Source organism: Carassius auratus, chromosome 15, assembly GCF_003368295.1.
Source record: "Carassius auratus strain Wakin chromosome 15, ASM336829v1, whole genome shotgun sequence".
NCBI classification, from domain to species: Eukaryota; Metazoa; Chordata; class Actinopteri; order Cypriniformes; family Cyprinidae; genus Carassius; species Carassius auratus.
Genome location: NC_039257.1, coordinates 22,233,413 through 22,377,591, shown reverse-complemented (window position 1 = coordinate 22,377,591; position 144,179 = coordinate 22,233,413). Strand labels below are relative to the sequence as shown.

Sequence of the window (144,179 nt, the reverse complement as noted above, 5' to 3'; positions counted from 1 at the left end):
GCACACCTTTTAAATGTGTCCAATCTAAAATATTGTTTAATACCATGTAGCTTAGAAAATATAAGCACAGATTCTCTCTTTCTCGTTCTAAGAAATGCACATAACTTCATAAATACCAAACTTTCATCTTTGAATATTAAATATTAAATATATGAAATATTTAAACTATAGTGTTTTTCTTTCATTTTCTGTGACTGAAGCCATCAAATGTAACACATCAGCGAGGCAAAACTGACGTCTATTTGCGAAAATGTGCTTTGATGCGGTTGTTTGATAACTTGTGGTTAAAGCTCAACTCAGTGGTCAAAAGCTGCAAATGCACTTTATACCGCCGCCGCTGCGGTACCAGTGGCGTTAAAAGAGGCGTTTTCGATGTCTACTTAGTGTAGTTTTGTGATGTTCAGAGTAGATCTGTTTATCTGAATATGCTGCTTGGCACCGTTGTTGAGATTCATATTCTGATTCTTGTTATCTGTGTGTGCCTAAAATCAAAACTCTTTAATAAAAGAAAAAAATCATAATCACGAGATCACAAAAAATGTATAGAAAATACCGACTTTCTTTGCAGAATCAAAGCTGTTACAATTGATAATGATCAATAAGAAGAGGAAAAACTGTAAATGAGTTAAGTAATTAAGGTCAAGCAGTGATTACATTAAAACATAATTATTGCCATTTTTGCTCTTGGCTTGACACACAAATTTGAAAATTAAAAAGTTACAAGTCAAAATCCCAACTAAAGCAAACACTGACCACTATAATGGTGACACACAAATTGTGATTTTCTCGGTTGGTGATTCTGCTTGTTAACATCAGGTGTCTTCAATAATGGTCAATCAAAACTCAATTAACTTCTTAATTACCTCATTAATGTCAACACTGCTTCAGTCTTTATATGTGTCCACACTCAAAGTCTTAAATTAACACTGGGATTTTGCTGTGTGGCTACAGGAACGATGATTTGTGGTGTTATTGTTAAAACCATGGGTAATATTCGTAAGGGTTGCTGGGCTGGCAGCCATCCTGGGCAGCGGCACTGGACCGGTGGCCATTTTGCACAGCGGCGCTGGGCTGGCGGCCATATCCTGCTCGGTGGCTGGGGAGGAAACATGAAAAGACATACCGCTGGATCTAAAGGATGGAGTCCTTCTGTGATGATCGCGATCCAGTTAAACACAGGGAGAGAGAGATCCAAATGCAGGTATGTCTTTTTATTGGGATAATCCAAATCGTTGTGAAAACAAGCCAGGGTCAAAACCAGAATGCAGTCCAAACAAAACAAACAAACCAGAAAGGAACAGGAAAGGGAACGGAACTGAATCCTTGGATTATGGGTGATGAACCAACATTAAGAGAAACATGACTAAAAAAATAATTATAAAACATGGAAACTACTTTACAAAACAAGGCCAAAACCAAAAGTTTATAAGGATCTAAACAAAAAGGAGTGTTCAAGGGTATCAAATGCCTTGAAGAAATCTAGAAATAGAAGTAAGCTTGTCTGAGGAATTAAAAAGTTATAATCAAGCATATCAAGAACTAGTGTAATATGACTGTGAATACTTCTCCCTTTGATAAAAGCCGGTTGTGTTTCACTAATAATTTCACCAATACCCTTTTTTAGTCTATTTGCAAAAACATGAGAGAGCAGTTTGAAATCATTACATAAACTAGTTATTGGTCTCCAATTGTCTAAAAATAATTTATCTTTCGACTTTGTAGCTAGAATAATTAAACCGTGCTTCATTGATGGAGATAATTCAGCTTTATCTATACATTCCTTTAGTGCTTCAAAACTAAAATTCTTATTTCGTTCCAAAAGTGTTTATATAATTCTACTGTGATGCCATCAATACCTGGCGACTTCCATTAGACATTTGCTTTATAGCAGTGTCTAATTCTGAAATCTCAACGTTAGCATTCATCATATTTCTAAAATCAGAGTCTATAATAGGGACTCTATCTTTTAAAAAGGAAAAGATCACAATCGCTTTCTGAAAATTTAGATTTATATAAATCGTTATAGAAGGAATAAGTAGTCATCAATTAATGTTTTTTTTTGGCTTATACAATTATCAATGCTAAGTCTAATAATATAATTAATAATATAATATTAATTAATATTAGTTAATATAATAGTTTTCAAAGCTTGTTTTTGTTTTTCTAAATGAAAGAAATATGATGATTTTTTCCCCCTTCCTCATTCAACCTGGCTCTAGATCGTATGAATGCTCCTTCAGCCTTTTCTGTATAAAAATCATCTATCTCTGATTGAAGAGTATAAAGTTATTTTTCCTCACCCTTACTAAGTATGTCTTTATTACTGAAATAATTTAGTCTTGATAAAATTATTGTCTGCCTAAATTTTCTAGCATTTGCAATTAGTTTGCCTTCTTTAACCTGATAACTGTCACTCACGTTTTTGAAGATAGACATAAATGTGCATGATACAAACATAAATTTTTATAATTCATGACTGAAAACATGTTGTAACATGATTTTTATGTACCATTTACATGGTAATGCAATGTCTGATTTTAAAATGGGTTTTGAAGGATGAATTTTGAGATTTTGTGTTTTCAAGTGATATATAACTTCTGATGATTTCTATAATGTGATAGAGAAAAAGGCAACGAGGAAGTCTTTTTTTAAAACAAAGGTAAACAAATTTAAATTTGACAGAATTATGGATAAAATGATGTCCATTGAGATTACAGACAACCAAGTTTGCAAAAAACAGAGCCAGGGAGGCCATCAACCCATTTACTCTCTCTCTCTCCTCTCTCCAGCAAACGCACTTAAACAGTTCAGTAGCATCTTAAGCACACACCCATACCCCCCCCCCCCACACACACACAGACAAGTATGCTATCTCAAAGATGAGTGACTTAGCAACCAACTCTTTGTCAGGCATGATAATGTGTGAGAATCTGTGCACAAGATATGTTCCCTGGGAAGAGTATTCCACTGCCTCATGGCCACACATGAGAAGGAATTTAATTTAACACTCTTAGTGTGGACATATATAAACACTGAAGCAGTGTTAAAAGGTTGACCACTATAGAAGATACCTAATGTTAACAAGCAGAATCACCAACCGAGAAAATCACAATTTGTGTGTCACCATTATAGTGATCAGTGTTTGCTTTAGTTGGGATCTTGGCTTGTAACTTTTTAATTTTCAAATTTGTGTGTCAAGCCAAGGGCAAAAATGGCAATAATTATGTTACTGAACTCATTTACATATTTCCCTTATTGATCATTATCAATTGCAACAGCAAAGAAAGTCTTTATTTTCAATACATTTTGAAGGCATCTCGTGATTCTGTCATTATGACTTTTTTCTTTTATTAAAGAGTTTTAATTTTAGGCACACACAGATAACAAGAATCAGAATATGAATCTCAACAATGGTGACAAATAGCATATTCTGATAAACATATCTATTCTCAACATCACAAAACTAGATGCAAAAATTAACATAAAAACAGCAAAAATAAAATATATTTAGAAAAAAAAGTTAAAAACACCGTTCAGCTCATAATTTATTCATGCCGCAATGCATGATGGGAGCCATGGATGAGTTTTTATAGGCTTCAACATGTTTTTTTGATCGTAACCGTTGTTGTGATTCTCACGCTGATTCTTGATGTCTGTGTGTCTAAACTAAAGAACTCTTTCTTTATGTAGAGCTAACTTTTAAAAACATGTCATATTATGGCAAAAATGCTGGATCACTTCATCCACCTAATTTATGTACACAATACAGAATCCTGAACTCAGGCATTCAGGTCACTCCATGACAATTAGCCCAAACCACAATTAAACCCATGAGATTGTCTTGGCTCTGGTCTGTCTCTATGATATAACTCAGTTACCACAACCACACAAAATCTAAAGTTAATAACTGAAGGGGTCAAGATCCCAACTAAAGCAAACACTGACCACTATTATGGTGACACACAAATTGTGATTTTTCTCAGTCATAACTCAATTAACTTCTTAATTATTTCATTACCTCCAACTCTGCTTCAGTGTTACTTTTAACACTGCCTTAGTGTTTATATGTGTCCACACTCAGAGTGTTAAAGGGTTAGTTCGCTCAAAAATGAAAATTATGTCATTAATAACTCACCATTATGCTGTTCCAAACATGTAAGGCCTCCTTTTATCTTCGGAACACAGTTTAAGATATTTTAGATTTAGTCCGAAAACTCTCAGTCCCTCCATTGAAGCTGTGTGTACGGTATACTGTCCATGTCCAGAAAGGTAAGAAAAACATCATCAAAGTAGTCCATGTGACATCAGAGGGTCCGTTGGAATTTTTTGAAGCATCGAAAATACATTTTGGTCCATAAATATAGCAAAAACGAAGACTTTATTCAGCATTGTCTTCTCTTCCATGTCTGTGTGAGAGAGAGTTCAAATCAAAGCAGCTGGATATCCGGTTCACGAACGAATCATTCAGTTAATCAAACTGAATCGTTTTAAACGGTTCGCATCTCTAATACGCATTAATCCACAAATGGCTTAAACTGTTAACTTTTTTAATGTGGCTGACACTCCCTCTGAGTTCAAACAAACCAAATATCCCGGAGTAATTCATGTACTCAAACAGTACATTGACTGAACTGCTGTGATGAACACCGAGCTGAGCCAGATAACGAACAATAGATTGACTCGTTCACGAGTGAAGAACCGGTTGCATCGGTGTTCGGATCACCAGTAGTTCTTTCGGACAGTTCGATTCAATAAACCGGTTGAAGAAAACGGTTCACCAGTTCTTTTGCGCTCTATGTAATGGCAACATTGGCGATGATTGCCCTTGATTCAAGCCTTCGGTTTACCCGCACCCATAACACTAGCACAGAATCAGTTCAGAATCAATCACCAAAAGAATCAATTCAGTTCAGACGCTCTGTGTGTAGGTCTGCTTCTGGCTCGGCTCGGTGTTCATCACAGCAGTTCAGTCAATATACGGTTTGAGTACATTAATTACTCTGGGATATTGGTTTGTTTGAACTCAGAGGGAGTGTCAACCACATTAAAAAAGTTAACAGCTTGTGGATTAATGCGTATTAGAGATGCAAACCGTTTAAAATGATTCAGTTCGATTTGGTGAACTGAATGATTCGTTCGCGAACCAGAAATCCAGCTGCTTTGATTTGAACTCTGTCTCACACAGACACGGAAGAGAAGACAATGATGAATAAAGTCGTAGTTTTTGCTATTTTTGGACCAAAATGTATTTTCGATGCTTCAAAAAATTCCAACGGACCCTCTGATGTCACATGGACTACTTTGATGATGTTTTTCTTACCTTTCTGCACATGGACAGTATACCGTACACACAGCTTCAATGGAGGGACTGAGAGCTCTCGGACTAAATCTAAAGTATCTTAAACTGTGTTCCAAAGATAAAAGGAGGCCTTACATGTTTGGAACAGCATAAGGGTGAGTTATTAATGACAGAATTTTCATTTTTGGGCGAACTAACCTTTTGAATTAAATTAACTATGTTTATGTCACCATTATAGTGGTAAGTGTTTGGTTTAGTTGGGCTCTTGAGCCTTACAATTATAAAGTGAGATTTGGTTTGGCTTTTATAATTGAATTGTAACAAACAGACAAGAAAAAATCATAATCTGGGCATTTGACCTGAATCACCAAACACAACTAAAGCCTAAAAAGATTTGATTGACCTCATTGATTATAACAACCCTTTGATTGGACAGTACGCATTAATTAAAATGATTTCTTGAAAGTTGTTCTGCTAATTTAAAAAAAAAGCTTGTTTTAGGCACAGACATACATCAAAGATTAGTGTAGGAATCTCAACAACGGTGACAAACCGCATATTCAGAAAAACAGAACAACTCTGAACATTAGAAAACAAACTAAAATAGAAAAATAAGAATAAATGAAATTACTGGAACATTTCTGCTAATAATTTATTCATGCCGCAATGCATCATGGGATTCATGGATGAATTTTGATAGGTGGCACCCGGAATGCACTGAAACATGCTTTTTGTATTTTCACCATTGTTGAGATTCACAGGTTGATTCTTGATGTTTGCATGTCTAACTAAAAGACTGTTTTGAAATATTTTTGAGCAAACAACTTTTAAGAAATTCCTCAGGACGGTATTTAAAAGTACATTGTTGTAGAATCACAGTGCTGCAATAATCAACAATGTAACTTTAACTCAGTAATTCACGAACAACAATAGTCTTTGCTTGTCCATCAGATTTATAACTAAATTGTAACTGACAATTAAAATCTGACTTTAACATTTTAGGGGGCAATAGCCCAACTAAAGCAAACACTGACCACTATAATGGTGACACCATTAAAAGAGTGATTTTCATCTTTGTTATTCTGCACGTTAACATCAGGTCTCGTCAATAATGGTCAATCATCACTCAATTAATCACTTAATTATCTAATTAACTTTAACTTCGCTTCAGTGTTAATTTAACACTCTTATTTTAACACTTTCACACTCTTGAGTGTGGTCTCACATGTACTCCCAGCAGAGTTAATTTCACTCAGATTTATTTGCTATGTATATATGATTTTATGTAGCAAAGTCACATTTGAATGTATAGTAGATTATCAAAGCTAAGTATATCATATTTGATGAGTATTTGACAGTGATGATAATAACGTGTTTTTTTTATCATGGATCTTGAGACAGTTTTTATACAAATATTCTAAAGGTTGTATGACTGTTTTACATGCCTTAGACCAGGATGTAATGCAGTACAACAAGTGGGGGATGATCATTGCATTTAAATAAGCAGTGGTGGACAGTAACGGAGTAGCTTTACTTCGTTACTGTACTTAAGTACATTTTTCAAGTATCTGTACTTTACTGGAGTAGTTTTATTTTGAGTGACTTTTACTTCACTACATTCCAAAGCATAAAATCGTACTTTTTACTTCAATCAATCACCTTTATTTATATAGTGCTTTAAACAAAATACATTGCGTCAAAGCACTGAACAACATTCATTTGGAAAACAGTGTCTCAATAATGCAATATGATAGTTAAAGGCAGTTCATCATTGAATTCAGTTATGTCATCTCTGTTCAGTTGAAATAGTGTCTGTTTTTATTTGCAATCAAGTCAATGATATCGCTGTAGATGAAGTGACCCCAACTAAGCAAGCCAGAGGTGACAGCGGCAAGGAACCGAAACTCCATCGGTGACAGAATGGAGAAAAAAACCTTGGGAGAAACCAGGCTCAGTTGGGGGGCCAGTTCTCCTCTAACCAGACGAAAACCAGTAGTTCAATTCCAGGCTGCAGCAAGGTCAGATTGTGCAGAAGAATCATCTGTTTCCTGTGGTCTTGTCCTGGTGCTCCTCTGAGACAAGGTCTTTACAGGGGATCTGTATCTGGGGCTCTAGTTGTCCTGGTCTCCGCTGTCTTTCAGGGCAGTAGAGGTCCTTTCTAGGTGCTGATCCACCATCTGGTCTGGATACGTCCTGGATCCGGGTGACTGCAGTGACCCTCTGATCTGGACACAGACTGGATCTCGTGGCCACGGTGACCTCGGAACAAGAGAGAAACAGACAAATATTAGCGTAGATGCCATTCTTCTAATGATGTAGAAAGTACGGTGTTATGTGAAGTGTTTCCGGTTCCGGTTTACCTAATTAATGCAGCCTAAAAATCCTTTAACAGATTTGGATATTAAAAGCATATTAGTATGTTATGTGTATGCCAGGTTAAAGAGATGGGTCTTTAATCTAGATTTAAACTGCAAGAGTGTGTCTGCCTCCCGAACAATGTTAGGTAGGTTATTCCAGAGTTTAGGCGCCAAATAGGAAAAGGATCTGCCGCCCGCAGTTGATTTTGATATTCTAGGTATTATCAAATTGCCTGAGTTTTGAGAACGTAGCAGACGTAGAGGAGTACAATGTAAAAGGAGCTCATTCAAATACTGAGGTGCTAAACCATTCAGGGCTTTATAAGTAATAAGCAATATTTTAAAATCTATACGATGTTTGATAGGGAGCCAGTGCAGTGTGGACAGGACCGGGCTAATATGGTCATACTTCCTGGTTCTAGTAAGAACTCTTGCTGCTGCATTTTGGACTAGCTGTAGTTTGTTTACCAAGCGTGCATTACAATAAAGCATTACAATAGTCTAACCTTGAAGTCATAAATGCATGGATTAACATTTCTGCATTTGACATTGAGAGCATAGGCCGTAATTTAGATATATTTTTGAGATGGAAAAATGCAGTTTTACAAATGCTAGAAACGTGGCTTTCCAAGGAAAGATTGTGATCAAGTAGCACACCTAGGTTCCTAACTGATGACGAAGAATTGACAGAGCAACCATCAAGTCTTAGACAGTGTTCTAGTTTATTATAAGCAGAGTTTTTAGGCCCTATGATTAACACCTCTGTTTTTTCTGAATTTAGCAGTAAGAAATTACTCGTCATCCAATTTTTTATATCGACTATGCATTCCATTAGTTTTTCAAATTGGTGTGTTTCACCAGGCTGCGAGGAAATATAGAGCTGCGTATCATCAGCATAACAGTGAAAACTAACACCATGTTTCCTGATGATATCTCCCAAGGGTAACATATAAAGCGTGAAGAGTAGCGGCCCTAGTACTGAGCCTTGAGGTACTCCATACTGCACTTGTGATCGGTATGATACATCTTCATTCACTGCTACGAACTGATGGCGGTCATATAAGTACGATTTAAACCATCCCAGCAGGCACAGTACATCAATGTGACGTCAGGAAGACGTTGGACTCCAACTAATCCAACGTCAGTCAGACGTCATGTTTTGGTTGAAAATGAAAGTTGGGTTGACGTCTAAACCCAATTTTGTTTGATGTCAAACTCTGACATCAGACAGACGTTGAATTTTGGTTGGAATAAGCACCACACTTCAACAAAGGGTGAAATGCATGGCAGCACATTAAATATCTCAAGATCTCAGCAGAGGTGGATTAAACAACTCCACAAACAGCATTACCAGCTTCACTTATTACTAACCAGACTGACTTTATTTCTGTCAGACATCTACAAAAGCTCTTATTGAAAATTAACAGGGGGTTTAATTGTAATGTGTTTAATTTCCATAAACACCATAACAGTGATTAGTGTTTCCTTTAGTTGGGCTCTTAACTCTTATTATATCTTTCGTCTTTTTTTTGTCTGCTGTGATAGTGTGTTTGTCAAGCACATTTGCAGCATCAAAGAAAGCTAAAGTCACATGAGATCAGATGATGGCTGTTATCTGTTAATGTTTTTATAATGACCATGAAATAACCTGATTCACTGATGTTTTTTAATCTAACAATTGTTTTGTTCCTTTTGTACATTCATATTACAAACCCAGATCCAGCAGTATTATAACAATCATTTAAAATCTTAACAAACATGAGCTCAAAAGATTTAACCTACACTGACACACACAGACATCAACAATCAGCATATGAATCTCAACAATGGTGACATGCTTTATGCAGCAATGCATGGTGGGAGCCATGAGTTTTATACTGTGGTGGTTCCCAACATGCATTGCTGCATGAGGCATGTCACCATTGTTGAGATTCATATACTTATTATTGATGTCTATGTGTCTCGAAAGATTTTTTTTCTCCAAAAATGTATTTAAAATGAAAATTCAGAATGTCTGATCTGTGGAAAGAAAGAAGTTGCTGAATGTAGTTCATTAATAATAAATAAACACTTTAGGTCAGTGACAAGAGTCCTCAATCACTCATCTTTATGATGATGAAGACTATAACACCTTATCTTTGTTTATGGCTCATTTTATAATAAAATATGTTTTAGGAAACACTATTACAAGAACCATGAGTTTACTAATCCAAGAGTCAAACCACCCAACTAAAGCAAACACTAATCACAATAATGGTGACCAGCATTTTCAAATTAAACATCGAAATCTAAATCTCTGTCAAAAATAGCTTCTGTAGACGTCTGATAGAAATAAAGTCAAACTGGTTAGTAATAAGTGAAGCTGATAATACGTGTACTGTTTGTTATTTTTATTTTATTTGTATTATTATTTTGGGGGGGGGGGGGGGTATTCCAGCCAAAATTCAGCATCTGCCCAATGTTGGAGCTTGACGTCAAACTATCGTTGGATTTAGACGTCAACCAGATTTTCATTTTCAACTAAAATACAACGTCTAGCCGACGTTGGAGTCAACATCCTGTGCCTGCTGGGATGCTAATGCACTTCCACTGATGCCAACAAAGTGTTCAAGTCTATGCAAAAGAATGTTGTGGTCAATTGTGTCAAACGCAGCACTAAGATCCAATAAAACTAATAGAGAGATACACCCACGATCAGATGATAAGAGCAGATCATTTGTAACTCTAAGGAGAGCAGTCTCAGTACTATGATACGGTCTAAATCCTGACTGGAAATCCTCACATATACCATTATTCTCTAAGAAGGAATATAATTGTGAGGATACCACCTTTTCTAGTATCTTGGACAGAAAAGGGAGATTCGAGATTGGTCTATAATTAACAAACATTTCATATAACATATCAATCAATCAATCAATCACCTGTATTTATATAGTGCTTTAAACAAAATACATTGCGTCAAAGCACTGAACAACATTAATTTGGAAAACAGTGTCTCAATAATGCAAAATGATAGTTAAAGGCAGTTCATCATTGAATTCAGTGATTCCATCTCTGTTCAGTTGAAAATAGTGTCTGTTTTTATTTGCAATCAAGTCAATGATATTGCTGTAGATGAAGTGACCCCAACTAAGCAAGCCAGAGGCGACAGCGGCAAGGAACCGAAACTCCATCGGTGACAGAATGGAGAAAAAAACCTTGGGAGAAACCAGGCTCAGTTGGGGGGTCAGTTCTCCTCTGACCAGACGAAAACCAGTAGTTCAATTCCAGGCTGCAGCAAAGTCAGATTGTGCAGAAGAATCATCTGTTTCCTGTGGTCTTGTCCTGGTGCTCCTCTGAGACAAGGGGCCCTATCTTGCACCCAGCGCAATTGACTTTGTACACCGACGCATGTGTCATTCCTATTTTGCACGCGCGCAAAGCGCGCTTTTCCCTCCACAGAAGCACGTCGCTAAACTAGTGAATGAACTTGCGCTCCCTGGGCGGTTCAGCGCAAAAAAGGAGGCGTGTTCCGGCGCAAACAATCCCTGGTGCTATTTTGCTGTTCCATTATACAATTGCGCCACTGACCAGAAAAAACCTAGTCTAAAGTCAGTGGCGCGTTGCGCGTTGTTCATTATGCTATTTTAAGGGCGCATGCTTGACCATAATGTATAGCGTGCACAACGGCGCATACACTTTGCTCATGTAATCTACACAGATGCAACAGTTATTTTTGCAAATCATAAATTGTTACACTAAAAAAATATTAACACATGAGATGACGGAAATCATTGTGGTGTGCCACGAAGATGTGAAAAAATAGGCATACATCTAGCTTACAAATTATTCAGGCTAATTGTAATAATTAAGGATCAGACCTGTTTGAGGTCATATATGTATATAAGGACATCTGACAAATTGATTTGTCCGTCAAGAACCAGGAAAAAAAATCGATGAAACAATTGTGGCTATTTCCTCCCACGCCTGTTTAACTGACGCTATTTTGGGTGGGTTTCTCCCATCCCCATACAACACAACTTCGCTGTCTTTCATTGCTCTTACAAGAACATCAGTCTCCTCGGCTGTGAACCGCTCCTGGCGTGCGCCTGGTAAATACGCCATAATAATAGCAATCCATAATGGAACTTGCGCACCTGCTTTTAAAGGGAATGTTGGATGACGCTCTGATTGGTTTATTTCACGTTACGCCCAAACCACACCTATGAATAATGAAGCTACTTCAGACCAACCCACTTTAGATTTGCGCCGGGCGCAAGAGCCATTTATCCCGCCGGGAAAATAGCAACAGCGCCGAGACCCGCCCACAAACTTACTTGCGCTTTGCGCTTTGACACTTGCGTTTCAGATCGTTAAAATAGGGCCCAAGGTCTTTACAGGGGATCTGTATCTGGGCTCTAGTTGTCCTGGTCTCCGCTGTCTTTCAGGGCAGTAGAGGTCCTTTCTAGGTGCTGATCCGCCATCTGGTCTGGATACGTACTGGATCCGGGTGACTGCAGTGACCCTCTGATCTGGACACAGACTGGATCTCGTGGCCACGGTGACCTCGGAACAAGAGAGAAACAGACAAATATTAGCGTAGATGCCATTCTTCTAATGATGTAGAAAGTACGGTGTTATGTGAAGTGTTTCCGGTTCCGGTTTACCTAATTAACCCCTTACTAGTAACCCCCCTTTTTTGGAATGGAGACCGAAATTACATACCCAAAATAAAAAGGTTTCTGCTCATGATTCTTTCTGACTAGATACATAATCAACATTTGTTCACAAAGCTGACACTTTAAAGTTTACTGTTCAGGAATCAGAATCACTCAGACTGTTATGATAATAGAGATATATAAGCTCAAACATAAAAACAAAAATAAAAATATAAAAAACATATGTTTTAAATGTATTTAAAAAAATGTTGATGTAGGAAATGAGTTTGAAAACACAGTGTAGCTAAGGCCACAAGTCTTCCAAACCTTCATAAAAAATTTCATAATTGAATCTGTAAAACGGTGAATTTTATGAAATATTTTCTAAGGCCATGTCATGTGTGTTTTTAGAGAAGGCTAATCAGATTGATTTATGGCCCTTGTCATCTCTGTGAGATCTCACATGTAAACTTTCCTATGTATTTTGTGTTTGTTTGGCTGTGAAAACTGCCCGATTAATCCCTATCTGTTATTCCATTGTTCTCACCAAACGAGTCTTTCACACCTCCGCCAGGTATGACACATTATCCGCATTATTCTTTTATCATTATTCTTTTGTTTTTATTCCACCTTTATTAGCCTTGATTGTGGTTTTTCAGGCTTTACAAAGACACAAAGCAGCAATCTCACTTCAGTCTCTGTTTGCATTTAGCCCTTATTTATCAAAAGTCTTACTATAAAAATACAACAAAACATTTTCTTACGACCTTACGTGAATTATTGAGACAAAAATGCATTATGAAGAAGAAAAGCACCTGCTATTAGTAGCATTGGTGCTAACGTTAGCATCAAGCTACATCTGACAATTTATGAAATTATTAGTACACTTTTACTAAAAACTCACTTTAAACCCCGATCGAGTGTTTATAATAACTTCCTTTAGCGATCAGGGGTGGAATTTGGTCGTTTACTGTTGTAAAAATATGTTATTTGTAGCCTTTTTCATCGCTGCACAAGTTAGCATTTCCGATGTACATTTTCGATTTTTTTTATAAAAACGCCCCAGATCTCAAGAAATTCTCATACCAAGCTTTACTATCATAATCGCGGGTTTATTGTTCGGATATTTTGTGTGTACAGAGGTGTTTCAGTGTTGTTTTGGCCAGATAACTACCAGGAAGTGTGCAGGAAGCATGTGACACGATGGGGCGGTGTCCAGATATTACACTCTCAGATTGACTTTTGGGAAGACCCAATCAGAGTCTGAGCCACACAGCACGAGCTGCCGGCACAGCAAACACATACACAGATCGCTGGGAGAGGCTGTTTATCATCAGATCGAGTAAATCCGTGGAAAATGAATAGAAATGACGATTATGTCTGAAGAAATATGAAGTAAACATCAGTAAATATATCCATATATCTCCGCAGATATGCATCTTTGGTCTATAAATCCTTATTGACGCTGTTCAGTGAGTCTATGTGAACACAAATAAACCGCTTTTGACGTGACTCAATATGAGTGAGTGGTGAATTTCTATTCAAAATGTGGCATAATACGGATTTATTATTTTGCACTCCTGACATAAATCACTAAATATCTGTCACTGCAACAATGTTTTATCAAAATATTGGTAAAATATCGAAGCTAGAGTCTTTAAACTTTCAATTGATGCATAGTTTGTCCAGATGAAGTAAGACAGTGATGTTTAATGTGCTGTGAAAGTGAAACAATAATAAACTGGGGCCGTCAGCGATGCTTGCACGTAAAGGGGTTAATGCAGCCTAAAAAATCCTTTAACGGATTTGGATATTAAAAGCATATTAGTATGTTATGTGTATGCCAGGTTAAAGAGATGGGTCTTTAATCTAGATTTAAACTGCAAGAGTGTGTCTGCCTCCCGAACAATGTTTGGTAGGTTATTCCAGAGTTTAGGCGCCAAATAGGAAAAGGATCTGCCGCCCGCAGTTGATTTTGATATTCTAGGTATTATAAAATTGCCTGAGTTTTGAGAACGTAGCGGACGTATAGGAGTATAATGTAAAAGGAGCTCATTCAAATACTGAGGTGCTAAACCATTCAGGGCTTTATAAGTAATAAGCAATATTTTAAAATCTATACGATGTTTGATAGGGAGCCAGTGCAGTGTGTACAGGACCGGGCTAATATGGTCATACTTCCTGGTTCTAGTAAGAACTCTTGCTGCTGCATTTTGGACTAGCTGTAGTTTGTTTACCAAGCGTGCAGAACAACCACCCAATAAAGCATTACAATAGTCTAACCTTGAAGTCATAAATGCATGGATTAACATTTCTGCATTTGACATTGAGAGCATAGGCCGTAATTTAGATATATTTTTGAGATGGAAAAATGCAGTTTTACAAATGCTAGAAAAGTGGCTTTCTAAGGAAAGATTGTGATCAAATAGCACACCTAGGTTCCTAACTGATGACGAAGAATTGACAGAGCAACCATCAAGTCTTAGACAGTGTTCTAGGTTATTACAAGCAGAGTTTTTAGGCCCTATGATTAACACCTCTGTTTTTTTCTGAATTTAGCAGTAAGAAATTACTCGTCATCCAAATTTTTATATCGACTATGCATTCCATTAGTTTTTCAAATTGGTGTGTTTCACCGGGCTGCGAGGAAATATAGAGCTGCGTATCATCAGCATAACAGTGAAAGCTAACACCATGTTTCCTGATGATATCTCCCAAGGGTAACATATAAAGCGTGAAGAGTAGCGGCCCTAGTACTGAGCCTTGAGGTACTCCATACTGCACTTGTGATCGATATGATACATCTTCATTCACTGCTACGAACTGATGGCGGTCATATAAGTACGATTTAAACCATGCTAATGCACTTCCACTGATGCCAACAAAGTGTTCAAGTCTATGCAAAAGAATGTTGTGGTCAATTGTGTCAAACGCAGCACTAAGATCCAATAAAACTAATAGAGAGATACACCCACGATCAGATGATAAGAGCAGATCATTTGTAACTCTAAGGAGAGCAGTCTCAGTACTATGATACGGTCTAAATCCTGACTGGAAATCTTCACATATACCATTATTCTCTAAGAAGGAATATAATTGTGAGGATACCACCTTTTCTAGTATCTTGGACAGAAAAGGGAGATTCGAGATTGGTCTATAATTAACAAGTTCTTTGGGGTCAAGTTGTGGCTTTTTTATGAGAGGCTTAATAACAGCCAGTTTGAAGGTTTTGGGGACATATCCTAATGACAATGAGGAATTAATAATAGTCAGAAGAGGACCTATGACTTCTGGAAGCACCTCTTTTAAGAGCTTAGATGGTATAGGGTCTAACATACATGTTGTTGGTTTAGATGATTTAACAAGTTTATACAATTCTTCCTCTCCTATAGTAGAGAATGAGTGGAACTGTTCCTCAGGGGGTCTATAGTGCACTGTCTGATGTGATACGGTAGCTGACAGCTGAATGGTTGCAATTTTATCTCTAATAGTATCGATTTTAGAAGTAAAGTAGTTCATAAAGTCATTACTGTTGTGGTGTTGGGAAATGTCAACACTTGTTGAGGCTTTATTTTTCGTTAATTTAGCCACTGTATTGAATAAATACCTGGGGTTATGTTTGTTTTCTTCTAAAAGAGAAGAAAAGTAATCAGATCTAGCAGTTTTTAATGCTTTTCTATAGGATATGCTACTTTCCCGCCAAGCAATACGAAATACCTCTAGTTTTGTTTTCCTCCAGCTGCGCTCCATTTTTCGGGCTGCTCTCTTTAGGGTGCGAGTATGCTCATTATACCATGGTGTCAAACTGTTTTCCTTAACCTTCCTTAAGCGTAAAGGAGCAACTGTATTTAAAGTGCTAGAAAATAGAGAGTCCATAGTTTCTGTTACATCATCAAGTTGTTCTGAGGTTTTGGATATGCTAAGGAATTCGGATACATCAGGAAGATAACTTAAAAAGCAGTCTTTTGTGGTAGAAGTGATGGTTCTTCGATACTTGTAACAAGAAGTAGAATTTAAAATTTTGGCTATATGGAGTTTACACAGAACTAAATAATGATCTGAGATATCATCACTTGGCTGAATAATTTCAACACTATCAACATCAATTCCATGTGACAGTATTAAATCTAGAGTATGATTTCGACAATGAGTAGGTCCTGAAACATGTTGTCTAACACCAATAGAGTTCAGAATGCCTATAAATGCTGATCCCAATGCATCTTTTTCATTATCGACATGGATATTAAAATCACCAACTATTAAGACTTTATCTGCAGCCAGAACTAACTCAGATGTAAAATCACCAAACTCTTTAATAAAGTCTGTATGGTGCCCTGGTGGCCTGTATACAGTAGCCAGTACAAACATAACAGGGGATTTATCATTAACATTGGTTTCTCTGGATAATGTTATATGAAGCACCATTACTTCAAACGAGTTATACTTGAAGCCTGCCCTCTGAGAAATCCTGAAAACGTTGTTATAAATTGAAGCAACTCCTCCCCCTTTGCCTTTTAGACGCGGCTCGTGTTTATAACAATAATCTTGGGGGGTGGACTCATTTAAAATAATGTAATCATCAGGTTTTAGCCAAGTTTCTGTCAAACAGAGCACATCTATATTATGATCAGTTATCATATTATTTACAAAAAGGGTTTTCGTAGAAATGGATCTGATATTCAATAAGCCAATCTTTATCATTTGTTTATCCATATTGCATTTGTTTTTTATTTGTTGAACCTCAATTAAATTGTTAACCTTAACTTGGTTTGGACGTTTTTTGTATTTTCTAGTTCGGGGAACAGACACAGTCTCTATAGTGTGATATCTAGGTGAAAGAGTCTCTATGTGCTGAGAATTAACTGACCTCTGTGACGGGAGGCAGCTAGCAGACGGTCGGTTTAGCCAGTCTGTCTGCTTCCTGACCTGGGCCCCAGTTAGTCAAGTATAAACACTAAGACTATGTGCCATATTTCTAGACAGAAGAGCAGCACCACCCCAGGAGGGATGAAGACCATCTCTTTTAAACAGGTCAGGTCTGCCCCAAAAGCTCGTCCAATTGTCTATATAACCTATGTTATTCTGTGGGCACCACTTAGACATCCAGCCATTGAGTGATGACAATCTGCTATGCATCTCGTCACCACGGTAAGCAGGCAGGGGACCAGAGCATATTACAGTGTCTGACATCGTGCTTGCAAGTTCACATACCTCTTTAAAGTTATTTTTAGTGATCTCCGACTGGCGAAGTCGAACATCATTAGCGCCGGCATGAATAACAATCTTACTGTATTTACGCTTAGCATTAGCCAGCACTTTTAAATTTGCCAAGATGTCAGGCGCTCTGGCTCCTGGTAAACATTTGACTATGGTGGCTGGTGCCTCTATATTCACGTTCCGTACAATAGAATCGCCAATAACTAGAGCACTTTCATCAGGTTTCTCAGTGGGTGCATCACTGAGTGGGGAGAACCTGTTTAATGTTTTGATCGGAACAGAAGAGCGGTGTTTTGACCCACGACTACGCTGCCTCACCGTCACCCAGTTGCCCTGCTGCAGGGGCTCTGCTGGAACCGGACAATGTACAGGAGTCCCTGAGCTAGACGCATCCAAAGCCGTATCTAGAGCCCTAACATTCTTACTGTCCTCAATTAAAGTTTGGATGCGTGTCTCTAATTCTGAAATCTTCTCTGTCAGCCTAACTATTTCCCTGCATTTATCACATGTGAATCCCTCATCAGCGACAGAGATAGATAAACTGAACATGTGGCAAGAGGTGCAAATAACAATTGTAGGAGAAGCCATTACTCACCGTGCTTGATGAAATATTCTTACTGCGGTAGTTTGATGAACTTGTGGAAAACTGCAGCGTGAGAGAGGAGAGGAGAGGAGAAAAGAAAACGCTAATGACAAGCTAACGAGTGCTAACGCTTTGCAGGTGCACTGCAGTCACGGAAGAGTGAAGGTCAAAGTTAATCTGATAAGATTGATCGGTAATATCAGAAATATGGTGTGAATTAAGTTATATTTTACAATTTAAAAACAAACAAACAAACAGACAGTGATAGTAAGAAAGATTATAGAGAAAAAAATATAAAATAAAAACAGCTACACGGAGCTATGTTTAGCTACAGAAGGCCAACAGGAAGTAGAGAAAACACTGTCCAACAGCGACACCAACAGGCATATCCAACATATCTTTACTCCCTATAATATATCACGTGCTCCGACATGCAGAAGCGGTGTCTGATTCATCATGAATGAACTGAGTCTTTTCAAAATAAACTTTTAAATCGGATCGTGAATCGCACCAAATGATTCGTTTAGGAATTAGAATGATCCGATTGCAGCAGCTGTTCTGGAGTCAACCACTCACTGATTCAAATGAACCGTTTAGTGCGAGTCTCCAGAAGTAAGAACCGGGAGATCTTGTGAGCGCGCGTGCGTCTGATGTTGCTAAAAGTAAGTTATTAATGTCGAAATTTAGGATTAATTATTGTAACTGAAAATCATATTTAGGTCAAAATTGTCAGTTGTTTGGGAACTAAATCCGTTGTAAAGAGTGATCTGTTTAAGCCCACTGAAATGCTCGAGTGCAGACGCATCAATTTTAGGTAAAAAAAAAAAAAAAAAAAAAACTTTCAATAACAGATTAAATACAATAACTTATGCACGTTCAAATTCCCCGCTGCCCTAATGTTGAACAGTTTTATTAAAATGTCCTATGTGACGTCTGTTTTTATATTGTTTATCAACAGTACGTTATACATATGTATATTGTTTGGATTAACTAGAAGAGTAGACAGACATAAATGTTTATTCATAACTGTACTGAAAATAAGTAAATATTGTTAGCTGATGCTAACTGTCTAGCTAAGATTTTAATTTTTTTATAATGTCCAAATATTTTCATTCAACCACCTATACATATATATATATATATATATATATATATATATATATATATATATATATATATATAGGTGGTTGAATGAAAATACGGGGTGCATCTCTTCCCACTTTGATAATTACTGTAGTTACCATGTTCTGAACATCACATCCTTTCTTTTCTACCCAGGTGTAATCTACATATATATATATATATAGATTACACCTGGGTAGAAAAGAAAGGATGTGATGTTCAGAACATGGTAACTACAGTAATTATCAAAGTGGGAAGAGATGCACCCCATTTGGCCAGGGGTGTTTTTAAACCACAGACAAGGTTTGAGAAAGAAAAAATCATTATGAAAATATAATTATATTTTCCTTAATGTTCTTCCTAACTTCAGGCCTTATTATCATGTCATATATAGAGTTACAGTACAGACCAAAAGTTTGGACACACCTTCTCATTCAAAGAGTTCTCTTTATTTTCATGACTATGAAAATTGTAGATTCACACTGAAGGCATCAAAACTATGAATTAACACATGTGGAATTATATACATAACAAAAAAGTGTGAAACAACTGAAAATATGTCATATTGTAGGTTCTTCAAAGTAGCCACCTTTTGCTTTGATTACTGCTTTATACACTCTTGGCATTCTCTTGATGAGCTTCAAGAGGTAGTCACCTGAAATGGTCTTCCAAGAGTCTTGAAGAAGTTCCCCGAGAGATGCTTAGCACTTGTTGGCCCTTTTGCCTTCTGTCTGCGGTCCAGCTCACCCCTAAACCATCTGGATTGGGTTCAGGTCCGGTGACTGTGGAGGTCAGGTCATCTGGCGCAGCACCCCTTCACTCTCCTTCTTTGTCAAATAGCCCTTGATGCCTTCAGTGTGACTCTACAATTTTCATAGTCATGAAAATAAAGAAACCTCTTTGAATGAGAAGGTGTGTCCAAACTTTTGGTCTGTACTGTAACTTTGATGTTCTGTAAAACAACAAACTTTAAAATACGTTGTTCTTACTGGTGAAAATCAGATGGTCATCTCTGTTTTCTCTCAGGTACATCACAGTGTAAGCTTCACAGTTAACATCACTCTCATCAGCGTAGTCCATATCAACAACAAAAATATATCTTGACTCCATATAGTGGTTATTTTGGAAAAACCCCCGGGTATTTTGAGCAGTAGGATTATAAAAATAATATGTGCTAATATAAAATTAAATTAAGTAGCCTATATAAAATTGCAAACATCTATCTTTCAGTACTTTTTTACTTAAGTACATAAAAAATCGAGTACTTTTGTACTTTCACTTGAGTAAGATTGAAAAAGGAGTACTTTTACTCTTACTGGAGTAATATTTTATTATATGTATCTGTACTTTTACTCAAGTACTTGACTTGTGTACTTCGTCCACCACTGTAAATAAGTTCTGGATGCTTAAGTGGTGAGAGAGTTTCTTATATATCTAAAATTTACTAAATTAAATTTCAATTTGTTACACAATTTCTTAACATAACCTTTAAAACTAAGTGTGGAATCTAGAATTACTCCCAAATCCTTAAATTTATCTACATGTTTTATAAGTTGGCCGTTTACAAAAATTTCCGGATAAGTTTTAAGTATAAACTGGTATGTAAAAAACATAGTTACAGTTTTTTCCACATTTAATGTGAGACATAGAATTGACCCCTGTGGTACTCCTATAGTAGAGATAAGAGACGTAGACAATGTGCCATTTATTTGCACACATTGTTTTCGATTTATCAAGTATGATTTTATCCAATTTTGGACGTTATTGGAAATGTCGTATTTGGCCAATTTGTGTATTAGTACCTCATGGTTAACTGTATCAAAGGTCTTGCGTAAATCTAAGACAGCTACCACCAATCCTCCTTGGTAGGATAGTTTTAATCTCCTCAAGGATGTAGCAACATGCAGTGGAATGGTTTTTTCTGAAACCAAATTGCATAGGATGGAAAAAGGACGTAGAGTCTAGATGTGCTAGAAGTTGTTCTGCCATAACCTTTTCGATTACCTTTAATGCAGCTGGGAGAATACTGATGGATCGATAATTAGAGACCACTTGAGTATCCCCAGATTTATGAACAGGGGTGACAATTGCAGGCTTAAATAAACTGGGGAAAATATTTTTGTTAAAGGACTTGTTTATAATCATCACTAGAGGTATCATAATAAATGTCTTGTGTTGTTTGAGAAAAGCTGTATCACAACCATATATATATTTAGCTTTACTATTAGATAGAAGTGAGATTACATTTTCAACTTTCTCTGTGTTGATTAGGGAAAACTTAAAAGCAGGTTAAAGCTTATGTGAGTTGAATTTTTGGTGAACTTAGACTCATTTCTCGTACCGAATTTATAAAATAATCATTAAAACATTCTGCAATAATTATCATATAAATTAAAATTAAATTAAATTTATGCATTTAGCAGACGCTTTTATCCAAAGCGACTTACAGTGCATTCAGGCTATCAATTTTTACCTATCATGTGTTCCAGGGAATCGAACCCCCAACCTTGCTTGCTAGCGCAGTGCTCTACCAGTTGAGCTACAGGAACACTTATCTTATCTTATGGATAGAGCCATCCACCATGAGTTTTAAATGTTTATTTGCTGATTTTTGCCTTCCAAGTAATTTGTCAATGCTCTTCCATACCTTTTTAGAGTTTCATTTTGCTTCACTAATAACATTGAGGAAAAAATTTGCTCTTGCCTTTCTAAGTTGTTGTGTGACTTTATTTCGTAAACTTTTAAAAATAAGATGATCAGTATTTAATTTAGATTTTAAAAACTTTTTCAGAGAAAGCGTCCCGTTTTTAATTAACTCCCAGAGATTTATTTTAAACCAGGGTATATTATATTTTTTATTAGTTTTCTTGCCCCTTTTTCGGGTGTACTTTAATATAATGCCTTTAATGGTCGACATTAAATCAGCACAGGCTGGCTCACAGGGCAAACTAACAATGGTGTCATGGTGTACTTTAATATAATGCCTTTAATGGTCGACATTAAATCAGCACAGGCTGGCTCACAGGGCAAACTAACAATGGTGTCATGCCAGATTATTTGCTTTATTTCATTTTCAATGAGAGCCATGTCCTTTGAAGCGATAAAGAGTTCTTCATTGAATTTTTTGATAATTTTCTGGAGACCAGAGTAAGATTATGATCTGATAACCCAGTGATGAGGTTATAAATCTTTCTAATTCTGTCTGGTTTACTTGTGAAAATTAGGTCTAAAAGCATTTGGGAAGACTTTGTTATTCTTGTGGGCTTATGTATCATTTGTGTCATAAGAAAAAAATGTTTTGGCAATATCTTTAAGCTTTTTCCTACGTGTTTTATCTTGCCAGTTTACGTTAAAATCACCCATAAGAATAACTTCAATCTTTCCATATTGTTTAAGTATAACATTTAGGCCATCATAAAATTCATTTGTGACAGTTGGAGGATGGTAGACTGCAAAGACAGCAAAATACATTTCCGGGGATAGCGTAAGTTTTACCCCCACGCATTCCAAATTGTTTTCTTGAAAGACTATTTGCTGACTTTGAATGCTGTCTTTCACATAGATCAAGACTCCGCCCCTTTCCCTTTCCTTCTGTCCCGTCTATAAACATTATACCCTGAAATATAAAAAACAGATAAAGGGGTTGTTGGGGTTAACCAATCTCTGTGAGACATAAGTAATCGATGTTTGAGTCCGTCAGTAGATTCAAGTTCAAGTTGTTCGGTTTTTGAGATAATGCTACTTGCATTCAGATGTCCACCAAAAATGCCAAAATTGCGTCCCACAACACACTCGCATGATTTACAGTCTGAAACAATTTCATCTGCTCCTGTTTAAGGTACGATGTAGTTTGTGTGGTGAGTGTTGGAGGTCTGTGCAGGAACGATGTTATCGTCATTTGGCCAATAATGCTATAAGGCTTGATGTTGTTTATTGGAGGATTACCTCGAATTCCCACGCCACTAAAAGAAGCACACTTCGCCGATCTAGAAATGTCAGCATCAGCTGATTGCCAAATGTCTAAAGACCTCCCCAGCAGGCACAGTACATCAATGTGACGTCAGGAAAACGTTGGACTCCAACTAATCCAACGTCAGTCAGACGTCATATTTTGGTTGAAAATGAAAGTTGGGTTGACGTCTAAACCCAACTTTGTTTGACATCAAACTCTGAAATCAGACAAATGTTGAATTTTGGTTGGAATAAGCAACACACTGCAACAAAAGGTGAAATGCATGGCAGCACATTAAATATCTCAAGATCTCAGCAGAGAAGGATTAAACAACTCTACAAACAGCATTACCAGCTTCACTTATTACTAACCAGACTTTATTTCTGTCAGAAGTCTATAAAAGCTCTCATTGAAAATTAACAGGCGTTTAACTATAATGTGTTTAATTTCCATAACACATAACAGTTAAACACCATTACAGGGATTAGTGTTTCCATTAGTTGCACTGTTAAAAATTGCTGTAAAAAAACGGCCAAATTTCGACAGTAAAATACTGTTTTTCACTAAAACAGTGCATTCTGGGTAATATTCATCGTTTTCGAGAAGTAGCCTGCTGCTATACATCGTAAATTAACAACATTCAAATTCGACACTCAGTGGCTGTGTTTCAAATCACACCCTACACCCTCATTCACTATTCCCTACATGAGTTTACTAATATAGTCCACCTGACAGAGAGAATGAACACTAATGAGTGAATTCAGACAATGATCAACAGCTGCTGTTAATGAGTAGAATCACTGAAGAAAAAAAACACATAACAAGACAAACACATGAAATACAACTGACTTCAGCCACAGCCTTAGATGAAATCAACTGAAGATTTAAACGATCAACAAACAGCTTCACCAACTTCACACATTACTAACCAGACTGACTTTATTTCTGTCAGATCAGAGAACAGAGATCAAAAGATCTTATTGAGAATTAAAGAGATTTAGATGATAATGTTACTGTTTCGTTTAGCGTCACCATTTTGGAGATCAGTGTTTGCTTTAGTTGGGCCCCTGACCATTGACTTTTACACTTTACATTTTGTTTTATTGCTGTATTTGTATCTTTATGATGCATCTATTACAGCAGTATTAATTTTGATAGTCAAGTGATTATGGTTGTTTCTAACAGCCATGATCTACTAGACTGACTTAAAGTGTTGCTATAATAATCAAATATTAATTTGGTGTTGAAATATTTGAGTGAATGACATTTCAATTTTTTCAAGATTGAAAAGTAGTGTGATAACCAGTATTTATGGATTTAACGACTAGTTTTAGTTAAAAAGTATTTCGGGCAGCAGTCCCCACAACACTCAAAGAGAGAAATCAACAATCAGCATATGAATCTCAACAATGGTGACAATCAAAAGGTTCATGATGCAATGCATGCTGGGTACCAGCACAGGATAAAACTCATCCATGATTCCCAGCATGCATTGCGGCATGAATAAATTATGCCCCTGAATTGTTCACTTATTTTCTTGAATTCTTATGTGCTTATAATTTTGCATTTGTTTTAAGTTTTAGTAGCATGTGTTGTGATGTTCAGAACTGATCTGTTCATTTATTTTGTGGATTGTCACCATTGTTGTGATTCATACGCTGATTCTTGATATTTCTGTCTAAATTTCAGCAAAGGTTTTTTTTTATTTATTATGAGTGACATTTTCTTAACAGTCTTTCATAACTTATGGCTCAGCAGTGTTCCTTCTCATGCTGTAGTATCAATTATTAGATCAGAAATAATAGTATTTCTTTTTGTCAATCTATAAACAACAATATCAGATTTTTTTTCTTCTGTGTAATTTTGTTTTGCTATAACAGGTTCCAAAGGTGCATTGTTACAGCCCAACTAAAGTAAACACTGATCTCCATCATGGTAGTGAAAAAAACACCTAAACCTATTTAACTCTCCATAAGTTCTTCTGTAGACATCTGACAGAAATAAAGTCAGTCTGGTTAGTAATGTGAATCTGGTGAAGCTGTTTTAGTAGTTGTTTAATCAGATCTTGAGAGATTTGATGTATTCTTTTATTCAGTTGATTTCATCTAAGGCTGTGGCTGAAGTCATTTGTAGTTCTTGTGTTTCTCTTTCCTTCAATGATTCTGCAGGTGTTTATCACTAATGCTCAATCATCAATTAATCACTGAATTATCTCATTAACTTCACTGATTCAGTGTTACTCTAACACTCTGTAGTGTGCACACATTACAAGTGTTCATTTAAAACTGAGGATTTTCTTGTGGGGTTTAAAGGGTTAAAGATTTAAGATGAAGAAAAAACAGAATGAAACATAATTTAACAGTAATAAACTGTAATTAATTTACAGGAAACAAACTGTAGAAAAACAGTTATTTACTGGCACCCCTGCTGCCAGTAAATAACTGTTTTTCTACTGTTTCTTGCCGTAAATTAATGGTTGCCAGCAAAAAAAAGTGTTTTTCTACAGTTTTTTGCCGTCAAGTCAAGGAAAAACAGTAATATACTGTAAAATGTAAACGACAGATTTACCAAATGAAAAATAAGTTAATTTAACTAAAATATTTGTGAACATCCATAGAAAAAAAAATTAGGCAAAGTCATACACTGATAATGAGAGTAAATACTGAACTCGACTGTATTAATGTGTGTTTGCACAAGAGAGATCGTTTAGTTTAATGTAGTTTTGTTGTTCACCATTGTGCTGTAGAGTAGAGCCGGTGCTTCAGTCAATGATGAGCCCCAAATTCTGATTTTCTGCTGCTTTATATAAAGGCAGTAAATGTGGAGTCGCTGATACAGTGGTGATCTCTGTGTTAAGTACTTCAGCACATACATGTGTAATACAGCTGACAATGAGCTGCAGTGATTTGAGTAAAAGTCATGTATTTAGTTACTTTATTACTGCACATTAAGTGTAAGAAATATTCCTTCTCAGTGGACTCAAATTAAATAAGTTCATAGTACTAACATCGTAGGAATGCTAGTTTAAAAACTCAAACTGTTTGAAGCAGTGGGAGTGGAGTTAATTTCCATGGTAGAATTTACAGTAAAATACTGTTAAAAAATAAGAGTGGTAAATTAATGGTTAAGAGCTGTAAATTAACAGTACTTTACTGGCACCCCTGCTGCCAGAAAATTACTGTTATTTAACGGCAAAATCTTTTACAGTGTGGGCTCTTAACACTTATTATATATTTTGTCTTCGCTGTGACAGTTGTGTGTTCAAGCACATTTGCAGCATCAAAGAAAGCTAACATGAAATGAGATCAGGTGATGGCTGTTATCTGTTAATGGTTTTATAATCATAAAATAACCTGATTCACTGATGTTTTTACATTCATATTACAAACACTGTGTTTCTGTCACATGAGATCCAGTGGTATTATAACAATCAGTTAAAATCTTTTAAACGTGAGCTCAAAAAAACTTAACCTAGGCTGACACGCACAGGCATCAACAATCAGCATATGAATCTCAACAATGGTGACATGCTTCATGCAGCAATTCATGCTGGGAGCCATGAGTTTTATACTATGGTGGCTCCCAGGATGCATTGCTGCATGAAGCATGTCACCATTGTTGAGATTCATATACTGATTATTGATGTCTATGTGTCTCAAAAGATTTTTCTCTCAAAATGCATTTAAAAAAAAATCAGATTATCTGATCTGAAGGAAGAACCTCTTTCTTGAATATTGTTCATTAACAATTGGGTCAATGACAAGAAAATAATCCTCAATCATTTTTCTTAATGATTATGAAAATTACAAAACCATATATTTGTTCATGGACTCTTTTATAACAAATTATGTGTTTTGGTAAACACTATTACAAGAACCACAAACTTACTAAGCCAAGAGTCAAACTACCCAACTAATGCAAACACTGATCACAATAATGGTGATCAAACATTTTCAAATAAAACATCAACATCTAAATCTCTGTTAATTCTCAAAAATAACTTCTGTAGACATCTGACAGAAATAAAGTCAAACTGGTTAGTAATAAGTGAAGCTGGTAATATGTGTACTGCCATGCATTTCAACGTTTTTTATGATTTTTTGTGGGGGTGTTTATTCCAGCCAAAATTCAGCATCTGGCCAACGTTGGGGCTTGACATCAAACAGTCGTTGGATTTAGACGTCAACCTGATTGGATTTAGACGTCTAACCGACGTTGGAGTCTAAATCCTGTGCCTGCTGGGTCGGTCCAGGATTTGTGTGGACATCCCCGCACAAAAGGAGAAATGTGCAAAGCATGATGGCTGGGCCTCGCTTTGTTGACACAAATGTTGTAGAGTATCCATGCAGCTCACTTTGCACACGCCTCGCTCGACCATCATCCAGAACACTTGAGTATAGGATATACTGGCTCCATGAATCCACCGGCAGGCCGAAAGCGAGCTTTCCAGGCGAGTCCACGAGCGCACGTTTAGAGGTAGAACACCAGCTCCCCCACATTTGTATGCTCATCAAAAAAAGCAGGTGCAACAGCAAGGTGACATGGCGTAAGGATGTATTGATTTTAACAAAGTTTTTATATCACAGAAGAGCCCAAGTTTCATGTAGTATTTTATGGTAACCTGGCGGTCTCTCAGTATGGTTTAGGAGAGGTAAGACTGCAGTACCTGCCACTCTGCCGCTACCTGCCGCCATTTGATAACATCCCGATTCCATCACGATAACAGGGGAAAGAGCTTCCTGTTTGAGCTTCCTGTTTGAGTGAGGCTGTGTCTGAAGTTAGCTGTAGTTCCTTTCTCTCTTTTCTTCAGGAATTATGTTTGTTAACAGCAGCTGTTCATCACTAATTAACAATTATCACCCAGTTAATTACTTAATTGCAATGTATATCTTCTTTCAGTGAACTCAACTGAATTAAGTTCAGAATACTCATAACATTTAGTTTTTTCTACTCAAACTGTTTGAGTTAACATAACATGTCAGGTTTTTAAGGATATCTGTTTATTCAAACCGTTTGAGTTAAGTTTACTTGTCGGGTTTTACAGTCAAGGCAATCGGTTACTCAAACAGTTTGAGTTAAGTTAACTTGTCGGGTTTTACAGCGGTGTGATGAGAATTATTATTATTTTTTTAAATATGAAAGTCAAGAAAAGGAAAGTGCTAGTTTGTAAAGTGCTGGCGAAAAAGATGAGTCTTTAGAAGTTTCTTGAAAATGAGTAAAGACCCAGATGTACGAATTGATATTGGGAGGTCATTCCACCAGCAGGGCACAGTCCAGGAAAAGGTCCGTGAGAGTGATCTAGAACTTTTTTAAGATGGCACCACAAGGTGTTGTTGACTTGCAGAGTGCAAACTTCAGGAGGGCACATAAGATTTAACCAGTGAGTTTAGGTATGTTGGTGCAAGTGCCAGTGGTCCTAATAAGTGTAATAAGTAATTATGTTGTTATATATGGTTTTGCTTACAGGCAGTTAATGTACTGTAATTACTGATTGTCTATTATTTAAGAAACTATTGATTTCAGAGAAATTATCATACTATTTAAATTATGATGACAGAAATTACAATTGTAATTGACTCATATAACACAGTACATAAAATAATACAACATTATAATAATAATTCTACCTTTTTTTACATATATATTTTCAATCAATATGCACACTATCAATGTAAGCCATTTATACATTTTTCGAAATGCATAACATTTCAAAGAATCTTTACAGAAAGACATACTGTTTTGTCTATATGGTCAAAAACACCCTTACTGTTTTAATATTGGGTGCTAAATGCTTTAGTCTTTATACATACAGCAAACAAGCCAAAGGCAACAGTGGTTAACCCTCTGGAGTCTAAGGGTATTTTTGGGGACTGGAGAAGTTTTGTCATGCCCTGATATTTGTGCTTTTTTCAGTTTCTTATAAATATCTAAATGGGTAAAGTCTAATATCACTGTAATCAGCACAAACTGGGCTATAATAATATGTGAAATGCATGCATGTACATGATTGTATTTTTGAGAAAAAAAAAATGTTATGCATGGTTAGTGAAAAACTAAAAATGTTACGTCACTTGAATAAGGCAATAAAACACATACATAAAATTGGTTGCCGGAAAAGTTGAGAACTGGAGCTTGTAGCCTAGAATTTTTCTTTCTAAATTATGTGAAAATCATCTTGTTTACTCATTCACAGAAAACAATATATTGATTTAAATTTTCTAAGACACTTTTTGTTGGTAAAAGTCATATGCGAGTAGGCGTCAACTATCATGAATATCATTGTGATTTACACCTGAGAAGACAAAGGCCTGCATAATGAGCTGCATAATGAGCCTCTCATTCAACTGTGCCACTGAGCCACTGAGTGAGGACTTACAAGAAAGAATGTGAGAACAAAATAAATGTATATAATTTTATGTTTGTAGTTTATTAAGAATATATTTAATTATCCCACAACATAATTTAATATCCACTTGGGGGAGCAGTTAAACAGTTTATTAGGGACAATCAAAGCTGACTTTCAAACAAATTTTTTGGCATCCTTACTCCAGTCACACAATCCTTCAGAAATCCTTTTAACAATTTTATTTTCTAGCAAATAAACCCCATTTTTTATTATCTTCATCATCATTATTATTATTAATGTTGAAAACAGCTGAGAATATTTATCAGGTTTTTTTAGGGGGAATAAATCGAAAGAACTGCATTGTTTTTACATTTGTTAGAGTTATCTCTATTTGTCACATTTATATTATTTACATCAAGCTTTTGAATGGTATAGTATTGTATACTGTTATTGAAACTTCATGATGTTTTACTTGATTATACATTTAGTCAGGAATTATAGTTTGGAAAAAGTATTTGGAAAAAGTCTGACTAGTAAAATGTTTACACGTTATGTGAAAACTAGTACAAATAAATAAAGAGAGATTTACTCTGTTTATGATCTCTGCTGAATAAAGTGCTTCATTCTTTTTTCTGAGGAAATCCATTTCTCAAATCCTCAACCACATCACATCTTTTTGGGTGAATTATGTCTTATTCCTCTCATCGCGAAGCAAACCGTAAAATAAAATAAAAACTCGAAGAACAGTCTGGCTGCTTTTTCTTCTGTGTGGGCGTATTCAAGCCACGTGCTTCAGTTTGAATCTGAATAGCGCGTTAAGCGCGGGGGCGTGGTCACATTAGATATAATGAGCGGAGATATGAAAAATAGACATCGCGTTGTTTTCATATGGATTACTTTATCTCAGAATATTTGTTTTCCGCATCACTTGTTTAGTTTAAAAGTAGACATTTCAGGCTTTCTATAGATATCTCTCTCATGTCTCTTCGTTGAGTATTCACGGAGTTACAGTTCATTTTAATGACGTGTTTGTACATGACGATCAGCGGAGACAAAGACTACAGACAGCGCACTTTGTTTGTTATCTTTAATTTATAAGTGCACAAAGGTTCTTTGTTATTATGTCTGTATCCAGAAAAAACTAAACCCTTTACAGATTCGATTGATGTATTGCTCTTATCTGTACGATTAAAACTGGGAGTGTAATTTAAGTTCTTTTCGGGGTTATCAGGAGAAAATGACTCAAAACGCATATATGCGTTAATCGACTCGAAAGGGTTAATAAAGAAAAACATGCAAGATGTTGATACTGGAGTAAAAAAAACTTTGGAGAAACCAGACTAACCAAAAACACTGGGGACCAGTTCTCCTCTGTCTATTCAGTCTGAACATTTGGTACAATATCAATGGTAGTTAACAGTGTTACAGCATTGATTCAGCTGTAAGGTTAATTGTGCCATGTACAGGCAGTAACATTGTTTTCTCTGTGGCCCAGGTGATGCAGTCAGTGTAAGTGAAGAATTCTAAGGTGCAGTCATCCATTAATGAATCCTTGCTGTTTTGCGGAAATTGGAAACAGTTCATCCTATGTGAAGTCCATTGTGGGTGATTGGGGAATCATCAGTATCAACGTAATCCGAGATTGTCTCGGGACAGAGCTTCTGTGGTAAAGAAAATTCTAAAAATATTTAGGAACTATAATATAATACCGTATTTTCCGGACTATAAGTCACACTTTTTTTCATAGTTTGGCTGGTCCTGTGACTTATAGTCAGGTGCAACTTATTTATCAAAATTAATTTGACATGAACCGAGAGAAATTAACCAAGAGAAATTAACCAATAGAAAACATTACAGACTAGAGCCACGAGAGGGCGCTCTATGCTGCTCAGTGCTCTTGTATTCTACATTGAAAACATAGAGCGCCCTCTCGTGGCTGTAGACGGTAATGCTTTCTCTTGGTTCTAAATATTGCGACTTATATATGTTTTTTTATCATGACGCCTTTTTTTGGACTGATGCGACTTATACTCAGGTGCGACTTATAGTCCGAAAAATACGGTAAGGATAATTATTTCCTCTCTGCCGGTTTAATAAACAGTATGCTGGAAGACTTTATTGACATCATGCAGAATGGGGTCAGAAGACATCAGAGGCAGGCAACATCAAAAATCATTGTTAAATGTAGAGCATAGGTTTACAAATCTTGCAAAATCAAGTTATGATTTATGTGTATGTTGTTATAAAAACAATTAAACAGTAAAAAATGTAATCTGTTGAACAGTCTATTTTGCATTTAAACATTTCTTTAAATTCTTTCACCTGCCTCTTGTTTCTCAGAAACTGTTGAGTATGTCCGTGAATTATTCTGTGTGTTAGTATTTGCATATTTGTGCCATTTACTTTTTTGTAGCTTACAGGTGATCCCTGGATACTTTGACATGATATGAGGTACTTGGCCCCAAAAGTTTGAGAGCCTTAGGTTATTCACTTTTGAAGGAGACTATAGAAGCATACAAATCTAGAAATGCTCACTTTTGTTTGAAGTTGAAGGAATGAAGTCAGCTTTGCTGAAATGACAAAACACAAGTATGAAATATAATGTAAAATTAAATGTAAAAATGTGTACAGAACTCAGTACAGAAGCCACATATAAAAGTTTAAGTTAAAAGGTCGACTTTTGAGAGAAAGTAATTTTGTTATAGTCAGGACTAACTGATCAATAAAAATCATATGGCAACAGTGACAACCAAAAAAAAAAAAAAAACACTTTGTACTGTTGAAAGTAAATGTATATTACAAACAGCACAGTCAGCCTTTATGGTAACAGCTCAGTCAATTTAAAAGTATTAAATCCAACTGGTCAATTCATTAATCCATTGGTGGGAAGACAGATGCTTGGACAGATATATCTAACTAAAATGTAACAGTATCTTGAATTTTTTTTATTGACTAAAAAGTGTCTTGCTGAATTTACTACTTCTTAGTTGTCTCCCTGTCAAAACACAGCGAGACATACAAGCTTATTACTCTCTCCCCCTCTCAGTAAACCGTACCCTGACAATGGAAATCACGAGGAGTAGTTATCGTAAATAATCACGATGAAGACATGACCAGATGGTGCCGAAAAATAAAATCTTCATCTCCATAAAGCTTTTCAGCAGATGGAAGCATGAAGTGCTCCAAAATCTCCTGAAAGCTACAGTAGCTGCATTGACCCTGCCCTTGATAAAAAACAGTGGACCAACACCAGCAGCTGACATGGCATCCCAGACCATCACTGACTGTGCATACTTGACACTGGACTTCAGGCATTTTGGAATTTCCTTCTCCCAAGTCTCCCTTCAGACTCTGGCACCTTGATTTCTGAATGACATGCAAAATTTGCTTTCATCTGAAAAAAGTACTTTGAACCAATGAGCAACAGTCAATCAATCAATCACCTTTATTTATATAGCGCTTTAAACAAAATGCATTCCGTCAAAGCACTGAACAACATTCATTTGGAAAACAGTTTGATTGGTCTTTAATCTAGATTTAAACTGCAAGAGTGTGTCTGCCTCCCGAACAATGTTTGGTAGGTTATTCCAGAGTTTAGGTGCCAAATAGGAAAAGGACCTGCCGCCCGCAGTTGATTTTGATATTCTAGGTATTATCAAATTGCCTGAGTTTTGAGAACGTAGCGGACGTAGAGGAGTATAATGTAAAAGGAGCTCATTCAAATACTGAGGTGCTAAACCATTCAGGGCTTTATAAGTAATAAGCAATATTTTAAAATCTATACGATGTTTGATAGGGAGCCAGTGCAGTGATGACAGGACCGGGCTAATATGGTCATACTTCCTGGTTCTAGTAAGAACTCTTGCTGCAGCATTTTGGACTAGCTTTAGTTTGTTTACTAAGCATGCCGAACAACCACCCAATAAAGCATTACAATAATCTAACCTTGAAGTCATAAATGCATGGATTAACATTTCTGCATTTGACATTGAGAGTATAGGCCGTAATTTAGATATATTTTTGACGAAGAATTGACAGAGCAACCATCAAGTCTTAGATATTGTTCTAGGTTATTACAAGCAGAGTTTTTAGGTTCTATACACCTCTGTTTTTTCTGAATTTAGCAGTAAGAAATTACTCGTCATCCAATTTTTTATATCGACTATGTATTCCATTATTTTTTCAAATTGGTGTGTTTCACCGGGCCGCGAAGAAATATAGAGCTGAGTATCATCAGCATAACAGTGAAAGCTAACACCATGTTTCCTGATGATATCTCCCAAGGGTAACATATAAAGTGTGAAGAGTAGAGGCTCTAGTTCTGAGCCTTGAGATACTCCATAATGCACTTGTGATCGATATGATACATCTTCATTCACTGCTACGAACTGATGGCGGTCATATTAGTACGATTTAAACCATGCTAATGCACTTCCACTGATGCCAACAAAGTGTTCAAGTCTATGCAAAAGAATGCTGTGGTTAATTTTGTCAAACGCAGCACTAAGATCCAATAAAACTAATAGAGAGATACAACCATGATCAGATGATAAGAGCAGATCATTTGTAACTCTAAGGAGAGCAGTCTCAGTACTATGATACAGTCTAAATCCTGACTGGATTCACATATACCATTTTCTCTAAGAAGGAATATAATTGTGAGGATACCACCTTTTCTAGTATCTTGGACAGAAAAGGGAAAGAATGAGTGGAACTGTTCCTCAGGGGGTCTATAGTGCACTGTCTGATGTCATACTGTAGCTGACAGCTGAATGGTTGCAATTTTATCTCTAATAGTATCGATTTTAGAAGTAAAATAGTTCATAAAGTCATTACTTCTGTGATGTTGGGAAATGTCAACACTTGTTGAGGCTTTATTTTTCATTAATTTAGCCACTGTATTGAATAAATACCTGGGGTTATGTTTGTTTTCTTCTAAAAGAGAAGAAAAGTAATCGGATCTAGCAGTTTTTAATGCTTTTCTGAAGGATAGGTTACTTTCCCGCCAAGCAATACGAAATACCTCTAGTTTTGTTTTCCTCCAGCTGCGCTCCATTTTTCGGGCTGCTCTCTTTAGGGTGCGAGTATGGTCATTATACCATGGTGTCAAACTGTTTTCCTTAACCTTCCTTAAGCATAAAGGAGCAACTGTATTTAAAGTGCTAGAAAAGACAGAGTCCATAGTTTCTGTTACATCATCAAGTTGTTCTGACGTTTTGGATATGCTAAAAAATTTGGATACATCAGGAAGATAACTTAAAAAGCAGTCTTTTGCGGTAGAAGTGACGGTTCTTCGATACTTGTAACAAAAAGTAGAATTTATAAATTTGGCTATATGAAGTTTGCACAGAACTAAATAATGATCTGAGATATCATCACTTGGCTGAATAATTTCAACACTATCAACATCAATTCCATGTGACAGTATTAAATCTAGAGTATGATTTCGACAATGAGTAGGTCCTGAAACATGTTGTCTAACACCAATAGAGTTCAGAATGTCTATAAATGCTGTTCCCAATACATCTTTTTCATTATCGACATGGATATTAAAATCACCAACTATTAAAACTTTATCTGCTGCCAGAACTAACTCGGATGTAAAATCACCAAACTCTTTAATAAAGTCTGTATGGTGGCCTGGTGGCCTGTATACAGTACCAGTACAAACATAACAGGGGATTTATCATTAATATTTGTTTCCCTGGATAATGTTATATGTAGCACCAATACTTCAAACGAGTTATACTTGAAGCCTGCCCTCTGAGAAATCCTGAAAACGTTGTTATAAATTGAAGCAACACCTCCACCTCTGCCTTTTAGACGCGGCTCGTGTTTATAACAGTAATCTTGGGGGGTGGACTCATTAAAAATAATGTAATCATCAGGTTTTAGCCAGGTTTCTGTCAAACAGAGCACATCTTTATTATGTTCAGTTATCATATTATTTACAAAAAGTGTTTTCGTAGAAAGGGATCTGATATTCAATAAGCCAAGCTTTATCATTTGTTTATTCATATTGCATTTGTTTTTTATTAGTTGAACCTCAATTAAATTATTAACTTTAACTTGGTTTGGACGTTTTTTTGTATTTTCTAGTTCGGGGAACAGACACAGTCTCTATAGTGTGATATTTAGGTGAAAGAGTCTCTATGTGCTGAGAATTAGCTGACCTCTGTGACGTGAGGCAGCTAGCCGACGGTCGGTTTAGCCAGTCTGTCTGCTTCCTGACCTGGGCCCCAGTTAGTCAAGTATGAACTCTAAGACTATTTGCCATATTTCTAGAGAGAAGAGCAGCTCCACCCCGGGAGGGATGAAGACCATCTCTTTTAAACAGGTCAGGTCTGCCCCAAATGCTCGTCCAATTGTCTATGAAACCTATGTTATGCTGTGGGCTCCACTAAGACATCCAGCCATTGAGTGATGACAATCTGCTATGCATCTCGTCACCACGGTAAGCAGGGAGGGGACCACAGCATATTACAGTGTCTGACATCGTGCTTGCAAGTTCACACACCTCTTTAAAGTTATTTTTAGTGATCTCCGACTGGCGAAAACGAACATCATTAGCGCCATAATGAACAACAATCTTACTGTATTTACGTTTAGCATTTGCCAGCACTTTTAAGTTTGTCAAGATGTCAGGCGCACTGGCTCCCGGTAAACATTTGACTATGGTGGCTGGTGTCTCTATATTCACGTTCTGTACAATAGAATCACCAATAACTAGAGCACTTTCATCAGGTTTCTCAGTGGGTGCATCACTGAGTGGGGAGAACCTGTTTAATGTTTTGATCGGAACAGAAGAGCTGTGTTTTGACCCACGACTACGCTGCCTCACCGTCACCCAGTTGCCCTGCTGCAGGGGCTCTGTTTCCGGAACAGAACAATGTACAGGAATCCCTGAGCTAGACGCATCCAAAGCTGTATCTAGAGCCCTAACATTCTTACTGTTCTCAATTAAAGTTTGGATGCGTGTCTCTAATTCTGAAATCTTCTCTGTCAGCCTAACTATTTTCCTGCATTTATCACATGTGAATCCCTCATCAACAACAGAGATAGATAAACTGTACATGTGGCAAGAGGTGCAAATAACGATAGCAGGCGAAGCCATTACTCACCGTGCTTGATAAAATATCCTTACTGCGGTTGTTTGATGAACTTGTGAAAAACTGGAGCGAGTGCTGCTTCTCTGTAGCCCATTTCCTGCACACGCCTGTGAACGGTGGCTCTGGATGTTTCTACTCCAGACTCAGTCCACTGCTTCCGCAGGTCCCCCAAGGTCTGCAATCGGTCCTTCTCCACAATCTTCCTTAGGGTCCGGTCACCTCTTCTCGTTGTGCAGCGTTTTTTGCCACACTTTTTCCTTCCCACAGACTTCCCACTGAGGTGCCTTGATACAGCACTCTGGGAACAGCCTATTCGTTCAGAAATTTCTTTCTGTGTCTTACCCTCTCGCTTGAGGGTGTCAATGATGGCCTTCTGGACAGCAGTCAGGTTGGCAGTCTTACCCATGATTGCGTTTTTAAGTAATGAACAAGGCTGGGAGTTTTTAAAAGCCTCAGAAATCTTTTGCAGGTGTTTAGAGTTAATAAGTTGATTCAGATGATTGGGTTGATAGCTCGTTTAGAGAACCTTTTCATGACATGCTAATTTTTTTAGATAGGGATTTTGGGTTTTCATGAGCTGAATGCCAAAACCATCAGTATAAAAACAATAAAAGACTTGAAATATTTCAGTTGGTGTGCAATGAATCTTAAATATATGAACGTTTAGCACTAGAAAAATACAATAAGAATAATTTGAGTAAGAAAAATAAGAATAATAAGAAAAATAAAAAAAGATTTACCTTTGTTATTCAATTACAAAACATCCTGAGATTGCTATAAATGCATCTTTTACAATGAATTACGATGCAAATAAGTGCTGATGGCCACTTATACAGATGGTAATAACACAAATGTGCTATAGAGTAAATAATCCACTCTCTCTTTCATATAGACGCGTTAACTTTGATTGCCTTGATCATACAGTAATAGCGAGCTGATTTGGGCTCAAACAGATGGTAATCATGCAGATACATTCACATTCAACATAAAACACACTCTCACATATATAAAAACTGTTTAAAAAGAAAAGAATCAAAGGAATATGCGATCGCTGTAAGTTCCGCCTCCATCAGCTGACAGGTCCGTCAGAGGGCGTCACAAGCTCTCAGGAGGGAGCGCCAAATTCAAATAAACTATCTTCCGTACGGAAGTTTTTAAGCGGCCATGGATTATAATTTTTTTCCTTTTTGTTTTCTCGATATAACGACTTAATTTTCTCATTATCTCGACATAACGAAAGTCGTTATCTCGACATAACGAAAGTCGTTATCTCGACATAATGAAAGTCGTTATCTCGACATAACGAAAGTCGTTTTCTCGTTATAACGACTTATTTTTCTCGTTATCTCAACATAATAAAAGTTTGTTTTCTGTTTTCCAGAGACAGTACAACGAACATTTTGTTTTTGTAATTAACATGTTTAAATGGTATGTGTGTAGAAAAAAAACAATTATAACATTATAGAACAAAACTGAATTAAATTAGCCTATGGATTTTACATATACATCACATTTCTCATCAATATGGTTAACAATAAAGATTAGTAATAAGGAAAAGAAGCACATCAGCCTACATCGTTAAATCCCATCCTACTGTAGCTAAACAGAATACAGTGATGTCAACCTTGGTTTTGATAAGCAGTTATTTTATTACACAGAAACACGTTGGTGAAACTCATGCATCTAGCAGGAACTTAATACACAAAATATTAATATTGATTCAAGCATTTAACATTTATGAATTAATTAAATGTCAGTAATGAAGACTGCACAAATTATAGCGATCACGAGGAAGGTCAGCGTACAGTAAAGTGGATAGTATACAACACTCCATCAGTTCTATTCAGGTCTATAGTGCCACCTGCTGGCGCAGTTTTGTAACTTCTTACAGAAAATTAAGTCGTTATAACGAGAAAACGAGCTTCGTTATGTCGAGAAAACAAGAAAATAAAGTCGTTATAACAAGAGAACGAACTTCGTTATTTCAAGATAACGTGAAAATTAAGTCATTATAACGAGAAAACAAGAAGAAAAAAAATTATAATGCATGGCCACTTAGAACTTCCGTACTTCCGCCTATTTTTCATATATTCTTTTTTCCGGTGGATCGCCTCATTCTGTTTGTGACACTGTACGCTGCAAAACCATGCCATGTTTTTACTACAAAGACGCAGTTTCCGACCGTGAATTATTCCATAACGGACGCAAACAATTCTGTTGCTAAATAAATGAAATGTAAACAAAGGAATTATGATCCATATTACAAACGTTATTGCTTCGTTGGACTAAACGTGCTTCATGAGATGTCGTTCAGTGGACCCTTACCTTTCTAACTAAACCGGGATTTACAGCTGTGGATGTGTTTATGACTCGTTATTACGACGGATCTGGTATGTACAGCATTTTTTAATGTTCATGTTTTTTATGTGTACTGCTTACACAAATGTAGCAAATTATCTATCAGCGATAAGATATAAAACAGTGATTCTGTTCAAATTCCCTTTAAAACCTTAAATGATTCCATTTGAGCTAAGTTGACCGGTTTCCCTTACATAATGAAACCTTTGGAGTTGAGATAACCCCCACACCAAAGCGATACCTTTTTAGAAGCTCGTTATCGTCAAATATTTCAGAAATTTTTATATTCTGAGGTAGATTTCTGGCAAGAGCCATTTTAGGATAGGTCAAATTTGGTCCTCTTCACTACTCCTAACATTTGACAGATTTAGAAGCTAATTTTAATGCTAAAACACTTTGTGAAACACTCTTAGAACCAGAATCAAGCAATTAGAATAGAATCCAGCACTGACATGCCCATTTTTTTTTTTCAACTGCAAAACCTAGTTAAACTACTTGGTGCCATTCCTACATACATCACCTTTAAGATGTTGTGTGAATACGGCCCAGTTCTTTTTCTCCTTGGCCCAGGTAAGATGCTTCTGATGCTCTGCTTCCGGCTTTGCTACCGTTCGGATGTTCTAGCTTACTGCTCTGCACTTTTCTTCTTATTTCTGTACTTTTTGGTGATTTTTCTAAGATTTTTACTTCAGCAGATCAGCACAGTGCTCAAACAACAGATTTTTTGCACAAACGCTAAAACTAAAAACATTGGGACTGGAATAATACTACATAATACTGCGAACAGTTTACATTCCGGAGACGGGAAAACAACTGCCTACATTCAAACAGAAAAGAGAGAAAATGCCTCCTGTTGGATCTACTTGTTGCATGAACTGCAGCAAACTTCTACAAAGGATTGTTATTCTTGAAACAAAGTTACTTTCTGGACTTCCAAAACAGACGGAACACTTAGCAGACCGTCGTCATGGACCCCCTCAGCAAACAGCCGGTGCGTCCCATGAATCTTCTGAATCTCAACAGTTTATACCAAGTGTAGAGGAACAAGCCGAAACTGATCGCCACACTAATCGTTGGCACAAACAGGGAGCGAGACCCAAAGGAACACCAGATATCAGATTGTCACGAGTTTCTCATATTGCTGCCATAGCTTCCTCTACCCCAGATTCGACTATGACAAGGCTTGTGAATACTATCATTCTACCACCCCCTATACATCTGGAGAACAGATTTGAAGCATTAATAAATGTGGGTGAGGAATCCCCAAATGTGATTAAACATGGATCTGATCAGCCAGCAGCTAACACCGCTACTAATAGGGGCTCAAGATCGAGCAGACAGCGGCATTCAGCTCAGAGCACAGCCGAGCCCAGGATTCTGATAGTGGGTGACTCTGTTGTCAGAAACATCCGTAGCAGGAGTACAACAACATGCTGCCTTCCTCAAGCAACGGTCTCTGATGTGAACAAGGAACTTCAGAACATTCTGATGAATCACAAGAGTGCAAATCAAATCATCATCCATGTGGGGAAGAATGATATTCGGAAAGAGCAGTCAGAACTCCTTAAGAAGGACTTCATTGAACTCTTTGAAACACTTCAAAGACTCAAAGTTCAGTCGTTTATCTGTGGACTACTCCCAGCAAGGGGAACAAATATTTTTTCACGGTTGCTTGGGCTGAACACATGGCTACAAAGATCTTGTAATATAAAATGAGTAAATTTCATCAACAACTTCAATCTTTTCTGGGGCCATAGACAATTGTTTAAACCGGATGGCCTCCACCCAAACAAACTTGGTGCAAGAATGTTTAAGGACAATATCTACTTTTCTCTTCATCATCCTTCAGTAGAGTGTGTCAATCCATTCAGCACACACACACACCGGGTCCGAGTCATCATGTGGTTGACATATCCCACAAGGACACTGGTAACACCATGCAGCCAAAACAATCACTGCTGATAGACACTATCCCTGCTGAGCCAAGCCCACAGAGATCCTAACAGACAGACTGTGATGTATCAGAACAGCTACAAGATTCACCACCCAAGTACGACTTTCTGGGAAACAGCCAGGGAAGCCAGGACAACACATCACAGCCACCAGAAACACCAGAGACACAGCCCATCTAACCAGACACATTATCCCTCTCTCCAGCATCTCCACTTATGTGCTTCTCACAGAAAATGCAGGAATTTGTGTATGTTGGGACTTAACTCTCCCACTCATTTGCTGCTAGGCCGCAGATATCAACAAAAAAAAAACGGCGGGCCCCCCAACCACCAAAGCCTGAGGGCCCTGTTCTTATGAGAGCTCTCCGACCGCTGCCACAACGCCAGGGCCCAAACCCTCTATCTGCTGAAGGTGAACCAAAAACAACTGATAGCAGCTCTCAGTGATATGTGTCGCGTCCCCGCTATAAAAGCAGCAAAATTCACAAATGCTTACTGAACAAGCGGGAACCCAGTGTGCCTGTAGCTTTCTCTATTTCAGTTTTATCACGTGATAGAAAGTCTAAGGCCTTCTCAAGCCGAAGGGCAAACTCATTTAATCTGCGGCCTATTATGCATCAAACTAAGATTGATGTAAAGACACAAAGCACTGCCATCAAGTTATCACTTTTAAACATTCGCTCACTAAAAAATAAATAATTTCTAATCAATTACTTTATAACCACAAACAATCTGGATTTTATGTTTCTAAATGAAACATGGCTAGAAGTGCAGTGCAGTGCAACAATCCTAAATGAAGCAGCCCCTCCTAACTTCACTTGATATGACTACTACATATGAGTGTTTGCAGGACAGTTAGGAGAGGTGGGGGTGTAGCTGCTCTATTTAAAGATGTCTATTAATGCAAGCAAGTATCATTTGGTCAGTTCTTGTCTTTCGAATATTTAGGGATTGTACTGAAAGGTGCCCCACCCACGCATTCTGTTTATTATTATTTACAGGCCTCCAAAATACTCTCCAGCCTTTGTTGAAGAGGTCACAGAAATGTTATCAATAATTTCCTCAGAGTTTGACTGTTTTGCAATTGCTGGGGATTTTAATATTCACATAGATAATGCAGAAAACAAAACTACAAAAGAAATGATAACGGTTCTAAACACTTTTGACCTGATTCAGCATGTGCATGGACCCACCCTTACGAAAGGAAAATATATTTACCAATATATTTCTTAAAATATATTGTGATATATTGTAATATATTATTTTCCCTTTTTATTTTCTATTATTTTATACATTTTAATTCATTTAATAATATATTGATGATACATATATTATATAATATATTGCAAAATATACAAATGATTGCCACTTTCAATATATTGCAATATATTGGAAAAAATAAATATATATAAGAATATATGCTTAATATATTACATGATATTTTCCAATATACTGCAATATATTTTTGTTTCATAAGGGCACACACAAAGCTGGACACACTCTGGATCTAATCATCAGTAGGGGTCTAAACATTTCATCCACACAGCAAAAAAATCTGAGTGAAATTAACTCTGCTGGGAGTACATGTGAGACCACACTCAAGAGTGTGAAAGTGTTAAAATAGGAGTGTTAAATTACCACTGAAGAAGAGTTAAAGTTAATGAGATAATTAAGTGATTAATTGAGTGATGATTGACCATTATTGACGAGACCTGATGTTAACATGCAGAATGAAATGAAAATCACTATTCTAATGGTGTCACCATTATAGTGGTCAGTGTTTGGTTTAGTTGGGCTATTGACCCCTAAAATGTTAAAGTCAGATTTTAATTGTCAGTTATAACAAGGTTATAAAACTGATGTACAAGCAAAGACTCTTGTTATTCCTGAATTACTGAGTTAAAGTTACATTGTTGATTATTGCAGCCCTGTGATTCTTCAACAACGTATTTCCAACATTTTAAATACAATCTGAGGAGTTTCTTAAAAGTTGTTTGCTCAAAAATCTTTCAAAAGAGTCTTCTAGTTAGACATGCAAACATCAAGAATCAACCTGTGAATCTCAACAATGGTGAAAATCCAAAAAGCATGTTGCAGTGCATTCTGGGTGCCACCTATCAAAATTCATCCATGACTCCCATGATGCATTGCGGCATGAATAAATTATTAGCTGAATTGTTTCAGTAATTTCCTTTATTCTTACTATTCTATTTTTTGTTTTTTTATGTTACTTTTAGTAGTTTGTTTTCTAATGCTTTTCTGAATATGCTGTTTGTCACCGTTGTTGAGATTCCTACACTAATCTTTGATATATGTGTGTGCCTAAAACAAGCTTCTTCTTTTTTTTATTATGAGAACAACTTTCAAGAAATACTTTTAATTAATTGGTACTGTACAATCACAGGGTTGTTAAAATCGATGAGGTCAATCAAATCTGTTTTTGGCTTTAGTTGAGTTTGGTGATTCAGGTCAAATGCCCATGTTTTGATTTTTTTCTTGTCTGCTTGTTACAATTCGGTTGTAACAGCCAAACCAAATATCACTTTAAAATTGTAAGGCTCAAGAGCCCAACTAAACCAAACCCTGACCACTATAATGGTGACAAATAGTGATTTTCTTCTTTGTTGATTCTGCATGTTAACATCAGGTCTCGTCAATAATGGTCAATCATCACTCAATCAATCACTTAATTATCTCATTAACTTTAACTCGCTTCAGTGTTAATTTAGCACTCCTATTTTAACACTTTCACACTCTTGCGTGTGGTCTCACATGTACTCCCAGCAGAGTTAATTTCACTCTGGATTTTTTGCTGTGCATTGTTATTAAGGACGTAGCACTATCTTATCACTTATGTATTTTCTTTGATATATTGATCTCTGCTACCACTGAATCTAGATCTGTCACTGTCAGAAGGAGATGCATAAACGAGAACACAAGTGTACTATTTATGGAGGCTATATCTTTAAAACCAAGCATTTCTGCAGACTCTGTTGATATTCTCCTTGATTCCTTCAACTCAAAAGTTAAGAATGTTATTGATGATATTGCACCAATAATAGTCAGTAAGAAAACAGACAGAAATCAGTTTGGAGAAGATCAACAGCAGTTAAAACTATGAAAAGAAAATGCAGAAAAGCAAAGCGGATGTGGAGGAAGACGAAACTTGAAATTCTCTATAGCATCTATAAATACATCCTTCATGCTTTTAATGTGAAACTAGCCACAGCTAGACAGAACTTATTCTCAAACCTTATAAACAGTAAATTAAATAACACTCTTACTCTTTTTGCCACTGTTGAGAGACTGACAAGTCTCTCAAGTCAGATTCCCAGTGATATGCTATCAGACAGCAAATGCAATGAGTTTGCTTCTTTCTTTTCTGAGAAGATCATAAATATCAGGAAGGCGATTAGCACATCCTCAAGTAATGCAAGATACTATGTCTATTTTTGAAACAATTGATAGCAAAATTCTGGAAGACATCGTCAACCTGTTGTATTGACACACTTCCCACATCTTTTCTCAAAAGTGTGGTTGACTGCTTAAAAGCAGATCTCTTAGAAGTGGTGAATGCCTCACTTCTTTCTGGGACATTTCCAAACTCCCTAAAAACTGCAGTTGTAAAGCCCCTCCTGAAAAAGACCAATCTTGATAACACAATTTTGAGCAATTTTAGAACAATATCTAATCTTCCTTTTATAGGCAAAATTATAGAAAAGGTAGTTTTTAATCAGCTGAACAAATACTTAAACTCAAATGGATACCTGGACTTTTTTCAATCTGGTTTCCGACCGCATCACAGCACAGAGACAGCACTCATTAAGATAATAAATGATATATTGCTAGATCTGAGTGCTGCGTTTGACACTGTCGATCATAACATACTACTAGAGAGACTGGAAAACTGGGTCGGGCTTTCTGGGATGGTACTCAAATGGTTCAGATCATACTTAGAAGGGAGAGGCTATTATGTGAGTATAGGAGAGCATAAGTCTAAGTGGACGTCCATGACATGCGGAGTCCCACAAAGGTCAATTCTTGCACCGCTCTTGTTTAGCCTATATACGCTTCCACTAAGTCAAATAATGAGAAAGAACCAAATTGCCTACCACAGCTATGCTGATGATACCCAGATTTACCTAGCCTTATCTCCAAATGACTACAGCCCCATTGACCCCCCCGGCCAATGCATTGATTAAATTAATAGTTGGATGTGCCAGAACTTTCTTCAGTTAAACAAGGAAAAAACTGAAGTCATTGCATTTGGAAACAAAGATGAAGTGTTCAAGGTGAATGCATACCTTGACTCTAGGGGTCAAACAACTAAAAATCAAGTCAGGAATATTGGTGTGATTCTGGAGACAGACCTTAGTTTCAGTAATCATGTCAAAGCAGTAACTAAATCAGCATACTATCATTTAAAAAAACATAGCAAGAATTAGATGTTTTGTTTCCAAAAAGTTTTAAAATTGCTTGTTTTATTTTTTGTTATTATTTGTCTTCATTATTATTTTACTTTCTTTTATGTAAAGCAACATTAACACCAATAGAACAATTATTAACAATTTTCGTTCGAAGAAGAGATTGTCAAATGTATTATTCGTGATTGAAATGCAACGCTAGACATCACATGTAAACCCAGGAGATCAAGTTAAATACTTGCATTGACTTCCCCCACCCAGCAGAACCAGACTGAAATTCCTAAGGGGGAAGGGCTTTAAACCTTTGTCTTCACAGAAAAGTCCCTTTGCCAGAGAATGGCAAAGAAACTGCTTTTTGTACATTATATATGGACCAAAATGAACTAAAAAGGACTTATAAATGAATCATTTCATTGCTTAACTCAATATTCATTTATGTGTAACCAACACATTTGACTATCATGTATAATCACTTATTGTGTATGTCTTTTGATAACTATAGGATACATAGTCATGTCTAGTATTGATATAATCAAATTTTCTTGCTTGATATTGTCCTGACAATCATTTATTTGTAAAATATATCATAATCGTGTTATAGGAATCATGTCCAAAATTAGATCCTGCGAGGTAGGAACCACATGCTTGGTAAGATAAACAAATGATTTATGATACCCCCAAGCCAAGACCATATCTGATTGGTCAAGGCAACATTTGAGGGGTGGCCAACAAGGAGGTTTAAATACTTTGGACACCATGAAATTTTGCTTTTAGTCTGCTTTTAGTCCCTAGCTGCTGCTATTAGCCATGTCAGCTTTTAGTTCCAGCCTTGCTCGTGCTATCAGTCATGCTATTAGTCATGCCTGCTCTTAGCTTTTAGCTTGTAGCTTTGCTACCTAGCTTTAGCTTGTAGCATCTAGCCATGTGGTTAGTCATCATTGTTCTTTGAGCGCGGTTCCAGCATGCCTGCCTGCTGCTACTATGCCACGATGAGAAGGAACACAACCTAGTCTCGTCAAACTTTATTTCTTTTTTTTTCCATTTGAGAGTTTCGTGTTCTAAGTTAAGTTTTGTAACGTCGAGTCTCCGAAGCCTGACCTCGGATGCTCGTTCAACTTCGACCAGCGCACACGACTCTGCACTTTCAGCCAACGCCCAACAACCAAGGGCTTCCCAAGACGTCACTACACTACTGAACTTCCAGCCAAGCAGCGACACCGGGATACCCCTTTCAACGGGAGTCCCTTTCACAGGAAACGAAGGCAACGTATCCCCAGATATTTGTTGTGCTGGTGTATCTAATATAATTTTAGTCACATTGAGGAACTCAATGCAAGGGCTAATTACGTGATTGATGGTTGTTCATGTCTATGCAATTTAACCCTTTCGAGTCGATTAACGCATATATGCGTTTTGAGTCATTTTCACCTGATAACCCTGAAAAGAACTTAAATTACACTCTCAGTTTTAATCGTACAGATAAGAGCAATACATCAATCGAATCTGTAAAGGGTCTAGTTTTTTTTTGGATACAGACATAATAACAAAAAAACTTTGTGCACTTATAAAATAAAAATAACAAACAAGGTGCGCTGTCTACAGTCTTTATCTCCGCTGATCGTCATGTACAAACATTTCATTAAAATGAACTGAAACTCCGTGAATACTCAACGAAGAGACATGAGAGCGATATCTATAGAAAGCCTGGAATGTCTACTTTTAAACTAAACAAGTGCTGCCAAAAACAAATATTCTGAGATAAAGTAATCCATATGAAAACAACGCAATGTCTGTTTTTCATATCTCCGCTCATTATATCTAATGTGACCACGCCCCGCGCTTAACGCGCTATTCAGATTCAAACTGAAGCGCGCGGCTTGAATACGCCCACACAGAAGAAAAAGCAGCGAGACTGTTCTTCAAGTTTTTATTTTATTTTACTGTTTGCTTCGCGATGAGAGGAATAAGACATAATTCACCCCAAAAAGATGTGATGTGGTTGAGGATTTAAGAAATGGATTTCCTCAGAAAAAAGAATGAAGCGCTTTATTCAGCAGAGATCATAAACATGAGTAAGTCTCTTTTTATTTATTTGTACTAGTTTTCACATAACGTGTAAACATTTTACTAGTTAGACTTTTTCCAAATACTTTTTTCCAAACTATAATTCCTGACTAAATGTATAATCAAGTGAAACATTATGAAGTTTCAATAACAATATACAATACTATACTATTCAAAAGCTTGATGTAAATAATATAAATGTGACAAATAGAGATAACTCTAACAAATGTAAAAACAATGCAGTTCTTTCGATTTATTCCCCCTAAAAAAAACCTGAAAAATATTATCAGCTCTTTTCAACATTAATAATAATAATAATAATGATGATGATAATAAATGGGGTTTATTTGGTAGAAAATAAGATTGTTAAAAGGATTTCTGAAGGATTGTGTGACTAGAGAAAGGATGCCAAAAAATTTGAAAGTCAGCTTTGATTGTCCCTAATAAACTGTTTAACTGCTCCCCCAAGTGGATATTAAATTATGTTGTGGGATAATTAAATATATTCTTAATAAACTACAAACATAAAATTATATACTTTTATTTTGTTCTCACATTCTTTCTTGTAAGTCCTCCCTCACAGTGGCACGGTTGAATGAGAGGCTCATTATGCAGCTCATTATGCAGGCCTTTGTCTTCTCAGGTGTAAATCACAATGATATTCATGATAGTTGACGCCTACTCGCATATGACTTACCAACAAAAAGTGTTTTAGAAAATTTTAATCAATATATTGTTTTCTGTGAATGAGTAAACAAGATGATTTTCACATCATTCAGAAAGAAAAATTCTAGGCTACAAGCTCCAGTTCTCAACTTTTCCGGCAACCAATATTATGTATGTGTTTTATTGCCTTATTCAAGTGATTTAACATTTTTAGTTTTTCACTAACCATGCATAACATTTTTTTTTCTCAAAAATACAATCATGTACATGCATGCATTTCACATATTATTATAGCCCAGTTTGTGCTGATTACAGTGATATTAGACTTTACCCATTTAGATATTTATAAGAAACTGAAAAAAGCACAAATGTCAGGGCATGACAAAACTTCTCAAGGCCCCAAAAATACCCTTAGACTCAAGAGGGTTAACGTATTGCTGTAAACTTGGAATTCCATATTTCCATTCTCTTAAACTCATCTTTTCCTGACTGCCATCTTTTTTTCCTGATCTTCCTGCAACTTGTGTGAATGTGTGAGTGCGTGCGTTTATGTGTTAGATTAGTTTATATGTCTTAGATTTATCTAATAAAGCCTTATTCATATTGAAAAGAGAAGTATCTTGTGTTTTGTGCTTACAAGTTAATGTCTTAAACTGCCGATCTTGTTACTGTGCTAATTAATAGTGTTTTCACTATAGTTTGGATATTAGTATCCAGCGCAGATTTGATGTTAAACGGCTAGTTCACTGAATCGCAGGGCGTCTCCGTGAACAGCCGTGAAACAGTGATTCTGTTCAAATTCCCTTTAAAATCTTAAATGATTCCCTTTGAGCTAAATTGACCTGTTTCCGTTACACTTGACAGTATTCTCAAGCTTGCAGTAAAGTCAAGTCACCTTTATTTATATAGCGCTTTAAACAAAATACATTGCGTCAAAGCAACTGAACAACATTCAATAGGAAAACAGTGTGTCAATAATGCTAAATGATTAAAGTTAAAGGCAGTTCATCATTGAATACAGTGATGTCATCTCTGTTCAGTTTAATAGTGTCTGTGCATTTATTTGCAATCAAGTCAACGATATCGCTGTAGATGAAGTGACCCCAACTAAGCAAGCCAGAGGCAACAGCGGCAAGGAACCAAAACTCCATCGGTGACAGAATGGAGAAAAAAACCTTTGGAGAAACTAGGCTCAGTTGGGGGGCCAGTTCATCCCTGTTGCTTGTGCACCTCTTCCTACCTAATTTCTTCCTCTCAGTCAACTTTGCATTTAACATGCTTTGATACAGCACTCTGTGAACTCTGTGAGCCATTTCAGTAATGACCTTCTGTGACTTACCCTCTTTTATGGAAGGTATCAATGATTGTCTTGTGGACCATAGCCAAGTCAAAAAAAAAAAAAAAAAGAAGTCAGCCATTTGTATCAATAGTATTCAAATGAAGGGCACAACACCAATGTTATCCATTCACATCTCAAGGTTTTAAGGTCTGCAGGATGTAATCACAGGCTACCTTCATTATAACATGACAATAATCAGGTTAACATAAATGATACAAGGACTGAGTACACTATTATTTATTTCCATATTTATTGAGTTTTCAAAATTAAGCACTGCACAAACATTTTGGCACGTTAATATTCACAAATATAGTAAACAATACATAAGTAATTTTTGTTAAGAAATTTTGTGTTTAAATATGTTTAGATTCCACATTAGATTTGTTCAAAGATTTTGTTTTTTGAACAGTAAACATTAAAGACACCTAGCATTGTTTCTATAATGACCAAGTCTTCACACTCATGCTGCACTGTAGAAACCTAGCAATTACATCTGTTTGGAACGGAAAAAAAAGATAAATTTTGAAATGATAAAAAACATAACTCAATATTTTGAATGTTTGATTAAATTTTTCTTAACAAATAATATTTAAGTAAAATTCAAAGGTTTTTAGGCAGTATCTCCAGCTCACCAAGGCTGAATTTATTTTAACAACTATACAGTAAAAATAGTATTACAGTAATAGTATAAACAATATTGTGAAATATTACCAAAATTTAAAATAACTTTTCTATTTAAATTGATTTAAAAATGTAATTTTCACAATATACCTGTGATCAAAGCTGAATTTTCAGTCTTCAGTGTCACATGATAATTCAAAAATCATTGTAAAATCCTGAATACATGATAAGACATAAATAAGATAAAACAAACAAGCAATGTATAACTATTTGACTAATCTATTTCCATGGCTTTATTTATTTATTTTCATATGTTATACTCAAAGAGCCAAGACTTTCTTTCTAATAATATATTTTGTTATATCAAAAAAGCATACATTTATTTTCACTTTATACATTTACATTCAAAGAAAACTTTTCCAGACCTAGAAATCACAACATTAAAATGTTTTAATATTTCCAGGTTTTCTAGGAAAATTTAACTTTTTCACATACAATCCAATACACTCTGCAGTACTAACCTAAAAACATTCCCGTTTTCCTTCTTTTTTTCTCCAATGTCCCATGACTAGATTCAGCACCTGAAAACAAACCCAGATTTTTCAATGTTAATGGCATTAAATAAATATAACTTTTGCACCCGTGATTGATTTAATGTTGATTGTTTTATATATATATCGTTATTGTGATCAGTTTTTGCTTTTGCCTCTTGCTTTTCATTAAGTTAATTATCCTTCAGTGTTTACAATAGTGTTTCAATGTAAAAACTGTTGTGTTAATAAAGAAAAAAATGTTTCAGAATTAACTTGGAATATATTTACTAACACTTTCTATGAAGCCTGTATTTATAATACATAATAAGTATTTTTAAGGCATTATAAATAATGCATTACAAAAAACCTTATAATATGTTATGTTATCTAATGAATATTCATAAGAATAGTTTTAATATTAAAATATTTAGTTAAATGTGGTTATAGCTTTTAAGAGTATGATGATTTCTAACACAATAAACATGTTGCATCAACTTTTACAATGGATTATATTTCTCATAGTTATAAAGTATTATACATCTCATATCTTGCCATTTTTTCTGATGCTACGTTACTTAAAGTGGTCAAAATTCACTTATAAGTAGTAACAATAATATTAATAATAACATGTTTTTTTCTCTCAAACAGCCATAAGATCAGATATCAGATCAGATGAATGTGTAAATTGCTTGGAATTATTTTTATTGTATTATAATTATATTGGAAAGTCGTGGCCTAATGGTTAGAGAGTCGGACTCCAAATCGAAAGGTTCTGTTCGAGTCTCGGGCCGGCAGGAAATTGTAGGTGGGGGGAGTGCATGTAAAGTTCTCTCTCCACCTTCATTACCACGATTTAGGTGCCCTTGAGCAAGGCATCGAATCCCCAACTGCTCCCCGGGCGCCGCAGCATAAATGGCTGCCCACTGCTCTGGGTGTGTGTTCACAGTGTGTGTGTGTGTGTGTGTGTGTGTGTGTGTGTGTGTTTGTGTTCACTGCTCTGTGTGTGTGCACTTCGGATGGGTTAAATGCAGAGCGCGAATTCTGAGTATGGGTCTCCATACTTGACTGAATGTGACGTCACTTATTGCTGGTACCATTTAGACAGCTGATGATGAGTGACTCTGTAACTACATATCAACTAGCAGTCATTAGAGTATTAGTTTGTGCTACTGTAAACATATGCTAACACTCTATTTTGATGGTCAACCAACAGATAAACTGACTATAAATGTTTTTACAAGTAAATCTACTTATTCTACCATACTAGATTCAACAATTCTTGAGCATACTAATACTCTAATGAGAGTTAAATAGCATGTAGTTTCAAAGTTGCTCATAGTAAATTAATTAAGGGGACAATCAAAATAAAATGTATCCATATAAGACTTTTTTTTTCAGTTGGAGTATTAAGCTCACATCAATTAACATTATCTCCACAGGAAACACTCAAATAACACTCAACATCTAACCACTCACAAGCTGTAGTAAGATACTGTCCAGATCTTAAACAATGTCAAGATATAATACATGTATGATGTATTATAATTGTTATGATTATTCATGAGTTGATACAACATATTATAATGTTTTTTATAATGCATTATGCATTTATCATAATGCTTTAAGATACCCTTGTAGTGTATTATAAATACAAGCTCCATACAAAGTGTTACCAATTGCTTTTTTGTGGTGATAGAAACTACAATAAAGCTCAGAAACAATACGAAATAATGCTGAAGTTGATGTTTTATGATTTCCAAGATACAGTACTGTGGCAAAATTGACACACTCTCACCATACAAACCATACACTGTAAAGCCTTGCTGTAGAAAAACTGACAAATGTGACCAATCACAGAACACAGGGACACAAGTCGGTTCTGTGGCATTTTGAGTTATTCACAGATTCTGAAAGTGTAGTCTCCAAGCTTTCCAATGATGTGTAATTCATGGAAATCTGATAATATTTCGAGAAGTTGTGGCCATTTGAAGGTAGTTATTCAAAAAAGCCCAAAAAGCAGAAAATAGCCTCTAAAGATTGTGCAGTTCTCACCTGTTCTCACTGCTGGGAGTGACAATAGGGCTCATTTACATCTAATTACATCTCATTTACATAAGCCATACCCCCTGTAAAGCTGCATGTTTGCATAGCAAAGACAGACACAATGGGAAAAATTTGACCAAATACTATTATTAATAAAGAATAATGTGCATTGTAAATGTAAGTAATTTATCTTTTTTGACTTTTATAAAAATTATTTAGAGGCTGAAATATGTGAATTTTATCTTTGTATAAAACCTTTTTTGTCAAAACTGTATTTGAACTCTTGCATTGTAAATAACGTTGCAAGACACTCCTTTAAAATCTGGCCATCATTTTAAATGTTATTATTTTAATGTTTACGTAAACAAAAAGTATATATTGATGCAAATTTTATTTGTTATTTGCTGGTTTTCTACATAAAACTTGGTGAATTGATTTCATTGTGTAGCATTAGGACATTTTGAACAGGATTCTGTGATAACCGTGATCATTTTGGTCACTATAATCATGAAATGAAATTCCATTTAATCTCTAGTTATGATCAACTATTATAAACTAAAATTCAAGGACTTAATATGGGGACACATTTCGAGTGAGAGCAAGGTTAGATCGTGTAACCATGTAAAATGCATTAAAGTTTTCATGTGTCAAAGACAACTATGCAAAAAGCTTTTTTTTTGCATTTATTTTTGGCCAAATGACAGACGTCTGATATTCTATTCGTCATATTTCTGTTTTGCATAAAACTGAAGAATATTCAGTACATCCTATACTGTATTCTTAAATGATCTGATATTATATTTTGCATGGATTTTATTGAAAAGTGCTTAGGCTCATGTAACCAGTCATTTCACAGTGCGTCTGCACTGTAAAACCCGACAAGTTAACTTAACTCAAATCGTTTAAGTAAACCGATTGCCTTGACTGTAATACCCGACAAGTAAACTTAACTCAAACGGTTTGAGTAAACAGATATCCTTAAGTTATGTTAACTCAAACCATTTGAGGAAACCGATTGCCTTAAACCATTTAAGTTTAAAAAACTAACAGTTACGAGTACTCTGAACTTAATTCAGTTGAGTTCACTGAAAGAAGATATACATTGCAATTAAGTGATTAAGTGATTAATTGAGCTTTAGTGCTGAACACCTGCTGTTAACAAACATAATTACTGAAGAAAAGAGAGAAAGGAACAACAGCTGACTTCAGACACAGCCTCACTCAAACCTGACAAGTTATGTTAACTCAAACCGTTTGAGGAAACTGATTGCCTTAAACCATTTAAGTTGAAAAAACTAACAGTTACGAGTACTCTGAACTTAATTCAGTTGAGTTCACTGAAAGAAGATATACATTGCAATTAAGTAATTAAGCGATTAACTAAGTGCTGATTGAGAATTAGTGATGAACAGCTGCTGCTAACAAACAGAATCACTGAAGAAAAGAGAAACACAAACTACTACAACTGACTTCAGACACAGACTTAGATGAAATCAACTGAAATAAAATACATGAAATCTCTCAAGATCTGATTAAACAACCCACAAACAGCATCACCAGCTCCACTTATTAATAACCAGACTGACTTTATTTCTGTCAGACGTCTACAGAAGATCTTATTGAGAATGAACTAAGGTTTAGATGTTGATTTATTGTTTCATTTGAAGTAACCATGTTAGAGATCAGTGTCTGCTTTAGTTGGGCTCTTGACCCTTGATTTCTGTCTTAGTCTTTTCTCTGGCTGTTATAACCGTGTGTTTCTAAAACATATTTGTTGTAACTCAAAAGCCCAGAAGAAATGCCATCAGGTGTTAACCTGTACCTAGGTGTAGGATGTTATACTTCATATAGGTGATGATAATTATTCATTATTATTCACAAATATTGATCTGTACAGAGTCTAATCTCTGAGGAAACAAATGTGTAATTAGTAGAAGTGGATCTAATACAAGTGACACTAAGAGTCTGTGATAATCAGTTAATATAAAAATGGCTTCATAAACATTTTGAACACATACATTTGTATTCCATCCCAGTAGTTGGTCAGACACAGACATCAATAATCAGAATATGAACCTCAACAATGGTGACAAAAAAACATGCTGCAATGCATGCTGGGTACTATTGTAGTACAAAACTCATCCATGGCGCCCAGCATGCTCTGCAGCATTTTTTTTTTTTTTTATGGTCACCATTGTTGAGGGTCATATTCTGATTATTGATGTCTTTGTGTGACTAACTGACACCATAGAAGACCAAACTGTTTGGAAAGTCTTTGTATTAACTGATTTTTACAGATCCACTGGTTCTTAGAATCACTTTTACTATAACCAATCAAATTACACAACACCTATTTCATCAGAGATTAGACTCCTAGCAGTTCAATAATTGATGATTATCATCACCGATATAAAGTATAACAACCTACACCTAGGTACAGGTTAACACCTGATGGCATTTCTTCTGGGCTTTTGAGTTATAACAAATATGTTTTAGAAACACACGGTTATAACAGCCAGAGAAAAGACTAAGACAGAAATCAAGGGTCAAGAGCCCAACTAAAGCAAACACTGATCTCTAACATGGTTACTTCAAATGAAACAATAAATCAACATCTAAACCTTAGTTCATTCTCAATAAGATCTTCTGTAGACGTCTGACAGAAATAAAGTCAGTCTGGTTATTAATAAGTGGAGCTGGTGATGCTGTTTGTGGGGTTGTTTAATCAGATCTTGAGAGATTTCATGTATTTTATTTCAGTTGATTTCATCTAAGTCTGTGTCTGAAGTCAGTTGTAGTAGTTCTTGTGTTTCTCTTTTCTTCAGTGATTCTGTTTGTTAACAGCAGCTGTTCATCACTAATTCTCAATCAGCACTTAGTTAATCACTTAATTATTTGAATGCAAAGTTTTAAAACTTACAGGGTTTAAATCAAGGCAATCTGTTTACTCAAACGGTTTGAGTTAAGTTTACTTGTCAGGTTTTACAGTGTGTGAAATGCTGAGGTACCATAGTAGTTTTGTGCACTTAACGTAACTCGTAAATGCAAGTAACTATAACGTAAGGTCTAAACATGGACTAAACATGAGATGATGTGTATGTGTTCTTAGAATGAACACAAAACGACAAACTTTGATGTTTATGGAAACTCACCCCATAAGAAACAGAAAAGTATTCTTGCAGATCTCGTTGCCTTCAATGAAATAAGTAACCAAATAAGTAATCTCCAAAGTTTGCACTGTGCGTCTGTTTGCCTCTAAATGTCCAATAATTTGCATGTCCTGCCACTCTTTTTCCGCAGCTAAAGAATCCAGCTGTATGTTGTACATAATGTCTGGAGAAAGCTTCTGGCTACCTTTCTCCTCGTGTAGCGTTTACAGTCAAAGTCACAGATTTTCCCCATTTCTCTGTCTTTATCCCCATCAAATGTTGCTATCGATACAGCCTCTGATATCTTATGGTCCAACTCGTCTGACGCCAGTCCAATACATTCGTATACAGCCGGCCAGAGCGCTGCATAGTAAGTAGCCACGCTTCCCTCGGAGGCGGGGGCAATAACAAAAGAAACAAAAGCCGGCTTATCTAGTATGGAAATACACACACACCCCTACTGCGTGCTAGAATCTCCTAAAAACTAGCCGTTTTCAACCTCAAAATGTACGCTTTTAAATATACCAATACTGCAATCTCAAACATGGAGAGGCTTCTTCGTGATCTCAACTAATAGATTCTGCAAAAAAACGAAAATCTTTCTCATTTTGCTCGAAAGTTGAGCTGCTGACTTGTGTCACTGGTTTCCTTGACGGGTCACAAACTCTGACAGTAACATATCGTTTTCTATCCAATCAGTCATATACTGTAGAAAACAATTCATTCTGGGTAATATTTGTCATTTTCAAGAAAGCAGCCTACAGGAACATTCTGGGAATTAACCAAGCTCAAAGTCGACACTTGGCGGCTGTGTTCAAAATCATACCCTATACCCTCATTCACTATTCCCTACATTTGTTTACTTGACTGAGTGAAAGGAAGTGACTAAATTCAGATGTAGATGAACACCTGATGATATCAAGAAGAATCACTGAAAGACAGAGAACCATGAACAACGAGAAACAAGCAGAAACACAAGAACAACTGACTTCCAGCTTCAGCTTTAAGAACCTTTTAGAGTGTGAAACCAGTTTAGTTTTAATGAAAATAATAACGCTTGTGTTATTGCTGTGGAGTTCAATGTTGGCTTTAGTTATGCCCTTGAACCTTAACTTTTACTGTGATACATTTGCTCTCTGCAGTGAATGTGTTAAAAAAAAAAATTGTTATAACAAGAAAAAATGATCAGCTGATGTGGTTATGTTGTGATGATGCCAGTGTTGAATTTTAAATTACTGTACTGTTGCATGTTTATTGATTACAGTAGTTCTGTGTCTCTACAGCATAAGAAAGAACAATGTTTAACTATTCAGTTATACATTTTTTATTTTTTTATAATATTCATCCAGACAATGGATGAAAATTGTGAATCAAGGAACTGCATGAGGAGCCGTTCATCATCAATATACAATCAGCATTCACTGATCAGGTTATTTTCTCAAATTTTGCTGTAACAAATGTACCTAGTAAACACACAGTTATAACAACCAGAAAAATAACGGATACAAAAAAAAAAAAAAAAAAAAAAAATTCAAGGGTCAGGAGCCCAACCAAAACAAACAGTGAATAGGATTATTCAGTCCAAACATTTTAAATAAAACACAAACATCTGAACCTCTGTTAATTCTCAATTAATAAGAGCTTCTGTAGATGTATGACAGAAATAAAGTCAAGCTGGTGAGTAATAGGTGCAATAATGTGTAATGGCTGGAAGTCAGTTGTACAATGTAAAACCCAACAAGTAAACTTAACTCAGACCGTTTGAGTTAAGTTACTTGTCGTGTTTTACAGTGTACAGGATTTTCCTGTGGGGTTTAAAGGGTTAAACATATAAGATAAAAAGACACACCCACAAAATATATTTTAACAGTAATAAACTGCTAACTAATTTTATGGCAAACAAACAAGAAAAACACTAGAATACAATGGCAACACTGGTCTTGCTACTGTTATGATCATAAAATCATAAGAGGAGAGACTTTTGTTTTAGTTTACCTTTGTCTTCTTTCTTTTTCTTCTGCTTTATTACAGATTTCAGTTCAATCCTATCATAGATGTGTTCAGGAGGCCCATTTACACCGTCTGCAATGAGGTAAAAGACACTTGGTTTAACTTGATTTGCTTTTTAAATATCAGTGATAAACATTGACTTCCAATTTCTTCAGAAATAAATTACTGTTCTTGCCATTACTAAGAAGTGGGACTTTCAAATCACAAGCAAGTCTTTAAAGAATAAAAAATGATTGTCACCACTGTTGAGGATCATATGATTCAGTAATTAAAGAAAGCATAATTTTGCCTGCTATTTCAAAGTTAGAGTCAGCTAAACATAAGTGTTCACTGTAAAAAAAAATATACTGCAATTGCTTGAACAAAGTACTTTAAGTGTCAACAGCCAAACTAAAATAAACACTGATCTCCATGATGATGGCATAATTTTATCCAATAAAACATCAAGATCCGATCCTCTGTAATTCTAAATAACAGCAGGTGTTGAACTTTTGGTGCTTTTGGCAGTGTGGGCAGGTGCCAAATCCTGCTGGAAAATAAAATCAGCATCTTCAAATAGCTGGCCAGCAGAAAGAAGCATGAAGTGCTCCAACATTTTTGGTAAGTGGTTGCAGTGACTTTGGTTTTCAAAAAATATTGACCCCAGCCTCAGTGCATTCCTTGTGAAGTTCTCTAAAATTCTAGAATCCAGTTTGCTTGACAATCCTCATAAGGCTGCCGTTCTCTCGGTTGATTGTGCATCTTTTTCTTCTACACGTTTTCATTCCACAACTTTCTTTTAACATGCTTGAATACAACACTCCGTGAACAGCCAGCTTATTGGCAATTCATTTTTGTGTCTTACACTCCTTGTGAAGGGTGTCAAAGATTGCCAGAGACCATTTTGAAGGCTCAGAAAACCTTTGCAGGTGTTTTGACTAGATTAGCTGATTGACATGTCACCATATTCTAATTTGTTGAGATAGTGAATTGGTGGGTTTTTGTTAAATGTGAGCCAAAATCATCACAAAAGAACCAAAGACTTAGACCTCTTCAGTCTATGTGCAGATTGAATTTATTTAATACATGAGTTTCACAATTTGAGTTGAATTACTGAAATAAATTAACTTTTTCATGACTTTCTAAGTTATTGTGAATCACCTGTATGTGCTTGTGTTCTGGCTGTTTCTGCTCTTCACTCAATCAATCAAATTCATTATTTTTCAAATGTTGCGGGCCAACTTCTTAAACATTATACCACACAATATACTTGTGAACAATTATAAAAACATCTTCACAATGAATATAATTATTAGCACACAATCCTAATAAAACTCAGTTTTTATTATCTTAACAAAGATCCTTTAGAACATTATAGAACAACTATTTAACATTATAGTGCAAAGAAACAAGAGCACAACTAAGATAAACACTGATCACAATAATGGTGGTTTGTTGCATTTTTTTATTTTATTTTTTTTATTTTTTACAAATTGTTGGTGCAAAAGTGATTTTGATTCAATGCAATCCAGTGGTTGCTTCCTATCAGTATTTAAGTTTTTAAAAATATGCATTTTTATATACAGTAACAGTGACAACAGTTAACCCCTTACTAGTAACTCCCCTTTTTTGGCATGGAGACCGAAATTACATACCCAAAATAAAAAGGTTTCTGCTCATGATTCTTTCTGACTAGATACATAATCAACCTTTGTTCACAAAGCTGACACTTTAAAGTTTACTGTTCAGGAATCAGAATCACTCAGGCTTTTATGATAATAGAGATATATAAGCTCAAACATAAAAACAAAAATAAAAATATAAAAAACATATGTTTTAAATGTATTTTAAAAAATGTTGATGTAGGAAATGAGTTTGAAAACACAGTGTAGCTAAGGCCACAAGTCCAAAACTTCATAAAAAAATTCATAATCAAATCTGTAAAACTGTGAATTTTATGAAATAGTTTCTAAGGCCATGTCATGTGTGTTTTTAGAGAAGGTTAATCAGATTGATTTATGGCACTTGTCATCTCTATAAGATCTCACATGTAAACATTCCTGTGCTCTTTGTGTATGTTTCACTGTTGAAAGCTGCCCGATTCATTATTCTATTGTTCTCACCAAACGAGTCTTTCACACCTCCGCCAGGTATGACACATTATCCGCATTATTCTTTTATCATTATTCTTTTGTTTTTATTCCACCTTTATTAGCCTTGATTGTGGTTTTTCAGGCTTTACAAAGCAACAAAGCAGTGATCTCACTTCATTCTCTCTTTGCATTTAGCCCTTATTTATCAAAAGTCTTACTATAAAAATACAACAAAACATTTTCTTACGACCTTACGTGAATTATTGAGACAAAAATGCATTATGAAGAAGAAAAGCACCTGCTATTAGTAGCATTGGTGCTAACGTTAGCATCAAGCTACATCTGACAATTTATGAAATTATTAGTACACTTTTACTCAAAACTCACTTTAAACCCAGATCGAGTGTTTATAATAACTTCCTTTAGCGATCAGGGGTGGAATTTGGTCGTTTACTGTTGTAAAAATATGTTATTTGTAGCCTTTTCATCGCTGCACAAGTTAGCATTTCCCATGTACATTTTTTATTTTTTTTATAAAAACGCCCCAGATCTCAAAAAAATCTCATACCAAGCTTTACTATCGTAATCGGGGTTTATTATTTAGATATTTCGTGTGTACAGAGATGTTTCGGTGTTGTTTTGGCCAGAAAACTACCAGGAAGTGTGCAGGAAGCATGTGACACGATGGGGCGGTGTCCAGATATGACACTCTAAGATTGACATTGGGAAGGCCCAATCGGAGTCTGAGTGACACACAGCACGAGCTGCCGGCACAGCAAACACATACACAGATCGCTGGGAGAGGCTGTTTATCATCAGATCGCGTAAATCCGTGGAAAATGAATAGAAATGACGATTCTGTCTGAAGAAATATGAAGTAAACATCAGTAAATATATCCATATATCTCCGCAGATATGCATCTTTGGTCTAAAAATCCTTATTGACGCTGTTCAGTGAGTCTATGTGAACACAAATAAGCCGCTGCTGACGTGACTGAATATGAGTGAGTGGTGAATTTCTATTCAAAATGTGGCATAATACGGATTTATTATTTTGCACTCCTGACATAAATCACTAAATATCTGTCACTGCAACAATGTTTTATCAAAATATTGGTCAAATATCAAAGCTAGAGTATTTAAACTTTCAATTGATGCACAGTTTGTCCAGATGAAGTAAGACAGTGATGTTTAATGTGCTGTGAAAGTGAAACAATAATAAACTGGGGCCGTCGGCGATGTTTGCACGTAAAGGGGTTTTAATATCATTAGATGTATATCCAAAACTAATACGAAATATTAGTACATTTGTATAATCTCTATAGCTATGGTAGAGTATGTTATTCAGCTACCTATATACCTATATATATCAGGGCTTGACAATAACACCGTCCAACCCGATAAATGCGGGTAACACAGTGACTCCAACTGGCCACTTTGGCGGGTTGAATAAGTGTAGTGTTCTTAAAAGGCATCTAAAATAAGCCATGAGCTCGACACTAAAATTCCCATGAGTATTAAATGCACACTAGTGATGCGCGGTTCTGGGTTTTGGGTCTGAGATCAGTTATAAATCATCCTGCAAATAAAGTAACATTTTCTTACCCGCCCATACCCGACCCCGCAGGTTATGAGGCAACATATTATAATTTGGCTACCAAACTGCCCAGCTATTTCACTTCAGCACCGCATTTCACACACACACATGCGCGCAAATGAAGAAGTCTCAATCCACAAACAGACGTACATCGTTTGCAGATATAGGGCATTTCATTGCAATTTAACAAGTAATCTGAACAGCCTATATATGTGCATTATTTTAAATGAGCCCCCACTAACTGAGTTTAATGCCACAATTATGTTAGAATGCTCTCATTCTTGTTTCTGTGGCTGTGCCTCATTCTTGTCATGGGGTGCACTGATGCATCAGTTCAGATCAACTTTACTCCAAATATATCAACTTACCTGTTTGAATAGCCTACTTTATATTTAATGTGTTTGTTTATGTCCAATTTTAGTGTTAAACTGTTGGACTTCAAATTAAATCTACTATTTTCACCGTTGACTGATTTTGCAGTACATTTAGACTGATAACTTCCGTGAGCAGATGCGGCGTCACAGGACGTGCGATATGACAGTTCTGTCTGACTTTATATGAACTAGCTTTTTTAAATACAGTATTTTTATATTTAACCATAGTTTATCAGTATGTTTGAAAGTATATTTTTTATTTATATATATCCCATAGGCTCTCTCTCAGGCACCTGCGTGGTTTAAAACACCAAATAGTTATACTTTGACAAGAACAAAGAGTATCTCTCTTGCTCCACCCATGCACAATAATATCCTGTATCGTTGATCTGATCTGATTTGAAAAAATGACCATATTGCCCAACACTACAACATATATGCATTTTTTTGTTTTGTTTTTAATGACCCGCCCCAACCCAGCCCAGTAAATAAAGTGACAATTTCTTAACCCTGCGGGGTCCACGGGTTATGAGACGACCCGTGCATCACTAATGCACACAGTGTTGCCTTGCACTTGCGAGCTAGTGACAGAAACCAAGAAACAGCTAGCTGCACTGCTTGAGTGGGATGCTGGTGGAGCTATGTGGTGACATATAAAAGGTGTAACAAAACCCAGTGAGCAGACAACACACAAGAGAAAACCTGGGGCCCGTTTCACTAAGGAGGTTCAACCAACTCTGAGTTTAAACTTGAACTCTGAGTTGATTTACCCTGAGATAGAAATCTCTGAGTTTTCGGTTACAGAACAGCTGAAATGAGTTAGTTTAATCAACTCTAAATTGACTGACTCTGAGTTAAGCGCATGCACCACAACTATAAAAAGCCATTGTCAATGGAGCGCCAATATTAAATATTCACCATGGCAACAGCTCGCGCCAAAAAGCCGTCTGTATATTTCAGACTCAATACAAATGTAATTCTAATCTCTGTTATAATATCACAGGTGAAAACTGGCAGAATGTTAGATTAATGAACTAATTGCTAATCATTTTATGGTATCTCATGGGCAAAAAAATACATGAAATAATAAAATCAATAATAACAATATTTTAAGTGCATTTTTCTTATTTTACAAATGATCTGAGTAAGAAAAATACAGAAGTGGCTATTTACACTAAGTGGATATAACATACTTTCTTAGCGATAGATCCTATTTACAGTAGGCTAAGTGCAAGTAGCTCTAGATGCTATTTCCTGAAAAAAAAAATCTATTTACCATGTAAAAGTAGCAGTTCTTTGCAACAGACTAAGTGTAAATAATAGTTAGATGCTAGTTATACTTTATACTGGCAGATGCATACTAGGCCTATTGTTGTACATTAACAGGATGCAATAATAACAGATTGTAATTTATTATATTTATTACACTTATAAATAGTTGTATCATTATTAAACGCTCGTTAGGCACTTTACTTCCATTTTTAGAATCCATTTTAGATTTTGTTCATTTTTATTGAAAATAAATTCTAATCTGTCATGTGATGGGAAAAGTGAGAAGAATGAGCTCGGCAAAAGCCGGACTCTAACCCAATCAATCGTGTTACAAGCTAGCTTTCCATGCCCCAAACATTACTGCCTACACCATTGAAGCCGTTATTCACGTGTCGTATTTAACCTTATGTGTCGAGTGAGGGCGGAGCTACAGTAGATTTGCACTTAGTAATAGACACTTTATTACCACACTGGCATATACTTAAGTAAAATGCACTTAATTTAGACTACCCCCCCCCCCTACCCCCCAGGAAACAAGACTAAGTATCTTACATAATTTTCTTACAAAGTCAATCTTTATTTTATTTTTTTTATTTTTTTTTTATTTAGCGCTTGGGGAAAAATAAAAGAAGTAAAAAAAAACACTAAATAAGAAGGGCATTTTTCCAGCGTGCATCAATAAAGTGTTTAAAAATGGGGAGGAGACCAAAAGAAACTCTGGGTTTACCGAAGAAAACCTGCTCCTGACCAGGTTAGGTTCATAGAGTAAGTTACCATGGTAACTGACTCAGAGTATAAGTTACCTCTCTTTCAGAAACAGGCTTGACTTACCCTGCTTTCTCAGGTATGATAAACCTCCCATTCTGAAACAGAAAACCTAGAGTATCCCTCATTTCAGGGTTAACATACTCTTTTTAGTTTTCATGTAACCTCATTTGTGAAACAGACCCCAGATGATGAAACCAAAAAGGAAGAAGAAACAAAGGAAAACAAAAGACTATTCAACGAAAAGTGGAAGGCAGATCGAGAATGGCTACAATATGTTATGAGAGTATATTCACAACAAAAAGGTGGCTAATAAAAATGCTGTGTGGCTAGTAACTTTGGAAAACCACTAGCCACATTGGCTATTGAGCAAAAAAGTTAATGTCAAGCCCTGATATACATACATATATATATATATATATATATATATATATATATATATATATATATATATATATATATATATATATATATATATATATATATATATATATATATATAACCACAAACGGATGTTAAGGAAAATATTTTGATGATTTTTGCTACTGTTATAATCATAAAATCATAAGAGCACAGACTATTGTTTTTGTTTACCTTCGTCTTCTTTCTTTTTCCTCTGCTTTGTTACAGGTATCAGTTCAATGTTAGCATAGATGTGTTGGGGAGGCCCACTTAGACTGTCTGCAATGAGGAAAAGACACTTGATTTAACTTGATTTGCTTTGTAAATATCAGTGATAAACATTAGCTTCCAATTCCTTTAGAAAATAAATTACTGTTCTTGCCATTACTCAGAGGTCACAAGCAAGTCTTCAAGTCATATCCCAAGTCCACAAAGAGTTAAAGTGAATTAGATATTTAAGTGTCTAATTAAATTATTATTGTGCATTAGTGATGAACACCTACTGTTCACAATCAACATCAATGAAGAAAAGAAAAACACAAGAACTACATCTGACTTTACCCACATCCTTGGATGAATTCAACTGAAAACAAAAAGAAAAAGAAAAAACACACATACAATGCCACCATAATTTTGGTCAAGTTTTGTTTTAGGTAGTCTCTTGAACCTTTTACTAATTCAGTGCAATTTGCTTCAAAGCAATTATAATGTTGTTTCACACACTCACTGTTAGCAATTGATGGCATTTTACAATACATTTTTCAAGAATACACTGTATTCATGGTTTTTATTGTAAATGCAAATGCATGATGGGAAATTGATGGACAGTCCAGTAATATGTAAAATGATAATAGTAAAATGACCACTATAATGTTGACATAAACATAGTGATTTTCATCTTTGTTGATTCTGCATGTTAACATCAGGTCTCGTCAATAATGGTCAATCATCAATCAATTAATCACTTAATTATCTCATTAACTTTAACTCCGCTTCAGTGTTAATTTAACACTCCCATTTTATCACTTTCACACTCTTGAGTGTGGTCTCACATGTACTCCCAGCAGAGTTCATTTCACTCAGGATTTTTTGCTGTGTGAAGATACAAGACTTTAAATCTCTCAAGATCTGAATAATAATGATAAGACGTGAGGTAATTATTCATCATTGATATGTTTATACTTTATATACAAATATGTATATTAAGATAAGTTTGTTACAATATGATCATAATTTTTCTTTTGTGTTTTATCTTGCAGCTTTAGTAATTAATTTATTGTTGTTGACAGACATGTACAGTGAGACAAAACGATGACTGCATCGACGGCGAATCCTTCAGAGATGATAGATTAAATCTGCGTCCTTATTACCACCTCTGCTATTACAACTGCATGAAGATCAATTCACAATCTGAAGACGATTAGACAAAATAAAAATAAAAAACTCTAATTTGGAGTTTGTTTCTACCTTTCTGCTAGGTATCCAACTAATGCAGAGTATATTCAAGCTGCCAATACATTGGTTGTGAAGAACCCTTTCCAGAGAAATATAGAAAGAAATGACTGTGTAAGTTAAATTGTTTTTAACCCCTTACGTGCAAACATCGCCGACGGCCCCAGTTTATTATTGTTTCACTTTCACAGCACATTAAACATCACTCTCTTACTTGATCTGGACAAACTGTGCATCAATTGAAAGTTTAAAGACTCTAGCTTCGATATTTGACCAATATTTTGATACAACATTGTTGCAGTGACAGATATTTAGTGATTTATGTCAGGAGTGCAAAATAATAAATCTGTATTATGCCCCATTTTGAATAGAAATTCACCACTCACTCATATTCAGTCACGTCAGCAGCGGTTTATTTGTGTTCACATAGACTCACTGAACAGCGTCAATAAGGATTTATAGACCAAAGATGCATATCTGCGGAGATATATGGATATATTTACTGATGTTTACTTCATATTTCTTCAGACAGAATCGTCATTTCTATTCATTTTCCACTGATTTACGCGATCTGATGATAAATAGCCTCTGCCAGAGCCGTCTCTGTTTGTTTGCTTCCGTGTGCTCGAGCTGTGACCCAGACAGACTCTGATTGGACCTTTGGGTTGTCAATCTGACAGTCCCAAAACCTGACAGCGTCAGATCGTGTCACATGGTTCGTGAACAGTTCCTGGTTCATATCTGCTCACAACAACACTGAAACACCTCTGTATACACGAAATATCTGAATAATAAACCCGCGATTACGATAGAATGAGAGAGCTTGGTATGAGATTTTCTTGAGATCTGGGGCATTTTATTAAATATACAAAAAAAATGTACATGGGAAATGCTAACTTGTGCAGCGATGAAAAAGGCTACAAATAGCATATTTTTACAATAGTAAACGACCAAATTCCACCCCTGATCGCTAAAGGAAGTTATTATAAACACTCGATCGGGGTTTAAAGTGAGTTTTGTATAAAAGTGTACTAATAATTTCATAAATTGTCTGATGTAGCTTGATGCTAACGTTAGCTCCGATGCTACTAAAAACAGGTGCTTTTCTTCTTCATAATGCATTTTTGTCTCAATAATTCACGTCAATGTCGTAAGAAAATGTTTTGTTGTATTTTTATATTAAGACTTTTGATAAATAAGGGCTAAATGCAAAGAGAGACTGAAGTGAGATCGCTGCTTTGTTGCTTTGTAAAGCCTGAAAAACCACAAACAATGCTAATAAAGGTGGAATAAAAACAAAAGAATAATGATAAAAGAATAATGCGGATAATGTGTCGTACCTGGCGGAGGTGTGAAAGACTCGTTTGGTGAGAACAATACAACGAATCGGGGAGTTTTGCAAAGCCAACACACATACAAAATTCAAAGAAGAGTTTACATGTGAGATCTTACAGGGATGACAAGGGCCATGAATCAATCTGATTTGCTTTCTCTAAAAAACACACATGACATGGCCTTAGAAAATATTTCATAAAATTCACAGTTTTACAGATTAGATTATGAAATTTCTAATGAAGTTTTGAAAGACTTGTGGCTTTAGCTACACTCTATTTCTAAACTCATATCTTACATCAACACATTTTTTAAATACATTTAAAAAATATGTTTTTAATATTTTTATTTTTGTTTTTATGTTTGAGCTTATATATCTCTATTATCATAACAGTCTGAGTGATTCTGATTCCTGAACAGTAAACTTTAAAGTGTCAGCTTTGTGAACATATGTTGAATATGTATCTAGTCAGAAAGAATCATGAGCAGAAACCTTTTTATTTATGTCATTTCTGTCTCCATGCCAAAAAAGGAGGTGCCTAGAAAGGGGTTAAACCATTGATTTATTTCTATCAACATAATCACACACAATATTGTAGTAACAAGATGTTGTAATCTTTATTTGCTGGAAAATGACAATAAGTCAAGTTTTAAGCACATCTGACACATTCCTAAACCTGAAATGTAAAGCAGAACGTGCTCCACTTCACAGCAAAAAAATCTGAGTGAAATTAACTCTGCTGGGAGTACATGTGAGACCACACTCAAGAGTGTGAAAGTGTTAAAATAGGAGTGTTAAATTAACACTGAAGCAGTTAAAGTTAATTAGATAATTAAGTGATTAATTGAGTGATGATTGACCATTATTGACGAGACCTGATGTTAACATGCAGAATCACAAAGACGAAAATCACTATTTTAATGTTGTCACCATTATAGTGTTCAGTGTTTGCTTTAGTTGGGCTCTTGACCCCTAAAATGTTAAAGTCAGATTTTAATTGTCAGTAATGACTAAATTATAAAACTGATGGACAAGCCAAGACTATTGTTGTTCATGAATTACTGAGTTAAAGTTACATTTTACATTTATTGCAGCCCTGTGATTCTTCAACAATGTATTTCCAGCATTTTAAATACAATCTGAGGAATTTTTTTTAAGTTGTTTGCTCAAAAATCTTTCAAAAGAGTCTTTTAGTTAGACATGCAAACATCAAGAATCAACCTGTGAATCTCAATAATGGTGAAAATCCAAAAAGCATGCTGCAGTGCATTCTGGGTGCCACCTATCAAAATTCATCCATGACTCCCATGATGCATTGCGGCATGAATAAATGATTAGCTGAATTGTTTCAGTAATTTCCTTTATTCTTACTATTCTATTTTTGTTTTTATGTTACTTTTAGTAGTTTGTTTTCTAATGTTTAGAGTTGTTCTGTTTTTCTGAATATGCGGTTTGTCACCGTTGTTGAGATTCCTACACTAATCTTTGATGTATGTGTGTGCCTAAAACAAGCTTTTTTTTTTTTTAATTATCAGAACAACTTTTAAGAAATCATTTTAATTAGCGGGTACTGTACAATCACAGGGTTGTTATAATCAATGAGGTCAATCAAATCTGTTTAGGCTTTAGTTGAGTTTTGTGATTCAGGTCAAATGCCCATGTTTAGATTTTTTTCTTGTCTGTTTGTTACAATTCAGTTGTAACAGCCAAACCAAATCTCACTTTAAAATTGTAAGGCTCAAGAGCCCAACTAAAGCAAACACTGACCACTATAATGGTGACATAAACATAGTGATTTTCATCTGTGTTGATTCTGCATGTTAACATCAGGTCTCGTCAATAATGGTCAATCATCACTCAATTAATCACTTAATTATCTCATTAACTATAACTCAGCTTCAGTGTTAATTTAACACTCCTATTTTAACACATTCACACTCCTGAGTGTGGTCTCACATGTACTCCCATCAGAGCTAATTTCACTCAGGATTTTTTGCTGTTGCAGGTTATTGTAGAATATGTAAGCACACTGCCATATGCATAATTTATTTTTGCACTGTAAATCAATTTTACATTTTCACTTAGTGCAGGTTAATGTAAGCAAGATAATGTACTACAGATATTTAAATCCTTTTTGTATGTACTCCACTTCTTCACTGCCTGACCATCATCTTAATGTTTATGAAGTTCAATTTTTTATTATTATTTTTTTTTAATCTAAAGCACCTTGTTCAGTGAGTATTTAGATGTTTTTCATATCTGTCACGGTCTAATCATGATCTGTTTCTGTTGTTCTGATGAAGGAAGCTTGTGTTGGGGAGGATTCAATGTCTGTTGAGGCACATATGAATGTGCAACAAAGTGAGTATCAGAAAACACATCCAGACACATAAACTGTCAAAGACCACACAGCAGGAACATTCTCCTGGAGATGCTGAGAAAACATAGAAGGAATGTGATTCCTGTGAATGTGTTTTTTTGACGAGGATGTACTCAAAAAATACACCTACTTCAGGACACCTGCTGGAGTGAGTATATTAAAGAAAAAAACTCATCAACTGTAAAATATCTTGTTTCAAATCTTTTCAGGTAATATTTTATTCTTCTGTACCTTTTTAGCCCATCTATTAAAAATTTAAAGCAATAGTTTTAGAAAACAATGTAAGATTTATCAGTGTATACAAGAACATGAAATGCACAGTATATTGTGAACCTTATACAGTAGCTTCTGATTGTTTCTGCAGTTCTGCAGTGTATGTAGCTACACTGTCTGAGCCAAAGAGGATGCAACAGAATCTGATGAATCTGAAAAGTGTTTTCTTTTTTTTCCCCTCATTATTAATATTATTATTATTATTCTTTTTATTCATTTATTTTATGAAAGGGGGACCCGGCTACACCTTTCCTACCATACACCTGATGGATACTGACTGTAAAATGGCAATCATAGGAGGAGCGCTCAGTGTGTTGACAGAAGATTGAATAGATGAGTGTCCGTGCACCAGCCTTGATGAAGCTTTCATAACAGCCTTGTGGATGTATTCTGCTTTCAACATTGCATATCCACCACACCTGAGTAAGACACTGACTTTCCTTCAAAGGGACATTTTCAACATTAGAAGATGGAGACAAGCACTGTCAGTAACTTTACTCTGAATGATTAGCCTCTTGTATTAGATCCTCATGCTTTGACTGTACCATTACCCAAAGTGCACTCAAAGGACATTCACTCTTTGGAAGTTAATCCAACATGTTGGAGTTGAACATGCACATTAACCAAATAACTTGCTCTATTCTTTTTTTATTCTATCTGTTTTATTTTTATTTATTATATTATTTAAAATCCCTTGCTACATGTACTGTGTTAAGCTAACTGAGACTTGTTATAGCTCTTATATATCATTGCTCTTTTGTTTTTGATTGCTTCCACTGTCCTCATTTGTAAGTCGATTTGAATAAAAGCATCTGATAAATGAATAAATGTAATTGTAAATATTAGTATAACCTGTGGTTCAGATGAGTGCCAGTCAACTTTTTCTGATTCCATTCTTTTAGAAACCATGCACAGGAAGCATATGTACTTTTGGTACTCAGTGAAGAGTCAGTAGTACAGTTGTATTAATACTGCATAATATAACTGCATAATATAATGGAGAAGGGTCTGGCTGCAGACTTGCACTCTCAGATATTTGCGCTTCTTTTTTATTGGATATTTTATTTTACTTATTGGTTACTTCTTTTTTTAATCTCTCAACATTTGTTTTTCTCTTGTGTAGGTATGGTTGACTGGAAGTCTGTCAGTCCAGATGTGAGGAAGACACACAGAGTGGAGCTGGAGCTCAGCAGATGTGTGATGCTGTAGATACTGTGGTCATGGAAAGAAGAGCATCTTAACAGCTTTCTATTCAGACAAAGAGTTTGCTGGATTCTGTTCTATGGACTGCTACTAGAGAATGAATTAATGAATGAGTGGTTTATCTATCTATCTATCTATCTATCTATCTATCTATCTATCTATCTATCTATCTATCTATCTATCTATCTATCTATCTATCTATCTATCTTTTTACTTGAATTGGTGACTGAAACTGAAAGCTAAATAAATGTTTTAGTGGATAAAGCTGTGTTTGCTTAATTGGTTAATGTCACTTAAAACAAGGTTACTAAACTCTTCTGACTACTTTTTAAATTTATTAGTTTTTTTATTTTTACTAATTTTTCTCTATCAGGCAAAACCTAGTTTTCTAGTGTAACACTTTACAATAAAGTTTCATTTGTTGACTGATTTATTTACTAACATTAACTATGAGCAATACATTTGATACAGTATTTATTAAACTTTGTTATTTAATAAAAATACAGATGTACGTTGTTTGTTCTTGTTAGTTCACTAATGTTAACAAATACAGCTGACTTTAAATGACTTTACCTTAAGAACAGCAAGTGCGACTAACCGTGTAAAAAGACGTTTGTATTCTCAAAAATAATTGTAATCTGTTTTTGATTAAACAAGTAACTAAGTAAGCCGTTTTGAAGGTACTTTTGAAAGTAATATTTTAAAATAATATTCTTTGCATCATTAACGCTGTTTTTACATTGGATGAATTTCAATTGGTTTTATAGGATTATGTGTTTAATTTATCGCTTTCTATTAATCTATAGGCCAATAGCGATTAAGAGTATGGCTCGCCTTTAGGCGGAACAGACAGTTTTCGCTAAACCTTTTGCCACTCCCCCTACCTTTCCACCAATGAGAAACCTTTTGACACGCCCACCTTTTACCACGCCCATTGCTCCAGGCTTCAGTTACCCCTACTTGAAACCGTTTGAGGAAACCGATTGCCTTAAACCATTTAAGTTTTAAAACTAACAGTTATAAGTACTCTGAACTTAATTCAGTTGAGTTAAGGAAAAGAAGCTAAATATTGCCATTAAGTAATTAAGTGATTAATTGAGTGATAATTGTGAATAAGTGATGAACAGCTGCTGTTAACAAACAGAATCACAGAAGAAAAGAGAAACACAAGAACTACAACTGACTTCAGACACAGCCTTAGATGAAATCAACTGAAATAAAATACATTAAATCTCTCGAGATCTGATTTAAAAAACCCACAAACAGCATCACCAGCTCCTCTTATTTAAGCGGGGGTGAAATGCTAATTTTCACTCAATATCCTGTTAATCTTGAGTACCTATAGAGTAGTACTGCATCCTTTAAAACTTCAAAAAAGTCTTTAGTTTTATTATATTTATAAGAGAAAGATAGTCTGTAACCATTTTTCCCGGAAAAACATGAGCGCCTGGAGGCGTTACGTGTGGGCGGAGCTAAAGAATCACGAGCGCCAGTAGGCTTTTGCGTTGAGAGCATTTGGAAGCTGTGACATTACCGTGAGGAAAAAAACATCATCCAAAACAAACCATGGCTAACAGTCAGATTCAGTGTATATTTATGATCCAGAATCAGATCTAGGGGCTGAAATTTAACAAGAGCAGCATCAGCAACGACGTCTCTATGTGGTATGTACTGAAACTGTATATATTTGCTTAGCGGTTTTGGAAAATGACTAATTTCCACTTTATGTCGTCTTTTTTTTTTTTTTTTTTTTTTTTTTTTTTAAGGTGTATATTCGGAATGTGCAGTTTTATGCCAGCATCGCATGTTGTTTACTTGATGTGCTTACACACCGATAGCTAAGTTAACAACACAGAGATATTTGAAGCAGTTTTACTCACCGCCTGCGGTTCCAACACACGATCGTGACCCTTTTTCGTTGGGATTGCATCATCCTTAAGAAATAAACGATATGCAAATCCGGCGTCAAACTGGGCCTTGTTTGTAAAACAAGCATCTTCGAAATGCAGGGAACAAACAAAAACACTTGCACAACTCCGTTGATGTTCTGTACAAATAAACTGCATCCACTGGTCCCTTAATGCTTTTTTTTTTTTAGTAATCTGTGTAGGGTTGTCTTGCCCTGGCAAGCAAAAACACACTTCTATTGTGACAATTCGGTCTCTCGCTCTGATCAGTGAATGTCTCTGCTCTCAGTGCTGTGCTATACGGGAGTGCGCGCTCTTCCGGCAGAAGTGCCCTTAGGACCCATATAAGGAAATTCCGCTCCATCTAACGTCACAAAGACCCATACTCGAAAAAAACTTTCCGAAACTTGTGACAAACCGGAAGAGGTATTTTTGGAACAAAAATACTCCTTCAAACGTACAACTTAATTTTTGAAACTTTGTCCTTGTTTAGCATGGGAATCCAACTCTTTAACAGTGTAAAAAACTCAGTATGCAAGAAATAGCATTTCACCCCCCCTTTAATAACCAGACTGACTTTATTTCTGTCAGACGTCTACAGAAGATCTTATTGAGAATGAACTAAGGTTTAGATGTTGATTTGTTTCATCCATATTGCCCAACACTACAACATATATGGATTTTTTTTTTTTTTCTAATGAACCGCCCCAACCTGCCCAACAAATAAAGTGACAATTTCTTAACCCTGCGGGGTCTGCGGGTTAAGTGATGACCCGTGCATCGCTAATGCACACAGTGTTGCCTTGCACTTGCGAGCTAGTGACAGAAACCAAGAAACAGCTAGCTGCACTGCTGGAGTGGGACGCTGGTGGAGCTATGTGGCGACATATAAAGGGTGTAACAAAACCCGGTGAGCAGACAACACACAAGAGAAAACCTGGGGCCTGTTACACTAAGGAGGTTCAACCAACTCTGAGTTTAAACTTGAACTCAAGATTTTTAATTGTCACATACACAATTATATAGAGCATATATAACCAGCAGTAAATACTTCCAGTATTTCAATGTGAAGAATGATGAATATCTTACTAATAAGTGAATATTAAGTGGAGACATGAAGATGTTAAGTGGCTGGTTTTGAGTTTAAGAGTCTGATGGCCTGGGGGAAGAAACTCTGTGGGAAGAATTCTGAGTTGACTTAACCAGAGATGGGAATCTCTGAGTTTTCGGTTACAGAACAGCTGAAATGAGTTGGTTTAAATCAACTCTAAATTGACTGACTCAGAGTTAAGTGCGTGCACTGTAAAACCCAACAAGTAAACTTAACTCAAACCATTTGAGTAAACAGATTGCCTTGATTTAAACCAAGTTTTAAAACCGGTTTGTTAAACCCGAGAAAGCAGGGAAAGTCAAGTCCGTTTCTAAAAGAGAGGTAACTTATACTCAGAGTCAGTTACTATGGTAACTTACTCTATGAACCAAAGGTTTTCTTCGGTAAACCCAGAGTTTCTTTCGGTCTTCTCCCCTTTTTTAAATACTTCATTCATGCACGCTGGAAAAATGCTGTTTTTTTTCTTCTTCCTTTTTCTTATTATTTACACTTAGCCTGTTGCAAAGAACTGCTACTTTTACATGGTAAATAGAATATATCACAATTTTCACTGTAAATTTTTCTGTAAATAGCATCTAAAGCTACTTGCACTTAGCTGACTGTAAATAGGATCTATCGCTAAGAAAGTATGTTATATCCACTTAGTGTAAATAGCCACTACCATATTTTTCTTACTCCATTGGCAGATCATTTGTAAAATAAGAAAAAATGCACTTAAAATATTATTATTAATATTATTATTTTATATATATTTTTTGCCCATGAGATACCATAAAATGATTAGCAATTATTTCATTAATCTAACATTCTGCCAGTTTTCACCTATGATATTATAACACTGAGAATAATTATATTTGTATTGAGTCTGAAGTATGCAGACAGTTTTTTGGAGGGAGCTGTTGCCATGGTGAATAGTAATATTGGCGCTCCATTGATAATGGCTTTTTATAGTTGTGGCGTTTGCACATAACTCAGAGTCAGTCAATTTAGAGTTAATTAAACCAACTCATTTCAGTTGTTGTGTAACCGAAAACTCAGAGTTTCCCACCAGAGGGTAAGTCACCTCAGAGTTCAATTTTAAACTGAGAGTTGGTTGAACCTCCTTAGTGAAACGGGCCCCTTGTGTCTCTCTTTTCTACAGTGATTCTGTTTGTTAACAGCAGCTGTTCATCACTAATTCACAATTAACACTCAATTAATCACGTAATTACTTAATTGCAATATATAGCTTATTTTTCTGAACTCAACTGAATTAAGTTCAGAGTACTTAAAAGGTTTAAGGCAATCTGTTTACTCAAACAGCTTGAGTTAACATAACTTGTCAGATTTTACATTTACATTTATTCATTTAGCAGATGCTTTTATCCAAAGCGACTTACAGATGAAGACAGTGGAAGCAATCAAAAACAACAAAAAGAGCAATGATATATAAGTACTATAACAAGTCTCAGTTAGGTTAACACAGTACACATAGCATGGGATTTTAACTAATATAATAAATAAAAAGAAAACAGATAGAATAAAAAAATAAAAGAATAGAGCAAGCTAGTTAGAGGTCTTTACACATACACACACACACATACATATACAATTGCATAATAAATGAAAAAAAAATAGAATACAAAAAGATTAGAAAGGTAGTTAGATTTTTTAAAGAATAGAATTAGAATAGTGAGTGTTAAAGTTAGAGGGTCAAATAAAGATGGAAGAGATGTGTTTTAAGTCGATTCTTGAAGATGGCTAAGGACTCAGCTGCTCGGATTGAGTTGGGGAGTTCATTCCACCAGAAGGGAACATTTAATTTAAAAGTCCGTAAAAGTGACTTTGTGCTTCTTTGGGATGGCACAATCAAGCGATGTTCACTTGCAGAATGCAAGCTTCTAGAGGGCACATAAGTCTGAAGTAATGAATTTAGGTAAATGGGTGCAGAGCCAGTGGTAGTTTTGTAGGCAAACATCAATGCCTTGAATTTTGTGCGAGCAGCTATTGGAAGCCAGTGCAAATTGATAAACAGAGGTGTGACGTGTATTCTTTTTGGCTCATTAAAAATTAATCTTGTTGCCGCGTTATGAATTAATTGTAAAGGTTTGATAGAATTGGCTGGAAGACCTGCCAAGAGGGCATTGCAATAGTCCAGCCTGGACAGAACAAGAGCTTGAACAAGGAGTTGTGCAGCATGTTCTGAAAGAAAGGGCTTGATCTTCTTGATGTTGAATTAAGCAAATCTGCAGGATCGGACAGTTTTAGCAATGTGGTCTGAGAAAGTCAGCTGATTATCAATCATAACTCCAAGGCCTCTAGCTGTTTTTGAAGGAGTTATGGTTGATGTGCCTAACTTGATGGTGAAATTGTGATGGAATGATGGGTTTGCTGGAATCACAAGCAGTTCTGTCTTGGCAAGGTTGAGTTGAAGGTGATGGTCCATCATACAGGAAGAAATGTCAGTTAGACAAGCTGAGATGGAGAGGTAGAGTTGGAATGAGAGGTAGAGTTGAGTGTCATCAGCATTGTTAAGTTCAGAGTTTGGCTAGATACCGGCTAAAGACAAACAGGCTTCACACAGGTTGCAGTGAGAACACAGTCATTTGTTTATTGGTACAGGTGCTGCTTAAATAGAACATCACATGGCATGGACACATGACAAACACACCTGAGAGGAACAATAATTGGGAGCATACTCATTTAACCAATCAATCAATTAACACCCCCACTTGCGCCCACATTATTCAGAATCATTCACAAGTAAAACAAAAACAAACAAACAAAAAAAAAAAAAATCATGGAAACCAACTGCACTACATCCTAGCTTGGCCACAACCAAACAAGAACGTGGAAAAGGCAAGTACCTTAACTTTTGTAGCTGGTTTAGTCATTAGGTCGGCAACCATCTGATCTGTTGGGCAATACTCCAAAAACACTTTACCATTATTTACAGTTGATCTCACAAAATGGTATTTAATATCAATATGCTTACATCTCTGTCTGCTTACAGGATTCTTTGCCAATGCAATTGTACCTTGGTTATCTTCATAAATCATAGGTACACCATACTGGTAATCATCAAGATGTTCAAGCAATTGTTTCAAGTACAAACACTCTTGTATAGTGGCAGCTAAGGCCATGTACTTAGCCTCACATGTTGATAATGCTACAGTTGGCTGCTTTTTGGTCTTCCAAGAAATCAGAGGACCATTCTTACATAGGCTAACACAGTAACCAGATGTACTACATTGGTTATTTTCATCACCTGCCCAAGCTGCATCACTATAAGTCACCAACCTTAACCCTTCATCACATTTCCTGTAACAAAGCATCTTATCATTTGTACCTTTCAGATATTTCAGTACATGCGTTACAGTTATCCACTGCTCTTCCGTTGGCTCACTGAAATACTGGGACAATTTGCTAACAACATAACTCAAATCAGGTCTAGTGCATGAGGTTAGGTAGATTAAACTACCCACCACCTCTCTGTATTTTCTGGGGTCAATCAGTTTTACATTACCATCAGTGTAATTCAACTTTGGTTCACAAGGTGTCGACCTGGGTTTACAATCTTGCATGTCAAATCTTTCCAGCAGTTTCCCAACATAACTCTGCTGTGACATAGTCACACCCCCATCACACTGATCAAAAGTGATACCTAGAAAATTCTTCAGTTTTCCCAAATCTTTCATGTGGAATTTCTCAGTAAGCATCTCTTTGACAGTTTTTAAAGCGCTCTCATCACTGGCAGCAATAACCAAGTCATCAACTCATATCAATATTATCACTTTCCCATGTTCTGTTTCTCTCTTGTAAACACAATTATCAGCTGGGTTTTGCACAAAGATGTTTTCGCACAGATAGTTATGTAACATTTTGTTCCAGTTTCGACCTGATTGTTTTAGCCCATACAATGATTTCTCCAGTTTACACACCATCTTCTCATTTGTCTTTACATCATACCCCTCTGGCTGTTCCATATAAATTTCATAATCAATCGGTGCATGTAAGTAAGCGGTTTTAACATCCATCTGATGGAGAATTAAATTCTCCTGAGCAGCTTTCTGCATCAACACTCTCACACTGGTAAGGTTGGCAGTAGGAGAAAAAGTTTCTCCATAATCTACACCCAACTCCTGACTATACCCCTTGGCGACATAGCAAGCTTTATATTTGTCAGATCCATCAGCATTGGTTTTGATAGCATACACCCATCTACCCCCCACTGCTTTCTTGCCCTCAGGTAGGTTGGTCAAAGTAAATGTGGTGTTATCCCTCAGTGATTTCATTTCCTCATCCATTGCATCAATCCACTCCCTTGAGTTGGATGAAGTCACAGCTTCTCTAAAAGTCTGAGGTACATTGGAAACCATCTTATAGCAATAATCAATGCTGATCTGCACCTGATCACTCTCTACGCCATAGAAATCAGGCCTCCTTCTTTCTCTATCAGGGTATCTCCTCTCTCTACTCAGGGTATCTGGAGAATGTGATTCTGGCTTAACCTCGGCTGACTGTAGGCTTATCTGGCTTGGGCCTAGCCTATTCTCTAGAGTGTCACACTGCTTGGGTTTATCAGGATCAGGTCTGGTTGTGCTATAACGCATATCAGTGTCATCAGACATGCCATCAGTCTCTTGTCCCTCAATATTGGACATAAACCTCACCAACCTGTGTTTCATCACCTTTCTACTGTCAGGATTATAGACCATATAGGCTGGGCTGTTCTTATCGTATCCAACAAAGATGCCTTTGTCAGACTTTGAGTCTAGCTTCTTCCTGTCCTGCCTATATGTAAAACACACAGTACCAAACTTCTGCATCCTGGACATATTGGGTTTCTTTCCTGTCAGCATAAAATAAGGTGTCTGTTTGGTGCGGTTGTTAAAACATCTATTCCTCACCACCGCTGCTGTCTGGACCGCATACGGCCATAGCTCCTTGGGTAACTGACTTTCTAAGAGCATACATCTAGCCATATCAAAAAGAGTTCTCCAGTTACGCTCAGCAGTTCCATTCTGGTGTGGGGAGTATGGTGCTGAGGTCTCATGTCTGATTTGGTTCCTGCGAAGTAATACTTGATAACCCTGTCCAGTAAATTCAGCACCATTATCAGACCTGATACATGTAACGTTCCCATATGGGGCTATGTCAGCTAGGAACCTCTCTGTTGCATCCACTGTGTCACTTTTATACTTCAGAAAGTACACAAACACTGCACTTGAGTGGTCATCAGTAAAGGAAAGTGTGTACCTATACCCTTCTCTGGACTTTGGGTCAATGGGGCCTGCCAAGTCAGTGTGTATCAACTCTAGAGGTGACTTGGCTCTCACATCAGGCTTTCTGTTCCTACTCTGAGTGAATTTACCTTGGACACACACATCACATTGCATAGACTTGGGTACTTTACCCTTAATTGACATACCATCCACAACATTCTCTAACTTCTGAACATCATTAAAATTGCAGTGTCCCAAAATCTCGTGCCACTTCTGAATATCATGACAACTCATACATTGATTATCACAGTCATTGTTTACTAGCACAGAACAAATAGAACAGCCTGTTATGTTCATGAATAAGAAAACGTGTACCGTCTTTATACTGCAGGACATCCTCACCCTCTTTAAAGATCACTGTTGCCCCGCTGGAAGTTGCAGCTTTCACAGAGAAAATGTCTTGGGGATAGGAGGGGATGTACAGCGCCTGCTTCAGTGTGGCACTGAGGTGTTGCCCTCTACTGTCGACCAGACATACCTCTGCTTCTCCTCTGCGCTCCGCGACCCCCTTGCACCTTGTGCCATCAGCCAACTCCACACAGTGCATCTCGGCCTGTAATTTGTCGTCGAAGCTCTTAAACTTAGCTAGATCAGTGATGATATGCGATGTTGCACCAGTATCCACCATCAACCCCTTTCGGGTGACATCGCTCCCTGGCTGACAATCACTGGTCATCAACTTGAAGGCAAAAGTATTGTCGGTCTCCTCATACACCCCATGTGCATCATCCTGCCGTTGTTGTTTCCATCCTCCTCGCCATGTGGTACGTTTACCCTGACTGTTCCACTGTTGATCACGCTGACATTGTCTTGCCTTGTGTCCTCTCTGGCCACAACGGAAACACTTAATGTCCCCACTTTCAGTGCTCCGCACCCTTACACCTGCTGGTCCACTGGCCTTCCTTGAATGTGCCCGGGCCCCCATAACATTGTCTTCGGCCACAGCTGTGTGCATACCTTCAGTGCTCTCATAACTCCGCAATTTTGTCTTAAAATCCGCAAAAGAAAGAGTCTCATCATTTTGAGTGACAAAAATGGAAAAAAGCTTGAATGATTCTGGCAGCCCCTTCAAAACCATTGCAACTAATAGTCCATCACTCAATACTTCTCCAGCATTCCTCAGCGCTGTGATTGAGGTCTCAGCACGTATGACATAGTCAGTCACACTCTCACCACTCAGCTTTTGCAGGGAAGTCAATTCTGTGTAGAGACTCACAATGCGGGGCTTACCCTTACCAGCATAATAATCCTGCAAGATCTTGAGTGCTCCACGCTCGTCATCCGCAGCCTCTCGCATGACCAGGGACAAACTTTTGTCATCAAGGAATTGGATCAGTTCAGCATATGCTTCAGCATTCTTTGATGCATCCTCAGCCAGTGCGTCTGCATCCGCACCCACAGCGGGCCCATTCAAAATGATGTCCTTCAATTTCTGCAACCGTAGATGGCCCAAAAACTTTGTCTCCCACAGTTCATAATTCTTTTCGTCTCCGTCAAACACAAGACTAGACCAACGTGAATTTGTCCTTTCGCTCATGGTGCTTGTACTCCAAACATTGAGACCCAAATTTAAATGTTCAAACTGCCTTCTTACTCACGCCGTATCTGCACAAACGTCAGCGTATCTGGGCCCATAACCTGTTAAGTTCAGAGTTTGGCTAGATACCGGCTAAAGACAAACAGGCTTCACACAGGTTGCAGTGAGAACACAGTCATTTGTTTATTGGTACAGGTGCTGCTTAAATAGAACATCACATGGCATGGACACATGACAAACACACCTGAGAGGAACCTACAATAATTGGGAGCATACTCATTTAACCAATCAATCAATTAACAAGCATAGCAGTGGTATGAAAAGCCATGTTTTTGAATGACAGAACCTAATGATGCCATGTAGACAGAGAAGAAGTAAGGCTGTGTCTGAAGTCAGTTGTAGTTCCTTTCTCTCTTTTATTCAGTAAATCTGTTTGTTAACAGCAGGTGTTCATCACTAATGCTCAATTATCACTCAATTAATCACTTCATTATTTAATTGCAATATAAATCTTCTTTCTGTTAACTCAACTGAATTAAGTTCAGAGTACTTAACCTGTTAGCCAACACCCCCCATTATGGGACTCACAGCTGAAAGTGCTATACCTAACTTATAATTTTAACAATTTCCTACTTCAGTGTGTTACAAATATAATTTTGTTGTCTTCGGAAAGAAGACCCTTTGGGCTTTAACTTTTATCAACCAGATTTGATAATGCTCAAAAATATTAAAAGTTACAGCCACTGAAGTGCATTGAATTATTTTTATTTATTTTTTTTACCACACCTTTTTTTTGGATATAAAAATACATTAAATCAGTCCTGGAGCAATCTAGAAAAGGAATGGGTTGAAAGCCACATGTCACATGAGTTTCTATTTCAAATCTGAATAAGATATCATGAAAATTAGACTCCTGCTAATATTTTTATGAGACTATGTCTACACACCCCACCCCCAAATATAAGAAAATATATTTCCCAATAGTTTTGAAGGCTTCTACAAACTATTTAGTCAGTAAACTTACCACTGTATATAATTTTTTTTCAATTATAAAACACTAGACAGAAACTTAGACATCATACACAGCAAAAAAATCTGAGTGAAATTAACTCTGCTGGGAGTACATGTTAGACCACACTCAAGAGTGTGAAAGTGTTAAAATAGGAGTGTTAAATTAACACTGAAGTGGAGTTAAAGTTAATTAGATAATTAAGTGATTAATTGAGTGATGATTGACCATTATTGACGAGACCTGATGTTAACATGCAGAATCACAAAGACGAAAATCACTAATTTAATGGTGTCACCATTATAGTGGTCAGTGTTTGCTTTAGTTGGGCTATTGACCCCTAAAATCTTAAAGTCAGATTGTAATTGTCAGTTATAACTTAGTTATAAAACTGATGGACAAGCAAAGATTATTGTTGTTCGTGAATTACTGAGTTAAAGTTACATTGTTGATTATTGCAGCACTTTGATTCTTCAACAATGTATTTCCAGCATTTTAAATACAATCCTGAGGAATTTCTTAAAAGTTGTTTGCTCAAAAATCTTTCAAAAGAATCTTTTAGTTAGACATGCAAACATCAATAATCAACCTGTGAATCTCAACAATGGTGAAAATCCAAAAAGCATGTTGCAGTGCATTCTGGTTGCCACCTATCAAAATTCATCCATGACTCCCATGATGCATTGCGGCATGAATAAATTATTAGCAGAATTGTTTCAGTAATTTCATTTATTCTTACTATTCTATGTTACTTTTAGTTGTTTGTTTTCTAATGTTCAGAGTTTGTCACCGTTGTTGAGATCTTTGATGTATGTCTGTGCCTAAAACAAGCTTTTTTTTAATTAGCAGAACAACTTTCAAGAAATCCTTTTTATTAGTGCATACTGTCCAATCAAAGGGTTGTAATAATCAATGAGGTCAATCAAATCTTTTTAGGCTTTAGCTGAGTTTGGTGATTCAGGTCAAATGCCCATGTTATGATTTTTTTCTGGCTTGCTACAATTCAGTTGTAACAGCCAAAGAAAATCTCACTTTATAAATGTAAGGTTCAAGAGCCCGAGTAACCCAAACACTGACCACTATAATGGTGACATAAACATAGTGATTTTCATCTTTGTTGATTCTGCATGTTAACATCAGGTCTCGTCAAGGTCAGGTCATGATCAGGTCATGGTCAATCATCACTCAATTAATCACTTAATTATCTCATTAACTTTAACTCAGCTTCAGTGTTAATTTAACACTCCTATTTTAACACTTTCACACTGGTCTCACATGTACTACCAGCAGAGTTAATTTCACTCAGGATTTTTTGCTGTGTACAAGTGATTTATTTGAGCACTAGACAAATACAATAAGAATAATTTGAGTAAGAAAAATAACAATAATAAGAAAAAATAAAAAAAGATTTAACTTTGTTTGCCAATTAAAGAAAATCCTGAGGTTGCTAGAAATGCAGCATTTACAATGAATTACGATGCAAATAAGTGCTGATGTGCTGATGGCCACTTATACAGATGGTAATAACACAAATGTGCCATAAAAGTAAATAATCCACTCTCCCTATTCATATAGATGCATTCACTTTGATAGCCGTTATCATACAGTAATAGTGAGCTGATTTCGGCTGATTTGCACTCAAACAGATGGTAATCATGCAGATACATTCACATTCAACATAAAACACTCACATATATAAAAACTGTTGAAAAATAAAACAAACAAAGAAAAAGGTGATCGCTATAAGTTCCGCCTCCATCAGCTGACAGAGCGCGTCACGAGGGAGCGCCAAAATTCAAATATACTATATTTCGCCTATCTTTCATTCATTCTTTTTTCCCGTGGATTGTCTCATTCTGTTTTTGACACTGTACACTGTTAAACCATGCCCTTTTTTACTACCAAGATGCAGTTTAAGACCGTGAGTTATTCCATAACGGACGCAAACAGTTCTGTCGCTGAAGAACTGAAACTTAAAAATGGGGAGGATACCAAAAGAAACTCTGGGTTTACCGAAGAAAACCTGCTCCTGACCAGGTTAGGTTCATAGAGTAAGTTACCATGGTAACTGACTCAGAGTATAAGTTACCTCTCTTTCAAAAATGGACTTGACTTACCCTGCTTTCTCAGGTTTGATAAACCTCCCATTCTGAAACAGAAAACCTAGAGTTTCCCTCATTTCAGGGTTAACATACTCTTTTTAGCTTTCACGTAACCTCATTTGTGAAATAGGCCCCAGATGATGAAACCAAAAAGGAAGAAGAAACAAAGAAAAACAGAAGACTTTCAACGAAAAGTGGAAGCCAGGTTGATAATGGTTACAATATGACATGAGAGTATATTCACAACAAAAATGTGGCTAATAAAAATGTTGTGTGGCTAGTAACTTTGGAAAACCACTAGCCACATTGGCTATTGAGCAAAAAAGTTAATGTCAAGCCCTGATATATATATGTATATATATAACCACAAACTGATTTTTAGGACTATTGTTTTAGTTTACCTTTGTCTTCTTTCTTTTTCTTCTGCTTTGTTACAGGTATCAGTTCACTGTTAGCATAGATGTGTTCAGGAGGCCCACTTAGACTATCTGCAATGAGGAAAAAGACAGTGTAAATATCAGTGATAAACATTGACTTACAATTCCTTTAGAAAATAAATTACTGTTATTCCATTATTCAGAGGTCACAAATCAAGTCTTCAAGTCATATCCCAAGTCCCCAAAGAGTTACAGTTAATTAGATATTTAAGTGTCTAATTAAATGATTATTGTGCATTAGTGATGAAAACCTACTGTTCACAATCAACATCACTGAAGAAAAGAAAAACACAAGAACTACATCTGGGGCCTGTACCATGATGGTAGCTGAACAAATTCAGAGTTATAGGATTAGTTCTCTTTCATCATCTCGTGTTCGAGATCCACCTATGGGAAGGGCATCTGTACCTGACCTCTGCAGAAGCATCCAATTGCACCAAGTCTGGCTAGACAGACAGAAGCACGCAGCCAATGCCAGGTAAGGGCCCGCCCCCTTACCTAGGAGTATAATAATGGCTACAGCGCTGCTATTCCCCAGTTGACATTCGCTTCTCGCGATCTCTGCATTGACACAGTTCGGTTGGATAACGATGCTCACCTTCGTGTCTTCAGGAGGACATATCAATTGATCAGCCTCCGCCAGACGTGACTGTCGTCTTCTCAGCTTTTTCTGCTGTGTTCTGCATTCAGGGCCGCCGCACTCTCGTCGTTTTCACCTGCTCCCACGGCTGCCCGCCACGGATTTTTCCGATTTCTTCTCCGGTATGTCGCTTTCTATACATAACGCTTCTCCGGGGAATAGCCTATCACGGGCCTGCCCGGCCGCGTGTGGAGCACTCATCGCTGCTAAGGACCTTCACCCGTTCTGCGTGGTTTGCTTGGGCCTTAAACACGCTCAAGAATCCTTGGAGAACGCGGAAAATTGCAGTCATTGCCTTATGCTGCCCAAAAATGTTTTACGACGCCGTCTTAAGGTTGCAGCGACCAAGTGCTCCGAGCTCGGTTTTACTGACTCAGATCTGGGACACGGTGACGACGGCGCGCTACTCACTTGTTTGGGCTGACCAGCCCAATCCCGCATTCCCCGAAGAGGACATCTTCGCGGGCAACCTCATGCTCGCCAACGAACCGGCCGGTTCCGGCGATGAGGATGATGCGGCCCTTCTCGGGGTCTCAGAGGACGAGGATGCCATCCCGCCCTCTGGCGTTCCCCAGGCTAGCGGCCACGCAGCCCTGCCTCAGTCCATCCTCCTGGAAGTGTGTGAGCGAGCGGCCGCTCGCCTCAACATTGAGTGGCCGGCTCCACAGAGCGCCACCGACCAGGAGAGGGATATTTACGATGGAAAAGTGTTGGAAAAGTGTTGGGATCTCCTCCCGGTCCGGGGAAACAACTCTTCCCCGTCCTTCCAGCGTGCGCTAAGCATATGAGGCACAACTGGAGCGAACCGCTCGACTTCAAACACGGCCTTTCGGGCCTTGAAGTAAAGGATATGGCAGCTCATGGTATGGGCGACCCCCCCGCTATCGAGCCTTCCATCGCCAGGCACCTTAACCCCGCTCAGGGCGGGCTGCTCGCTCCCCCTAAGCCGGTCTTGCCCAACAAGCTGGACCGTTTTTCTGCCTCAGTTCACCAGGCCGCATACAAGTCCTCGGCCTTGGCTGTCAGGGCCCTGAACGTCTCGTCTCTCCTCTCCGCTTACCAGGCGGAGATTTTGGACGAATTAGGGCAACAGCTAAAAAAGCGAACTCCTTCTCTACACTTGTGGAAGGAGATCCTCACGGTGAACGACCTCGTCCTTCGTAATGCTCGGCAGGCCGTCCAAGCCTGCGGGCGCTCTATGGCGCTTTCTGTGGTGGGAGAGCGCGCTCTGGCTTAAGCGGCGCATCGCGGGCGCGTCGATGGAGCCCGATCGGGCTTTCTTCGGCCCCGCCGTCGCATTGATGCAACAACGGTGTGACGACAAAAAGAAGGCCGTGGCTGGAGGACCATCTAACCCTACCCCCATCGACTCGAAACGTAAGCGGCCTGCCTGATGTTCGATTGATGGAGGCATCGAGTCCGCGTTCATGGGTCACGAGCCCTTCGGACTCTCTCCCTGTCCCAGGACCCCCATTCAAAAGACGCAGGGTCTCCCGCGGATGGATCGATTCCTCTCCGTTCTAGGCTGCCCAGCCCATGTGTTTAATGAACGTTGTGTGTTCCCCCCTCACGTTCAGGGGGTCTGTTGTGAGGAAAAGTGCAAAAGCAGTGTCACCACACCGCATACACTCTGTTCCCCTCACCCAACCAATAAAGGCTTCGGCCCCAGTGTTTCCCCAACACAAAACACGCAGAAAAACAAAAAACACATTAAAACAAACAAATCAAATGAATTCGTTACGGAGAGAGGATCTCTCTCCGCAGAGAGAGTCCATCTCCCCGCGGAGAGAGGAAATCTGTCTGAACCCCTGCATGTTGCCCCTGGTGTGTCCACTAGATGGCGCCATTGCATCACAAATAAACCAGCTGGGCTTACACAGCCCTGCTGCAGCTCGGGTGGGAACACTTGCGAATCACGAATGGGCTTGGCAAACTGTTTCGGCTCCCGAGTGGGTGATGCGTACTATATTGCAGTGATACAGACTGCAGTTTGCAATGAAACCCCCGCATTTCAACGGCGTTCTCTCTTCACACACAGAAGAGAACGCCTCACACATTCTGAAAGAGGAAATATCCTCCCTCCTAAACAAGGGAGCGATTCACGTGGTGCCCCCCACTCTGATGAATCAGGGATTTTATTCTCGTTATTTCCTGGTCCCAAAACGGACGGCGCTCTCCGCCCTATTCTGGACCTTTGTGTGTTAAACAAACATTTGAGGAAATACAATTTCAGAATGCTGACTCATGGCTCGCTCGCCCGTGCCATAAAACAGAACGACCTACCAAGGCACATGTTACGAATTCACAGTTCTGCCATTTGGGCTCAGTCTAAGCCCCCGGTGTTTCTGTCTGTGTGCGGAGGCGGGTTTAGCACCCATGAGAATGTCAGGTATGAGGATTCTGACATACATAGACGATTGGCTAATCATAGCCGAATCGAAAGAGAAAGTGTTGCAGGACACCTGCCGTGTGCTCACGCACATCACATCTCTCGGGTTCAGAGTGAATGTGAGCAAGAGCAATTTTACACCCAGTCAGAATGTCATTTTCCTGGGTTTGGAGTTGAACTCTCCATGCGAGCGCGTCTCTCTCAAGAGCGCGTTCTCTCTCTAATGAACTGTCTGTCGCAGTTCAGAGAGGGGGCGAAAGTACAATATCGCACATGCCTCAGGCTGCAGGGTCTTATGGCTTCATCAATCCAGGTTGTACCGCTGGGACTCCTGAGAATGAGAGCGTTCATGAAATGGGTTTTGTTACTACATTTCAGCCCGACGCGCGATCTTTGCCGCTCTGTAATAGTGATGCGCGCCTGCTCAGCAGCCTTGCGCCACTGGAAGAGCGCAGACTTTTACGCACATGGAACCCCTCTGGGGACAGTTATTATGCGGAAAGTTGTGACGACAGATGCGTCCTTAACAGGCTGGGGCGCCACCCAGGAGGGCAGAACGGTGAACGGTCTGTGGCCGAGCAGACTACGTTCAGTGCACATAAATTATTTAGAGCTTATGGTCGTATGGAAAGCTCTGAATCATTTTCTGCCTCGCCTGCAGGGACATCATGTGCTCGTACGCTGCGACAATTCCACGACAGTGGCTTATATCAACCGTCAGGGCGGCGTGCGCTCGTCGAAACTTCACGCTCTAGCTTACAAGCTTCTAGTGTGGAGCGGACGGGTTTTCCTGTCATTACGCGCGACTCATGTTCCCGGCCTTCTAAACAGAGGCGCGGATCTTCTATCAAGGGGAAACCCAATCTACGGAGATTGGCACCTTCACCCGCAGATAGTGGATATGTTATGGATGAGATTTGGACAGGCAACCGTAGATCTATTCGCCTCGCGTGAAAACTACCATTGTCCTATGTTCTTCTCGCTAAAGGACGTGGATGCACCCCTCGGGGTAGATGCACTGGCCCACCCGTGGCCCAGAGTGCTGCTGTATGCCTTTCTTCCCCTGTGCCTGTTAATTCCTACACTGGCCAGGGTGAGAGAGCAGGGCCTGTCTCTCATTCTGATAGCACCCAGGTGGCCCAAAGCACCATGGCTGGCGGAGATAATCCCTCCGTGGCGCCCCCCCCCCCCCCCGCACGGATCTTTTGTCCCAGGCGAACGGGGAGATTTATCACCCACACCCGGACAGGGTGGCTCTTTGGGCGTGGCCCGTGAGAGGATGAACCTAAGCGCACTGGGGCTTTCGCCACGTGTGATTGCTACTATATAGAATGCCAGGGCCGTTTCTATGCGATTCTTGTATGGCAGTAAGTGGCAAGTGTTCGAAGGGTGGTTTGATGGGCATGGTCTCACATCTTATCAGTGCTCAGTTCCTGATATTTTGTGTTTCCCCCAAGACCTCTTGGAAAAAGGCAGGTCTTTTTCCACAATTAAGGTCTACTTGGCTGCGATTTCGGCCTTTCATGTGGGCTTTGAGGGCTCAACAGTCGGGCAACATCATCTAATCCGCAGATTTATGAATGGTGCCTGAGTGGGACCTCTCCATGGTGTTGGAGGCTCTGTCTCAGTATCCTTTTAAACCTCTTGGAAGTATTTCCCTAAAGCTGCTGTCCTTCAAGACAGCTTTGCTCTTGGCCTTGGCATCAGCCAAACGTGTCAGTGAGCTACATGCACTTTCGGTTCATCCCTCGTGCACTAAATTTTCTCTAAGTGGAGATATGGTTTCCCTTAAGCCTAATCCGGCCTTCATGCCGAAGTGCTTCCCTGCGTTCACTTCAGAGGTGTTGGAGCTGTCCGCTTTTGACCCTCCACCTTTTTCCTCCCCGGAGGATGAGAGGCTAAATGCTCTGTGTCCCGTCCGTGCTATACGGACATATATGAACAGGACTAGTGCTTTCCAGAAGAGCGACCAGCTCTTTATTTCATGGGCATCCACTCATGGAGGGAATCCTATTTCTAAGCAACGCCTCTCACATTGGCTTGTGAACGCTATAGCTTTGGCTTATGAATCAAAGGGAATGCAGCCACCAGAGAGCGTCGCTAAAGGACATCTGCTCCGCTGCTATTTGGTTTTCTCCTTATACCTTTGTGTGTTATTACTGGCTGGTTGTCACCAGCATCTCGGTAGCACATTCGGTTTTAGGGGTGGGGTCCTCTTAGCCCTTCCCTGCAACCCCGCTGGAAGAGGTGAAGAAGGAGTGAATGGGCCGGCTGGCCATGCACATCCCTGTCACTAGCATGTTTTTACATTCCTTTTTCTGGGTGTATTTATATGCACAGTGGTTATCATGTGTGTGATGCTAACATTTTTTCATGTGCTGCATATGCACAGCAGTCACGACTGTGCATCAGTATTGCAGGTTCATGAGTATGGGACGTGTCAGGCACCGCCTCTCTGGGGTGACCGTCCTTCTCTGGCTTTCAGAACCTCACTGTGAGTGTATTGGGCAATCGGGGAGCTGTCCATGTCTCTCCCATAGGTGGATCTCGAACACGAGATGATGAAAGAGAACAATAGGTTACTGTCGTAACCCCGGTTCTCTGAAACATTGAGTGGAGAGATCCACCAGCTTTGCCCCGCTTGCCAAACGAGAAGCGAATATACTTAACTGGGGAATAGCAGCGCTGCAGCCATTATTATACCCCTAGGTAAGGGGGCGGGCCCTTACCTGGCATTGGCTGCGCGCTTCTGTCTGTCTAGCCAGACTTGGTGCAATTGGATGCTTCTGCAGAGGTCAGGTACGGATGCCCTTCCCATAGGTGGATCTCTCCACTCGATGTTTCAGAGAACCGGGGTTACGACAGTAACCTATTGTTTTGAGTTGACAAAACCAAACCTCTCCAATCTGGCTTTGTTGGTACCATGATGCTGTTCATCAACTTTCTTTGTCAACTCAGGCTTTGATCCTGAGTTTGTGGAGCGCGTGCACATGAATCTGTGACATCACTGGCGAACAGCTAATCACGAGCCTTGCAACACAAAGCAAGTTTAATTTACTTCTCGCGAGAGACCAGCGAGATTCAAAACTAAAGGTTATAGGTTTTGCTAAAGGTTAAGAGATTGAAGAATATGACAAATTTAAATGTCATATGAAAAATGAAGGAGGACTAATAAAATAAATGATCTTGCTCCATCAGTGTAGCCACAAGTGGAACTTGTTAACTTAGTTTATACATTTGAAAATATATAGTGATAGAGACTTGAACATGTAAGTTCAGATTTGTAATTTTTAAAACAGTGCAATCTTTTGATACTACAGCTTATTTATATTACATGATCTGTATATATTAATATTTATTTAAAATAATTTATAATAACTGTTAAACTAAAATTGTTTGTGTGTAAGAGATAAATAATAATATGAATCACAATAATTATATGAATCATAAAATGACTCATTTATTAACATTAAAGCCAGACTTCTATTATTATTTTTTTTTTTTATAAGCATAAGTGACCTTTAATTTGGAGCAAGATAAACTGGGGTGACTTTGTGTCAGACATGTGTCCCTTCTCTCACATCTGATTGGTTCACCTTCAATCTGAGATCTTGAATACAGAACATAACCTGCCCCGGAGCAGGTTAGCCGTGCAGCGTAAGATACCATGGCAACGAACACCGATAAAGCCGAGCTACTTTCATAGTACCTAAAACCCAGGGTTGGCGGAAACTAAGCTTAAACATAGCTGGCAACCAGCTAATCCAGCTTCATGGTACAGGCCCCTGGCTTTACCCACATCCTTGGATGAATTCAACTGAAAAGAAAAAGAAAAAGAAAAAACACACATACAATGCCACCATAATCAGATTTACTAAACTCAACAAACAGCTTTACCAGCTGTTTCACTTAATTATCTAATTAACTTTAACTCAGCTTCAGTGTTAATTTAACACTCCCTATTTTAATACTTACACACTCTTGAGTGTGGTCTCACACAGGCCAGTCGCGACAAGGCAGGCAAACCAAGCAATTGCTTGGGGCCCCGAGCTGGCCTGGGGCCCCAAGACAACGACTGGTTAAGAATAAAATGCAACGACACTGTGTGAGCACCCCTTTGATCGTCAATGCAGTAACGTGTAATGACACTGCTATCGGGATCCCCCTCAAGGGGGCCCCTCTCAGTAGTCGTGGACAGCAGCCAGCCAACCACGTGATCTCTGCTACCGGCAAAATACAAAACCTCCTCGGCAGTCATGAAGCGGAATTATGCTTCAGGAAGCCAAAAGAGAAAGGAAGAGGAGGATAAGAAAAAAACAAGATAATGGTAAGTGATAAATTACACTGGAAAGAATAGCTTTACTTGTCAGTCTTGTACAAATGGTGTAATTTTGCAGCAGGTAGGCTAGCAAAAATATGTTTATGTTAGCTGCCTGATGGCGAATGCTGCTTGTAACGAACAGTTAGTGCAACTTTTTTTTTTTCGAACGGAAGGAATATGGTTACTGTAACGTTTTATAACGGGATAAGGCAGAACAGAAATAGCATACTGCAAGGAGTCAGCAGTGTTTTGATTTGAGGGCGCGGGCAAACTAGCGTCTATGGTCACATCACATACACAGAACTGTAAAGGTACGTCAACCTGTCAAAATAAAAGTCCTGTTTTAGACAAGTATTTGCCAGAGATGTATTACTATTGTTAAGCATAATGTACATAGCCTACTACTAAAAAAAGTAGTAATAGTAGTAGTTTTTTTTTTTAAGGTTTAAACACACAATTTCTTCCATGTTTTATTTTTAATAGTAAATCCCCTTTGTTTACCAAAAAGTTAAGTGTGCTTAATTTTCAATAATTCAAATATAAATTAAATTAATGTTTTATGTTTAATGTGCATCTCAGAAAATGCTTTATATAAAACCCTAACTGAATGGCACTTAAATGCACTTAATTAATCTGTCAACTTTATTTTCATTGTTCACGGTACAAGTACAAACAGAGAAACAATGGATAAATAAATGTTTATTTTTGATGTATGCATTGCATTCTATGCATTTAAAAAATATATATATTTTTTTTTCTAAAAAAGGAAACTTAGTTGTTCATTTTAAGAGACCCAGGAGTCTTATTTCCTCTTGCATAATTAATATTAATAAGCAAAAACACATTTTATCTGATTACTCGATTAATCGATGGAATTTTTGGTAGAATACTCGATTACTAAAATATTCGATCGCTACAGCCCTAGATGAAAGTGGCATAGCAAATAGCATGCTATACTATTCCACCATGATAATCTATTTACCAAATGGGGGTTATGAAAACCACACAATAAACTCCGTGTATCAAAGATTAGCTTGGGATGTTTTTAAGCATTGGTAGTGAAAGCAGCTGCCTGCATCCCTTCCATTCTAATATCAAAATATGGAAATGCTAACATATCTTTACTTTTTCGGTAAACTTTATAATAAGTAAAAATACTGTTTGCTAACAGTTAAATGACAATTAACTAAAGATTAATTAACTATCAATTTACCATCTTTTAATGATTGTTATTACAAAGTGTCTATCATCTAACTTAGTTAGCAACTATGGTTTTGGGAAACACACCCCTTAGGTGTTAATAGTGACCTCTTTCAAAATGCTAAAAGTGAAATGGTAAAACGTACTTCACAGGTAAATTCAGATTTTTTTTTTTTCAATTATTTTCCCAGCTACACCATCAACTTCATCCACAACATCAACAGATACATCACTTCTCAGTGCTCTATAATTATAGCTGATATTCTGCACAGCCCAAAGTTTAAACTGATAAGTGTGTGCTGTTATATTATAAAAAAAAAGAAAAAAAAAGGGCAAGTCACTATTGAATTCCCACCAAACTATTTTTCAAGCAGTATTTGCACTGTAAACCTTTTTTATTTATATAAAGTGTGGGTGAACTTAAACTGTATGGCTATGCTGTGGTTCCTTTAGGCTTTGCGTGCGTGCGTGCGTGCGGGGGTCAGGGGGCCTCTATGTCCATTTTGCTTGGGGCCCCCAAATTCCTTTAAACGGCCCTGGTCTCACAGGTACTCCCAGCAGAGTTAATTTCACTCTGGATTTTTTGCTGTGTACCATCATGGTACAGGCCCCAGAAAACCATCTTAGGCTGTTGTTGTTGTATGATGAGAGCTCACAATGTTTAGGTTCTGTGTATGTTTTCATCATTTAATTTTCAATTTGGAATGTAACAACAAAAAATGGAACATGGCTTGTTTATTCGTTTTTCTATTTTGTTTAACAAAAGGAAAATGAGATTTCTCATTTTTCGTTTGGGGTTTACAAATTGGTTTATGGCTTTAATATGTCATTCGCACTTGTGGGCAGCACTGAAACTCTCCTTTCTTCTGATTGGTCGAATCGCTCCGCCTTCAGCGCAGTCTTTTCATTCTTTCAGGCAGAATGAGAGTCAGTACAAGTGCTGCACTGTAATTTCTGAAACAACCGCTCACTATTAAATAGCATAATAATTGAATCAGATCAGGCACGTGCAGAGGGGGGGGCGTTGGGTGCTTGAGCACCTGCCCCTTTGCCCTTGTCAAAGCAAAATTTCCTCTAATTTTTTTTTTGTCATAACGTTTCCTTTTGTGAATGCCTGCTCATGCCCAATCTAAATATTAGTAAAATTTTGAATAATAATTTAGTCGTCAATAAGATGACCAACATGACCTTTGACCTGACGACGACGACCTCCTCATCCAACCGGGACGATTCGTCACGCTGCACTCACATTTTTTAATTGTCAGAGGATATTATTTTCAACACAGCGGAAGCTGGTAAGTGGTGTTTCATTCTCAGTGAAGTGATTTTGATATTTATTTACTTATTATTATTTTACAAGAATGACGTGATGTGAGAACATGCAGATGTGTTGTTTATATTGCGGTGTCTAGCCTGTAGTGTAGAGTAACGTTAGCGTGCTGTTTGAGGGAGAAACGTTTCACAGGCATTGAGGGCAGAGGCGTCATGCCCATTCAAAGATTTCTGAGCCAAGTTGATTTTAAATGCAGCTTCCAAACGACCAAAAAAAAAAAAAACAGCAGAATAATATTTTTTATATATTTAATATAATCACACTGTTGTGATTAGATCGTTCAGCATCAGCTGCTAAATTCAAATCTGTGTTTGCTGGCTGGCGCTGAGCCAGAGACGTTCGTACAACGCTTCATGATGATAACCAATCAACGGTTCTGTTGCGCGAATGCAATGGCCAATCGGAGACGTGCAGAAGAGTCATCATGAAACGCGCTGTTTTTGTTCACTTGCTCGCTGACTGAATTATTTAGCGAATTCTTTCTTCAGAAAGAGAGAGAGAGAGAGAAAAAAAAAAAATCCTGATGTGCATGATAATGTAAAGTGCTTCAGTGATTGTAATGGTAGTTTTTGAGAGTGCCTGAACTCTGGCTAAACTGAATGAAAATGTTATTTGATAATGTAAATGTTCTTTACTCTCTGAAAAATGAAAGTGTTAAAATAAGTAACTTACAATATTGTTATTAAAATTTACATTAAATGCAAATTCAGTCGTATTAAAAATATTTTATGGCATGATATGGCACTAGATTACACTACCTTTCCATTTATTGATCAAATAACAATCTATAAAGGTGCAAAACGCGTTTACTTACACGTTTGAGAATCGAGATATTTCCTGATATATTAAGCATGTTTGGAATTGTTTTGAATAAAAAGGAAAAATAAATAAAACATAAGCCTATATAAGTTATACAGTGCTTTCATAGCATGACTCAGTTGTTTATTGTTTTGTACCAATATTTAAGGTGGACTTATTGATTAGGTGCAAGAATAGTAGTGATGGTTAAAATAATAGATTGATAATGAAATAGATTGTGCCTTGTTCTTAGATGGACAGAGAGTGGAAAGTAATAGATCAGATGAGGAGATGGAGATAGAGGAAGAAAAAGAGGCAAATGTAGACGCACAAGTGACAGAAAGAGCAGGTAAGCAAGCCAGGAGACAGAGGCTGGTGAGAAAGAGGAAAATGTAGAGTTGTTTTCTGTAGTTTTTACTATACACAGCACAATCCCCAGTGTTAATTTAACACTCCCCAGTGTTAATTTAACACTCTGAGTGTGGACTCATATAAACACTGAAGCAGTGTTAAAAGTAACACTGAAGCAGAGTTGAAGTTAATGAGATAATTAAGAAGTTAATTGAGTTATGATTGACCATCATTGAAGACACCTGATGTTAACAAGCAGAATCACCAACTGAGAAAATTACAATTTGTGTATCACCATTATAGTGGTCAGTGTTTGCTTTAGTTGGGATCTTGGCTTGTAACTTTTTACTTTTAAAGTTTGTTTGTCAAACCAAGAGCAAAAATCATCGCGTGTTGATGATTATGTTTTGATATAATCGTTGTTTGACATGAATCACTAAACTCATTTACAGTCTTTTCTCAAAGTAAAACTTCCATTATTGATTGTCACAGCTTTGGTTCCACAATGAAAAAAATCTGTATTTTCTATACATTTTGTAGGTATCTCTTGGAAGTGATTCAGATTTTTTTTTAATTAAAGAATTCTAATTTTAGGCACACACAGATAACAATAATCAACGTATGAATCTCAACAATGGTGACAAACAACATATTCAGATAAACAGACCAACTCTGAACATCACAAAACTAGATACAAAAAAAATGAACATAAAAAAAACAACAAAAATAAAATATAGTTAGAAAAAAAAGTTAAAAAGACTGTTCAGCTCATAATTTATTCATGCCGCAATGCATGATGGGAGCCATGGATGAGTTTTTATTGGCTACAACATGCTTTTTTGATGGTCACCGTTGTTGTGATGCTCACGCTGATTCCTGATGTCTGTGTGTCCAAACAAAAGATTACTTTTTTTTTTTTTTTTTACGTAGAACTAACTATTAAAAACATGTCATACTATGTCAGAAATGCTGGGTTGCTTACTTTTCTTTTTCACTTAATTTATGTATGCAGTAAAGAAACTTAAACTCAGGCATTCAGGTCACTCTATAACAAATAGCTCAAATCACAATCAATGGCACACATGATTGCCTTTGCTGTGGTCTGTCTGTATGATATAATTCAGTCACCACAGCCACATAAAATCTAAAGATAATAACTGAAGGGTCAAGATCCCAACTAAAGCAAACATTGACCACTATAATGGTGACACACAAATTGTGATTTTTCTCAGTTGGTGATTCTGCTTGTTAACATCAGGTGTCTTCTATAATGGTCAATCACAACTCAATTAACTTCTTAATTACCTCATTAACTTCAACTCTGCTTCAGTGTTACTTTTAACACTGCTTCAGTGTTTATATGAGTCCACACTCAAGAGTGTTAAATTAACACTGGGGATTTTGCTGTGTAACAGCTGTTTTTAATTATTCTGTAGAACAGAGAAGAAAAAGCCTTCAGGTTGGGACAATTTAAGACATTTCAGTTTCTAATCCCAGAGCTATTATTAGGTGGAAATATTTTTTTATTTTTTTTACTTTTAAACTTAAAATTGTCTCTTCTAGTCTTTTTCTTTTTAAAAACTGCATTACAGCATTTGCTGCCATATCAATACATAATCATCCATATCGATACGCAAATCGGCAAGGAATGCTTCACAATATATTGCTGTATTGATATTTTGAACCGCGCTATTTAAAGCCTTGTTCCATGTGCCCCTTTTATACTTTGAGCACCTGCCCCTCCAAAGGTCTCTGCACGGCCCTGAATCAGATCTTGCTGGACACATAATTTGTGCTGCTCCGACTTGCAAGTGACCCCTTTAAATTATTTCTAGATTATAGTATTATATTGATTATCTAGATTATAGTATTATATTGAAGTGGAAATAAAAATCAATAATAGACTGAACAGTTCCATGATAATATTTCTGTAACATTTACCACTCCCGTCTTTTAAGTCAAAAGGCACTAAGTAGGTGTGGCATTAATAAATAATTGGGAAAAATAATAAAGTTACATTTATAATATAAATCAGAAATAACATTTACATTTATGAATGTAAGCATGTGTAGTCAACTCCGTACACATGAAAAGAATGAGATTGAAAAGAGTGAAGGTAGAATCAGTGAATGCAACTTACTGACAAAAATTAACAGAGTTTAGGGCAAATAAAAAAAATCCCTATTTTTCATGCCTTATAATTTTATTAGTTTTATTACATACTAAATTGGTTGATGTTTCTCTTCTTAATTGGACTTGAGAAAGCCAACATTTATTTTAACATTATTGTTATTTATTATGAGAGTAATTGACACTGACTATAACTTTAATGCTTCGCCAAATTCAGCTCAGATCTTCAGACTCGTCTGACTCGCATTGCTGTAACTGGTCAGACTTTTTCCTTCTCAAAAAATCCTAGTGACTTTTGTTATCTGAGCAATGAAGGCCTTAACACTTAATGTCCACTAGAGGAGCAGCAGGTTTAAAAAAAAATCCAGTCTACTCTTTTTCTGTTTACATTACTTTAAATTACAAATAAATACATGAATTTGTACAACTACTTAAAACTTCCTATTCTGGCTTTTTCAACCTACCTCGAAAAATTAATATTAAGATATTGTTTATTCACACTGGTTTATGCATTTAATGTTTGTCCATCTGGAACTTTTATTTTTCATGAGCTGTACATTTTGAGATGTACTAGGTGTTGATAAATCACACGCAATGAAGGTAAAGAGTTAATGTCAGGGCTCTCAGTCCTGCTCCTGGATGGACAGTGTCCTGCAGAGTTTAAAGGGGGGGGTGAAATGCTCGTTTTCACTCAATATCCTGTTAATCTTGAGTACCTATAGAGTAGTACTGCATCCTTCATAACTTCAAAAAAGTCTTTAGTTTTATTATATTTATAAGAGAAACAGTCTGTACAGATTTTTCCCGGAAAAACACGAGCGCCTGGAGGCATGACGTGTGGGCGGAGCTAAAGAATCACGAGCGCGAGTAGGCTTTTGCATTGAGAGCGTCTGTGACATTACCGTGAGGAAAAAAAACATCTAAAACAAACCATGGCTAACAGTCAGAGTCAGCCGTTTATTTATGATCCAGAATCAGATCCAGGGGCTGAAATTTAACAAGAGCAGCAGCAGCAACGACGTCTCTATGTGGTATGTATTGAAACTGTATATATTTGCTTAGCGGTTTTGGAAAATGACTAAGTTCCACTTTATGTCGTCTTTTTTTTTTTTTTTTTTTTTTTTTTTTTAGGTGTACATGTGGAAAGTGCAGTTTGATGACAACATCGCATGTTGTTTACTTGATGTGCTTACGCGCCAATAGCTAAGTTAACATACAGAGATATTTGAAGCAGTTTTACTCACCGCCTGCGGTTCCAACACACGATCGTGACCCTTTTTCGTTGGGACTGCATTATCCTTAAGAAATGGAAGCTTTAGCCTAAGTTCTGCCAGGAAGACTCAATCACTTCGTCACTAATTACCTTCATCATTATCCAATCACGTCTTTATACTCCTGTATAAAAGATCGTACTTACACATGTTTGAGTTCGCAGATGCCAACGCGACAACAGGCAGATGCCAACGCGACAACAACCGCAGATTCCGACGCGATTGTACTTGCTCAAGCTGTTGTGTTTATTCATCTACTTGCTGTAATTAAGTTCGTGCCCCGCAAACTATCTAGAGTTTGACGTTCCTCTAAGATGCACACGGGATCATTGGCTTAGCTCTGTGTCGCGGTGATTATCTGCAGTCGTTTGTGTTGGATGATTTTCAAGCTTTTCTCGGCAGAGGATGTGAACATTGGCGGAGTTCCATGTGCTTCCAGGCCAGGGTTGCCAGGTTCTCAAAACCGCCAGTTACTACTATTAAAAATAAAAAAATACAAAAAATAGCCCAATCGCGTTCAAAGGGATTTATCGGTAGAATTCACATTCTAGGGGCTATATATAACACTATTGGGGTCACCTCAAACCCAGGACAGAAAAGGCAACCCACAAAAAAAAAAAAAAAAAAAATACGGTCTTGGCAACGCTGGTGCTTTCCGAGATGTCGCGTCAGTGCTGCTTGGGTCTCAACACCTGAAAAGACTTTTGTCTCAATCAACAAATATTCATCTGTACGCTCACGTGAACCTGCACGACTGAAGTCTCTCCGGACCAGCAGACAGAATTAAGGCTGCCGGTCTCTTCGGCATCTCGCCTCCATCACTTCACAAGTCTACAGCATTATAAGTATCATTTTGTTCTATGCACTTGCGGCGCCTGGGCATTAATTTATTCTCTGCAAGGATTTATACTTACACGTTCAAATAAAGCACTGGGCCTTTCGTGCTTGTTTATTGACTTGCACAGCATAATTAAGATGTTGATCATAGTGCATGCAATTTTCTGAATAACTTCTTCGTAATGAGGCACTTAAGGCTCATCATAAACGCTACAATCTTTATACCGATAAAGATTTTCGCATTTCTTAAAAAAAACACAAAAAAACAAACAAAAAAAAAAAAGCTCTGTCTAGCACACTTGAGATTCGCTGTTTTAATCCTATGCTTTAATATTTGTTTATTCAGTCTTTCATTTGCGTTATTCCTGAAAAGTTCATACTCTAATGGGATTCTATGGTTGCAGATGCAGGGAACCACTGCTCTCACCTCATCTTTACATGGCTTACTCTTGGGCTAGCGAATTATGAACACTGGATCTACCAAGCTGATGCGTATATGGACCCTTCTTTTGAGTTGTAGGTAAGATTCGGCTCAATGCTCCGTCAGCAGGCATAACTCCACGTGACACGAGTTGCTGCTGACCTTATTTCAGAGTAGTGACATATCTCCAGTTTAAACCGAATATTAATTAGCAGGCATGGTTTGTTTGCACTCCTGGTCTCCGTCTCAAGGCGCGGTCACACTAGACTTTAAACATGCTAAATTATTTCGAACGCCACTGCGAATATGGGCGGGAGCAAGATAAAACAGTCTCCCCTCAATTATCACAAGATGGATTATGTTTGCTAGCACTGTGTCTTTTGCAACGGCGTCGAAAGCGTTTTATTATATTGTAACGTTACTCTGTATCTCTCTATAAATATACACACCCTAAGGGGAGGAGGGGGAGAAGAAAGAGAGAGAGAGAGAGAAAAAAAAATACATACATAAGCTTGCGTTTCCGGTCCGACGCATTTGCATGCGTATGAATGGAAGTCAATGGAGAGAAAAGTGCAGTGTGAACGCCCATCACTCATATCTAACTAACGGCTGGAGGGGCGCGTTAAGTAGGTTCTGCTCATGCTGTCAAACTGACGTCATCAGAAAAATTATTCGTTACAGGGTGGAAATATTCAGAATTTGATAAGATTGCTAAGACAAACAATGTTTAATTGTTTACATCAAGATTAGCAATGTGTGCTAGTAAGCTTAAGTCAATTCGATTTATGCGTATTTTAAACTTAACCTCTGATACCTCAACTTAATATTATTTAAAAAAAATAAAAAATAAAAATAATAAAAAAAAAATAGGGGAGTGACAGTTAAGGGGTTAAGCTACAATCAAGGCTTGTTTATATTCGCGCATCTACTGGTGTTGGTTCATCACTCTTATTCGGCTGTTGCGGCTTTCACTTTACACTTTTAAACTTTCAGACAGCTGTGCCCTCAGCCAACCCGGATTCTTCAGTCTGCCCTCCGTTAGCAGACATAATACTAAACGAAGTGCTTACGTCAGCTGGAAATCACATTTCTAAGGCGTCGCTCCCTCTACAATCAAGCCTACACGTTTGCATGGTCCGCTTCTAATGTTTTTCCTTCCAATTTTTGCGTTCCTATTCTAATTTCGACCGTTGCTCCTTTCTTGTCTTAAAAAAAAAAAAAAAAAAATCGCAATCTTAATTTCTCTATTCGCAGACTCCTTGCCAGCATCTAATCCACGCTAAATTTTATAATCTAATTTTCAAGCCTTTTGGTTATTCAGTTCTATTACTACTTGAGGGGTTAGCTAAATCTTCCAACAAATTAAAGACAAATGTCTGCCTATTACCCTGCCCATATTGCAAATTAATTACTTTCATCTGCTACGGCCTTCCTTCGAAGTACCTCAATATTCTTCTGGAGGCAGTGTTTATCTGCCTTCTACAGGTTATGCTTCCAGGGGAATTCACTTCAAACCAATCAATTTGATCCTGCTCGCGGCATTTCCTTCAGATCTATGATTCGGACCAAAAATTCTTCACACTCTCCTCAAGCACTCAAAAACCGATGTGCAAGGTTCTGGTGTCACCTTAACAATTCTAAAATCAATAATCCTGTCCCTTCTCTGCATGGTGAAATTTCTTAAATCCGACCTAGAATTTCTAAAACGCACCAGCTCTGTTTTTCCTAACGGAGCCCCCTTTCCAAGGCTGTTTAGAACTCACTTAACCACTGTTCTCAAAGCTGCAGTCTATCTACTGGCCATTCATTCAGAATTGGGGCAGCTATTTCAGCAGCTGAATGAGGGATCTCTACATCAGCTGTTAAGATCATGGGCAGATGGTCTTCCTAAGCATTTGAATCATACATCAGACCTGATTCAAAACCATTATTGAAGCTCAGCAAGCTCTCCTGTAACTAATCAGGTAAATTCATGCAATTACTGGTGGTGGTGTTACTATATCTGTATGGTCTATCAAGGCCTGTACATGTCTGGCCTTTGTGGCTATTTCTGTATGGTCTTTCAAGGCCTGTCTGTGTCTGCCTATCGTGGCTATTTCTGTACGGTCTATCGAGACCTGTCCGTGTCCGGCTATCATGGCTATTTTTCTGTATGGTCTATCAAGGCCTTTCCCATGTCTGCCTATTGTGGCTGTCTGTGTCTGCCTATCGTGGCTATTTCTGTACGGTCTATCGAGACCTGTCCGTGTCCGGCTATCATGGCTATTTTTCTGTACGGTCTATCAAGGCCTGTCCCATGTCTGCCTATTGTGGCTATCTGTGTCTGGCCTATCGTGGCTATTTCTGTACGGTCTATCGAGGCCTATCTGTGTCTGGCTATAATGGCTATTTCTGTACGGCCTATCGAGGCCTGTCCGTGTCTGCCTATCGTGGCTGTCTGTATCTGGCCTATCGTGGCTATTTCTGTACGGCCTATCAAGGCCTGTCCGTGTCCGGCCATCATGGCTATTTTTCTGTATGGTCTATTGAGGCCTGTCCTGTGTCTGCCTATTGTGGCTATTTCTGTATGGCCTATTGAGGCCTGTCTGCGTCTGCCATTGTGGCTGTCTGCGTCTGGCCTATCGTGGCTATTTATGTACGGTCTATCGAGGCCTGTCTGCGTCTGCCTATCGTGGCTAATCATGGTCTATGGAGGCCTGTCTTGCGTCTGCCTATCGTGGCTGTCTGCGTCTGGCCTATTGTGGCTATTTATGTACGGTCTATCGAGGCCTGTCTGTGTTGGCTATCATGGCTATTTCTGTACAGTCTATCGAGGCCTGTCCGTGTCTGCCTATCGAGGCCTGTCTGTGTCTGCCTATCGTGGCTATTTCTGTTGGTCTATCGAGGCCTGTCCGTGTCTGGCTATCATGGCTATTTTTCTGTATGGTCTATCAAGGCCTATCTGTGTCTGGCCATCATGGCTATTTCTGTTCGGTCTATCGAGGCCTGTCTGCGGCTGCCTATTGTGGCTGTCTGCGTCTGGCCTATCGTGGCTATTTATGTATGGTCTATCGAGGCTGTCTGTGTTCTGCCTATCATGGCTATTCTGTATGGTCTATCGAGGCCTGTCTGCGTCTGCCTATCGTGGCTGTCTGCGTCTGGCCTATCGTGGCTATTTCTGTTGGTCTATTGAGGCCTGTCTGTGTCTGCCTACCGTGGCTGTCTGCGTGAGGCCTATCGTGGCTATTTATGTTGGTCTATCGGGGCCTGTCTGTGTCTGCCTATCGTGGCTGTCTGCGTCTGGCCTATCGTGGCTATTTATGTACGGTCTATTGGGGCCTGTCTGTGTCTGCCTATCGTGGCTGTCTGCGTCTGGCCTATCGGGCTATTTATGTTCGGCCAATTGGGGCCTGTCCGCGTTTGCCTATCGTGGCTGTCTGCGTCTGACCTATCGTGGCCATTTATGTTCGGCCTATCGGGGCCTGTCCGTGTCTGCCTATCATGGCTATTTCTGTTGGTCTATCGAGGCCTGTCTGTGTCTGCCTATCGTGGCTGTTTCTGTTGGTCTATCTAGGCCTGTCTGTGTCTGCCTATCGTGGCTATTTCTGTTGGTCTATCGAGGCCTGTCTGTGTCTGCCTATCGTGGCTATTTCTGTTGGTCTATCTAGGCCTTTCCGTGCCTGCCTATCGTGGCTGTCTGTGTCTGCCTATCGTTGCTGTCTGTGTCTGGCCTATTGCGGCTATTTCTGTAAAAAACTTAAGTTTAATCTAACGTCATTATACTGGTCATGCTAACTCTCTTTCTATTTCTTCCAGGAACCTTAGGATTCACAACTGGTGGGTATACTTCATCTACTTTTTTGGGGGGAAGGCTGGCCCCGTCTGGAGGTCTCATAATCCACCTAATTTTGGGGGTCTGCTGCGCCCCTGCCTTCGTCTTCAGGCAGGAAATGCAGATTCGCTACCCTCGGATTACGAACCATGGACGGGGCCTTCCGCCAAAGAAATTTATAATTGTGCTCACTGAGCTGTCAATAAATGTATGCTTCGTACATTCCTCTATCTCCCGAGTCTTTCTGGTAGAAATGGAAGCTTTAGCCTAAGTTCTGCCAGGAAGACTCAATCACTTCGTCACTAATTACCTTCATCATTATCCAATCACGTCTTTATACTCCTGTATAAAAGATCGTACTTACACATGTTTGAGTTCGCAGATGCCAACGCGACAACAACCTCCACCCTCCCCACCACCACCAGGATGGTCCTGTCCTTACCTTCCAGGGGGGTCTGCTGCGCCCCTGCCTTCGTCTTCAGGCAGGAAATGCAGATTCGCTACCCTCGGATTACGAACCATGGACGGGGCCTTCCGCCAAAGAAATTTATAATTGTGCTCGCTGAGCTGTCAATAAATGTATGCTTCGTACATTCCTCTATCTCCCGAGTCTTTCTGGTAGAAATAAACGATACGCAAATCTGGCGTCAAACTGGGCCTTGTTTGTAAAACAAGCATCTTCGAAATGCAGGGAACAAACAAAAACACTTGCACAACTCCGCTGATGCTCTGTAAAAATAAACTCCATCCACTGGTCCCTTAATGCTGTTTTTTTTTTTTTTTTTGGTAATCTGTGCAGGGTTGTCTTGCCCTGGCAACCAAAAACACACTTCTTTTGTGACAATTCGGTCTCTCGCTCTGATCAGTGAATGTCTCTGCTCTCAGTGCTCTGCTCTACGGGAGCGCGCGCTCTTCCGGCAGAATTGCCCTTAGGACCCATATTAGGAAATTCCGCTAACGTCACACAGAGCCATACTTGAAAAAAAACTTTCCGAAACTTGTGACAAACCGGAAGAGATTTTTTTGGAACAAAAATACTCCTTCAAACGTACAACTTAATTTTTGAAACTTTGTCCATGTTTAGCATGGGAATCCAACTCTTTAACAGTGTAAAAAATAGCATTTCACCCCCCCCCCCCCCCCTTTAACTACCCCAAATAAACACACCTAAGCTAAGCAAGATCTTCCGGATCAGGAGCAATGGACAAGCAAGTGTGTTGGAGTTGAATTCTGCAGAACATGGTTCTCCAGGTTCAGGAGTTGGTTTTAAATATATAAATGAATTTGTACAGTTGGGTGTCTACATGCAGAGGTTTACATCAGTACGTACAATGGAGAATGTAATCTATAAAGCAGAATCTTCAGATCTGCATTTAAGGCACTGATTTGAGGTCTCCATTCATTTGTCAATACAGAAATCACACCCCACCCCAGTCCTGCAGCATGAGGTGAACACCGGTTCTTCATTGATAGCTGGGGGAGGGGGGGCTATAATATAAAAAGTCAACATTAACTGCAGCTGGTGCCAAATAAAAATGATTATGTTTTGGAAAACAGCAAGTCAAATGCAGAACCGGGGCCACACACTTGCACTGAATGCCCATGTTACTTTTTTAGCACAATATTTCTTACATCTAGTTTACTGTGTTTTGGTTAGGAAAATAAAAGATTCTTTAGAATTTTTTATTATTATTATTATTTTTTTATTATTTTTTTTTGTGCATACCTCTGCAGATAAGACACATGAATGTTTCCTTGATGTTTGCATGTCTAAGTTAAAAGACTCTTTTGAAAGTTTTTTGAGCAAACAACTTTTAAAAAATTCCTCAGATTGTATTTAAAATGCTGGAAATATGTTGTTGAAGAATCACAGGGCTGCAATAATCAACAATGTAACTTTAACTCAGTAATTCAGAAATAACAATAGTATTTGCTTGTCCACCAGTTTTATAAGATAGTTATAACTAACAATTAAAATCTGACTTTAACATTTTAGGGGTCAAGAGCCCAACTAAAGCAAACATTGACCACTTTAATGGTGACACCATTAAAATAGTGATTTTCGTCTTTGTTGATTCTGCATGTTAACATCAGGTCTCGTCAATAATGGTCAATCATCACTCAAATAATCACTTAATTATCTAATTAACTTTAACTCTGCTTCAGTGTTAATTTAACACTCCTATTTTAACACTTCCACACTCTTGAGTGTGGTCTCACATGTACTCCAAGGCAGAGTTAATTTCACTCAGATTTTTTTGCTGTGTATATATATATATATATATATATATATATAATTAATAACCACAAACTGATGTTTAGGAAAATATTTTGGTGATTTTTGCTATATTTGTTATAATCATAAAATCATAAGAGCACAGACTATTGTTTTTGTTTACCTTCATCTTCTTTCTTTTTCTTCTGCTTTATTACAGATATCATTTCAATCCCATCATAGATGTGTTCAGGAGGCCCACTTAGACTGTCTGCAATGAGGAAAAAGACACTTGGTTTAACTTAATTTGCTTTGTAAATATCAGTGATAAACATAGCCTTCCAATTCCTTTAGAAATAAATTACTGTTCTTGCCATTACTCAGAGGTCACAAGCAGGTCACAAGCAAGTCTTCAAGTCATACCCCAAGTCCTCAAAGAGTTAAAGTTAATTAGATATTTAAGTGTCTAAATAAATGATTATTGTGCATTAGTGATGAACACCTACTGTTCACAATCAACATCAACATGAAGAAAAGAAAAACACAAGAACTACATCTGACTTTAGCCACATCCTTGGATGAATTCAACTGAAAAGAAAACGAAAAAACACACATAAAATGCCACCATAATCGTGGTCAAGTTTCGTTTTAGGTAGTCTCTTGAACCCTTTACTAATTCAGAGCAATTTGCTTCAAAGCAATTATATTGTTGTTTCACACACTGATAAAAATTGTTGTAAAAAAAAACGGCCAAATAAAAATGATTATGTTTTTGAAATTATTATGTTTTGGAAATCAACAAGTCTAATGTAGAACCGGGGCCACACACTTGCACTGAATACCCATGTTACTTTTTTAGCACAATATTTCTTCCATCTAGTTTACTGTGTTTTGGTTAGGAAAATAAAAGATGCAATTGTATGTATTTATTTTAAATACATAAAGGAGATGTTGGAGGCAGAGGTACACACACCAAAAAAAAAATGCATATTTAAACATCCTAACCAAAACACAGTAAACTAGAAGGAACAAATATGGTGCTAAAACAGTAACATAGGTGTTGCTCAGTTTATTGCTCAGTCTATTCAATGCTACATTCATTCATTAAGGTCCAAGCAGGGTATAAACGTGATAGTTTTCTAAATCATTGCAATTTTGTTTGCTTATTTTGTGAAGATTAAATAAAATGTTTACAGATTACATTCTCCATTGTACGTACTGATGTACACCTCTGCATGTAGACACCCAACTGTACAAGTTAATTTATAGATTTAAAACCCAGTCCTGAACCTGGAGAACTATGTTCTACAGAGTTCAGCTCCAACACACTTGCTTAGCCATTGCTCCTGATCCTGAAGATCTTGATTAGCTCAGGTGTGTTTATTTGGGGTAGCTAAACTTTGCAGGATACTGGCCATCCAGGAGCATGACTGAGAGTGCATATGATTTATCAACACGTAGTACATCTTAAAATATACAGCTCATAAAAAATAAAAGTCCCAGATGGACAAACATTAAATGCATAAACCAGTGTGAATAAACGGTATCTTAAACAAAATTCGGAGGTAGGTTGAAAAAGACAGAATGGGAAGTTTTAAGTAGTTGTACAGTTTGAAGTGTGAAGTTTAGTCTTGTACACAGATATGGCTCATGGCCAGTGTTGGGTATAGTTACTTTGTAAAGTAGTTAGTTAGGTTACAACGTTACCATCAATTAAAAGTAATCAGTTATGATACAGCGTTACCTCTTCATAAAAGTAACGCGTTAGAGTACTCATGCGTTACCAAAAATTAAAAGCCGTTTGCAGCGGCTCACACACGACAGACACAGCCCCCGGCCCCTTTAAATGCACCTAGAAGTCGTGACTCCCGACAATGAATAACGTCAGTCATCCGACTAAATTAACACTGCAGGATAACAATAACAGGAAAGACAGTCAGCAATCGGCTATTCCACATGGCGTTTTATTTATTTATTATCACAGAACATATTATTAATCAAAATTCGCACCTAACGTTACCCAGCCCGGTATATTATGAGCTACTGTATATTATGAGCACCACAAGATAACTCCTGATTTTTCTTTAACTTTAAATAATGCAGTTATCAAAGTACAAGTATGCTTACTTGTAAACACAACCTTAAACAGGCTTGCAGATTTAAATCCATTTAGAAATGACGAACAACCAGCCAGCCAATGATCTAACAGAAATTAACAGCTGACTGTCAAACAAAAATGATAACAAACCGAATTAAATCCTTCACTGCCACACAGGCAAATGACAAATCGCTTAATAGCCGAACTAATTATTATTAAAGTGTCACTCACAGTCACAAGCCTAAATTCGCTTTAACACAGTCCTCTAACATTTACTCTTCAAAGTAGTGATTAAAACGTAGCGATAAATTTGAGGTAGAATTTTTGGCGGTCGACAGAAGCTTTTCACCAAAGCAGAGTGTGCATTTTACCGTTATGTTCTTTTCTTTTTCGTTGACAAATTGAAAATAATGTGCGTACTTCCATAAACCAAACGCTGTCCTCTCTGCTATCTTGCCGGGAGTTCGGGAAAAAAAAAACCCACACACACAGGGTCAGGCGCAGGGCACAGACGCATCACAGCCATTGACTTTACGATCACAGAGCTTCGGCTCCGCTGATACATCCGCAGGTGGCACAATAGACCTGGGCCTACTGTCTGACAAAAAGCAGGCTGCAGTCGGGATTTTCCTTTCCTTAAAATAACGGATTACTTTTTTTAAAAAAATAACGAAGTTACTGATTACTTACGCACGAAACTAACGCGTTAAGTTACACATTTCAGGAAAAAAGTAATTAGAGTACTCTAACGCGTTACTTTGTAACGCGTTACCCACAACACTGCTCATGGCAGTACACATGAAATGCATGTATTTATTTGTCATTTAAACTGATGTAAACAGAAAAAGAGTAGACTGGATTTTTTTTAAACATGTCGCTCCTCTAGTGGACATTAAGTGTTAAGGCCTTCATTGCTCAAATAACAAAAGTCACTAGGATTTTTTGGGAAGGTAAGTCTGACCAATTATACAGCAACGAGTCAGACGAGTCTGAAGATCTGAGCTGAATTTGGTGAAACATTAAAGTTCTAGTCAATTACTCTCATAATAAATAATAATAATGTTCAAATATATGTTGGCTTTCTCAAGCCCAACAATGAAGACTAAGAAGAGAAACATCAACCAATTTAGTATGTAATAAAACTAATAAAATTGTAAGACATGAAAAATAGGGATTTTTTTTATTTGCCCAGTAAGGTGCGTTCACTTATTCTACTTTCTCTCTTTTCAATCTCACTCTTTTCATGTGAACTGAGTTGGCTACACATGCTTACATTCATACATTTAAACGTGATTTCTAATTTATTTCATAAATGTAACTTTATTAATTTTCACAGTTAAAATTATTAATGTCGCACACACCTACTTAGTGCGTTTTGACTTAAAAGAAAAGAGTGGTAAATGTTACAGACATATTATCATGGAACTGTTCAGTCTTTCTTTTATTTCCACTTTACTTTTATCCAAGGAGACAGAACTATTTGCACTGTATTTACAGTGGGACAATATTCATACAATACTATAACCTAGAAATAATTTAAAGGAGTCGCTTGCAGGTAGGAGCAGCACGAATTATGTGTCCAACCCAGTGGTGTAGCCAGGGGTGTGCCAGGGTGTGCCTGTGCCACCCACAGTGGCAGCTGGCACACCTAAAAATAGATGCAGAATTATTTTTTATAGTCTCAATAAAAAATGTTTACTAAACTTGGGCTATTGTTGTTTCCTTAGAATTTTTTTTTTTTTAAATCAACCCTTTCATGTGTAGTTACAAATATTTTAACTGACCCCTTGTTTCCATGGGGATGCGTCATGATTGTCACGTGACACACCGCAGCCGCTAACAGATGTGTCGGTATTCATTTTATTTAGCTTTTCATTTTTTATTAAAATATATACACAAACGTGCTTACCATGTCAACCATCTGATATTCCAATTATTCGTTTAAAAAAACCTTTATAAATTATCTTGATCCATAACGAGATGAGCGCTGCAGTTCAGAGTCCTGTCAGCCGGATTTAACGTACAGCACTTGAATTCCCCAGTTTCTCCCAAAATACATGAAAGTAAGTGGCTGTTGAACTGGACGAAGAATAGAGTAAACTTTATTGTTCTGCTATGTATGTGTGTCTGATATATGAATAAAACACGTCTGCAAATTACATTTGATTAGATAGTTTTTGCTGCTTCCATAAACATCAGTGTGTATTTTACAAACTACCAATGTATTGTTTTACTGTGATTATGTATATTTAAATTTATGAAACCTAAAATAAACATATGTGGCTGAAAACACGGCATATTAATTGTGATATATGACAAGCGCTGAGTGCGTCCGTCTCTGGCTCAGTGCCAGCCAACGTGCGAAATCAGTTTGAATCTGGCAGTTCTGTGACGCCACTGAACATTCTAAATCATACTCTCAGGGCCAGGGGCACAGAAATACACAGCACAAATACAAATACACAATCCCCAGTGTTAATTTAACACTCTGAGTGTAGACTCAAATAAACACTGAAGCAGTGTTAAAAGTAACACTGAAGCAGAGTTGAAGTTAATGAGATAATTAAGAAGTTAATTGAGTTATGATTAAGCATTATTGAAGACACCTGATGTTAACAAGCAGAATCACAAACGAGAAAAATCACAATTTGTGTATCACCATTATAGTGGTCAGTGTTTGCTTTAGTTGGGATCTTGGCTTGTAACTTTTTATTTTTAAAGTTTGTTTGTCAAACCAAGAGCAAAAATCATCGCGTGTTGATGATTATGTTTTAATGTTGTAATTTGACATGAATCACTGAACTCATTTACAGTCTCTTCTCAAAGTAAAACGTCCATTATTGATTGTCACAGCTTTGATTCCACAATGAAAAAAAATCTGTATTTTCTATACATTTCGTAGGTATCTCTTGCAAGAGATTCTGTTTTTTTTTTTTATTAAAGAATTCTAATTTTAGGCACACACAGATAACAATAATCAACGTATGAATCTCAACAATGGTGACAAACAACATATTCAGATAAACAGACCAACTCTGAACATCACAAAACTAGATACAAAAAAATGAACATAAAAACAGCAAAAATAAAATATAGTTAGAATAAAAAGTTAAAAAGACCGTTCAGCTCATAATTTATTCATGCCGCAATGCATGATGGGAGCCATGGATGAGTTTTTATTGGCTACAACATGCTTTTTTGATGGTCACCGTTGTTGTGATGCTCACGCTGATTCCTGATGTCTGTGTGTCCAAACAAAAGATTATTATTTTTTTTTTTACATCGAACTAACTATTAAAAACATGTCATACTATGTCAGAAATGCTGGGTTGCTTAGTTTTCTTTTTCATTTAATTTATGTATGCAGTAAAGAAACCTAAACTCAGGCATTCAGGTCACTCTATAACAAATAGCTCAAATCACAATCAATGGCGCACACATGATTGCCTTTGCTTTGGTCTGTCTGTATGATATAATTCAGTCACCACAGCCACATAAAATCTAAAGATAATAACTGAAGGGTCAAGATCCCAACTAAAGCAAACATTGACCACTATAATGGTGATACACAAATTGTGATTTTCTCGTTTGGTGATTCTGCTTGTTAACATCAGGTGTCTTCAATAATGGTCAATTAACTCAATTAAATTCTTAATTATCTCATTAACTTCAACTCTGCTTCAGTGTTACTTTTAACACTGCTTTAGTGTTTATATGAGTCCACACTCAAGAGTGTTAAATTAACACTGGGGATTTTGCTGTGTAAGAATCCAATAGATGGTGAACTAATGCTAAAAATGTTAAAATGTAATTTACATTTTTAATTATTTTTGTTAATAATATCTGCCGACATTTGGACTGCCAACCAATCAGCAAACAGCAGCTGACTGTGACCCCAGCAGTCTATGATATAAACAGATAATTTTTGATTGCACATTGCCAGCTAGCAATATGTTGCAGAGCTCCTTTCTTAATTTTTTCAAAGCAAAAAACCTTGGCTTGATGGACAGCTGGACACAAGGCCTTAACGTTACACCTGATGAGGATGTTTCTCCCTCCCCGGGCCCAACATCAACAGACAGTGTTGCCAGATTGGAAATGTCCAAGTTTAGTACCAGAAGTTCATTATCGTATTTGGAAGAAAATTATTACATTTAACAATTAACTAAATTTTGACATGACCTGCAAATTTCCACTAGGAGTATGGTTGGACAGAAGCAGTGCAACAAAAATACTATCCCATAATTTTGCACAGTAATCTGACAATAAATGTGGCACACCCAGATTTTCATATGCACACCCATAGTCTCTTTTCTGGCTACACTACTGGTCCAGCCACATCTGTTTCAAATATTATGGCAATTAATATCAATAATTAGATGATCAGATGAAAGCAGCGTTTCAGCGCTGCCTACAAGTGCTGATGAAATATCGAAGTCATAAACCGATTTCTAAATCTCAAACAAAAAACGAGAAATCGAGCCAAAATCTAATTTTCCGTTTGTTAAACTAAACGGAAAAACAAATAAACAAGCCATTTACCATTTCTTGTTATTGCATTCTAAGCAGTAAAAGAAATTATCAAAATGTACACGGACTGTTTAGAAACAGTTCTTGTGTCTGCAAATGTGTGATGGAAAATTAATTAAACCTTTGTTGTTTCTGTAGCACCACAGCAGGACCAAGAAGACAATGATCAAAACTGCAACAGTCAGTCCAGCAGTCCCTCCAATTATCATGGGATTGAGACCATCAGATCTTGAGTCTGTGGAAGTTGAGATATATTTTTACATTTAGATTAGTGCTGTAAAGTGTACAGAAGTATATAGTCCTTAGTCTGACCTCTGACTGAGATCCAGCTCTTGGGTGACTCTCCTCTCGGGTGTTTGCAGTAGTAGAAACCCTGATGTGACTTTGAGACAGTAGTGATGCTCATCTCTGTAGTTTGATTCTGGATGAGTGATCCATCTTTATAGAAATCAGCTATGAGGTATGATGGGGTTTTAAGTTGATATAAACAGCGTAAAATCAGATTATCTCCTTCAGTCAAAGGGTGGACCGGACTCTCCAGAATCACACCAGCTACAGAAACAGAGCAAACAAATGAAGTTTAATTATATAAACAATATGACGATGTCTGATAAAACAACATTTTTATTGCCACTTTCCCATTGAGTGTTTTTGTCCACTCATGTTTAATGCACTTCATGCTTTGATTATGAAGTGAAATAAATAAATGCAGGAACACAGACAGTGTACAGTGATATTAACAGCATGATGTTTCTCTCCAGATTCAGACTCACACCAGTACACTCCAGTGTCTGATGCAATGGAGTAGTAACATTCTCTTCTTCGTGCTCTGCAGCTGTACTCTCCTCTATCAGAGACTTTCACACGATTGATTGTTTTAGTTGCAGCTTCAATAGTTTCAGTGTTTGAGTCTTTTCTCCAGAGAAAGTCCCATCCATACTGTGACTGAATCCCCTCACATCTCAGAGTAACTGAGTCTCCGGTGAACACTGAACTCTGTGGCTCAACAGTCAGAGTTGGTTTAGGAAAATCTGTCAATATAAAGTTAGTAGGATTAGTAGTTATTAATGTTTTTTAGCTGAAGGTTTTCTTCTTCTCTTACTAGTAAATCATTATTGCATCTTGATTGTTAAGGAAAAGTGAGAAATAAATCTGTAAGAATCAATCACAGGAACAACCCTTATAAAACAAAAATATATGAAAATATACTGCAAAGTATAATGTGATATATTACATAATACATTTGACCACGCAATCCTTGTGTCAAGCCACTCTTGAACAACAGACAGCATCAGATATTCTAATTTATGACCAGCACCTGTATATACATCTGCCATATGTTGCCACCCCTCAAAAATTCCTGCCCCCTTCTCGCCACCCCATTAATATTTTTCTAGATCCCCCCCTGGAACTAAGGTTTAGATGTTGATTTATTGTTTCATTTGAAGTAACCATGTTAGAGATCAGTGTTTGCTTTAGCTGTTCACTTGACCCTTGACTTCTGTCTTAATTTATTCTTTGGTTGTTATAACTGTGTGTTCCTGAAATGTATAAGTTGTAACCCTGAAGTCAGTAGTTGGATATAGTACATTTATGACAATTGTCAATTAATTGACTAATTTCATCCACAGCTTAACCTCGTGTAAAAAAAAAAATTACAGTAAATTTGTTTTTTCAGAGACAGTGGTTCTGTGACAATTAGTTAATATAAAGAACATTCCAAACAGTTTGTGTGCAAAATGTATAAATCCATGCTATCGCTCTGACTCAAACATCAGGAATCAGCACATTAACCTGAGCAAGGGTGATAATTAACAAAATATTCAGATAAACCTCTGAACATTACAAAACAAGCAACTTAATCATAACAAAAACAGCAAACATAAAAGCAATATTAAGAATAAAAGAAAATGGACTATTCACCTGTAGTATTTATTCATGCAGCAATGCATGCTGAGAGCCATGGATGAGTTTTGTACTACGCTAGTACCCAGCATGCATTGCTGCATTTTTTTTTTTTTATGGTCACTATTGTTGAGGTTCATATGCTGATTATTGATTTATGTGTGAGTCTGAATGCCACTGTAGGAGAAAGATGGCTCTTAGAATAACTTCTACTATAATCAGTTTAACTAATTAAACAACTCCTATTCTATTTAGTCAGAGATTAGACTCTAAAAAGTTCGATAATTCATGATTATTGCCACCAACATATAGTATAATAAACAACACCTGATGATATTTTCTCTAGTCTTTTGAGTTATCACAAATACGTTTCAGAAACATATAGTTGTAACAGTAAAAAAATAAAATTACAGCATAAGTCAAGATCCCAACCAAAGCAAACACTGATCTCTAACATGGTTTAATTAAACAAATCAACATCTAAACCTTAGTTAATGTTTGGATATCTGTGCACACAACTTTTGATATGTAGCCTTCTCACTTCATCAGCACATGAATGAACCAGGAAGCCTGCTGTTTACCATCTCTTATTACATGTACACCAAAAGAAATTCAAGGACACAGGTGCAAAAAAAAACCCTTAGATAGGGTTCAAACCCACTACCTTTAGATTAACAGCCCAGAGTTTTCTGCAGATACAGCAGTTTACAATAATCAGTGGTCAACAACGGAAAGAAAATGTGTGAATACGAAAAGATGATCACCCTCACCTGATACTGTCAGTGTAACTGTATCACTGCGATGAGAGCCGTTTGATCTAATATATCCATTACAGGAGTATTTACCTGCGTCAGACTCAGTAACAGACCTGAATGTGTGTTCCTGTTGATCACTGAAAACACTGTATAAACCTTCTTTATACCAGTAGTAGCGCCAGCTAGTGACTCCTCCACCATATACGTCACATCTGAGACTGTCTCTCCTCTGAACACAGGTTGAGCAGGCGTAATGGTTACTGTGGCTTTTGGTCTTCCTGTACAATGACAATTCACAATAAAAATAATGTTAGCTGTTTTTACTGCATATACAGTTTTTCGCAAAACACACATGCTACAGTATATGGGTAAGACTGTGCTCTGTATAGCTGTTACAGTCACTTAATGTCTTTATGAAACATTTTCACAAATTTCTCAGAGCAGTTGATTAAGTGAAGAAATATTTAGTATTTGCTGTGTATCATCACTGCTATTGGTTCAATGATATTTCTTCCTCTAGTCAAAACACAAAATAACTTAAGAATGAATATTTATAATCATTTCAGTTCATAACACTCTTGTTACAGCTAGTTTGTAAAAGTGTAGAATCACTCATATGTGACTATGTGATGAAATTCATTCACCTTCAGTTTGTCCAGAGTGGATATTTGAAATCAGCACTAAAAACACAAAAATAAAATGTCAGTATTGAGCTGAAACTGTGTAAATTGCATTACCACATGAAGGTATATTCTTGTAAAACACCATCAGTTTACTCTTAAATGTTTCTCAGCTGCACAACACAGGTTTTTGTTGTCATTTTTGGTAACACTTTATGTTGATGCTCCCTTTTGAGCATGTTGACAATAAGTAACTTTGCACCTATATTTCAACTAACACTTATTAGAGTACTAGTAGACTGTCTGAATAATATCCACTAACTCTTTATTGTGATGGTTTCCCAACAGACATTCTACTGACTTAAACTAATATATTGTGTCCAGATGAACACAGAAACACCGGTTTGATATTTTACAGATTTAATCATCATAGCAGAGAAACATGTTTAGAGAACTGACAGTCTGATCACAAGCAGAGGGATAAAGAAACTCTTAATAACTTTGCAATAGTGAATATCTAAATTACACATTACACTAAGCATCTGCACATAACAAACTAACAGAGCTGATTCAACAAACATTATTATAAAGCACACAAAAAAAAACTGATTTTCTGAACAAACAGAACACAATAAAGTGCATTTCTCCTTCACAAACAGCACTAACTATAGACATGCTACCTTTATATATATTTTTCATTTGAAATGAGCAGCATGACATTTTTTTTTTAAATTCCAGGTACCCTCAATCACTTGATCCTATTCTTAATATAATAGTAATTAACATTCACTGAAACACATCCAGGGAAAGCAATACTCACAGAGCACAAGAGGAAGTTGACTAAGCCCCATACTGACCAAATAATGACAGACAGTTAAAAAAAAACACAACTGTGTTAAAACCTCAGGACTTCCTGATACCTACACTGTAAAAAATGTTGCCGTTAAGTAACAGTAATTTTCTGGCAGCAGGGGTGCCAGTAAAGTACTGTTAATTTACAGCTCTTAACCATTAATTTACCACTCTTATTTTTTAACAGTATTTTGCTGTAGATTCTACCATGGAAATTAACTCCACTCCCACTGCTTCAAACAGTTCGAGTTTTTAAACTAGCATTCCCACGATGTTAGTACTATGAACTTATTTCATTTGAGTCCACTGAGAAGGAATATTTCTTACACTTAATGTGCAGTAATAAAGTAACTAAATACATGACTTTTACTCAAATCTCTGCAGCTCATTGTCAGCTATAGCACACATGTATGTGCTGAAGTACTTAACACAGAGATCATCACTGTATCAGCGACTCCACATTTACTGCCTTTATATAAAGCAGCAGAAAATCAGAATTTGTGGCTCATCATTGACTGAAGCACCGGCTCTACTCTCCAGCACAATGGTGAACAACAAAACTACATTAAACTAAACGATCTCTCTTGTGCAAACACACATTAATACAGTCAAGTTCAGTATTTACTCTCATTATCAGTGTATGACTTTGCCTAATTTTTTTTCTATGGATGTTCACAAATATTTTAGTTAAATTAACTTTTTTTCATTTGGTAAATCTGACGTTTACATTTTACAGTATATTACTGTTTTTCCTTGACTTGACGGCAAAAAACTGTAGAAAAACACTTTTTTTTCTGGCAACCATTAATTTACGGCAAGAAACAGTAGAAAAACAGTTATTTACTGGCAGCAGGGGTGCCAGTAAATAACTGTTTTTCTACAGTTTGTTTCCTGTAAATTAATTACAGTTTATTACTGTTAAATTATGGTTCATTCTGTTTTTTCTTCATCTTAAATCTTTAACCCTTTAAACCCCACGAGAAAATCCTCAGTTTTAAATGAACACTTATAATGTGTGCACACTACAGAGTGTTAGAGTAACACTGAATCAGTGAAGTTAATGAGATAATTCTGTGATTAATTGATGATTGAGCATAAGTGATAAACACCTGCAGAATCACTGAAGGAAAGAGAAACACAAGAACTACAAATGACTTCAGCCACAGCCTTAGATGAAATCAACTGAATAAAAGAATACATCAAATCTCTCAAGATCTGATTAAACAACTCATAAAACAGCTTCACCAGATTCACATTACTAACCAGACTGACTTTATTTCTGTCAGATGTCTACAGAAGAACTTATGGAGAGTTAAATAGGTTTAGGTGTTTTTTCACTACCATGATGGAGATCAGTGTTTACTTTAGTTGGGCTCTTGAACGTGACTTTTCAACAACTAAGGTTTTTTTTTTCATGCTGTAACAATGTGCCTTTGGAACTTGTTCTAGCAAAACAAAAATACACAGAAGAAAAAAAATCTGATATTGTTGTTTATAGATTGACAAGAACAAATACTATTATTTCTGATCTAATCCAGTGTCTCTTCTCTTATTGAATATTGATACTACAGCATGAGAAGGAACACTGCTGAGCCATACGTTATGAAAGACTGTTAAGAAAATTTCACTCATAATAAAAAAAAAACCTTTGCTGAAATTTAGACAGAAACATCAAGAATCAGCGTATGAATCACAACAATGGTGACAATCCACAAAATAAATGAACAGATCAATTCTTGAATTGCTCAATTCTTGAATAAATGAACATCACAACACATGCTACTAAAACTTAAAACAAATGCAAAATTATAAGCACATAAGAATTCAAGAAAATAAGTGAACAATTCAGGGGCATAATTTATTCATGCTGCAATGCATGCTGGGAATCATGGATGCGTTTTATCCTGTGCTGGTACCCAGCATGCATTGCATCATGAACCTTTTGATTGTCACCATTGTTGAGATTCATGTGCTGATTGTTGATTTCTCTCTTTGAGTGTTGTGGGGACTGCTGCCCGAAATACTTTTTAACTAAAACTAGTCGTTAAATCCATAAATACTGATTATCACACTACTTTTCAATCTTACAAAATTGAAGTGTCATTAACTCAAATATTTCAACACCAAATTAATATTTGATTATTATAGCAACACTTCAAGCCAGTCTAGTAGATCATGCCTGTTAGAAACAACCATAATCACTTGACTACGAAAATTAATACTGCTGTAACAGATGCATCATAAAGACACAAATACAGCAATAAAACAAAATGTAAAGTGTAAAAGTCAATGGTCAGGAGCCCAACTAAAGCAAACACTGATCTCCACAATGGTGACGCTAAACGAAACAGTAACATTATCATCTAAATCTCTTTAATTCTCAATAAGATCTTTTGATCTCTGTTCTCTGATCTGACAGAAATAAAGTCAGTCTGGTTAGTAATGTGTGAAGTTGGTGAAGCTGTTTGTTGATCGTTTAAATCTTCAGTTGATTTCATCTAAGGCTGTGGCTGAAGTCAGTTGTATTTCATGTGTTTGTCTTGTTATGTTTTTTTTTCTTCAGTGATTCTACTCATTAACAGCAGCTGTTGATCATTGTCTGAATTCACTCATTAGTGTTCATTCTCTCTGTCAGGTGGACTATATTAGTAAACTCATGTAGGGAATAGTGAATGACGGTGTAGGGTGTGATTTGAAACACAGCCGCTGAGTGTCGAATTTGAACGTTGTTATTTTACGATATATATAGGGTAATATTTATCGTTTTCGAGAAGGCAGCCTGCTGCTATATATCGTAAATTAGCAATGTTCAAAGTCAACACTCAGCGGCTGTGTTTCAAATCACACCCTACACCCTCATTCACTATTCCCTACATGACTTTACTAATATAACCACCTGATAGAGACAATGAAAACTAATGAGTGAATTCAGACAATGATCAACAGCTGCTGTTAACCATTAGAATCACTGAAGAAAAAAGAAACAAGACACACACAAGAACTACAACTGACTTCAGCCACAGCTTAAAACGAAATCAACCGAAGATGTGTACAATCAACAAACAGCTTTACCAACTTCACTCATTACTAACCAGACTGACTTTATTTCTTTCAGATCAGAGATCAAAACATCTTATTGAGATTTACAGAGATTTAGATGATAATGTTACTGTTTCGTTTGACGTCACCATTGTGGAGATCAGTGTCTGCTTTAGTTGGGCTCCTGACCCTTGACTTTTGTTCTTTAAATTTTGTTAAATTGCTGTATTTGTATCTTTATGGTACATCTGTTGCTTCAATGTTAATTTTGATAATCAAGTGATTATGGCGGTTTCTGTTAGGCATGATCTACTAGACTGACTTAAAGTGTTACTATAGTAGTCAAATATTAGTTTGGTGTTGCCATATTTGAGTGAATTACACAATTTTTGTTTCTTACATTTTATGATAATGAACCGTAATGTGATAATCTGAACATATTGATTTAACAACAGTTTGAGTTTTAAATATTTTGTGCAGCAGTGGCCGCAACACTCAAAGAGAGAAATCAACAATCAGCATATGAATCTCAACAATGGTGATAATCAAAAGGTTCATGATGCAAAGCATGCTGGGTACCAGCACAGGATAAAACTCATCCATGACTCCCAGCATGCATTGCGGCATGAATAAATTATGATGCTGAATTGTTCACTTATTTTCTTGAATTCGTATGTACTTATAATTTTGCTTTTGTCTTAAGTTTTAGTAGCATGTTTTGTGAAGTTCAGAACCTATCTGTTTATTTATTTTGTGGATTGTCACCATTTTTGTGATTCATACACTGATTATTGATGTTTCTGTCTAAATATCAGCGCAGGTTTTTTTATGAGTGAAATTTTCTTAGCAGTCTTTCATAACTTAAGGCTCAGCAGTGTTTCTTATTTTGCTGTAGTGTCAATATTCAATAAGAGAAGGGACACGGGACTGGATCAGAAATAATAGAGTGTTTGTTGTTGTCAATCTATGAACAGCAATACCAGTTATTTTTTTCTTCTGTTTAATTTTTTTTCCCGTTATAACGGGTTCCCAAAATGCATTGTTATAGCATGTAAAATAAAACATAGCTGTTTTAAAGTCACGTTTAAGAGCCCAACTAAAGTAAACACTGATCTCCATCATGGTAGTGAAAAAAAACACCTAAAACTATTTAACTCTCAATAAGATCTTCTGTAGACATCTGACAGAAATAAAGTCAGTCTGGTTAATAATGTGAATCTGTTGAAGCTGTTTTATGAGTTGTTTAATGAGATATTGAGAGATTTTATGAATTATTTTATTTCAGTTGATTTCATCTAAGGCAGTGGCTCAAGTCAGTTGTATTCCTTGTGTTTCTCTTTCCTTTAGTAATTTTGTTTGTTAATAGCAGGTGTTCACACATTATAAGTCTTCATTTAAAACTGAGGATTTTGTTGTGGGGTTTAAAGGGTTAAAAATTTAATATGAAGAAAAACATAATAGAAACATAATTTAACAGTAATAAACTGTAATTAATTTACAGGAAACAAACTGTAGAAAAACAGTTATTTACTGGCACCCCTGCTGCCAGTAAATAACTGTTTTTCTACAGTTTGTTGCCGTAAATTAATGGTTGCCAGCAAAAAAAAGTGTTTTTCTACAGTTTGTTGCCCTTAAGTCAAGGAAAAACAGTAATATACTGTTAAATGTAAATGTCAGATTTACCAAATGAAAAAAAAAAATAATAATAATTAACTAAAATATTTGTGAACATCCATAGAAAAAAATGTATGCAAAGTCATACACTGATAATGAGAGTAAATACTGAACTCAACTGTATTAATGTGTTTTCACAAGAGTGATCTGTTAGTTTAATGCAGTTTTGTTGTTCACCATTGATCTGGAGAGTAGAGCCTGTGCTTCAGTCAATGATGAGCCACAATTTCTGATTTTCTGCTGCTTTATATAAAGATGCTGATACAGTGGTGATCTCTGTGTTAAGTACTTCAGCACATACATGTGTGCTATAGCTGACAATTAACTGCAGTGATTTAAGTTAAAGTCATGCATTTAGTTTCTTTACTACTACACATTAAGTGTTTGCATTTTTATATTAAGAAATATTCCTTCTCAGTGGACTCAAATGAAATAAGTTCACTAACATCATAGGAATGCTAGCTTTTAAATTCGAACTCTTTGAAGCAGTGGGAGTGGAGTTAATTTCCATGGTATAATTAACGGTACAATATTGTAAAAAAAAATAAGAGTGGTAAATTAATGGTTGAAAGCTGTAAATTAACAGTACTTTACTGGCGCCCTTGCTGCCAGTAAATTACTGTTATTTAACGGCACAATTTTTTACAGTGTAGAGTCAGGTCAAACATGACACATTATAGAGATAAAATGTACATCATGTGTTAGAGAAAAAAGTTTCAGAAAGATTCAATCTAGCTGAAAATATATTTTTTCATGATTCAGTAAAAATGTAAAAAAAAAAAAAAAGATTAATTGCTTCGTATGTCTCTTGTGTTTGAATTTACATTGACTTGGTTGTGTGTGTGTATATTATACTTATTTGGGATTCAGTAGAATACATTTCAGAGACCCCAAACAGGTCACCCAAAATATTTTTGCAACTACTCACATCAATTATGAATTATATTTACACACTTGTATATTTTATATTATTGATCAATATGTGAATCTCTTGACCGGACCACGCATGACACAAGTTGTCAGTGTTTATGAATAGATTAAATGAAACGGGTCAAATTTAATCTTGACAAACTATATATCATTATAAAGATCTAAGCCTCAAGCATCGAAGACAGTTTGCTGTCAGCAGATGGAGGTGGAACTTATAGCGACCTGTAATTGGTAATCTTACTCAAATTATTCTTACTGTATAAGTCACTTTTATGATGTCTAAGTTTCTGTCTAGTATTTTAGAATTGAAAAAAAACTATGCAGTGGTATGTTTAATGACTAAATAGTTTGTAGAAACCTCCAATACAGTTTTTTTTTGTAGATGCAACATACCGTTGTTTTTTTATCCACCACTCTCTTGCCATCACCATTATAGCTTACAGGAATCCAAAGTGCACCCAATGTGGAGGATCTTCTATTTCTGGTCTGTTAAATGCATTAGACATTTTGCAACGAACCTTCAGCGCGTGAGTGAGCGAGCGCCTTAGGGGCCGTTCACATATCGCGCCTAAAAACGCTTGGAAAACGCTAGGCGCGTCTTCTCCTTTCCAAAGCGCTCGGGCAGTTGCGGCCCTAAAGTGTCTGCCTTTGCTAAGCAACAATGACGTGCTCTCTCCATGAAGATGTGGAAATTTCAGCAAAGGATAAATGGATTTGCAGCTCTAAAAATCGCTTGCAGTAGGCTAGCTCTGCTATTACATTTATTTAAAAATTGCAATCCATATTCAACTATGATCAGCTGTTCCTTCATCTTGGCTGAGCTTTCAACGTTGTTACGGGAAAGGATGAAGCTGATTGGTTAGTTCTTGTCACATGACCCGTGGTGCGCTTGCGGCATTCTGAAAAGTTGAGATGTTTTTAATTTTTGCTGTATCTAAAACGTACCGAACCGTACCGACCGAACCGTGACATTAGTGTATCGTATCGAACCGAACCGTGAATTTTGTGAACCGTTACACCCCTATTTCATATATATAATTAAATAACAAAAAAATATATTAAACTGTTACTATGCTTCCACTATTCAAGCTTGCTGATTCAAGAATAAACCACCAATTTATCTTAGATAGTTTTGCTGCATATGCTAGAGAACAACAAATTCCAAAGTGCATAAATGTCTGTCAACGTGTATAATAAATACAGTTGCATGCAATTAATCATGCAGCCCAAATATATATATATATATATATATATATATATATATATATATATATATATATATATATATATATATATATATATACATACATATATATAAATGCACCCACACTTAGAAGCTGCTTTTATCCTAAGCAACTTACAGTGCCTTCTGGCTAATATTTTTACCTAGCCTGTACCTAGGTGTTGGATGTTAATCTGTGTTTTGGTGATGATAATCATCAATTATTGAACTGTTTGGAGTCTAATCTCTGATGAAATAGGTTTTGTGTTATTAGTTGGATTGATTATAGTAAAAGTGATTCTAAGAACCAGTGGTTCTATGATAATCAGTTAATATAAAAACCTTTCCGATCAATTTAGTCTTCCATGGTGTCAAGTAGACACACACAGATATCAATAATCAGCATATGAACTTCAACACTTAGTTAATCACTTAATTACTTAATTACAAAGTTTTAAAACTTACCTGGTTTAAATCAAGGCAATCTGTTTATTCAAACGGTTTGAGTTAAGTTACTGGTCCCACTTTATATTAGGTGGCCTTAACTACTATGTACTTACATAAAAAAAATAAGTACAATGTAATTATTGTGTTCATATTGTATTGTAAAACACTTTTGCTGCTATTGCGGTGGGATAGGGGTAAGGTTAGGGAGAGGGTTGGAGGTATGGGTAAGTTTAAGGGTGGGTTAAGGTGTAAAGTATGGGTCAACAGTGTAATTATAAATGTAATTACAGAAATTAAATACAGATGTAATTACATGTAGGTTTTTTTTTAAATATAAGTACAATGTAAAAACATGTATGTACGGAATAAGTACATTGTACTAAATTATTAATTAAAATGTAAGTACATAGTAGTTAAGGCCACTTAATATAAAGTGGGTCCAAGTTACTTGTCAGGTTTTACAGTGTAAGAGCTAATCTCTATCAGTTTCTTTTCCCAAAATTGTTCTAAGTACTGACAAGGACTTTTAATAGGCTTAAGATTTTCTTTAGCAGTGGAGATGGCGGATGGCGGCTCATCCACACGCAGCAAACACTGCTCACCCCTGGTGGAGTTTATGATTATTTAGTGTCGGCCGTTCTATCTGCCGAGGGAATACACTGCTCATTTCGGTGTACATTCCCCCGTTCAACATCATCAGCAACAGGAACAATGCACTAAATTAACTGTACCAGCACATCAGTGAGCAGCAGACAGCACACCCCGATGCTTTTCTCATCATAGCTGGGGATTTCAACCTTGCTGACCTAAAGAGTGTGTTTCCAAAAATAGTGAAAAAAAATGTGAAATACACCAACACATTAACTTTTCAACAAGAGGTAATAACATTTTGGACTTTGTTTACACCACACAGAGAGGAGCTTACAAAGCCCTCCCACTCCCCCACCTCGGAGCCACAGACCACATCACTGTCATGCTAATGCCTGCATACAGACCACTCATTAAAGTCACCAAACCAGTCCACAAACAGACTAAAGTGTGGACAGAAGGATCATCAGAGGTTGTTCAAGACTGCTTCAACACAACTGACTGGGACATGTTTAAGCAGGCTGCCAGATGCAATAACACCACTGACCTTCAGGACTACTCAGAGACTGTCACTGCCTACATCAACAAGTGTATTGATGATGTAACGGTCACAAAAACCATCACTGTCCGGGCCAACCAGAAGCCATGGATGACAGGGGAGGTCTACCTGAAGACACGGAACGCTGCCTTCAGAGCTGGAGATGAGGTGGCAATCCTATCCCATGGGATAGGTCAAACCTATCCCGTGGCATCAGAGAGGCTAAGAAACAGCACTCCAGGAGGATAGCTCATCAATTCAGTGACAGCAGAGACACTAGGAACTTGTGGCAGGGGATACAGATCATTACGGACAACAAGCCCCCACCACGGACCTGTGACAACAACATCTCTCTGCAGAACAAGCTCAACACCTTCTTCGCTCGCTTTGAGCAACAAAACTCACTTTGAACGGCTGATCATGCACCACATCAAGTCTGTGTGTCAAAAAAAACACTCCAGTTTACATATCGGTCCAACCGGTCGACTGATGATGCCATCTCCATTACCCTCCACTCAGCACTCACACATCTGGACAAAAAGGACTCATATGTCAGAATGCTGTTCATAGATTTCAGTTCAGCATTCAACACAATCATCCTTCAACAGCTCATTTACAAACTGATCCAGCTAGGGCTCAACACTTCACTGTGCAACTGGCTGTTGGACTTTCTGAATGGAAGACCTCAGGCAGTACGGGTCGGCAGCAACACATCCAGCAAACTACAGGAGGGAGGTGAGCAGCTTGGCCAAGTGGTGCAGTGACAACAATCTCTCTCTGAATGTGGAGAAGATGAAGGAGATTGTTGTTGACTTCAGGAGATCACTCACTCAACACGTTCCTCTGACCATCAAAGGTGCGACTGTGGAGAGAATGAGCAGCACCAAGTTCCTGGGTGTGCACATCACAGAAGACCTCTCCTGGACTGAAAACACCACAGCACTGGCCAAGAAATCACAACAGCATCTCTACTTCCTCCGCAAACTGAGGAGAGCCAGAACCCCCCCCCCCTATCATGTACACCTTCTACAGAGGCACCATCGAGAGCATCCTGACGAGCTGCATCACTGTGTGGTATAGCGCCTGCAATGCATCCTGCATCACAGGTGATCCCACTCACCCATCACACAGCTTCTTCAGTCTGCTGTCATCAGGGAGGAGACTGCGGAGTCTCCAGGCCAGGACCAGCAGACTGAAGGATAGCTTCATCCACCAGGCTGTCAGGAAGCTGAACTCCCTTCTGAACCCCCCCCCACTCCGTTCTTCTGCCCCAGGCAACACTGAACTATGAACCCCCCCCCAGATCCCACATCCCCAGCCCTCCCCCACTAATATATGATGGCATGCACCAGTGCAGCAATGGTCTGCTCACTACCTCATTCGGCATGGAACTGACATCATTCCACTACCTCATCAGTCAGTTAAATAAAATAACTTCTCTTGAGCCCTTTGTCACTTGTCACTTTAATCAGACTTAATACTTTTTTTTTTTTTTTGCATTAAAAATCTTTTATCTGCACTGTTGTTCACTTCATTGATTTGCACTCTATCTGTCATTTGCCTTGCACTGCTTTATTTAACTTTATTTTTAATTTTATTATCTACCTTTTTTACATTCCCTTATTGTATAGTTGTTGTATCTTCATTTTATATTTGATTTAGATTTGTAGGCTGTAACGTTAATGTTATCTGTATGCACCGGGGTCTGAGAGTAACACAATTTCAATTCTCTGTATGTATAACAGTAATCTTTGGGGTGGACTCATTTAAAATAATGCAATCATCAGGTTTTAGCCAGGTTTCTGTCAAACAGAGTACATCTATATTATGATCAGTGATCATAATATTTACAAAAAGTGTTTTCGTAGAAAGGGATCTGATATTCAATAAGCCAAGCTTTATCATTTGTTTATCCATATTGCATCTGTTTTTTATTTGTTGAACCACAATCAAATTGTTAATCTAAATTGAACAAAACAGACACAGTCTCTATAGTGTGATATCTAGGTGAAAAAGTCTCTATGTGCTGAGAATTAACTGACCTCTGTGACGGGAGGCAGCTAGCAGATGGTCGGTTTAGCCAGTCTGTCTGCTTCCTGACCTGGGCCCCAGTTAGTCAAGTATAAACACTAAGACTATTTGCCATATTTCTAGAGAGAAGAGTGGCGTCACTCCAGGAGGGATGAAGACCATCTCTTTTCAACAGGTCAGGTCTGCCCCAAAAGCTTGTCCAATTGTCTATGAAACCTATGTTATTCTGTGGGCACCACTTAGACATCCAGCCATTGAGTGATGCCAATCTGCTATGCATCTCATCACCACGGTAAGCAGGGAGGGGACCAGAGCATATTACAGTGTCTGACATCGTGCTTGCAAATTCACACACCTCTTTAATGTTATTTTTAGTGATCTCCGACTGGCGAAGTCGAACATCATTAGCGCTGGCATGAATAACAATCTTACTGTATTTACGTTTAGCATTAACTAGCACTTTGCCAATTGTCAGGCGCTCTGGCTCCCGACTTTTGTGGCTGGTGTCTCTATATTCACGTTCCGTACAATAGAATTACCAATAACTAGAGCACTTTCATCAGGTTTCTCAGTGGGTGCATCACTGAGTGGGGAGAACCTGTTTAATGTTTTGATCGGAACAGAAGAGCGGTGTTTTGACCCACGAATACGCTGCTTCACCTTCACCCAGTTGCCCTGCTGCAGGGGCTCTTTTTCCAGAACTGAACAATGTACAGGAATCCCTGAGCTAGACGCATCCAAAGCCGTATCTAGTGCCCTAACATTCTTACTGTCCTCAATTAAAGTTTGGATGTGTGTCTCTAATTCTGAAATCTTCTCTGTCAGCCTAACTATTTCCCTGCATTTATCACATGTGAATCCCTCATCAGTGACAGAGATAGATAAACTGTACATGTGGCAAGAGGTGCAAATAACAATAGCAGGAGAAGCCATTACTCACCGTGCTTGATGAAAGATTCTTACTGCGGTTGTTTGATGAACTTGTGAAAAACTGGAGCTAGAGAGAGGAGAGCAGAAAAGAAAACAGCGATAGGTTCAAATGAAAAAGCTAAGCTAACGCTTTGCAGGTGTACTGCATTCAAGGAGATAAAATAAAAGTGAACGATCAAAGTTACTCTGATAAGATTGATCGATAATATCAGAAATATGGTGTGAATTAAGTTATATTTTACAGCTTTAAAAAATACAGAGTGATAGTAAGATAAAGATTCTAGAGAAAAATAAAATAAAAACAGCTACACGGAGCTACGATTAGCTACAGAAGGCCAACAGGAAGTAGAGAAAACACTGTCCACCAGCGACACCTGCAGGCAGGGAGACATTAATAGATATTTAGTAATAGTCTTCAAGATGTATATATGGTTTATGTAAATCCACTTTTGAGTCGTGTACTTAATGGAGCTCCCCTGTTAGCTATTCATTATAAAACATGTTTTTCCAGCACAATCAAAAATATGCTATATTATGTAAGTAACAAACGGGGTTTAGATTAAGCCAGGATCAGGCCATGGCTCAATTAGTGTTGCCTGTGAAACCGGAGGATAGCGTCTTTACACCTTAGATTTAATAGATTATTAACTCCAAAATCAAAACCACTGTATGAAAATAACTTGTACTCTTAAATTTAAATAATTATTTCATGAAAAATATATTCTCACCATTGTAACTCACAGCAAACCATTATATTCGTCTTCTTTCCAGTTTAAAACCATGGTTACTATAGTTAAACCATGGTAACCACAAATTAACCATGGTTTTGCTAAATTAACCATAGTTTAACCATGGTATTTGTAGTAAATCTGTGGTTCTACAAATGGTAGTCAACACGCCAAAAAACCATGGGTTACTACAGATTTACTATAATAAAACCATGGTTATTTTTCGTAAGGGTTATCGTTTTGACACCTTGCTTGATTCTGTGAGATTTCTACAACTTCAAGTTACGCCTCTTTCAAGTTACGCCCCTGTCATGCAGTCTGCAGACGTACACCTACAAACTAAGCAGCATATAGCGCCCTCTTGAGGCTGTAGACAGTAATGTTTTCTCTTGGTTCTTGTGTATAAATAAATGCGACTTATAGTCCGGATTATGACTACCTAAAATAATAAACACGTTTGGAGAAACTGTATTTGAAGAGGAAGTTACTTTTATGAAAAGTGTGGGGCTTATGATGACCTGTAGCCATAATAGCCAGCCACGAGGGGTCTCACTTTGACTAAATGTTATGTCCTCACCATAGATAGTATCAATCATCATGTCATCACTCTCAAGAGCCTATTTCCCCACTCGCCCCTGACCATGTACGGTAACTATTGACACTATTGTTGTTCAAAATGTCCAATGAATGGGCGTTAGCCGAGAGCATAGGCTCTTGCTGGCGTTTAAGCATGCAAACCTTTTCATAAAAGTGACACTAGCCTACTCTTCAAATACAGTTTCTCCAAACGTGTTTATTACTTTAGATAGTCATTATCATGATAATCCATGTCCAAGAGTCAATTTCCTCAGATGAGATGGTTTTTATTCGTTCCTTATTTAACACGATGCTATAAATACACACTGACCTCATCGAGCTATTATTTTGGCACTTCCGGCATTTTGCATTTGCATATTAGCTAAATATTTAGTTTCAACCGAAACATCTAAATTCAATATTTAGATTTAGATTTAGATTTAACATTTAGATTTTACATTTAGATTTAAATTCAACATTTAGATTTAACATTTAGATTTAGATTTAGATTTAACATTTAGATTTAGATTTAAAAGTTAGATTTAGATTTCAGAATTTAGATTTAACATTTAACATTTAGGTGTAACATTTAATATTTATATTTAACTATTTAAAATATCTCTAAGTTGACAAATATTGTTGTAAATGTGCTAAAAAGTGACCATCAAAAATTCATACCAGTTTTTTTAAACATTGTTTGAAGCTAAATGTGACAAAATATGGCTGTAATTTTCAGCATGAGCAGCTTTACAAACAGCACCCGATATGCATCAGCCAACAAGGAAAATAAATGTACAAATTAAGTGTTATTTTGTGCATTTTTACACAAGATTAACAGAGAGACATAAGTTAGTACTTAAATGTTATGTTAGAATTTACATATGTTTCTGTCAAGTTGGTTTTGTAGTGGTTTTCTAGGGGTTTTGTAGGGGTGGTGTTGGTGCAGTGGATAAGACACATGCCTTTGGTGTGAGAAATCCGAGTTCCCTTTCAGTCGGTCACTCTCGACGCCACTTCGGTGACCGACGAATATGGGATATCGCTTCGATAGACCAATCTACTTCGAGTGTAAACTAAACGAGCCAATGCACATTGGCATGCAATTATTGTATCCAGCTGCCGCTGATCACTGCGTGAGTATAAGAGGGCAGCAGGTGCAATGCATACCAGCTTTTCGCTTAGGAGCCGAGCGTTAGTATTGCTCTACTCAACTGTGTCTGCCTTGAACTACGAGTTCAGCACGCTTTCGGAAGCTTCGTGTGTTGGCGAGATGGCGCTTCAGCGGCGGTCGTTCCTGTGTCGAGTGGATTGCACATTTCAGGTTGCACTACCCCTGTCGTGTTGCAAGCGGCCAATTCCCCTGTGCGCCTCAGCACTAAAAGAGCAAATTTCTCTAAAAGAGCTTCATGGGTGTGTCTTTGTGAAGACGACGGATCATCCTTATAAGGATGCCGTTTCACCCGTGCGTTTCTGGGTGCGGTCTATACCTGGCAACGGGTGATGGTCACGATCGCTGCCTCACGTGTCTAGGTGTCGAGCATGCTGAGGTGGCTTTCGTGGATGAGTCATGTTCTCACTGCGGGAATATGACCATCTCGGAGCTGCAAACCAGGCTCACGGTTCCATTGCGCTACCGTCCTCTGCTCCGAACCGCCACTGACCTTGCGCTTCAAGCGACGAAGGTCGCCGCGAGTTCGCTGGGTCGTGCGATGTCCACATTAGTGGTCCAGGAGCACCATCTGTGGCTGGGTCTGGCAGACATGAGGGACACCGACAAGGTCCGGTTTCTCAATGCCCCTGTGTCCCAGACCAGCCTCTTCGGTGACACAGTCGAGATCTTGGCCCAGCAAGTCTCTGCCCAGAAGCAGACTGAGGCGATCCGACACATCCTGCCCCGGCAGGCAGCTGCTGCTATCTCCACCCACCCGCCGGCTGCAGTGGCCCAGCCTGCTCGTCGCCAAGGGCAGCCCCCTGCATCCGCCCCTGCTCACGCGTCACATCTGCAGCAGCCTCCAGGTGGTGCCATTGAGCTGGGCGCAGGCAGGCTGCCCCTCCCGTCCTGGCCCCTGTCAATCTTGGCGGTGACAAGAAGAGCAAGAGGCCCTGGGACGGGTGACCCAGAGAGAGGTAGCTGCTTTCTGGGGGATGGTGAAGGCACCTCTCCCTCCCCTGGAGGAGGGCCAGGCGGAGAATCTGAAAATCTCGACAGGAGAGTAGTTTCTTCCCTCTCTGGGTCCTAAGAAGGAACGGGGAGTTGCGGATGGCCAAGCACCGGACCTCACTCATCCTCCTCCTTCACCAGATGGCAGCAGCGGGCGGTTCGAGAGCGTCAACAAAGGCCCTACTCACGCACCCTCTGCCAACCCGTGGAACCAGGTGAGCCCTGCACCCCACACTCGCACCACACTCCAGCCTGCTCACAAGTTGCCCAAGTTGGGTCCCTGTGTTCCACCTCGCTGCCCCACTGCGGGTACGGCTGTGGTTCCGCTGGTCCCGTTTGTACGGTTCTTAGGCGCCTGGTCAGCGCTACCCAGCCCGTCTCGCTGGCTTCTGCGAACCATCATCCTCGGCTATGCGATTCAAATCGCCCGGCTTCCCCCCCAAACTCTGCGGTGTCCGCTTCACTACAGTGAAAGCGTCCGATGCCCCTGTCTTGCCGAAAGAGATCACAGTCCTACTGGCGAAGGCCGCGATAGAGCTTTACAGCCCGTACCTCATTGTACCCAAGAAAAGCGGTGGGTTACGACCGATCTTAGATCTGCGAGTTTAGAATTGGTCCCTCCATCGGCTACAGTTCAAAATGTTGACACAGAAATGCATTTTCAGGTGCGTCCGTCCCCAAGATTGGTTTGCAGCGATCGACCTGAAGGACGTGTACTTTCATGTGTCCATACTTCCACGCCACAGACCTTTTCTGTGATTTGCGTTCGAAGGACTAGCATATCAGTACAAGGTCCTGCCCTTCCGGCTGTCCCAGTCTCCCCGTGTCTTCACGGAAGTCACGGAGGCAGCTCTCGTTCCTCTCAGAGAGCAGAGTGTTCGCATTCTCAACTACTTAGACGATTGGCTGATACTAGCACAGTCTCGAGATCAGTTGTGCGAACACAGGGATGTGGTGCTCCGGCACCTGAGCCTGTTGGGCCTTCAGGTCAGCTTGGAAAAGAGCAAACTCTCGCCATTGCAGCGGATCTCTTTTCTCGGTATGAAGTTGGATTCGGTCGAACAGACAGTACGCCTCACAGAGGAACGTGCGATGTCGGTGCTAGCCTTCTTGAATACGTTAAAGAGCAGAACACCGGTCCCACTGAAACTCTTTCAGAGGCTCTTGGGTCATATGGTGGCCACAGCGGCATTTACACCGCTCGGCCTATTACATATGAGACCACTCCAGCAGTGATGCGCGGGTCAATGTATTAATAACCCGCACCCGACTGACATTTTCAACTAACCCGCCCACAACTTGGACCGCAAAAAAAGTAAAAGAAAATATTGTACCTGACCCGCATTTTTAAAATGTAGTAAATGCTCATCATATCGTCATTGGGCCATAGACGTAGCAACTAGGCAAAAAAAAAAAAAAGGAAAACCCATAATATATTCCATTTTTGTCAAGAATTATAAAAAAAAATCGTCAATAAGCTCATCATTTGTTCTAAAATAGTCTAGTCTGGCTATGTCTATTTTTATGTTTCTGTTCAGCAGACATGAGGTTTGGGTTTGCGCATTTCTCCATATATTACGCTCCGTTCACTCATTCCGTGGGGTCTCGCTCGACCCAGAATGGCCTGCTGGTTCCAAAATATGCTAGGAGACATTTAATTGTTTAGTAATAAACTGGTGTTTTCTGTGTCGCTGCAAAGATTAAGTTGACGATGCAGACTAATGCCAGAGAGAAATGCACATTATGGATTACATAATCAGAGAGTAGCCTATTTATTTTGGTTTTAATATTTTAGTTTAAAAGTAGACATTTCAAGCTTTCCGTAATAGATAGCCTTATATTTCTCAAATCTGTGAGGCACGCGCTGAGTTTCGGAGCCCTCCAGGTCACATGCAAGTGATCCTGCCGGCGCCTCATTACATTGTCTGTTATATATTTGCTTCTTATTTATAAAATACGGGCAATTGATTGATAAAACATTGATCAAAATTAAGATACAATTTTTAGAAAACGAAAATCTTTATCTTAACAATCTGGTTTTCTACAAAAAAAAAAACATTTATTGTTATTATTATCATCATTATCATCATTATTATTATTATAATTAATGTTGAAAAGAGCTGAGAATATTTTTTCAGGTTTATTAGGGGGGATAAATTGAAAGAACAGCATTATTACATTTGTTACAGTCACATTTATTTTTTACATTTATATTATTTACATTTACATTTACATTTAATCATTTAGCAGACGCTTTTATCCAAAGCGACTTACAAATGAGAACAATAGAAGCAGTCAGGTCAACAAGAGAACAACAACAGAATACAAGTGCCATGACAAGTCTCAGTTAGTCTAGTATAGAACGCATAGCCAGGTGTATATAATTTTTTTTTTTTAATTAAATGAAAAAGACAAGAAGAGGAAAAGTACTGGTGTTAGTAGGTTAAGTGCAGGCGAAAAAGAGTCTTTAGATGTTTCTTGAAAGTGAGTAAAGACTCCGCTGTACGAATTGAGATTGGGAGGTCATTCCACCAGCTGGGCACAGTCCAGGAAAAGGTCCGTGAGAGTGATTTTGAATTTCTTTGGGATGGCACCACAAGGCGTTGTTCACTTGCAGAGCGCAAGCTTCTGGAGGGCACATAGGATTTAACCAGTGAGTTTAGGTAAGTTGGTGTCGTGCCAGTGGTTGTCTTGTAGGCAAGCATCAGTACCTTGAATTTGATGCGAGCAGCCAGTGTAACCTGATGAGGAGGGGAGTAACATGAGCTTTTTTTGGCTCATTGAAGACAACCCTCGCTGCTGCATTCTGGATCATTTGCAGAGGCTTGACAGTACATGCAGGAAGGCCCGCCAGGAGAGCATTACAATAATCCAGTCTGGAGAGAACAAGAGCTTGGACAAGAAGTTGGGTTGCTTGCTCTGACAGGAAGGGTCTAATCTTCCTAATGTTGTATAAGGCAAACCTGCAGGACCGGGTCGTTGTAGCAATGTGGTCAGTGAAGCTTAACTGATGATCCATCACAACTCTTAGGTTTCTGGCTGTCCTCGAAGGAGTTATGGTTGACGAGCCCAGCTGTATAGAGAAGTTGTGATGAATCAATGGGTTAGCTGGAATCACCAGTAGTTCAGTCTTTGTAAGGTTAAGCTGAAGGTGATGGTCATTCATCCAGCGGGAAATGTCACTCAGACAGGCTGAAATGCGAGCAGCTACCGTCGGGTCATCAGGCTGGAATGAGAAGTAGAGTTGGGTGTCATCAGCATAGCAGTGATAAGAAAAGCCATGCTTCTGAATGACAGATCCTAAAGATGTCATGTAGATGGAGAAGAGAAGTGGTCCAAGTACTGAGCCCTGAGGAACCCCAGTAGCAAGGTGGTGTGACTTTGAAACATCACCCCTCCAAGACACACTGAAGGATCTGTCAGAGAGGTAGGACTTAACCCACAGGAGAGCAGTTCCAGAGATCCCCATCTTTCTGAGGGTGGACAGGAGAATCTGGTGATTAACAGTGTCAAAAGCAGCAGACAGGTCCAGTAAGATGAGTACCGAGGATTTTGAAGCTGCTCTTGCTAGTCGCAGGGCTTCAGTAACCGAGAGCAGAGCAGTCTCAGTTGAGTGGCCACTTTTGAAGCCAGATTGGTTGCTGTCCAGGAGGTTGTTCTGTCCAAGGAACATAGAAAGCTGGTTGAACACAGCCCGCTCAAGTGTCTTTGCAATGAATGGAAGAAGGGATACCGGTCTGTAGTTTTCAAGAAGCGCTGGATTTAGAGATGGTTTCTTGAGCAGTGGGCTTACCCGAGCCTGCTTGAATGCTAAGGGAAATGTTCCAGATTGAAGAGAGGAGTTGATAATGTGAGTAAGTGAAGGTATGACTGAAGAAGAGATCGCTTGAAGGAGGTGAGTGGGGATAGGATCAAGTGGACAAGTAGTAGGATGATTGGACAGGAGAATTTTGGAGACGTCCATCTCTGACAGTGGGGAGAAGGAGGATAAAGAGTGTGCATCAGTCATTGTGAAGTTTTCCTCAGTCTGTGGTGTGGAGAATTGTTCACTGATGGATCTCGTCTTATTTGTGAAGAAAGTTGCAAAGTCGTCCGCTGTAAGAGTCGATGGAGGAGGTGGAGGCGGCGGATTAAGAAGAGAAGAGAAAGTCTTGAATAGTGTCCGAGCGTCACAGCAGCTGTTAATTTTGTTGTGGTAGTAGGATGTTTTAGCTGTTAAGACCTTTGCAGAGAAGGAAGAGAGGAGTGATTGATACACACTGAGGTCCGTAGAGTTTTTTGATTTCTGCCATTTCCTCTCTGCAGCCCTGAGTTTAGAGCGATGTTCACGGAGAACCTCGGACAGCCAGGGGGCAGATGGGGCAGTGCGTGCTGGTCTAGACAACAGTGGGCAAAAGTTGTCCAAGCAAGATGTTAAAGTGGAGCAAAGAGTGTCCGTAGCACTGTTCGTGTCCAGAGCAGAAAACTGAGAGAATGGTGGAAGAGAGGATGAGACCACAGCAGATAGGCTAGATGGAGAGTGTGAGCGTAGGTTCCGTCGAAAGGTGACCTGCGTTGGAGTGTGTGCACTTCAGGAGTAAGTGCTAGGTTAGCAGTAATGAGGAAGTGGTCTGAGGTGTGCAGTGGAGCAACTGAAGAGGTGTCCACAGAGCAACCACGCGTGTAGATGAGGTCAAGTTGGTTGCCCGATTTGTGAGTCGCTGTAGTGGACATGAGCTTGAGATCAAATGAGGTGAGCAGAGTTTTGAAGTCAGCAGCCTGGGGTTTATCTAAGTGGATGTTGAAGTCGCCAAGCAGTACCAGAGGAGTACCATCTTCAGGAAAGTTTGATAGCAGCACATCCAACTCCTCCAAGAAGTTTCCCAGTTGACCTGGAGGACGATAAATGACCACAAAGTGGATTTTAACAGGGTGGGTTACAGTAATGGCATGTGATTCAAATGAACCAGTACCTGTAGGTGATGGCTGAAGTTCAAATTTCCATTCTTTGGATATAAGGAGACCCGTACCTCCACCCCTCCCAGTGGTACGAGGAGTGTGGGAACAAGTGAAATTAGTAGAGAGGGCTGCAGGGGTGGCAGTATCTTCAGGTTTGATTTACATCAAGCTTTTAAGTATTGTATATTGTTACTGAAACTTCATAATGTTTCACTTGATTATACATTTAGTCAGGAATTATATTTTGGAAAAAGTCTAACTAGTAAAATGTTTACAGGTTATGTGAAAACTAGTAGCTACTACAAGTATATACATAAATAAAAAGAGACTTACTCATGTTTAAGATCTCTGCTGAATAAAGCACTTCATCCTTTTTTTCTGAGGAAATCCATTTTTCAAATCCTCAACCACATCACATCTTTTTGGGGTTCATTATGTCTTATTGCTCTCATCGCGAAGCAAACAGTAAAATAAAAAAACTTGAACAGTCTCGTTGCTTTTTCTTCTGTTATTGGCGTATTCAAGCCACGCGCTTCAGTTTGAATCTGAATAGCGCGTTCAGCGCGGGGGCGTGGTCACAGTAAATATAATGAAGGGAGACGTGAAAAACTAGACATTGCGTTATTTTCATATGGATTACTTTATCACAGAATATCTGTTTTGGCAGCACTTGTTTAGTTTAAAAGCAGACATGTCAAGCTTTCTTTAGATATCTCTCTCATATATCTTCGTTGAGTATTCACGGAGTTACACTTCATTTTAATGACGTGTTTGTACATTACAATCAGCGCAGACAGCACACCTTGTTTGTTATCTTTATTTTATAAGTGCACAAAGTTCTGTTGTTATTATGTCTGTATTCAAAAAAGTAGATTACAGATTCGATTGATGTATTGCATTTATCTGTAAGATCAAAACTGAAAGTGTAATTTAAGTTCTTTTCGTGGTTATCAGGAGAAAATGACTAATAACTCGTATATGCGTTAAACGACTCCAGAGGGTTAAAAAGAGTATTCTATAAAACAAAACTTAATGAAGTCGTTAAAATCATGTTTTACCAAAAACAGGTCTTCACCTTTTCTCGTGCTGCTTTCATCTCTACGTGCAGACTGAGCGCCAGTTATTCAGCCAATAAAGGCCTATGTATTTCAAAATTGTGTCTAGTACTATATTAATTACAAAGGTTTAATTGGCATCTATATTTCAAATGACCCGACCGACCGCGACCCGAATATCATTAAAAATATTTTTGGATGACTCGTAACCGCGGGCAACCGCGTGTGACCGCAGGCACCCGCTCGTTTTGGATCAACCCGCGCATCACTGCACTCCAGCACTGGCTTTATGGCCGAGTCCCGAGGTGGGCGTGGAAGCACGGCACTCACCGGGTCCAAGTTACACCGGCCTGTCGCCAAACCCTCACTCCGTGGTCAGATTTTGCATTCCTCTGGGCAAGGGTGCTGTGGTTTACACGCATGTCTCCACCACCGCCTGGGGGGCCACGTACAATGGGCATTCAGTCTCAGGGGTTTGGACGGGCCCGCAGCTGCAGTGGCACATCAATTGCCTAGAGTTGTTAGCAACGCACCTTGCCTTGAACCGTCTCAAAGGTCTCTTAAGAGGCAAGCCTGTTCTGCTCCGATTGGACAACACTGCGACTTTGGCGTACATCAACCGCCAAGTTGGTCTGCGCTCTCATCGCGCCATATTGGCCTACTCAGACCTGGTTCCCCGAACTAGTGCTCCTCTCGACAGCCCCTCCTTGGCCTAGGAGGGATTTACTGACTCATGTTTGGTCCCTGGACGGGACGCGGAGGTTCTAGGTGACCTACCCCAAGATGTAGTTAACACCATCACTTCGGTAAGAGCACCATCTACGAGACACACCTATGCCTTGAAGTGGAACCTGTTCGTTGAGTGGTGTTCTTCTCCGAGAAGACCCCCGAATATGCCCGATTGCGGTCGTGCTATCCTTTCAGCAGCAAGGGTTGGAGCGAAGGCTGTCTCCCTCCACCCTCAAAGTCCAGGTTGCCGCTATTGCTGCGTACCATGACCCCGTGAATGGGAAGTCTTTGGCTAAGCATGACCTTATCATCAGGTTCCTTAGAGGGGCCAGAAGGTTAAATCCATCCCGGACCTCCCGTGTACCCTCTTGGGACCTGTCTCTAGTGCTTAAATCACTACAGCAGGGCCCATTCGAGCATTTGCATTCAGTTGAGCTAAAAAAATTTTCATTGAAAACTCTGCTCCTGCTTGCACTGGCCTCCATCAAGAGAGTAGGGGATCTGCATGAATTTTCGGTCGACGATTTGTGTCTAGAGTTCGGGCCGGCTGACTCCCAGGTAATCCTGAGGCCCCGGCCTGGCTATGTGCCCAAGGTTCCCACTACACCCTTCAAAAACCAAGTGGTGAACCTGCAAGCGCTGCCCCTGAAAGAGGCAGACCCAGCCCTGGCTTTGCTTTGTCCCGTCCGAGCATTAAGGTGCTACGCGGACCGGACGCAAAGCTTCAGGACCTCACACCAGCTCTTTGTCTGTTACGGAGGCCGGCAGAAGGGGAATGCCGTCTCTAAGCAAAGGATGGCCCACTGGATTGTGGATGCCATAACTCTGGCTTATCAGGCTCAGGATGTGCCCTGCCCATTCAGGTTGCGAGCTAACTCAACTGGCTCGTGGCGCCTCGCTGACAGATATTTCTAGAGCTGCGGGCTGGGCAACCCCTTACACGTTTGCTAGGTTCTATAGCCTTCGTGTAGAGCTGGTATCCTCCTGTGTTCTCACCTCAAAAAGGGTAGTGGCACTGAGAGGCCCCGGTTAGTGTCGGCTTGCTAAAACTGCTCCAGAGTGTCCATACTGTAGACCCTGTTGAGATCCTCCATCACTCTAGGCAGCTGGACGCGGCGGAACGTCCGGCGCCAGGCCTTCATGATGAATCCGTGAGAACCATGGAAGGCTGGGTTCCATATTGAGACCTAAGCGATACTCGTATGTGTATAGTCCACGGTATAGCCTTAGAGCCCGTGTTTCCCCAGCAGACTTCTGTCTTCCCAAGAGAGTTTTAATCACCTCAAATTTCTCTGTATACTCCTAAACGGATGCTATATGTGTATTTGCCTCCGAGACCTCCTTCGGGAAGGATGGGGCTTCCGCAGAGTCCCGGCTCCAAGCGGACCGGGTACGTTTTCCCAGTGTTATCCAATCTCACCCAGTGAGGTAGTGCTTTGACAATGGTGAGTGGAGCTACTTGTTCTGAGCCCCGGCCTACACCTAATAGGGGCGCAGGTGGCTCGCACAGGGCACTGGGAGGGGCAGCACCCATGGCGCTTTGATAGGGATCCCATATTCGTCGGTCACCAACGTGGTGTCTCCGTTCCCTCCTTCAGGGAACGTCTCGGTTGCGTATGGTAACCCTCGTTCCCTGAAGGAGGGAACGGAGACGCCACGTCCCGTCGCCATGGTTGCTGTACCGCCACTGAGCTGCCGGGTTCCCGGCTCGGCTCCTCAGCGAAAAACTGGTATGTGTTGCACCTGCTGCCCTCTTATACTCACGCAGTAATCAGCGGCAGCTGGATGCAATTGCATGCCAATGTGCATTGGCTCGTTTAGTTTACACTCGAAGTAGATTGGTCTATCGAAGCGATATCCCATATTCATCGGTCACCGACGTGGTGTCTCCATTCCCTCTTTCATGGAACGAGGGTTACCATACGTAACCAAGACATTTTGAATCCACTGTGAGACACCAATGTGTCCCTGAGCAAGACACTTAACCCCTAGTTGCTTAACCAATTGTAAGTTGCTTTGGATAAAAGTGTCAGCTAAATGAATAAATGTAAATAATGTTGTGGTGAAGAGTAGAGCCTGAGGTTAGGTTGAGGATGGGAAGCAGAACTTAAAGATTATATTTATGTGCAAGGTTTGTTTGATAAGCATGTTAGTACATACAGTTGATTGGTACTGAGCTATAATGATCTGTAAAATATGCTATTAATGGTAGTAAGTTGTATATAATTATTGTGATGATAGCTATCAGTTTCACCTCATTTGTCATAAACATTTTAAACTTTATTAACTTATAGTTTGTTTACTCAATTTACAAATGTTTGAGTATTCTTAACTTACCAGGTTTACAGTGTGTGTAAAAAGACCATAGTCATTGGCCTGTCTTTTGATGTTTCTTTATATATATTTAAGCTTTAAACACCTTAAACAGCAAAACATGATATTGGCACACTTTAGCTGACCTTCTTGCCTCAAACTGTGGAATGTGCTACCAACACATTTCACAAACGTTTCCTCCATTGTTCCACAATGTCTAAACACAAAACCCTTTTCTAAAGCTACATAAACACAACCACACCTTCTCACTTCAAAACTTAAACTTTCACACCAACAGAGCAGCTCAAAGCTTTAAAAAATGTAAACACTATACACATCATTACACACAACAGCAAAACAATTTAAAACACAATGCTCAATTTGTGAGAAGGTTCTTTATTTCATAACTGCCAATGCATATTTTTTTGAAACTCTTTGAAACTACACTGTAAAAAGTGTTTCCCTATATTTATTCAGTAAAATTGTGTCAAAAATTTACAAGCAGTATTATTAATTAAATTTAACACATTTTAATTAAGTAGAAATAATCTTTAAAAATGACTAGAATAACATGAAAAAATTAAGTAATATTTACATAAAAATATTGATTTCATTGGACAAAAAACAAACAAACAAAAAAACACTATGCTAAAGAATACTATGTTATGCATGCCAGGCCAGTAGTTGGCGATCATGAAACACCCTTCGAAAACATTATATGCATGCACATGACATCAGGCTTTTTACAAATTCACATTTTTGTTGCTTGTGTTAATTAAATATGAAGTAATTTTAGCCTTAATAAGCCTATTAACAAGCAGAATAACTGAAGGAAAGAAGAGAACAGAAAAAGAGAAGAGCAGAAACACATGAACTACAACTGATTTCAGCTACAACCTTAGATTAAATCAATTGAAGATAAAAGAAGACATTAAATCTCTGGAGATCTCACCGGAGGAGGATTAAACAACTCCACAAACAGCTTTACCAACTTCACTACTAACCGGACTGACTTTATTTACTCTATATGTGTCACCATAACAGTGATTAGTGTTTCCATTGGTTGTGCTCTTAACTCTTATTCTATCTTTTGTCTTCTTTGGCTGCTGTGATGATGTGTTTTTTATAAACACATTTACGGCATCAAAGAAAGCTAAAGTGAATTTAGGTCAGATGATGGCGGTTATCTGTTGATGGTTTTATAATCATCATGAAACAGGCTGATTTGCTGTTTTGTTTTTTATCTAACAATTGTTTCATTAATATATTCACATCTCAAACCATGTGTTTCTGCAGCATGAGAACCAGCAATATTACCAGTGTTGTAGTCGAGACCAGCTCATTGGAGTCCGAGTCCAGATCGAGTCCAGAGATGGTCCAGAGAGGGTCGAGTCCGAGTCAAGACCGAGTTCAGAAAGGGTCGAGTCCGAGTCAAGACCGAGACCAGAGAGATTGGGTCTGAGACAAGACCTAAAGAAATCTTCAAGAGTATGTCAAATGTTTGGTGGAAACAATAAAGGTTAAAAGGGCCACATAGTATGTGGTGTAAAGGTAATTTTATTAGTATTATGAAGTGTTACTTGTCAATATTAAGTTCTCATTTTCACATAACATCGTTGTACCACTATACACATCCATATAACCTTTCTAGTACACATAATATTACTGTACGACTCTATATTGTAATTCTACATAACACTTCTAGTACAAGTAACATTACTGTACCACTATACCTGTAAATGTTCAACTGTAACAGCTTTTACATAACTTTTAACCTTGAAGCTTAACTAATGACTGCTAATATCCTTACAATGTATTGGATTATGTGCACTTTAGATGTTGTGAAGATTAAAGATGGGCATAATTACTTTTCAAAAATTAAGTGAGGAGACCATCCTGCTACCCAACCGAGCACGATGTGGTCTCATGATCAATCCACCCCAACTAAAAACTCTCTCTACTGGCGCAGAGGAAGCGGGGACTGACAACAGTTACCATTTCATCACTTTCTGTAACAGCAACGGATAATCTAATGCTAATTTCACTGGATGGTGCGTTTTAATGCAGGGTAAAATACACACTAGTCGAAGTTTTTTTAGTTATGGAGGGCATACACACAAAAGCCGAGTGACTGTCCAGGAAAATTTCATCCAAAAGTGTGTATGTGCCAGGGGAAGAAAGCTGGATGAAATGCAATATAAGTTCAATGCATTCTGTCAGACATTGTTTTTGAGGGGGAGATGTTTAGTGTTGAGACAGTCAGTCTGTGTCTGTATTCATTATATAATTTAATTAAACAATATTTGTTTTTTTTCTGTGACCATTTTGTCCTACTTTGTAAAAATAACACAGTTGAGAGAAATAATGTAAGCAATGTGGCTTTCTGGAAAGCGGGATCACCACAGGCGAATGGCAGGAGGGTAACTTAAGGCCGGTGACACACTGGCTGCGTGGCGTCTCTGCTGCGTGCCAGAAGCGTGGTGGCTGCTTCGCGTTTTCTGTGTCTTTACACACCAGAAGCGTGCCTGCACGCGGCGCTTGGCGCACTGCTGCGGCTGTAGGTGACATAGAGGGAGGCCGCCGAAAAACCAGGCTCTTGTCTTCATGACAACAATATCAAATTTATTTTTTTATTTTTTTACACACCTACTGATAAGACTCCGTCAACAGTATTGACGGCAAAATAGAGTATGTTTGACAGGTGCAATATTTGACAATCGATCATTATTAATTTATTTTTAAAATTACATTTATATCTGAATTTATGTCAACCTATAGACTTTCAAATATCAAAATGTCATGAATTAATATGTATTTGTGTACAAAATGACATATAAACATATTTTCCTAGTATATTTTGCCTGGAAACGCTTCCAACATGCACGCGTGTCGCGTGAAAAATAGGCGTCGGTTCTATTTCTAGCATGCGCGCGTTTTGGGACGCGCGTCTCACGCAGGCAGTCTGCAAGATCTAACCTGTTAACATGGGAGCCGAATTAAAAACAGACACGCCACGCATCCAGTGTGTCGCTGGCCTAACGTCTCACGTCACAAGAAAATCACCAGTCATTGGATGTGTCAATCATACATCAATTTAAATAAACATTAACATACAGTAATAATCATGAAATATTTTGATTGGGACTCGAGTGGACTCGGGCATAAGTCCGATTCCTAATATGTTCGAGTCCGAGTCAATACCGAGTCAAAATGCACACAAGTCCATGACAAGACCGAGACCATTAAAATACGGTCTCGAGACCGAGTCCAAGACCGAGTCCGAGTCTCGAGTACTCAACACTGAATATTACAACAATCAGTTAGATTTTAACAAGCATGAAAAAGGCAACCTATGATGACACACACATACATCAACAGTCAGCACATGAATCTCAACAATGGTGACAATCAAATGTACCTTGCTGAAATTTATGCTGGGTACTAGCACAGTACAAAACTTCCAGCATGCATTGCAACATGAATAAATTATGCAGCTGAATTGTCCTATTATTTTGTTTAATTCTTAAAATTT

At 37.9% G+C, this 144,179-nt stretch overlaps 1 protein-coding gene and 1 long non-coding RNA gene across 2 annotated transcripts; one reads left to right on the top strand and one right to left on the bottom strand.

The window, feature by feature from the left end:
- Window positions 1–50,202: 50,202 nt before the first annotated feature.
- Window positions 50,203–116,018, bottom strand: LOC113115484 (low affinity immunoglobulin gamma Fc region receptor II-c-like). The gene is made up of 11 exons (XM_026283078.1): window positions 116,014–116,018; window positions 115,292–115,554; window positions 113,339–113,647; window positions 112,929–113,168; window positions 112,738–112,851; window positions 106,173–106,259; window positions 84,236–84,322; window positions 64,456–64,542; window positions 57,767–57,853; window positions 50,568–50,627; window positions 50,203–50,261 (listed from the first exon to the last, which is right to left on the bottom strand). The coding sequence occupies exons 1-11, from the start codon at window positions 116,016–116,018 to the stop codon at window positions 50,242–50,244; spliced, it is 1,359 nt and encodes a 452-aa protein (XP_026138863.1). The 3' UTR covers window positions 50,203–50,241.
- Window positions 69,151–71,050, top strand: LOC113115383 (uncharacterized). Its single transcript, XR_003293880.1, has 3 exons — window positions 69,151–69,576; window positions 69,933–70,124; window positions 70,825–71,050. It is a non-coding gene; the product is annotated as an uncharacterized LOC113115383 (long non-coding RNA).
- Window positions 116,019–144,179: the final 28,161 nt, after the last annotated feature.

Coding starts and splice junctions, on each gene's coding strand:
- LOC113115484 (XM_026283078.1), bottom strand. Junction 112,852..112,928: donor GAGCTGGATCTCAGTCAGAG/GTCAGACTAAGG, acceptor CAACTTCCACAG/ACTCAAGATCTGATGGTCTC. Junction 50,628..57,766: donor GAAAAAGAAAGAAGACAAAG/GTAAACTAAAAC, acceptor GTTTGTTTTCAG/GTGCTGAATCTAGTCATGGG.